Source organism: Budorcas taxicolor, chromosome 4 (genome assembly GCF_023091745.1).
Source record: "Budorcas taxicolor isolate Tak-1 chromosome 4, Takin1.1, whole genome shotgun sequence".
NCBI lineage: Eukaryota > Metazoa > Chordata > Mammalia > Artiodactyla > Bovidae > Budorcas > Budorcas taxicolor.
Genome location: NC_068913.1, coordinates 51,170,759 through 51,314,937, shown reverse-complemented (window position 1 = coordinate 51,314,937; position 144,179 = coordinate 51,170,759). Strand labels below are relative to the sequence as shown.

Genomic DNA, 144,179 nt, shown 5'->3' with positions numbered 1-144,179 from the left:
AATTCTTATCCATTGAGTTGGTGATGCTATCTACTCATCCTGCACTGCCCTCTTCTTTTGCCTTCAGTCTTTCCCAGGATCAGAGTCTTTTCAATTAGTCGGCTCTTCACATCAGGTGGACAAAGTATTGGAGCTTCAGCATCAGTCCTTCCAATGAATATTCAGGGTTGATTTCCTTTAGGGATGATTGATTTGATCTCCTTTCAGTCCAAGGGACTCTCAAGCGTCTTCTCCAGCACCGCAATTCTAAAGCATAAATACTTTGGCACTCAGCCTTCATTATGATCCAAATCTCACATCCATACATAACTACTGGAAAAACCATAGCTTTGACTATATGGACCTTTGTGGGCAAAGTGATGTCTCTGCTTTTTAATATGCTGTCTAGGTTTATCTAATACACTGTCTAGGTTTGCTAATACATGCATTTAAAATTGAGAAAATGTACTTAGTAAAGAGTTTTAATGAAAAAAAAAAAACTTATGTAGCTACAAAAACTTCTTACTTGGGATTTCTGAAGATTTAAAAACAAAAAAGAAAAAACACCTCAATGTACTAGAACCTCACTAAATAAGATATGCCTAAAAGTGATAAAAATGACATATTTGATTCTATAGATACCACAGTGGAGTGGAATGAGTGTGGGCCATGGAGGGACATAGATCTGATTTTGAATCATGGTCCTGCCACTGAATGGCTCTTTGTAAAATGGGAGTAATGCCTACTTCACAGGACTTGGAAGTATTAAATAAGGCACATAAAGTCTTTAGAAGAATGTTTGATATGTTATGCCTTCCTTAGTGGCTCACATGGTAAAGAATCTGCCTGCAGTGTGGGAGATTCTGTTCATTCCTTGGGTTGGAAAGATCCCCTGAAGAAGGGACTGAGAATCTCATGGACAGAGGAGACTGATGGGTTTGGAAGTCGATAGAATCAGAAAGAGTTGGACACGACTAAGGGACTAACACTTTCACTTGATACATACTAATCACTCAAGAAATATTTTCTCTTCCACCTCCCATCTTTCCTTTTTTTCTCTGTTTTCTTCTCCTCATCTTTTTTCTTTCCTTCTTCCTCTTCCTCCTTCCCCTCCTCCCCCTTTTACTTCACTCTTCCTGTTTTATCCCTATTACTTTGTCTCAGTGAGTACTGTCCTGCTCAGAGGAACCACTTCATTGAATCTCCAGCATCATTTTCACCCATTGAGGTTGAATTTGACTCCTGAAATGGTCTAATGTCATTAAGAAGCAACATTCTACCTGTGGGGGTAAGCGTGGTGAACATTACTCTAAAGCAGTGATCTGTAACTAATGAAACAGCCCTTTGTGTTTTGTATATCCTTCAAATTTAAAGGTGTTTTTATATTTTAAAATGTTTGGAAAAAATAGAAGGATCCAATTTTCATGACATACGAGAATTTTATGAAACTCCATTTTGGGATCCATAAGAAATAACTTTTTGTTGGAGCTCAGCCTCCCCTGTTTGTTGAGGATCATAATAGCTGCTTTTGCACAGTTTTACCAGAGTTAAGTTGTTGGACTGGAAAAGGTCAGTTTTCATTCCACTCCCAAAGAAAGGTAATGCCAAAGAATGCTCAAACTACCGAACAATTGCACTCATCTCACACACTAGTAAAGTAATGCTCAAAATTCTCCAAGCCAGCCTTCAACAATATGTGAACCGTGAACTTCCTAATGTTCAAGCTGGTTTTAGAAAAGGCAGAGGAACCAGAAATCAAATTGTCAACATCCACTGGATCATCAAAAAAGCAAGAGAGTTCCAAAAAAACATCTATTTCTGCTTTATTGACTACGCCAAAGCCTTTGACTGTGTGGATCACAATAAACTGTGGAAAATTCTGAGAGAGATGGGAATACCAGACCACCTGCCCTGCCTCTTGAGAAATCTGCATGCAGGTCAGGAAGCAACAGTTAGAACTGGACATGGAACAACAGACTGGTTCCAAATAGGAAAACGAGTGCGTCAAGGCTGTATATTGTCGCCCTGCTTATTTAACTTATATGCAGAGTACATCATGAGAAACACTGGGCTGGAAGAAGCACAAGCTGGAATCAAGATTGCCGGGAGAAATATCAATCACCTCAGATATGCAGATGACACCACCCTTATGGCAGAAAGTGAAGAGGAACTAAAAAGCCTCTTGGTGAAAGTGAAAGAGGAGAGTGAAAAAGTTGGCTTAAAGCTCAACATTCAGAAAACGAAGATCATAGCATCTGGTCCCATCACTTCATGGGAAATAGATGGGGAAACAGTGGAAACAGTGTCAGACTTTATTTTTGGGGGCTCCAAAATCACTGCAGATGGTGACTGCAGCCATGAAATTAAAAGACGCTTACTCCTTGGAAGAAAAGTTATGACCAACCTAGATAGTATATTCAAAAGCAGAGACATTACTTTGCCAACAAAGGTCTGTCTAGTCAAGGCTATGGTTATTCCTGTGGTCATGTATGGATGTGAGAGTTGGACTGTGAAGAAGGCTGAGTGCCGAAGAATTGATGCTTTTGAACTGCGGTGTTGGAGAAGACTCTTGAGAGTCCCTTGGACTGCAAGGAGATCCAACCAGTCCATTCTGAAGGAGATCAGCCCTGGGTGCTCTTTGGAAGGACTGATGCTAAAGCTGAAACTCCAGTACTTTGGCCACCTCATGTGAAGAGGTGACTCATTGGAAAAGACTCTGATGCTGGGAGGGGTTGGGGGCAGGAGGAGAAGGGGACGACAGAGGATGAGATGGCTGGATGGCATCACTGACTCGATGGACGCGAGTCTGAGTGAACTCTGGGAGTTGGTGATGGACAGGGAGGCCTGGCATGCTGCAATTCATGGGGTCGCAAAGAGTCGGACACGACTGAGCAACTGAACTGAACTGAACTGAACTGAAGTTGTTGGAATGGAATGGGGCGTTGGGGACTGCAAAACCGAAAGTATTTATTCATAGAATCTGACCTTTTATAGAAAAAGTTGCTGACCTGTGTTTTAAAGGAACAGAACTTGTGTGGATTTTAATTTGGTTCTGAAGCCAGTTCTGTAAGGGGAGCTTCATGGGATGAGCCACTGCAGCAGGATTTGAATGAGTGTTGAGCTTCCCAGGGTGGCAGTGTGGAGAGAGCTATAGGAGCTGGATGGAGTTTTTGGTAGAACTGCCTGCACACAGAGACAAAAATCCATCTCTGCTCTTCTCATGATATCACTAACTCCTCACGGAATTTAGTGAGTGATAATTATATACGAGGGAGTTTTGTTACCAGCCCCCTAATCTTTCAGACAGTTTTATCTATGAAGCATCCAGGGCACTAGTTTCACTGAAGCCATCCCTGTGACCACTTTTGACCTGCATTTCAGAAGATATCTAATGACAGTGTAAATCCCTCCCTTTCTCTCAATTACTCTGCTATCCCTGGGAAATCCATTGTCTTTTCTGAGCAAGCTGGGAATCTGTTGTATCTCTCTAGATGAAGAACTGATCAGCTCAAATGTCCACCTTGAAACCCATGGTAAAGCCTTTTTTAGAGACAGATTGAAAGCAATCGCATATTCCATGATAGTCCCCCCTGACGGAGCCAGTGCTGGCATTTGTGAACAAATGCATATTAGTTTTCAATTCAATGCAAACAGCTATTCCTGGGAGGATTAGTGATAGAGTGTGTTGCTCTAAAGGAACGTAATGGGGTGACTACAAAGGGTGGGAGGCGGGTTATTTTTTTGCAGCCATGTGGAAGGCACCATGTGACCTGGTCTCCAATGACTGAACTGAGGCAGGAGACAGAGGAACAGAGCCATTAGGTGGACTTAAAGCTCAGATGGTCGAGCCAGACAAGCCGATAAATTTAATAGGTTAATGAACACCATCTGTCAGTTGCATTGACACTCCTGACTCTTCCTAAGAGCGTATCTCTCTCTTCCCTCAAAGTCTCACCCCAGCCTCATGTTCACGTTGCTGCTTCAGCCATTCAGTGAACAGATGAATGAGCCCTTTTACTGCAGGACCTTGATCAGTCACTCACTTATTCAGTGGAGTGCTAATTATGTGCCAGGCGCCATGCTAAGTGCGTGAGACACAAAGCAGAACAAGAAGGGTTTCCTGCCTTCCCCTGGGAGGCGCTGACAGGCTCCCAGCAGAAACAGACTTGGAAACGAGTGTTGTAAAGGATGGTGGGCTTCTAATAGATGCCCGTTTGTGTATGTGAAAAGCTCCTGCTGGGGACAGACCACGAAACGAACAGTTGCAGTTCAGTATAAGCTGCGAGTCGAGTGAGCTAGTGTAGGATCCTAAGGGCTGTCTATGCTAAGTGGAACATCTGTACATGACCGTGAGATCCCCAGGCAGCTAAGCAGTGGAGTCTCATGACCAGGATTTTGGAATGATGTTCTGGAAGTTGTGTGGAGAATGGATTGGAGGGTCATGATGCTAGAGGCAGGATGTGTATTTATAACTCTTAGGGTACCAGGAGGGTGGTACCACCTACAGAAGGTGAAAATTAGAGAGATTCAACTGAACCTGATGTTTTCTTAAGGTGGGGCAAGGAGATCGAATAACAGATGGCACACAACATCCAGCTTAGAGTTCAAGCACCAAAAGGTCATTCAAACACTGCACTTTTGCAGGATGAGAACGGAAAACATGGGAGCAGAATTCTGGGACAAGAGATTTTTAAGAAACGTGATAGAGTTGGGGAAATGAGAGACATATAGGATGAATGGAGGAAGAGAAGTCTAAAGGGGACTGGGAAAGGTCGTCAGAGAGCTAGAAAGTGAAGGACGTAGTGACTCCCAAAGGAGGGAAGCACAGAAAGGGAGGCGGCGAGTGAACAACAGTGCCACACCCTGCAGAAAGGTCAGGTGAGACCATGGTGGAAACCACCAGTCCATGTCCCAAGAACCTCAAACTTAGACATGCACGATCCTCCCAGAAGTAGCCCCAACCTCCTTTTCCAAATGCATTGCCTTTTGTCTTTTTACTTTTTCCAAGCTGAGCTGTTCTGTTCCTTATATGTATCCCTCCGTTTCCATCTCCTGCTCCTTTTCCTTCCTGGAAGGAATGCTGTAAAGTTAACAACAAATGCCACGTTCCATTTTGGCTGAACTGGCATGGATCGCTCCGTTCTTTCTGCCATGCCAGTCCTTGATCTGTACATCATTGGGCCACCAGTCACTTTCTTCCTAATATTTTAGTGATTTGTCTCATTGTCCTCTCTCTGCTCAGCTGCAAAGCAGACAAATCATATTTGCACAATACCTAGGGACTCAACTATTATGTCCTTTAAAAGACATATGATCGTCTTTTGCTGATGATTTGGAATGTTAAAACCAACCCCTCTACCATTAAAACTTAGCTCTTATCAGAGACTTAATTGTGATATGAAATCATTAAAGCCAAATTCCTTATAATATTGTTGTGTTCTTTGTTCATTTGCTATAGACAACTTTAAACCCGATTGCAAACAGCCAGTCTTTACTTAGAGAGTCGGGAAGATGAGCATTTAAAGACACTGGCTCTTAAACTTGGCTGCATCAAGCACTTGCATGGTGAAAGAACAAAGCTGCCCACTTCATCAAAGCAGTAGCTAGTATGGGCAGGGCAGCCCGCAAGCTGGGCAGCCATTCTAGAATGCTCTTTCCTGAATTCTCTAGAGATACCCTCCCTCCTGCCTCACATTTGTCATTGGGGTCTTTTCCATGCATTTTCTGGTGGCAGATAATAACCCCTCCCTCAGCCCCTAGGTAGCCATCTGGACACCCCAGCATCCTTCCAAATGGATGGAAGCACGTGGGGACCCTGGTACCATGTTCTCCCCCGAGCTTCTGCCATAGTTGATTAGGAGTATAGTCTGGGTGTTGAGAGACTTCAGATCATCTCAGGTGGCTCTGAGGAGCAGTGGAGTTCCAGAAGCACTGGTTTTCACACTGGTTTGCATTTGAAGATTGCATCTGTTACTACTGCTGATGACTTTTTGTTCCTACATTGGAATCTGTATAGTTATAAAAGCAGAAATGTATCCTTACCTGTTAAAATATTTTCTTCTCTTTCTCCTCCACTCTGCTGCCAACCCATGGGAGAATGCTCAAGGGTTTTGGCTGACAGAGCTATCTCTACCAGAAGAAAAAAACACCCATTTCTTTCATAAATATGCTGCTTTGGCCAGTTGCCAACAAACCACCAAACCTTGATTATAGAAAAATTCCCGTAGAAATTTTTAGAAACTTTGACCTCCTTTTCTATCATAGTAACTTGATAGAAAATACATTTGATTTTATACTGAAATTTGGAGGTGCGTTCTTGTTATTCATGGTATGAAGTTGCCAGAGTAGCTTCGTTCTTAATAAGTTCCAGCTAAACAGAAATTCCTAGTAAAAATAGGCTGGTTACTATCTCAGTGTTATTTTTTTCTAGTAATCATGTGTCCAGAAGTAAATGTATAAAAAAGATTTATTTCTTTAAAGAGAAAAGAAAAGAAGAGAGAAGCACACAGGTATCAACCCATTAGCTCAGACATTAGTAAAGTCCTCCATTTTATGTTCCATGGGACAAATGATTTCCTAGTTACCTTCTCTATTAAAAATCTTAATTTTGGTCATTTCCTTAGAAACAGGGTAGTAATATCTTTTCTTCTTGTTATACTACTAAGTTTGTGTATATATCCACTCTTCAGGAAAAGCTCTGTTTGTATGTGTGTGGGGGCAGTCGCTCAGTTGTGTCCAACTCTTGGTGACCTCATAGAAATACTTAAAAGCACTAAATAAATCATCACACAGGGCTACTTGTTGAAGATATTTGTGTAACAGTTCTGTTGAAGAAGCGCAGCTGCAGTGACATCAGAACTTTAGTTTTTCCCACAGGGGCCTAGCATTCCTGCTCTGTGGGGCCAATTCTCCAGCTCCTATAAGAAATCTCTAGGATACAATCTAGAAATAGGTTTATCCATTCATGTGCTCCATCGATAGTCTTCCAGACACTGAATCCTGAAGCAGTCAGATCTGTCATCATCATGGTTACTTTATTCATCGAAACTGCCACCTTTGGGAGTTTGGGGGAGGGTGGATACATGTATGTTTAGCTCGGTCACTTTACTGTACACCTGAAGCTATCACAGCATTGTCAGTTGGCTGATTGCCAACATATAAATAATTTTTATAATGTAAAAAAAAGGGGTTGCGAAATACTGAGTGACTTTCCCAAAGATACATAGCTAGCTGAATGAGCATGTACTCTTTATCAGGTCCAGTTGATTTATATTGAATTATGTTTAATGAGACCAACCTATAAGCACGTTTATCCTAATAAAGAATGGAAGCTCTTGCATGTTGAAAAAAAAAGCTATCAACTTTATCCAAGCAACAGCTAGTGTAGGCAGAGCAGCTCCCAAGCTGGGCAGCCATTCTAGAATGATCTTTCCTGAGTTCTTTAGAGAAACCCTTCCTCCCACCTCACATTTGCCACTGGGGCTCTTTTACGTGCATTTTCTGGTGGCAGATAATAACCCCTCCCTCGGCCCCTGGGTAGCCAGCTGGACACACCAGCATCTTTCCAAATCCCTGCCAAGATCCAATTCAAATATATTCTACCCCAGAATCTTTTGTAGTCACCATCCCAAGATAACTGGCCTCTCTCTGAACCTTCACAGATGTAGTGCCATTCCTGGACCATTGATCTCTTTAGTCCTTGCATTACAGTTATTTATGGTACAATCTCCTGTAACATCTCCCCTGCTCTACTCAGAGCTCCTGGAGAACTCTCATCATTCTTTGTGTTATTACCCACAATGTAAAGGATAGAAGAAATGGTGAAAACCTTAAAGATCAAGGCATTTATCAAATGTATCGTTATGTTATTGTCACATGTAATATATATGTAAACAAGTGTTATCATTGAAGACAGGAGGAAGTTTCTCAAGTGTTTGCTTTTGTGGATTTCATTAGGTTAAGGGGAAAAAAGTAGATTTCCATTTCTATAGTTTTTTACATATTTTTAGATGGAAACATGCAATCACTTAAAGCAGTTTATCAAGAATAATTTAAGTGGTTCCATGAAGTTATTATCATATTTATTGTGTTATGCCAAGGAGCAGGCAGTGAATTACTTGTTTCCTTCAGTAAGGAACCCATTTCAAAGACTTTGGGATTTTAGAAGGACAGGTTTTTCATCATTTAATTTTTAAGTATATTTAATTCTTCCATTTTAAGAGCTTTTAGCTTAATAGGCCCATTGCTTCCTTGTCTACCTTCTGTGTGTTCTTGAGGAAGATAATTCATTATTTTATTATCTTTTTGTGACCTAGTGTTAGCAGACACACCAGACTAAAAGACAGCTTATTAAATATTTATGAAATCATATTAAGGTGGCATTTGTGTCCTTTCTATAACAGCTGCTAGCTGTATCGCCAGATTCTTTTTTTTATTACATAAAACACAATGACAGTGTTATTGCCATCAATCTAGTTAAAAATGGACAAGGGTCAAACTATTTCCAGGAGCACCAAAGGGACTATATGTAGGAGTTCTGAATTAGCCTCTTAGTAAGTTTTGAGACAGTTCAATAAAAAATATTAAGTTGAAAGACAGAGTTGTGTGTGTTCCTTATTGTTCTGAGAGTGCTCCTTTCCAACTCTGACCATTCTGAGATTTCAGTAGTTGTTTTTATTTTTTATTTTCCATTATGGTTTATCCCACAATATTGAATATATTAGTAGTTCCCTGTGCTGTACAGTAGGACCTTGTTGTTTATCCATTCTCTATAGAATAGTTTCTACATAGAAAAGGGCTTCCCAGATGGCCCTCATAATAAGGAACCCGCCTGCCAATGCAAGAGACAAAAGAGACACAGGTTCGATCCCTGGGTCGAGAAGATCCCCTGGAGGAGGGCATGGCAACTCACTCCAGTATCCTGGGCTGGAGAATCCCATGGACAGAGGAGCCTGGCAGGCTACAGTCCATAGGGTCGCAAAGAGTTGGACAGGACTGACACGAGTTACCATGTGCACATAGAACAGTTGCAGAAGGCAATGGCACCCCACTCCAGTACTCTTGCCTGGAAAATCCCATGGACGGAGGAGCCTGGTAGGTTACAGTCTATGGGGTCACAAAGAGTCGGACACGACTGAGCGACTTCACTTCATAGAATAGTTTGTGTCTGCTAATCCCAGACTTCTAGTCCATCGCTCTCCCACCTGCTCGCCCCCTTGGCAACCACAAGCCTATTCTCTGTAGTCTATTCTCGGTGAGTCTGTTTCTGTTTCCTAGATAGGTTCATTTGTGTCCTATTTTATTCCACGTATAAGTGATATCATATAGCACTTGTCATTCTCTCTGATTTACTTCACTTCGTATGATAATCTCTAAATCCATCCATGTTGCTGCAAATGAAATTATTTCATTCTTTTTTATGACTGAGTAGTATTACATTGCGTGTGTGTGTGTGTGTGTGTGTGTGTGTGTGTGTGTGTGTACCACAGCATCTTTATCCTTTCATCTATTGATGGACATAAATGTCCAGGTCTTGGCTATTGTAAATAGTGCTGCTGTCAATACAGGAGTGCTTGTATCTTTTTGAATTAGAGTTTTATCTGAATATACACCCCAGAGTGGGTTTGCTGGATCATATGGTAACTCTTCAACATTTCTTTTTATAAGGGAATCTAGGCAAAACTGAATAGGATCGACTGGCAGGGTATGTTCAGGTTGTGGCTCATGGACATCCCACTGGTTCTTAGCAGAAAAGAGAGGCTTTTATACCACACTCTAAATGTCTCGTTCTCCCTCACATCTGAAGTGCTGGTCTCTTCCTGCCTTCTGCAGACTGCCCTTCATCCGGGTGAAAGGAGCCAGACTTTGTTTGGATATAAAAATTTCCTGAAAACACCTAGACTTACGTTTGTGTTAGTACATGTTGGTGCTCTCATTACACAAGCTGGTCGAATGTGCAGCTGATCTTGTGAGCTGCCTGTGTGCCCCTTCTGCCTTGGGGCTCAAATAACCCCACTTTATTTATTTGTTTGTATATACGAATATGATTTATTACAGCCAAAGGAGACAAGAACTTAACAAAGAGAAAAGGCACGTGGAATAAAATACAGAGGAAACCAGACACAAGTTTCCAAGAGTCTAGTCCTACTGGAGTCACACAAGATGCACTTAATTACTCCAGGAAAGATTGTAACAACACATGTGAAGTATTACCTCCCATGGAAGCTCAGCAGAGACTCAACAGATGACCCCACTTAAAACCACGCTCTGCCCATACTTATCCTGATACTGTATTACAAATAAAACTCATCTCCTTTAGGAAGCATAAAAATGGTGGTGTATCAGTCTCCTTATGGGGGAGGTCACAAATCTCTCACTTGCCCAAATTTCCAGAACAGTTTTGTATATTTATATATATGTGTGTGTGTGTGTGTGTATATAAATATCCAAATGTATTTTACATTTTAAGAATATAAGTATTTAGAAGCATATGAAACAAACAGCAATTGTGAAATGTAAGTCAAGTTTCTATTTGATTTGTGAATGTGGAAAATTTTCACATTTTTTGAGAACAGAAAACAAAATTGATAAAAACTATGATCATGAGGAAGATCCTATCATCATCACACTCAAGCATTTTTAGCCATGCTACACTTATGCCAAGAAGCCCACACAGATGAACACCAAATATCTATTCTCTTACCTTACATTCTTTGTTCAAATGTTTTTCTTTACTGTTGATATAATGTAAAGCACATAGGCATTATAAGCCGGCAGCCCTCTCTCTCTCTCTCTTCCTTTTTTTTCTTTTTTTTTTTTTTGCCAAGTCAAGCAGCTTATAGGATCTTAGTTCCCTGACCAGGTATCAAACTCAGGCCCTCGACAGTGAGGGCACAAAGTCCTAACCACTGGACCACCAGGGGATTCCCAAGACAGCCCTCTTTCATGGCTTCTGCCTCTTACTCGCTGAATGACTTTGGCAAGATGCTGCCACATTTCTGGCCTCAGTTTCTTTATCTGTGAAATGGAAATGTCAGTTCATAAGTCCTTTTCTGGAATCTTTTGATCAGATGAGTTTTAGAGCTCAGGATTTTTAAAGAATATTTATTTATTTTACAAAGATAACACAGTGTATATACAAGGATTAGATTATATCAGTATAACAGTCCCAGCAGGGTCTGGAGCAGCATTCTGTAATCAACTTAGTAATTCTGCAGTAAACATGCATAGTCACACTTAGTGGGATAAAGTATATAAATGTGTCAGATTTGTCACCAAAACTTTTGTTTTTCAGAACTTTTGGGTAAATGAGCCTGTGCCAACCCCTGCTTTGAGGATTTTTGTTCAGCAAATTATAGTTGCTTCAACAATGGTAGCTGTTGTTTTTATTTGAATTAATAGTAGGTAATGTAGACTTCATCTCTTACACAAATTGATATGTGAATAAAGGAATTCTATTCAACATACCCCTCTGAATCCCACTGGATTTTATAAAAGGTGATCCCCATATTTCAGAAAATGATGGTGAGATTCACTCTTCAGGAAAATATTCACAAGAGGGCATCAGTGCCTTCTCAAGTAATTTTAGATCCTCGTATGTTCCTCTGCTCTGAGGTGATGGATAAGCTCAGAATTATAGATTCAGAGCAGTAAATGAGATTTCCATTACCTATGCTTAAAATTAGTACCAAGAAATTTATAGCTTTCTCTTTTTTTGCCATAATTCTTACTCAAGGGGGTAAAATCAATCACTTTACTCGTTCAGCTACTGTCTGAATGCTCTAAGGTGACTGATGGGGATGTGTGCTAAATTTTGCCTGCTAGCTTTTGCCTGATGGGTCCTCAGTCCGGGAGTTTTCAGCTCACTGGTGTGCGAGGGTCCATGTGAGGTATCTCACTAGTGGTTTACTATAATAAAGTATCAGAGTTTGTAAATTACTTAAAAAATAAATAGGTGAGTATTTCAGGTTACCCTGGATAATGTCCCTCTCACTTTCTTAAGTTCTAATATTATTTTCTTAAATGGAAGAGAAAAGGAGAGAGTTGTATAAGAGTGTGTCTTGAAATAATGTTATTCATCGTGTTCTGGAGGAGAATTTTCTTTTGACCTTTCTTCTAGTATGCTACTGCTACTAAGTCACTTCACTCGTGTCCGACTCTGTGCGACCCCATAGACGGCAGCCTACCAGGCTCCCCCGTCCCTGGTATTCTCCAGGCAAGAACACTGGAGTGGGTTGCCATTTCCTTCTCCAATGCATGAAAAGTCTGCCTGTTAATCTAAGTATGTAGATTCTATTTTTTTAATATGTGTGTTTTATGTTTTCAAAGAGTAATTTAAAAATTTTTTTCTTTTGGTATGATTGATTTACAACGTGTGTTATTTTCTGCTGTACAGAAAGTGACTCAGTTATACATATAAATTCTTCTTCATATTCTTTTCCATTATGATTTGTCACAAGATGTTGAATATAGTTCTCTGTGCTACACAATAGGATCTTGTTGTTTATCCATTCTGTAGATAACAGTCTGCACCTGCTAATCCCCGACTCCCAGTCCATCCCTCCCCCTGTAACCCCTGGCAACCACAGGTCTGTTCGCTATGCCTGTGAATCTGTTACTGTCTTGTAGATAAGTTCATTCGTCTCATCCATATATATTTTGGATTCCATATGTAAATGACATCATATGGTATTTGTCTTTCTCCTTCTGGCTTCACATAGTATAATAATCCCTCGGTCCATCCGTGTTGCTGCACCTGGCACTGTTTCATTCTCTTTTATAATGGAATAGTATTCCATCCTTTATATGTATCACGTCTTCTTTATCCATACATCTGTCAATGGCCTACTTATAATAATGTCATGTCTCGGGTATTATAGATAGTGCTGCTCTGAACACTGAGGTGCATATGTCTTTTTGAATTAAGAGTTTTACCTGGATACATGCCCAGGAATGGGATTGCTGAATCATATGGTAACTCTATGTTTAGTTTTCTGAGGAGCCTCTATACTGTTTTCCATCGTGGCTGTGCCAATTTACAGTCCCCCCAATAGCGTAGGAGAGTTCTCTTTGAAAGTGTAATTTTTAAAAACACTTACTGGCAGCTTCTTCATCTTTTGTGGTAAAATGGACATAATGTTAAATTTACCATTTTAACCACTTTTAAGTGTATAATTTTGTGGTATACGTACATTCACATTGTGGTATATCCATCCTCACCATCCATCGCCAGAACTTTTGTATCTTCCCCAGCTGAAACTCTGTCCCTATTAAACACTTACCTCCCCATCCCCCACTCCCTCCAGCTCTTAGCAACCACCACTCAACTTTGTCTCTACAAATTTGACTGCTCTAGGCATCTGGTATAAGTGGAGTCATACAGCATTTGTCATTTTGTGACTGGCTTATATCACTTAGCAGGATGTCTTCAAGATGCATGCACGTTGCAGCATCTGTCATAATTTCTTTCCCCTTCAGGACTGAATAATTTTCCATGCTATGTAAATATACTCAGGTGGTTTACCCATTCATCCATTGATGGACACTTGCCTTGCTCCCCTTTCTGGCCATTGTGAGTGGTGCTGCTTTGAGCATGGATGGAGAGACAATGATTTTGAATTAGTATGGTTATTACCTGTGTATTTAGAGATGGTCATATCATCTTTTTTTAGTAGGCTATTTTATTTGTTTTTTTCTTTTGGTGGGGGCCCAACCCCACAGCATGTGGGATCTTAGTTCCCCAACCAGGAATCAGACCCATACCCTCTGCACTGGAAGCTCAGAGTCTTAACCACTGGACTGCTAGGAAAGTTCCCCACTCATATCATCTTAAAAATATGTCTGTTAAAATGCTAACTTGGCTATTTAAAATCTCAATAGCAGAAAGTCAGCATAAAGTACAATTTTAAATTTAAGATTTGATTGTGCAAGCTGTTGCCTACCTGTGAATTATTAGGATGTCAGCCTCCTATGAAGAAAGCTGCAGAAAGGGGATGCTTGGTCTTTTCTGACTAAGGGACTATGCAAGAGCTTCACCAGCTAGTTTTCTTTGTGTGTCCTGGTGTCGGGTTCTAAACTCAGAATCTAGGATGTACCAGAAAGGAAAGCGATTGGTTTTCCTATTGAATTATTTTTGAGACTCAAACTGTTGCTTTTCTTATCTTGCTGCATTTTTCCATGTGACAGTCCCTCATGTAACCACAATATGAGAAAAAGGAAAGATTTTCAAAATAAGAAAGACTGTTATTTGCAAAGCTCATGATAGGTTGTGAAAATAAAAAAGGCTGTGTCTGCTAAAACATTTTGAGTCCTGACCAGGACAAAGTAAAGAACCAATGTCTCTTTTCAGTTGTAAAATCAGAAAACACATTAAGTAGATTATGGTTGATTGCTGTGTCGGGAAAGCTTACTAAGATTTCCAGCACATTCCAACCCTTTTATACAGCTACAAAATTGTATTTATTCCTTCTTATTCCTTAAGTGCTGTGGTGTAATAAAGGCTGGATATTGTAGCCATGGGATGAAATAGTATCTGGGTCATATTTTCAATTTTAATACAAATTCAAATTTGCTTTCAGCCCAGTTTCTTTTATTTTCAGCTCAATTTCTCTTATGATTGGGACAGATAGGCCTTCAATTACTTACCTAATGAAGTGTGTTATTACTCATTACAGTTTTGTCCACTTTTGCATTCGTTATCCCTTCAGGTACATAACTGTGTCATGTTTGAGTGTATGATCTGTAAGAGGCATGTCCTCCCCTTCTTATGACAACATCCAGACCACATTTGCCATCTCACACTCCTACCCTCTCCATCAGATTCTTCCTTCAGCCTATCTGGAATAAAACAGTGATTCAAGACAGACAGGCCCCTACTCTCAGAGAGTTTACCATCTTCTGAAGGGCAGAGGGACATTAGCAAAAATAAGCACATTTGTACAATTACAAACTGAAATCAGAGCTGTGAAGAGAAGAGAGATGTTTACAAAGGCGGTTATAGACCATAGTAGTTACACAGACCTGGCCAAGCCGTATTGGAGACTGAAGCAAAAAGGAGAAAATTAGTAATACTGATCTTGTCTTTATTTCAGCTTTTGGTATTTGTTCAAGTGGATGTTTTGCATTAATTTGTTTTTTCAAATGCTACTTTAAGATATGATTCATCTTGATTACTGAGTTTTTTGGCACCCCCTGAAATTTTGCATTGAAAGCCATTGCCTCAACTCCCCTCACCCTCATCCCAGCCCTGCTCTGAAGCCAAGCTACTTGAGTTCAAGTCCTGGTTTTGCCACTTATTGGCTGTGTGACATCAGGCAAGTTGCTTATACTGTGTCCCTCAGTTTCCTTATCTGTAAAAGGGGAATAATAATAGTACTTCATAAAGTCAATATGAGGATTAAAGTACGTTAACGTTTGTAAAGCAGTAGAGCAGTGCCTGGCGTAAAGTGTAATTAATCAGTGTAGTAGGGAATGCCACGGGTGGACAGTGGTTAGGACTCTGTTTTCACTACCGAGGCCCAGGTTCAGTCCTTGGTCAGGAAATTAAGATTCCACGAGTCGAGTGGCATGGTCAGAAAAATTAAAAGGTAGTACAGGAAGATGCCTCTAGACTGTTTCAAGTGACTGATTATAAGCCGATTCGTGTCTGCATTCACCAGGCTGCCACCAGCAGGCTCCACCCCACCACCGTTTTTTGCTGAACTTACTCCCAGGCTCAGGCCAGTCTTATAGCTAGTGTGGTTATGTTTTTAAAATGAAAAACTTACTCATTGTGTTTCCTCTTTCCCCTTTTTATTTTTTACTCTGAAACGAGCAGGGAGATGGTGGGGCATCATGGTCCACCATCACCCGCAGGCAGCTGCCTGTTTGAGTCCATTTCATGGCCATGGCATACTTCCTGGACTTGCTAAGTGTTTTTTTTTTCTCCCACTGAGGCAATGGTAGCCATCTCTGCATGATTGCAGTGTTGCTTTATGTGCTGTTGACAAGTCCAACTTTAGGTTCTTACCCTCACTTACTAACAGATTTCTTGGATAGTCTTTGCAGAGCGCCGCACACAAGTAAACAGGCTACACACAATAAAAGGGGGAGGGGTGGTGGGGAGGGAAGGATTGGGAGTTGGGGATTGGCAAATGCAAAAAAGTATATATAGGATGGATAAACAACAAGGTCCTTCTGTATAGCACAGGAAACTATATTTAATATCCTATAATAAGTCATAATGGAAAATATGATAAAATATATATATTTACATATATATGTATAAATGATTCACTGTGTTGTACAGCAGAAATTAACACAATATTGCAAACCAACTCTACTTCAATAAAATTTAAATAAATAAATAAATAAGCAGACCAGTCCCTTGTCAGGATCCCCTCTTGCAAAATCCACTGCTTCTTTTCTTGTCTTTGGGGAAATTCCTCGTTTTCTGCTAGCATTTATTTTTAGCTCCATTTTACAATCCACTCATGGTGATTCTACAAAGACTAATATGTCGCTTTTTTTATTCGTGTAAAAGAACTTTTTTGAAAACAATATCAACCCCTTATCTTTTATGGCAAGGCTGCTGTGTTTATACTTCAGAAGTACGAAGGGTAAACAGAAAAAATTCCTAATTTAAAAAGTGGAGAAATGTAGTGTAAATTAATGTTACTTTTTTAAGATTGTAATGCAAAAGTGGCTAAATGCAATTTCAATTTTCTAAAAATTCTGATGTGCACTAATTTGTTCCAGAAGTCTGAGGGTAACTCTATGAGATTAGCAGGAATTTAATGATTTGTACATATTTCTGGTGAACCAGGTTAATATTTTTGCTAAAGTAGACTCTATGTATGAATATAATAAGCACCCTAGGGAAAAAACTGTTATACCATGGAAGAAGCTTTACCTCAGAGTGAATAAATGGGTTCTTTCCTATTTTACCCTCAAGCTTTGTATTAACAATTTCTAGCTAGAGGGCTGCCAGGTTGGAATTAGTATTCCACTTTGATGAGCTCTATTCATAGTCTGAGATTATATGTAAATGTTAGGATCTTTCTGTCTCTTACAAAAAAACCCCAAATAACCTACACTTTAAATGCAATGTTCCAGTGGAAATAATAAAGCATTAGGGAATGAAAATGTTTCCCTTTGAGGATATATGTTTAGTGGTCACACATATTAAAATGTGGTTAAACTTAGACTATTTGTAATGAAAACCTCAATAATTAAAAAAAGTTTTTTGCTTGAATTGTAGTTGTTTTGTTGTGTTAGTTTCTGGTGTATACAGCAAAGTGATTCTGTTTATATATACATGTGTGTGTATATATATGGTTTATTGCAAAATACTGAGGGTAGTTTGCTGTGGTATATACTAGGTCCTTATCGTTTATTTGTTTTATATATAGTAGTATGTATCGGAGAAGGCAATGGCACCCCACTCCAGTACTCTTGCCTGGAAAATCCCATCGACAGAGGAGCCTGGAAGCCTGCAGTCCATGGGGTCCCTGAGGGTCGGGCACGACTGAGCGACTTCACTTTCACTTTTCACTTTCCTGCATTGGAGAAGAAAATGAAAACCCACTCCAGTGTTCTTGCCTGGAGAATCCCAGGGACGGGGGAGCCTGGTGGGCTGCCGTCTATGGGGTTGTACAGAGTCAGACACGACTGAAGCGACTTAGCAGCAGCAGCAGTATGTATATGTTAACACCAGCCTCCTAATTTATCCTTACCTTCCCCACCTTTTCCCCTTTGGTAACCATAAGCTTGTTTTCTATGTCCATAGAAATATGTCTGTTTCTATGTGGGTCTATTTCTGTTTTTTTTTTTTTTTTTTTTTAAAAAGCTCATTTGTGTCGTTCTTTTAGATTCCACAAACAAGCAAATAATAATATTTGTCTTTCTCTGTCTGGCTTGCACTTCACTTAGTATGATCATCCCTAGGTCCATCCATGTTGATGCAAATGGTATTAAGTAAATGTTGATTATTATTATGGACTTCCCTGGTGGCTCAGGTGGTAAAGAATCTGCCTGCGAAGCAAGAGACCCAGGTTTGATCCTGACCTATACAAAAGTAACAGTTTGAAACCTGAGCATTTGAACATGAGGAATTTCCAGAAGGAAGCTAGGTTCTGCTGTGTAATTTGGAGAATGTAAAACTGAGTTCAGTTGTGAACCTGTTTCCTTGGAGGTGATGAGGGGAGATTAGGGGAACTCTACCTCGCTGCTAAACTGGGTCAAACTAGGATAGTTCTCCACCATGCTGTGCTATGGAATCATCCATGTCTTCAGAGGGACACTTAGATCCGTCTTCAAGTGATGGATCACCATCACCACTGCATCAAGAGCAAGGGCACTGGTGAGGCCTTCTGACAGGGTCAGCGCTCTTCCATTAGTCTGCATCTCAAAGCTCCAGGGTTCCCTGCAGGATCCAAGGGAACTGGGCAAAGGAACAGGATTCTACAGGTGGTGAGGGAAGGGATGATTGTGAGTGTGCCCTGGGTACTGTCACACAGGCTTGCTTTCTAAACTCAGCTGAGTCTTCTGGAACCCTGGGCAAGCCTTGGCTGCTGCCTGTTCAGCTCTGAGCATCTTTCAGGAGGTGAGGCTGAGATGGAGCCAGTGGGAGTTGGAGGTTGCACAGGTGCTGCCGTGGCCCCTGGGAGCAGCTGAGGGAGCTTCTGGGCTGGATACTTCAGTGCCTCTTGGGCAGATGTAAGGTCAACATGCATTCCCTGTCTGGTACTGTTCCTAATACCGTCTGCTGTTGGAAGGAAGAGAAGTATGGAAATTGCTTCTTTTTCATTATGCCTTGCCTGAAGACAGAAAAAAATGTTCCCTTCCCCTAAAACCCCATAGAATTAGAAACCTATAGACTGAGTGAGGATTTGGTCCAACAAATTAGACTGGAAACAGACTGATTTCTGATTAAAGAGTTCAACCCATGGAAAGTGAATTATGCACGTTTGTTACAGGAACAGGGAAATGGTCATTGTTTTTAGCCTTAACTCTGGAGATGGTAAGAAGCAGTGAGTTGCCGAGGAGACTGATAAAGCTCCTGTCTAAAATAACTGGTGCCAGTTACAGTAAGTCACCTACATACGAACCTTCAACTTGCAAGCTTTCAAAGATGTGAACATGCCTTCATATGTACAGTCACCTAAGTTAGTTCATGTGCCTGGCCTGCGTTGCCATGTGCGTGCATCCTCTACAAGTGGTTGTGCTTTTGTGAGCTTTACCGTATGCAGTGTAGAGTGCAGTATGTTTATTTCAAGCCCAGGGTGTCCGAAGCAAGCGAAAAAGCTGCAGTGACATAGCTGGTACTGCTAAGAAGTGCCAGGAGCTGGAGAACCCGAGAAAGGATGAAGAGGGACAAGAGGAAGAAGAAGTAACTGAAGAGCCGAAGAGATCCATGACTCAAGAAACGGCAAGGGGGGTTTCTTTATTTGAGGCGGCGCTGTTAGTTTTTAAGGCGTAGGACTCAAACGTAGAATAGTACACAAAGATTGTAGCAGCCATTCAGGATGCAGTCCAGTGCTACCGTGTCGTCTATGATGAGAGAACAAGACACTACCCAGACATTCCTGGGTGGTCTTGTTGTTGTTGTTCAAGAGTGTCGTTAAAATTGAATCTAGCAAGGAGCCAGAAGCTGCACCATCAGTATCAGGCATGAGTGAAACTGCACTAAAGATCCTTCAGCTCCATCATCTCCCTCCTCCAGTCAATAAATTTTCTTGCCTTTTCACTCAGTCCCAGCCCCTTGATGCCAGCTATTATACTGTACTACTGTACTTTTCTAGGTACTACACTGTAAGCTTAGAAATGTTTTCCTTATTTTTGTTTGTTTTTCGTGAGTTATTTGTGTGCAAAGTATTATAAACCTTTTACAATACAGTATTATACAACCAATTGTGTTAGTTGGGTACCTAGGGTAACTTCGTTGTACTTGCGAACAAATTGAACTTATGAATGCACTCTCAGAGCAGAGCTCGTTCATATGTAGGGCATTTACTATACAGTGAAGCTCTGTATCATTCAGTAAGAAGCTTGAATATGTCTCTGAAACATCAATTTGTTGCAGGTGGTGGACCATTTCAAGTTAGGTAGGATAAACCTGGTTTGGATGAGACCTAATAACCTTAGGTCATTGTGATTTCCTCAGGAGTCTTAGTTGTTTTGATGACCTTTTTAATGAAACCAAACAACAACAACAACAAAATCAAAACCACAAAATGTCATTTGTAGAGAATTTCAGCATAATTAGAAATGAAATAATACAGCATCAAATGTCATCCCAGATAAATGAAAAGAGAGCTTTACACGGGAAGTAGAAAAGAAAATGCTAGGCTACTTTGGATTTTCACGTATGTAACATTCAATGTGGGCTTCTCAGGTGGCTCAGTGGTAAAGAATCTGCCTGTAGGAGATGCAGGTTAGATCCCTGGGTCAGGAAGATTCCCTAGAGAAGGAAATGGCAACCCACTCCAGTACTCTTGCTTGGGAAATTTCATGGACAGAGGAGCCTGGCAGGCTACAGTCCATGGGGCCGCAAAGAGTCAGATACAACTTAGTGACTAAACAACAAAAACAAGCATTCACTGTAGTAATATTAGGGTGTGTTTTACAAACAGCAGGTGACACAATGGGGAAAGATCGCCCAGGGGAAGGCCAGAGTGTATTTTCAGGCCTGTGATGTTCAGGAGCTCTTCAGGCTGCTACGAGGCCTGGCTCAGGTCACTTTCAGTTGCTGCACATGTGCTCCTGGTGGATGGCACCTCCCCAGCACGAGGATGCTCACTTCTGATTAAGTCATCCTGTAGTCCTGCAAGCCCAGCTCTGTGGAATGGGTCATTTGCAGAGATGAATGACTTATTTCCTAAGTGGTTTCTGTCTGACAGTTGTGCTCATGGTGGGGGTAAGGGCTTCAGAGAAACACCCCATGATTTGAGGCAATTATCCAGCCCAGTGCAAGGCTGGGAAGTGCCAGCACCTGCCAGATGGTGCTGGCAGGAAGCAGGCACTGCTGGGGCCTGATGGGGATGCTAAGAGTGAGGGCAACGAGCTGCTGTTGGCCCTTGGCCACTTTGCACCTGTTAGCAGGGGGGCTAGACCACTGTGTCATTCACGGGCAGAGGACTGCTTTCTTTGTCACCTTTGAGGTTAATGATAGTCTCATCCTCACACCTGGGGAGGAAGGACAGCCATTCGCATTCCCACCAAAATAATAATAATTAAAAAAGCAAGGAAATGCAGGAAGTTCCCTTCTGTGACAATGTTGGATGAACAGAGTAAAATGAAGCAAACAGATAATATGATTCAGTTATTCCTCCTGGAATCTGAGAGGAAATTTAGGGGTTGCTGCCCCAGGGCATCAAGGTGCTCCCCGAGGGGACCATAGAGAAGAAAGAGGTAGCTGCTCTGAGCGCCTCTGAAGAGGAGATGTTTCGGGGGCCCCATGGGCTGGGTTACGTTCACCTTCCTTCCAGTGTGTGCTCCCACATCAAGCTGGGAGCCCAGCTTGCAAAACTGAAGATGTCTGAGAAAGGGGTCCCCAGCTGTGGTTTAGAGGAGTTCTCACCAAGGGAGTTTGTAGTTACATTTCCAGTGAGGCAAAGGAGAATCAAAAACCAAGCCAAGGGGCTTCATGGTAAAAGAATGTGACCCAGAAAAAGAAGAAAAGAGAAAACAGTTCTAGGCAATGAAGCAGAAAGATTTTCTCCCATGGGAGTCAGGATGAGCCTTTGTGAATCGCATGCCTCCTAAGGTGATGGAGAAGTACCAAATGCAGAGTCTCCAGGAGAAATGACCCAGAGAATGGGTGAAGTTGCACATCTAGAGATGCGTGTTGTGTGTAACACTTGTCCTGTAGATCTTCAGGGAATAAATAGTGGAGTAAAAAGGATGCCCAACACTTGTCATAAGGACTTGTCAACTTTGAGCCGCCATAGGCAGGTTATGAGCTTGGAACCCACTGGGGTGGATTCAGGTCCTCGGTTTGAATTCTCACTGTGAGATCACGGATGAGTCATCTGGCCTTTCTGAACCTGTGTCCTCAGTGTAGAAGGAGGATAGTGTGAACATTGAAACAAGGCAGGGCACATCAGTGCCCAGGGCAGAACTGGTCCTGTTTCCCCTGTTGGCCTTGGGAAGAAGAGACACAGAAATCCTATTGTAGGGGTGGTGGGGACCCCAGGGAGCCAGTTGTCCTCCTGGATCAAGAATCCAGAGACTTTGCAAATCCGGTCTAAGACCACCACCCGCTAGCCTAGGGTTCTCTAGAAGCTGAGCTAGAGATGAAAACTTGTTTGTTTGGAAATGTCATCTTAGGGAAGCAGAAATGCAGAACAAAAAGTATGAAGCAGAGAAAATGGAAAAGCCACCCCTAGGATGCATGATTATATTGACTGTTAGATGCCCCCAGACCTGTGAGGGGTTTTATAAGACGCGCCTCAGAACTGTCTGCCAGGAGATGAAAGGAGGCTGCGCTTCCTCACTAGCTGTAGATCCCTATTGACCAAGAATTCAAAAGTCTCTGGCCCCACTGGGTTGTGCATCTTGAATGCAGGCAGACTCCTGGGACTGTGGAGCCACAGATGCTGAAGGCAGGAAGTGAGGGATCCCTTATGAGAGACAGGATGAGGCTGCTGTCCAGCTGCCCCTGTGCAGAGCTCTCCAGGCCTGAAGAGAAAGAAGACTCGAACAGCTAGGGCTGAAATCCAAGGAGGCATTGAGAGGGTTTCAGAGCCATGCCGAAGAGGGGTGAATACACCAGCTCTCACAAGAATGTCTTTTTTGTCCTTCTGTCTAGAAAGAAGGGGATGAAATAAATCAACAAACAAGCCAGCCTGCCTACCCTTTGACCTTTCGAGTCTATGATTCCCAAAGATAAAAATTACTGAAAATGCCTTGATTAATAAAATGTGAATGGACACAGCAAGTCAGAACAATGGCATTTATTCTCCTGAAGGCAGCTGCTCTATGTAGACAAAATATGAAGCAAAATAGAGCTATAGTCAGACCCAGCTATAGCTTAGAGAACAGAAGACCCAGCGTAGGCCATTGTGATCAACAGAGAAAACAGCTCTGAGGAAAAGCTGGTGAGAAACCAGGTTTATTGATCCTTGGTGCCATGACCATTACTTGGGTCTTAAGTGGTTTGTATAATGATTTAGGAAATCTTCTTTAAGGTGAAATATGAAAAGGGATGCCAGGATGGTTTTATTAGTCCAGGATTTAGAAGCAAAGAAACAACACAGAGAGTCTTTCAAACGAGACTTGGCACCAGGCAAAATTATAAAAAGGGTCAGGTTAGTTTTCAGCCCTTCTCTGCCCACCAGTCCCCTGAACACTCCCACACCCACTTTCCCCACATGGCATTCACCCTTTGGGAACCTAATATCCCGTTGGACTCTCAGATGCTCTCAACTGCTGTCGACTGGTCAGTTTGTAATTGATGCTTACCATGGACCAAGAACCTTGCCAAGAGTCGAGTTTGAGATTCAATGTTGTAAATCTTCCCCTGCTGTCATCCTCTGCTGCCCAATTCCCACCCTCGATGGCTAGATCATTTGGAAGATTAACTTATACACACCAGGCCAGACGTCTTTCATGCTGCCTTTCAGAGTCTCTCCGCCTCTCCATCTCTCATTCCAGTTCTGCATGAATTTTGGGCAACTTGGCACTGGCCCACCTCTCATCTCCTACCAAAGGCTCCTGTGTTGACTCCACTACAGGACTAACGAGGTGTCCATGCCTATGAATGGGTTACATTACAGAAACAAATGTAATCCCATAGAAGAACAAGAGAGAGAGAAAGGAAGCCAGGGACAGAGCCTAAAAGCCAGGGATAGCAGCTGATCTGGGAAGACACACAGGAGAAGAAGCGAGAGGTCAGGAGTCAAGCAAGTCAGGAACTGAATTAAGAAGGATTAAGAGAAGATTTCATATTCCTGGAGAAGGAAATGGCAACCCACTCCAGTACTCCTACCTGGAGAATCCCCATGGAAAGAGGAGCCTGGTAGGCTACAGTCTATGGGGTCGCAAAGAGTTGGACACGACTGAGTGACTTTACTTTTCATATTAAAAAGCAGAGACATTGCTTTGCCAACAAAGGTCTGTCTAGTCAAAGCTATGGTTTTTCCAGTAGCCATGTATGGATGTGAGAGTTGGACTATAAAGAAAGCTGAACACCAAAGAATTGATGCTTTTGAACTGTGGTGTTGGAGAAGACTCTTGAGAGTTCTTAGACTGCAAGGAGATCAAGCCAGTCAATCCTAAAGGAAATCAGTATTGAATATTCATTGGAAGGACTGATGCTGAAGCGGAAGCTCCAATACTTTGGCCACCTGATGCAAAGAACTGAGTTATTGGAAAAGACCCTGATGCTGGGAAAGATTGAAGGCAAGAGGAGAAGGGGACAACAGAGGATGAGATGGTTGGATGGCATCACCAACTCGATGGACATGAGTTTGAGCAAGCTCCCGGAGTTGGTGGTGGACAGGGAATCCTGGCATGCTGCGGTCCATAGGGTCGTAAAGTGTTGGACACAACTGAGCGACTGAACTGAACTGACCGAGGAGAGGATTGAGAAATGAAGAAACCAAAACAAGGATATCAGGAGTTCCTTCCTTGTGGGTCTGGGGCCTCCAGAAAGTAAATCTATTTAGCAAACTTACTTAACGAGGTGGTACTTCAGAAAGGTCACACCTCATAGAGGAAAACAATCGACAATCAAAACATAAAGCCATGATCTGAAAGAAAGTCTAACTAGAGCCTATCTTCTTTACACTTTATCGTTTTTACCTAGTCACTTGGTTCCCCCCCTTTTTGTTTATATATATATATTTTTTGTTTGTTTATATATTTTATATATAGTAGTTTTTATCTGCTAATGCCTAATTCCTAATTTGTCCCTCCACCACCCCCTCCACCCTTTGGTGACCATAATTTTGTTTTCTATGTCTGTGAGTCTTATTTCTGTTGTGTTAATAAATTCATTTATACTTTTATTTTTAGATTCCATATGTATAAACAATATCATATACATATATCTTCCCCTGTGTAGCTTACTTCATTTAGCATGATAAGTAGTAGTCCATTGTATATATGTGCAGATTCTTCTTTATCCAGTCCTCTGCTGATAGACATTTGGGTTGTTTCCATGTCTTGGTTATTGTAAATGGTGCTGTTGCAAATACTGGGGTGCAAATATCTTTTCAAATTAGAGTTGTCTCCAGATATATGCCCAGGAGTTACCACTCACTTGTGTGTGCCCCTTGGGGAGTTTGGGCTTTATTCATTTTAGACAAGATTGTTCTGAATTGATGTTTAAACACAGGGAGAAAAGGTATTGAAAGGACTGGGCAGAAAAATAAAGAGTGGTCCATGGGACCTAGATTGGAAAGAAAGGAAACACAGATAAAAGAATTAGAGAGTGGGAGAAACAGGAGGCCAAAAACAAGGCGGCTGCTGCTGCTGCTGCTGCTGCTGCTAAGTCGCTTCAGTCATGTCCCACTTTGTGCGACCCCATAGACGGCAGCCCACCAGGCTCCCCCGTCCCTGGGCTTCTCCAGGCAAGAATACTGGAGTGGATTGCCATTTCCTTCTCCAATGCATGAAAGTGAAAAGTGAAAGTGAAGTCGCTCAGTTGCGTCCAACTGCTAGTGCCCCTATAGACTGTAGCCTACCAGGCCCCTCCATCCATGGGATTTTCCAGGCAAGAGTACGGGAGTGGGTTGCCATTGCCTTCTCCAAAAACAAGGCTTGTGTGAACAATTAAGAGAAAGAATTGCAAGTGAGGACATTTTGATCAGAGGGGATTGGTGCCATTTTGGTTTGCTTCCAGCCAAAGAACAACCAGGAGTATTTTCGGCCCTGGGTGGAATTTTAGCCCAGGGTGTAAACTGGTGGAGAAAGCCTCTGACAGCATTTCCATCCAGCACCCACACCACCTCCATCTCTAACAGGCAGAGGCCTAGGCTCCTCCTCTGTATGAGAATACAGATTTCTCAGAAACTGAGTCAGAGAAGTTTTATTTTCTTACATCATAGGGAGATATGGTATGCTTATGAGGGTTGTTGATTTGTAATTTCATTTCTGGTAATATCTTTCCCTGATAGGTATTAGAATAATGCTCTCTGAAATTCAGCTGGGAAGTATTTTTTCCTCTTCTATTTTCTGGAAAAAAGAGTGTATAGTATAGGTGCTATATTTTGACTATTTATATAAATAAAGGATGAAGATTGTTGCAGTAAAGTATTCATTTATAGTTGTGTTTAAAAACAGAAGTTTATTTTCTTAATCTCTATTCTGGGTGCCTGATTTCTGCTTTGTTGTTGTTTAGTCATTAAGTTGTGCCCAAATCTTTTGGGGCTGCACAGACCGTAGCTCACCAGGCTCCTCTGTCCATGGTATTCTTCAGGCAAGAATATTTGAGGGGGTCGCCATTTCCTCCTCCAGGGGATTTTCCTGACTGATGGATTGAATCCACATCTCCGGCACTGGCAGGCAGATTCTTTACCACTGAGCCATCCAGGAAGCCCTATTTTTGCTTCAAGAAAGAGAAATAAATAGCATTGATGTTTAAAAAGCTCTCATGAACCACAACATGCTAAGTGACCTGGGGACAAGGAAGCATTGTGGCATGTACAAAAGAGGACATGTCTCAGCCCAAACAGATCCTTTCTGTCTGACTTAGGTTTTAAGATCTCATGTACCTTAAGTGACATGGAAGTTAATGTAAAACCAAGAGTAAATTTGATCTGAAATCAAAGTTATGTAGCAGTGAATCTTCAGTTCAGTTCAGTTCAGTTCAGTCGCTCAGTCGTGTCCGACTCTGCGACCCCATGAATCGCAGCACACCAGGCCTCCCTGTCCATCATCAACTCCTGGAGTTCACTCAAACTCACGTCCATCGAGTCGGTAATGCCATCCAGCCATCTCATCCTCGGTCGTCCCCTTCTCCTCCTGCCCCCAACCCCTCCCAGCATCAGAGTCTTTTCCAATGAGTCACCTCTTCACATGAGGTGGCCAAAGTACTGGAGTTTCAGCTACAGCATCAGTCCTTCCAAAGAAATCCCAGGGCTGATCTCCTTCAGAATGTACTGGTTGGATCTCCTTGCAGTCCAAGGGACTCTCAAGAGTCTTCTCCAACACCACAGTTCAAAAGCATTAATTCTTCGGTGCTCAGCTTTCTTCACAGTCCAACTCTCACATCCATACATGACTACGGGAAAAACCGTAGCCTTGACTAGATGGACCTTTGTTGGCAAAGTAATGTCTCTGCTTTTGAATATGCTATCTAGGTTGGTCATAACTTTTCTTCCAAGGATTAAGCGTCTTTTAATTTCATGGCTGCAATCACCATCTGCAGTTATTTTGGAGCCCAAAAAAAGTCTGACACTATTTCCACAGTGAATCTTAATATATCATAAAAAAATTATTTTGGTAAGTACTGAAAATTTTCCTGAACTCATGTTAAGGAAAATGATTTGCAGATGGTGATAAAAATATTTTTTCATGAAAATGACAAGTGTATTTTATTTTCATTGGCATTATCTATTTTAGTTAAAATAGGCTCTTATCTCCACATTTCCCCTCTTAAAATTATTTCTTCAGTAACTCCATTAGACTTTCATAGACAAACATGTTGTTTTCCATTTCTTTCAGTATTGCTTTTTATTCAGAAATAAGTATATTTGTATTCCACATGTAAGTGAGGTCATATAACCTTTGCCTTTGTCTGACTTAACTTCACTCAGTGTGATAGTCGCTAGGTCCATCCGTATTGCTGCAGATGGCGTCATTTCATTCTTTTATGGCTGAATAATACTCGACTGTATAGAGGTACCGCACCTTCTTTATCCATTCTTCCGTCAGTGGACACTGCAGTTGTTCCCCGTCTTGGCTATTGTGAATTGTGCTGCTGTGAACATTGGGGTGCATGTATCTTTTCAAATTTGAGTTTTCTCTGGATACATGTCCCGGATTGGGATTGCTGGATCCTATGGTAACTCTATTTTCAGTTTGTTGAAGAACCTCTGTACAGTTTTCCATAGTAGCTGCGCCAGTTTATATTCCTACCAGCGATGTAGGAGAATTTTCTTTTCTCCTTCTTCTCTTACCCTCTTCATTATTCATTGTTTGTAGACTTTTTGATGATGACCAGTGTGACAAAAACAACAAGGATTTACTGTGTAGCACAGGGAACTATATTCAGCATCTTGTAATAACCTATAATGGAAAGGAATCTGAAAAAGAATGTGTGTGTGTATGCATATATATATATATATATATATATATATATATATATCTGAATCACTGATTTATTCCTGAAGCTAACACAATATTGTAAATCAACTATAATACAATTAAAATAATAGGATTATATGCTTTCTGGTAGTTGTCAAAATAAAACTCTAAGGTGATAATTTAAAAAAAATATAGATATATTTAACTCTTACTGGGGCAAGAATGAGTATAATGTGAGAGCACCTAGCAGGGAAAACAAAGCTGTGAGTGTACCCTCTGAAGTGTGTCTAGATTTGCAAAACACAGGATAGTCAAGTTTATTTTTCTTTTCTATGACTTTATTGCAGTGTAGTCTACATGCCACAGAATTTACCCATTCTAAGTGTAGTTTGATGAGTTTTAGTAACTGTATACCATTATGCAAGCTTCATCCAAATCTATTTTTAGATTATCCATCATCCCCTAAAAATCCCTTCCTGCCTCCAGCCCCAGGCAGTCATTAATCTAGTTCTGATTTTATAGTTTTATCACATAAATGAAATCACATATAATCTTTTGCATCTGGTTTCTTTCACTTAATGTAGTCTTAAGGTTTTGTTGCTCATATCAGTGGCTTATCCTTTGTTACTGCCAGGTAGTTTTCCATTAATGAATATACCTTATTTTATTTATCTTTTCACAATTGATGGGACATTTGGATTGTTTCTGAGTTTTGATTATTATAAAAAATGCTGGTATGTCCCTTTGCATTCAAGTTTTTTTGTGGATTTATGTGAAAACAGATCATGAAAATTACTCTTAAGTAATGAAAGTTTTTAAGCAACAGGTAGAACTGGACGTGGACCAACAGACTGGTTCCAAATCAAGAAAGGAGTATGTCAAAGTTGTATATTGTCACCCTGCTTATTTAACTTATATGCAGAGTACATTATGTGAAATGCTGGGCTGGATGAAGCAACAAGCTGTAATCAAGGTTGCTGGGAGAAATATTGATAACCTCAGATATGCAGATGACACCACCCTTATGGTAGAAAGTGAAGAAGAACTAAAGAGCCTCTTGATGAAAGTGAAAGAGGAGAGTGAAAAAGTTGACTTAAAACTCAGCATTCAGAAAACTAAGATCATGGCCTCCAGTCCCATCACTTCATGGCAAATAGATAGGGAAACAGTGGAAACAGTGTCAGACTTTATTTTTCTGGGCTCCAAAATCACTGCAGATGGTGACTACAGCCATGAAATTAAAAGACACTTGCTCCTTTTAAAGAAAAGCTATGACCAACCTAGACAGCATATTAAAAAGCAGAGACATTTCTTTGCCAACAAAGGTCTGTCTAGTCAAAGCTATGGCTTTTCCAGTAGTCATGTATGGATGTGAGAGTTGGACTATAAAGAAACCTGAGCACCAAAGAATTGATGCTTTTGAACTGTGGTGTTGGAGAAGACTTTTGAGAGTCCCTTGGATAGCAAGGAGATCCAACCAGTCAATCCTAAAGGAAATCAGTCCTGAATATTCATTGGAAGGACTGATGCTGATGCTGAAACCCCAGTATTTTGGCCACCTGATGGGATGAACTGACTCACTAGAAAAGACCCTGATCCTGGGAAAGATTGAAGGCGGGAGGAGAAGGGGACAACAGAAGATGAAATGGTTGGATGGCATCACCAACCTGATGGACATGAGTTTGAGTAAACTCCAGAAGTTGGTGATGGACAGGGAAGCCTGGTGTGCTGCAGTCCATGGGGTCGCAAAGAGTCAGACACAGCTGAACTGACACTTAAGTAAATACCTAAGAGTAGAATTGCTGAGTTTATAATAAATGTATTTTAACTTTTAAGAGCTTGCCAGATTACGGTAAAGCCCGAGGCTTTGAACCACATGATGAAGCCATGTGGGCACCCTTACCCTCCGCCTGGGTGCCCCTTCCCAATTTAGTCTCTTGCTTTATCTGCAAAAAAAGAGAGAGAGAGATTGGCAAATTATCTTCCAAAGTGGCTACTTTTTCACAGTCTCACAGCAACGAAGGAGAATTCCAGTTTCTCCCCATGCTCACCAACACTTGATATGATCAGTCTTTTTGAAAATAGCTGTTCAAATAGGTGTGACGGTATCTCATTTTGGTTTTAAGTTGTATTTCCCTAAGGATAAATTATATGAGCATCTTTTCATGTGTTTGTTGGCCGTTTGTATATTTTCTTTGGAAAAGTATCTATCCAAACCTTTGCCCAATTTTTTTTCTTTTTTTTTAATGTTTGTCTTACTTTTGAGTTGAAGAGTTTTCTTTTTATATGTTGTGGATACAAGTTCTCTACTAACTTTATGATCTATAAATATTTTTGTCATAATCCGTGGCTTAGTTTTGTATTTCCTTATTGATGTGTTTTGGAGCACAAATGTTTTTAATTTTGATAATGTTCAAGTTATCATTTGTTTCCTTTTATGGATGTGCTTTTAGTATCAGATCTAAAAAATCGAATCCAAGGTCACAAAGCTGTTCTCTTACTTGATTAAAATTATTGAATTTCATTACTTTTAAAATGATCGAGAACGATCTGGATGCCACAACAATGCCTTAGCCATCTGTTTTTTAGTTTCATGCTTTAGTGGTTGTGCTAATGATAGGAATCCAGAGGCCAGGTATACTCTTGTCATTTTAAGTAATTATAACTTGGCCCCAGAAGCCTTATATTTTCCATTCTGCTGAGCACTGTTCTCAAAAAGTTCCTTCCTGCCTGTTTGCCATCCATTTCCTTTGACCACCCCAGCCCCAGGCAGCCATTGATCCGGACATAATTGAGTCTCAGATTATTGAGTTAAATTTAATTGAATGGTTCAAAATTTCCTGCGCATTTTATTCTTTGCGTGGGAAGATGGCACTCTTTTTTATGAAATTTGTTTGCTGGAATTTATTTCCTTTGCAGTGTTGTGTTAGTGTCTGGTGTACAGCAGAGTGATTCAGTTATAAATCATTGTGCCACCAGTGTCAAGTTTATTCTTAATTTTGTAGCCTTGCAAATTAAAATTAGCATCTCATTAAAATATTAAAATAAAGCATCTCATGTAGAGATTACTACATTTGCTTCCTTCTCTTGAGAAAAATATACTCATAAACCTTGGTTTTGTACTCCATCAAAGACGTAGAACACTCTTTTTTTAAAAAAAATTCTTGATGGAGACAAAAACCTAAGCTTTGAAAGCCTTCCCAAGATAGGCTAATTGGATATACATAAGGTGCTCATCCTGGCCCAGTGAGTTTTGGCAAAGGGGTACCCCCAGAGCTTATCAACTGAAACCTGAGCCCACTGACCTGGCAGGCAGAGAGAGGACCTGTAACAGTTTCTTCTGCCCGTGACTGGGCGCCCCAACACTCACACCCAGAAGCCAGTGAAAGCCGTACCCAGTTGTTCTTTTCCACTCTGGAATGTCTCTGGGGTCCCTTGGTCTCCAACCTTATTCTTGGTGGACTCCCTTGGTCTCCTATCTGCACTCTCTTACCCGATTTACCCAGGTTTTTCATCCCAGACTCTGACAGCTGCTCTGCCAGCCTTTTGAATTGTTCTCCAAAAGGTGTTCCCTCTTGTAATGCTCAGCTTGGCTCCACTGGATGCAGAGATCCAGAAGCCATTGTCCAGCGTCAGCTGAGAGCCCCAGGCCTTCTCCTCTCTGAGAAAGCGCTGGACACTCACGTGCCTTAGCTGCTTCCATCCTTCTGCCCTTTGTGTGAGAGTACTCATTTCTCCACTCCCACCTGGCCTACTTTTATCAGATCCAGTAACCGGCAGCCTTGTGGAATCTGATGCTTTGCTCTCTTTTTCCATTGTCTGATCTTATTGGTTTTTCCCTTCTGCTGTAGCATCTCAGTGGTTTTACTGTGTGGCTGTGTGCTCAGGCATTTCAGTTGTGTCTGACTCGTGGCGACCCAGTGACTTGTAGCCTGCCAGTCACCTCTGTCCATGGGGTTCTCCAGGCAAGAATCCTGGAGTGGGTTGCCATGCCCTCCTCCAGGAGATCCTTCTGATCCAGGGGTCAAACCCACATCTTCTGCATTGCAGGCATGTTTTTTACCCACTGAGCCACTAGGGAAACCCAATTTTGTGGGCTTTTTATTAGATTCTGCTTTATATCGTAGCAGGTGCAGTTCTCAGAATTCAGAGTAGGGCTAGAAGAGACCTTAGAGGTATTCAAAGCATGAGCCTTTATAGAGGGACTTCTATGTAAATGTTTTCCTTGAAATAGTTATGATTCCTTTCATGTGCTTAAGAAATTATTTTTCATAGGTTTTTTTTTTTTTTTGGCCAACTTCTTTGTGAATTACCGCAATTTCCAAATTTTAAAAAGTGATAATAATCATAGTGTAACTTGGAAATTTCTGACATTTGCATCATTTCTTCTTTGATTTTTTTTGTCTTCATCCTCCTATTTTGCTTTTCCACTTACTTCCCAACTCTCTGTCGAGAAAGATGACAAATATTTATTTCTAGGAACTCAGTTTACTCATAAATTTTTTTTTCATGATTTACTCTCCTGAAGAGATGCAAAGTGAAGTCGCTCAGTCATGTCCAATTCTTTGCGACCCTGTGGACTGAAGCCTTCCAGGCTCCTCCATCCATGGGATTTTCCAGGCAAGTGGGGTGCCATTTCCTTCTCCAGGGGATCTTCCTGACCCAGGGATCGAACCTGTGTCCCCTGCATTATAGGCAGACGCTTTTACTGTCTGGGCCACCAGGGAAGTCCAAAGAGATGCAAAGAGGCTGTAATTCTAGGTTTAATGTTCCTATTAACCAACTTTGATGCAAACCAGAGACTTTTCTCTCCTGATTCTTCCAGGGAGCTGGAAACTTGAGCCAAGAATGCTTTCCTCTTAATGGTGCTTCTAACTTGCTCTTTGAGTTGGTATTTCTTCCATACCATAGCAGTGAAATTCCATATTCCTTCTGTGGAGTCCATTTAAGTAGTGATAGTAAGAGGACATGATCTTTTAATAGAAAAGGTGGTTTCTGAGAAGGCATACACAACAAATTATTCTAGAGCTTTGACTCTTGGCTTGATTGAATCTCACATTGCAGAGAACAATGTTTCTAACATTCGTATTTCTGTGTGCTTTGCTTCTATGGACTCCTGAGAAGCCCATAATTTAACTTCCTAGAGACTGAATTCTATTCTAAATGCTCAGAAGGAAGATACTCTTTGAAGTAAATCTGACAAATTCTCTTGGAAGCTGATAATCATTTGCTGATCATTTTTATAAATGCAGATTTTTCACATAGGCTGTTTAAAGAAAATTAAATGCATCAGGAATTAAATATGAATTACTCCCCTGTTTTGTGGGTAAATTCTTTGTAGTAGAAAATGTACATTAGCAAGTGACTAAAATGTGTTCTTTGTATGAAATAGCCTCTAGCTGGAATGAAGGATTTCCAGCTACTTAGTGTATGATAATACACCTTCCCCAGCACTGATAACAAGCAGAAAACACAATTCTTCATGTCATGTCAGACTCCATTTCTCATTTTCACGGTCCCATTGTGATTACACAGAGCCTGGATACCTTGGCAAAATGCATTTGGAAATGTTACTGTGAAGATTATAGTCATCTGTGATGAGGCAGGAGGGACAGCCTTGGATGTGGTTACTCTGGGTGTTCTGCCTGCTCACCCCCATGCCCAGGCCCATGTTTGGGAAAACCCAATATATAGGAAAGAGTGATTCAGAAATGCAGCTGAATGGAAGGCAGAGGAGGTGACTGCAGCCAACAAGCACCCACACAGCCCTTGCTCACCACCAAAATCCTGCCCCCTGGCTGATCACTGAGAGCAATATTACAGTGTACCATGTCACTTCTGAAACTCTTTCCAGAAAGGGACCTTCAGAATTTACTGTGAACTGAGCATGCTGTCTGTGGCAATGATATCAGTGCCCTATATATATTCGTAGGCACTAGACATTTCCCAGAATCCCTTGTGGTTAGTGTCATTGACTCTTTCTGGTCCATGGGTTGGGAACAAAAAAAATATCAGCATCCCCTCTGGGTAGGGGCAGTTCAGAGCAAGGAGAGCATGGGGATTCTGAAAGTCACATATGGAGATGGCAGCCTCAGGGAATGGTGGAGCCTCTGTCAGCCTAGAGCCTCTGTGCCACGGGCAGGACTCAGGTATAAAGGGTACTGTGCTAAGCACTGAGACCTCTGAGTTTATTTCTCACAGTGGTTTAGGTTAATTCTCTCTCCAGCTCTTTCTTCTCCCCAGACCCTGACTCCCGGCTATTAGGAGAAGAATGCACTGAGATTTTGACCCCTACTTTGCATCTCCACCCTCAGTGGCTCATACCATTTAGCAACATGAGCAGTTTGTAAATCCTTCCTTCTTATCGTTGAAATATGACATAAGTTTTTAAAAAGTGGCAAGTCTGCCAGGCCTTCCAAAATGCTATTATCTACTATTAAATGGCTGCCATGTTGCCATATGTTGTTTACTTGACAGATAGATAAGAATACTAATATCCTGCATGGCCTTTTCTGCTGAAAGTTTTAATAAACTGTTTCTGATCCTTACGTCTTTTCAGTGATATTTATAGAAATCTCTGTTTACAAGAAGATAAATAGAGCCAGAACTTGTTTCAGTGACTCGACAAATGTTGCAGAATATATTACTATCAAGGCCCATATTTCAGATCTAATTTTCCAGCTCTCAGCCTTCACCCTTAGAGCTATTCCCTATTTTCCATGTTTAAAAATTGGAACTTTGTTTCTGTTTTATAATCTGAAGGAAATCACCTAGGAAGTGGACCTTGCTTTGAAGGAATAGACCTGTCTCTAAGGCCTGCCTTTTTCTTTTCTTCTCCCTTTTCTTTGATTCCCTGTTTAGTAGGAGAATAAATAGATCCAAGTAGAAGCCAAGATAGAACACTAGCAGATTCTGGTCTGATTCATGAAGGTCGGAAGGCAAGAGAGGCAGACCTTCATGGAGCACCCTCTCATCCTACTCTCTAGCTTAATTTTTGCTTTTCTGCATTAGAAATAGATTGATAGAATACCTAAAATAACTAAATCAGGCCTTGCTTTTGTTCAGTTGCTCAGTCGGGTCCAACTCTTTGTGACCCCATGAACTGCAGCACACCCGACTCCTCTGTCTTTCACCCTCAGTTTGCCCAATTTCATGTCCATTGAGTCAGTGATACTATCCGACCGCTTCATCCTCTGTCCCTTCCTTCTCCTCTTGCCCTCAATTATTTTAGGGTGAAAAGTTTTCTTTGGTGTCAGTGGTAATTATTTTCTATTTAATGAGTGCAAGTTTTGTATGAGAACTATAACAAGTCTGTACTCTTTGGCTGTACATACAGGAAGTATATAGAGGAAAAGATAAAATGATGGATTATTTTAGAGTCATCACCAGACTATTCATTTAGGATTCCTATAGCCCCAGCCATGATATTGTAAGGAGATATGTGCATTAGAATCATCAACCCTCTTAAATGGGTATTTTAGCATCTTTCTGGTTGCAAGAAACAGTCAGTCTGAGTTTTATTATTTTGGGTATCTGTGGCTATGTAACAAATTACCCCCGAATGTTGTGACTTGAAACAGTTGATTTTTTTTTTTTTTGGTAATTCTGAGGCTCTGTTAACCTTCAGGTGATTGACATCTGATTGTTCTGTCTCAGATGGTTTTTCTGTGGCATGTGGTTTATTCAGCTGCTTTCAGCTGGGAGCTCAGTGGGGCCCAGCAAATCCAAGATGATCTTTCATCTATGTAAGGTCTCTTTCCAGTCTCTCCTCTCATCATCCATAGTCGAGCTAAGCTTCCCAGAAGGAGCATTACAAGAGGAAAGCCCCAGCGTGCAAGTGCTAATCATACCTCTCAATTTGCATGATCCTTGCTAAAATCCCATTGGCCAAAACACTTCCTGTGACCAAGCCCAGAGTCATTGTGGGAGGGGGCTACACAGAGGGATGGATGCTGGAGGGGTGCTTCCTGGGGGCCGGTGATGTAACAGTCTACCTACCACACTAATGAAGCCTTATTTTAGAATTCACAGGATGGAAGAAAGGGGAAGATCTTTCAGCCACAACCACTCCGTGAGGCAAACCTCACAGAGAACTGTAACATTGTTTGGGATGCCAGGAGTTTTAGAGACCCGGTGATCATATAAATGGAGCAGGTCCTTGTCATCACCTGAGGAGTTCACCAATGCTACAGGCACTCAGTTGACCATTTCCACTGATTCTGTTACTGCCTACTGGCTTCATTCTGCTCAGGACACCTCATATCCCCTGCTGACTCATGGTTTCTCATGCTGCCTTGCCTCTGTGTCATCTTTGACCTTTGTTCCTGCTCCAGACTGTGACTTATTCTCTCTTTCTGCCTCGTATTCACTCTCCCCATGGAAAAGGAATTTGTTGCCAATTGGTTGATCACTCTCTAGCCCTCTGAAATCGCCAGCTCATCTCACAGGCACTACGTGGCCTTTGGTCAGACACCCACACCTGATTCTTCTAGCCTCAGTCAGGGTGGTGGGGTCAGTGCAGAGACAGACTGTGAGTAGGGCAAGCATTCAGAGGGAAGAGTTTGCTCTCTGATCTGTTTAGTTGACTGTGATTGGATTTGGAGGTAGGGTGAGGAAGCCTTCCTTTGAAAAACTCCCAGGTGGCGCTGGTGGTAAAGAACCCACTTGCCAACGCAGGAGATGTAAGAGACGTAGGTTCGATCCCTCGGTCGGGAAGATCCCCTGGAGGAGGGCTTGGCAACCCACTCCAGTATTCTTGCCTGGAGAATCCCCACGGACAGAGGAGCCTGGCTAGCTACAGTCCATGGGGTCGCAAAGAGGTGGACATGACTGGAGCAACTTAGCACACACGTGTATACCGTTCCTCTCACTCTACCCCCCCTTCCTTTCTCATCAGCTCTCTCACCCCTGAAGCTAGCCCTGACAGCTGTCACCAGATAATTGGTGGACACATGTGGGACAGGCGCCACCATTGGTCAGGGTTACCATCAGTCTCACCCTTACGGACGTTTGTGCCCTTGTGTATGTTTGATTTTTCATACTGAAGTGTTAGTTGATTTACAATGTTGTGTTAATTTCTTCTGTACATCAAAGTTATTCTGTCGTACATAAATATATACATGGACTTTTCAGTAAGTGCGCTTCGTCCTTCATCTTAGCTCTCTCAGTTAGAGCATTCTCTACTGTTTCCTTTCTTGTCATTTCTGTGCTAGATTAAAGAGGATTGAAAAAGCCTATATCCAGATAATTTTATGTGATGCAAATAACTGGATTTTATTAAGAGACTTGCCTATTTTTGATCTAACTTCAATGGCAAAAAGGATTTAAAGCTGTTTTCTGTATCTAAGAGGCCCTTAAAATATTGTTTTATAAATTTTTAGACCTCTTTATACATAAAATAGCTCCAGAAGTATTCACAAAACTTGGTAATAATAACCTTCCCCGGGGAGAAACTGGGATTGTGTTGCTTGCTTGGCATTATATGATCTTTTGTGTGTTATGAATGTTGTACCATCTGCTTATATGTTGCATACTTTTTTTGAGCCATTTAGCATCTTTTTATTTTTATTTTTTAATTTTTAAAAAAATTTTGTGTCCCCTTTTTGTTATAAATTGAAGTATAGTTGAGTTACTATGTTTCAGGTGTACACATAGTGATTCAGATAGATATAGATATTACCATACTTTTTTAGATTTTTTTCCACTATAGATTATAAGATATTGAATATTCAGAGAAGGCAATGGTACCCCACGCCAGTACTCTTGCCTGGAAAATCCCATGGACGTAGGAGCCTGGTAGGCTGCAGAGTAGGGGTCGCTGAGAGTTGGACACGACTCAATGACTTCACTTTCACTTTTCACTTTCATGCATTGGAGAAGGAAATGGCAACCCACTCCAGTGTTCTTGCCAGGAGAATCCCAGGGACGGGGGAGCCTGGTGGGCTGCCATCTATGGGGTCGTGCAGAGTCGGACATGACTGAAGCGACTTAGCAGTAGCAGCAGCAGCAGTTCCCTATGCTACACAGTGGGCTTCCCAGGTGACACAGTAAAGGATACGCCTGCCGATGCAGGAAACATAAGAGACGCAGGTTCAATCCCTGGGTTGGGAAGATCCCCTGGAGGAGGGCATGGCAACCCACTCCAGTATTCTTGCCTGGAGAGTCCCCATGGACAGAGGAGCCTGGCAGGCTGCAGTCCATGGTGTCGTGAAGAGTTGGACATGACTGAGCACAGCACAGTACACACATACATATCACATCTTCTTTATCCATTCATGTCAGTTGACATTTAGGTTGCTTCCATGTCTTGACTGTTTTGAATAATGCTGCTATGAACATTGAGGTGTATCTGTTTTTTCGAGTTGGAATTTTTGTCTTTTCTGGATATTTACCCAGGAATAGGATTACTGGCTCATGTGACAACTCTATTTTTAGTCTTTTAAAGAACCTTCATACTGTTCTCCTTCGTTACATTACCTACTTTTAAAATTAACTTTCTAGAAGTCTGTCTTGTCTCCATCGTACTAACTTGCAGTTCCTTCGAAAGGTCAGGGCGAGTGTGCGATGCACTTCCAGCGGTCACTGTTCACATGCAGTCTGTCGCGAAGAGGCCCCTGGAGGTGTGCTCTAGGAAACCTTCTGTAGACAATCAGAAACCATCAACACTTGCTGTTTTTAACATCAGAGACTAAATTTGATAATTCTGTTTGCTTATTGTCTGAATGCAAAATAAGAGGATATGAGAGGAAGGGAAATGCTAGAGGCTTCTCAGGGTATGACAAGCTGGAAACTCCAGAACTTTTCAGAACTGGAGCTTTGGGCCTATCACTCTACATATCGTGTGTGTCCTTAAGCAAATGCCTTTACCATCCTGCATCTCAGATTCCTCATCTAAACTGGGAAATGAAATAGAGTTTCTTGTTTGGGGTTATGGGCAAGATGAGATAAGTTAACACATGGAAGAAATGAACTCAGTGTGATTCCTGACACAGAGAAGGTCCCAGTGAATAATGGCCCTGTGATTTTTTTTTCTCTCATCTGTTAAATGGGTAAAATACCTGCTTTCCTATTTTCTATGGTTTTATGAATACCTAGTAAAATAATCAGTTATAGTGTTCTGAGGAATGGAGATTTGAGCGATTATCAAGATGTATTCTATCATCTATTATTTGGTTAGAAAACATCTGTTACTTGCCCTCCATTCCTTCAGTACTATTTCAGGTTCTAGGTATCAGATTCCTTGTAGAATCTCTATTAAGGGACATCCTTTGGGGCTCAGAAGGAATTATAAACATGTTCCTTTGCTTCACAAGATTTGCCTTGTTATTTAAAGAGATCATTACAGTCTCTAGAGTCACATAATCTAAAACTCCTTTTTTCTAAGGCACATTCATGGTAGTGGAGTTATGTAGGTTTGTATGACTTTGTTGATGCATTAACTGTACAAACTCTTTGTCAATTTTTCTCTAATCTTCCTTCCATTGTCTCAGACTCAAAACTTATGACTGACAAGCACAGGCATGGGCTAGGATTGGGCATTAATATGCTTATTCCTTTTGGTAAGTGTTTAACAAAATATACAAAGAAACCGTCCCAATACTACTTAGCTGTAAAAAAAAAAAAAGAACAAAATAATGCCATTTGCAGCAACATAGATGGACCTAGAGATTGTCGTGCTAGGTGAAGTAATCCAAAGACACACAATGTGATATCACTGTCACCGATATGTGGAATCTAGAATATCACATAAATGAACTTATGCTTAAAACGGAAACAGGCTCACAGACATAGAGAACAGACCTGTGGCTACCAAAGGGGGAAGGAGATGGAGGAGGGATAGGTTAGAAGTTTGGAATTAGCAGACACAAACTACTATATATAAAATAGAAAAACAACAGGGTCCTACTATACGGCATAGGAACTATGTCCAGCATCCTGTAATAAAGCATAATGGAAAATAATATGAAAAAGAATATATATATACACACAGATACATATATCATTACTTTGCTGTATATCAGAAACTGATACAACATTGTTAATGAACTGTACTTCAATTAAGAAACAGTAACTATCCTGAATTGGCTGCCAAAAAATACCTTTCACAGTCAAAATGATGCCACTTCCAGTTAGCTATCCACTCAGAGAGGCCAGCTGCTGATGGCTCACCAGGGCAATAATTAGTGTGCCAAAGGGCATGCAGTCACATAAGCATCTTTGTTTATTGGCTTAGAGAGTAGATCATGTTACATTGTGCAATCAGCACTGAACCACCCATGTTGGGATGCTAAAAAGTACAAATAGGCTAGAATGAAATGGTAAGTAATGCATGGCCTCCTGGTTCTGGTAGAGAATTGCTTTTTTTTTTCAATCAAATTAATTTCATTTCTCATTTGAGAAAAGCAAAGATTTTCTTTTCTTTCTAACGACAAGACTTCTTAGGTAAGCAACAGGAGTATGAGACCTTTGTTAAAATGTGTGCTTGTATGATTTAATGTGAATTTTATACAAAAGAAATAAGGGAACCTTAGGTTGTATTTCTTTCCCAATGGTGAAAAGTTTACTAAAGAAGGGATATTTTTTTTTCTCTTCTGTTTCAGAGATTCTAAAGGTAATATGTGAAAAGTCTCTTTGAATGGAGTTAAATGAAGCGAAATAGTAAAGGGCTTTCCTGTTTATGATTAGTCTGGGTCATTTTAACAATATATGTAGTTTTAAATATTGGAGTGATTTGTATTCTGAAGATGAACCTATCATCTTTCTCATTCAAGTATGCTTTAAAATGTCTGTGGCAAATATTTTTTTTTTAATTACAAACTATGTTGTGCTAGCATGCCCTATAACTCGACTAAACAAAATGCTATTTCAGATGGGGGTTTCATTCATCTTAATGTAATTGCATAAACCATTTAGTTTTGGTTCATGATTCTCACATAAAAGAGAATGACCATTTTTCCAAGGTAAACTGCAAGGCAGGTGGGCTCCTGGCAGGGCAGGTCTCTGACGTCAATACTCAGAGTGCAGAAGCAGTGGTTTTGCTTTGTGAGACATGCAAAGTCCATCCCTCTTACAGAGAGAAAGTTCAGTTTTCTGTAGTTGTATTTTATTTTCGCTGTGACTTTCAGGGACCTTGTGCTGTCCTTAGAGATTGGGTTATTCACCTGTGATGGCATTCATAGGAGAAGTCAGTGATTTTCCATGGGCAGGATTCAGAGGATGGGCTGGGCCATTGCTTTGTCCTCCCCAAACAGAACCTACACTGGAGATGATGTTGTGGCTATTGGTTTAAATGAGCTTACAGCTTCTGATGAGAGACTGCATCTTCATTTATTATAGTTCATGACCTCCTCTCATTGTGAAGATTTACTCATGTCTCTTTAAGTAAGTGCTGTCTCAATTTTTCTTAAGATTTTTATTTTTTTCTTTATACAATATTGTGATTTAACGTGCAGTATTTTATTCCATATATATTCTGAAAAGATAAGCAGGTTGAATGATACTTTCTTTTATAGGATGTTGTCTAATAGTTTCTCTGTTTTAAAGGATGAATAGTTAAGGTATTCAGGGAAAACAAATAATGAATGAGGAACTTAGAAATTGTATGTAGTTGCTTAAGATCTTACATGCATTACAGTTTATTTGTACATCTTCTAGAAAGTGTTTTAGTTCTCTGGCATCTATTCCAGGCACTTAAATTGAATAAACTCAATTAGTTTGACACACAATTCAGGCAGGTGTTCCCTTTGTTTTCTCAATGTTTGCGTCTATATTTTCTCTCAGTATGTGTAGCATGTATCATTAACTTGTTTTAGGGTCATCTTGCCATTTATGTTTATTTTCCTTGAAGACTAGCTATAAATTAACAACTAGCATTTCAACAGAAAAAATCATGAAAGACCTAAGTAAATCTGATTAAATAATATAGATCTGCTTTGCATGCACAGAAAGACAGTTTGGTTTATATTTTGGTTAGTAATGTTTAAATCATGATGTTTATTTATTGTAATATAGAAAGACAAATTTCCTGGATCTTAAATGAAAGCACACAGTATGGATGTTTCATTCCTAAAATAATATTTATATATGTATAATGTCTATGTTTAGAATTTTTTGTATTTGTTTAGCATATTTTTATATTTGTTTTGCAAGAAATACCCAACTACAGTTATAATCATGTTCAAATCAGAACTCAGTTGCTAGCAAAACACATGTTATCAGCATCATTTCATTTCTCTTTTATACATTTAAGCTCTCTTCCATACACAGACATAATATGCCAACTAATTTGACCAGATTGAGAAGAGTTTAGTATTCAAACCAAGTAATATAAATATAGACAGTTATGGTTTCACTCTGTTACCCTTGCAAAAATGCCTCCTCTTCAAGAGGAGATTTATATAAAGGACTTTTGGAGAAATACAGTTCTCTGACTTTTAGACCATAATTCTTAACTGAGTAAGAAACTGAAGAATTCTGGTGGGAAACCAGGGATTCCCAGGTGCTATGATGGTAAAGAATCTGCCTGCCAATGTAAGAGACTCCAGAGACGTGGGTTCAGTCCCTGGGTGGGGAAGATTGCCTGGAAGAGGAAATGGCAACCCACTCCAGTATTCTTGCTTGGAAGATCCCACGGACAGAGAAGCCTGGCAGGCTACAGTCCATGGGGTCGCAGAGAGTCAGGCGTGACTGAGCATGCATACATGCACATAAGTATAGCCTTAGGTAGACTGTGGTCAGAGTTCCTCTCTGAATACAACCTCATTTTTCCCCTTTTCCCTGCCTTTTTTTCCTGCCAATATTATTTACTTCCTACCACATGCCAGACACTGTGATGAGCTCTGGGGACATGATAGGAAACAGGGAAGATGTGGTCCCTAGCCTTTGGAGGTTTTCAGTTGAGTGCGAAAGACAGACATTTAAAAAATACACAATTACACAAATAATTCAGTAATGAAACTGCATGAATGACCCTGGTTTATAGTAATGGCATGTCTCCTACCTTCTTGTGAGAGAGCCATTGGTCACTCGCATCTCTTAGGGAGAAGATTATACCCATCATTTCACGCAGGAGTCTGCTGTCGGACAGAAGCCTGTCCAACATTCTGTGTTTGTGCTCATGTTTTCTTGTGTACAGTAGACACTTTCATGTGCCAGGTATACTATTTTAGGTTACAAAGATGGGAGAGGCACAATCTTTGCCTGAAGTAGTAGGGGAGAGAGCATGCATATCCCCCAAAAGTATATACCTGTATAATAACATGATGAATAAAACAAGGAATTTCAGGGGTTCTCAGAGGGTGAAATAAATGACTTTATTTGAGTGATCAGCTTGTGTTTCCATTTTCAATGATCTACAAAGAAATCCTTTGGACACTGATGAGGAAATTTGGTGGAGAGAACATTCCAGGTAAAAGGAGTGGGATAAACCAAGGCAAGAAGTTGGGAAAACTCAAAGCATATTGAAGGACTGGCCCAAGAAAGAAAAGCAGAACCAGGCAATCAAAGTGACAAACAAACAAACAAAAAATAACTTATGTGGCAATAGGAGGAAATAAGGTTGGTAGGATAAACTCAGACCAGATCATTGAAGTTTTTTTATTACCTGTTTAAGGGTATTTTGAACTTTATTGGGTAGGTCCCATGAGACTACTCTGAACATTTAACCAAAGATCTTTTGAGAAAATTAGTCAGCATTGGTTCAGAGGGTTGCTGCAGTGAAGAAGACCTGGAGCTCAGAGCCCAGGCATGTCTGATGCCACAGTCCAGGTAAGAGATGGGAAAGGCCAGTATTCTTGGTGGCTCTGCCAGTAAATCAGTTTTGAGGTTTGAAACAAATTGACAACCACACCCTGAACTTTCTCAGAGAGAATCTCTGGAAAAGAGAACCCATTAGGCCTCCCCTTCAAAGTCATACCTTTTAACCGATTTAAAGCTATTTTTTCTTGCACTATTAGAGACATAGTAGCCTCTGATATCGGAGAAGGCAATGGCAACCCACTCCAGTACTCTTGCCTGGAAAATCCCAAGGGTGGAGGAGTCTGGTAGGCTGCAGTCCATTTAAACTGGGAAAACCAGAAGGATGGCACTAACAGGTTTTGCTTGACATCATTGCAAATATTTCTGACCTAATTTTAGCTGATTTATGAATAAATGATTCTTTCAGTCCTCAGAGTTAAATATTTAAAAGTTAGCTCCCATTTAGAGTTCATGTATAATACAGAACTGATGTTCTGAACTGCAGACTTCCTCTGTTCATTTCCTTCTTTCAAAAAAAAAAGATACACTCATTCTTCTTCTATCCTTTTTCAGTTTCCTGCATGAGAATTACTGAAACACTACACACAGATCTTTTGTGAAAGAAGAAAAGGAAATTCAGCTTGTGTGGCTCAGCAGGAGCTCAGCTAATGCAGCTTAAAATAATGCCGAAAAAGAAGCGCTTATCTGCAGGCAGAGCGCCGCTGATGCTCTTCCTATGCCAGATGATTAGTGCACTGGAAGTCCCTCTTGATCGTAAGTATTAACATTGCAAAGCTCTGAGCCCCTGGAGCCAGAACCTCCCCAGCATTTACCGTCACTCTGAACAGTGTGGATGGAGGACACGTCTGTGTGATCCTGAAAAGCAAATCAAACAGCACCTGGTGTTTATAAAGAATCAGTCCCTGGGACAAAAAAGAATCAGACTCTAGAAAAGGCCATCAAATGGGTCAGACACATGGTCCCCTCCCTGTCAGTCTTTCCCTCCCTTCTGATCCTTCTGGTGTACCACTGAGGGGGCTGGCCCAAGAAGAAGTGAATTGTGAGCTGATCTTCCCAACAGGCAACTTTTTATAGAAGCCATCCTGCAGCAAAGCCATAGGAATTGCTTTTGGACACAGGCAGAGAAGAAGAGGGAGGGACGAACTGAGAGAGTAGCGTTGACACATGTCCACTACCAGGTGTGAAATAGATAGCTAGAGAGAAGCTGCTGTGTGGCTCAGGGAGCTCGGGGCTCTATGATGACCTAGAGGGGTGGGATGGGGAAGGCGGCTCAAGAAGAGGGGAATATATGTATACATTTAGCTGACTCATGATGTTGTACAGCAGAAACTAACACAGAATTATAAAGCAACTGTACTCCAACAAAAAGAATGATCACGGATTACCGCCCCCCCACCCCCGCCCCATTTATCCCCTTCCCACCTCTCCATCCTCTCCCTTCATACGCTGAGAGTAAAATGATCATCTCTCAGCCAACCCCACGCCCCTCTGTATCCCCAGACTACCCACGACTCACTTCTCTTGACTCAGACAAGGCAAAGTTCACTTTTGGGTTTTGAATCTTAAGTATGAGTTTAGAGCTAGAAAATGTGTCTTATCAAAGCCTAGTGAAAGGTCTTTGTTTTAAAAATGGTGATTAAAGACCAAGATGTCAATGTTGAGATAAAACAAGTCTTCAGCAAAATTGCTATTTAGAACGGAGCAAGTAACAGCTACTCTAGGAGCCCACCCTTTCCTGAATAAAGTACCATATATGCTGCACTCTCCCTGAGCTGGGTGCCATCTGAAAAATTACAGATAATGCTAAGGGCCAACGGGTTACTTTTCCTGCAATGGAAAGCAGAATTTCAAATCTGGACAATTACTGTACTTCAGAATTGATTTATTCTTTATCCCTAATCTACATGACCTCTTTAAATCCATTAGCTTCTTGAATAGAACATCTGTTTGGCAAGCTTTCCAAGGTGCAAGGAAGATAACACTTTCCCGGGGCAATTCAATTGTTGTGATGTCATTTTTTTTTTTTTTTTTTTTAACCAAAGAGATTGCAACTGCCAGTGGGAAGAAGAGATGTGATGGGCCCCATACTTTGTTGACTCCCTTTGCTGTGCATCTTTAAAGTATAAGAAAATGCAACATTCAACTTCTTTTCAAAAGATATTCATTCAGTGACTTTAATTTCAATTCAAAAAAAAAAAGATATGATTGGCTAAGCCCATTGTAGTTTGAATGCCTAAGTAAGCATTTGTCCTAGCAGATATGTAGAAGAGAGAACAAAAGCATTGAGAGAAATGCTTTTGTTCTCTCTTGTGTTAAATATATTCCCCCTTAATCTGACTGCTCAATCTAACAATCAGAGGGAAACAGTCACCTACGGCTAACTCAATTATCGCTGCTAATGGAGAAGAGGCAGAACCATGATGAAAAGAAAGTCACGGACAACCCAGGCGCTCCTGCATTAACCTTTGCAAGTAGTAATGACAGGCAGCACAACAGAATCATGTGAATTGCATGCTAATGCAATTGCTTCCTGCCCTAGTTCCTTACACCTCTTCTGCACCTTGGGGTAGGTACTAGCAGCCCTGGGTGACTGAGGCATTCTGAAGCAGAAATATGTCAACCGTCTGAAAAGTGCAATTACCAACATGGGGATTAACCATGGAAATATAAAAACCTCAGATCAGTGCTGGATTTGACTTGGATGGAGCACTCTCCTTGTAGCAGTGTCCCATTGTTAGGTATCATTACCATGTGCATGGTGATGTCTGGAATAATAGGATCAGACACAACACAGTATGTGACAACTCAGATTAATTGTAGATTTAAGCTATTTTTCAAATTGAACATAATTACTTGTCCAGCACAACATGTATGGCATGGAATTATCCATTCCTATTCCTGGCAGAATCTTTTTTTTTTTTTTTTTTTGGCCTATAGCATCTCTTTTGTTCTTCCCATGTGTTTCTGTAGAAATCATTGCTTCAGGAATAAACAAAACCTTTAATGGGAGTTTCTTTCTCTTGCTACTTCACCAGCTCCATCTTTGCTCTACTGGTTTTTTAGGTTTAATAAAATAGACAAGACGCCCCTATTATCTTCAGGGTGCTAACGTTCCTATTACTAACATCTGGTTTTCTTTAATCCTGTTCGCCCACTCACCTGCTGATATTGATGGGGAAAAAGCAAAACTTCTTGAAGACTGTAAGTGTCTTTTGGTCATTACCAGGCAGTGTGAAAATTTGACTGTGTCTTTGTTTTTGAATGAATACTGTGAATTAAATGCACGATTTTATTTTCATGGCTAACGTCTTTTTAAGCATGTGTGTTTACTGTGGCTAAGCATTGCAATGAAATTCCAAGAAGCAGGTTGAATATATTCCCTGCATGAATTCTGGACTCAGGTATTATTGTTTTTCTTTTACCAATATTCTGCACTACTAACTTCTGCGCTTCATTCACATCTGATGTAACTCAACGAGAACCACAAAATTGGAAGAGAACATCTGGTTCTAAATGCTGTTAAAAGCTGGCTAGAATAAAAGCATATCTTTGGATATATATAGGAGTTGGGCACTTGCAGGTGCTTCAGCAGAGTTCACTCATATGCTTGCTCAATCTGCAGGACTGGGTAGACCAGTATTTCTTAATGTCCTCAGTAAAATGGCCCAGAGAGTTTGAATCTTGTTAGAAAGTGTACAAAAGACAAGCAGCCCCCACTCACATCCTTTCTGAATGGGATGCTCTAATCTAAAACTGCTGTCTCTGACAGCTGGGCACCACCTATCATCTACCTAAAAAATAATAATAATTTTCAAGCATTTGAAAAATCCTTTGGTATTGGATTAACCAGGACAATTATATAAAATCACCTTTTCCCCTTGTTACTCCATAGCCCTTGTTGGTTGCCCAGTGACCTCAGCACTGTTCAAAGAGTTCCATCTAGATGGTCAGCTCCTGGCTGTGATTTGTGGCAGCTAAACCAGCTCCATTAAGTTCTGGGTCTAAGACCACCACCCTTGCATCTCTGTCACTTGCAGAAAAGCACAAGAAATCAGATTGAATCACTCCTAAAAGTCCCCCTTACCCACAGCCTATGCCTGCTGATCCCTTAGTGGGGAATTCTAAGCTTGTTTCCATCATCCCAGACTCTATACTGCCAGAGCCTAAAGGATCTCTGCAAAGTGAAGCTGGTCTAAATAAAAATGACTGTGATAATAATCTAAGTACAGGTAATATCACTGAACCATTACAGTTTGGCATGGACTAAGAATTTTGCACAAGTAATCTTATTTGATTTTCCCAGCAACCCTAGGAGGTAGATACCACTTTCAAACCCTGTTTTCCCTTTACGGAAATGAGGGCTCACAGAAGTTAAGAAACTTGTTTGAATTCTCACAGCTGGTAAAAAATAGACAGACTAGTTCTTAATTGTTAGACCAAACTGCTACCCAGCATCGGTAACTGACTGGGCTGGAAAGGATGAGGCTTCCCTGGACAGTGCTAGAGGCTGAAAGGAGCAGCTGGCTTAGGATAAGGAAGGGGATGGATCTTGCGAAAGGGAGTTGAAATTGACACTGTGCCGTATCATGCAGTTAGCAGGTGCACAGTAAATGACGGCAATTACGAGTTCCATTTCTGATCTGTATATTAGGTGTTCTTTGGACATTTAGTAAGAGCTGTCTGGTCAATAGACACAAGATTAGAGACAAAGAAAAAGGAATCATGCCTTCAGATTTATAAGACATTTTTAAGCCATGGAAGTGGTCAGTTTAGCCATGTACGCAGTCCCCCACAAGAAAGAAAGACAAAGGCAGAGACCAGTTATGAAGCTTTGGGAAATAACTTGATTGGCAGCTGGAAGAAGTTTCACAAAGGAAGCTCAGAGCATAGTTGGAGAGGAAAGGGACAGTCTGAAATATGAAAAACTTAAATGAACCAAATACCAAGTCTTTACATTATAAAGATGTCCTGTGCCCTGTAAGATGTTTAGCAGCATCCCTGGCCTCTACCCACCAGATGCCAGGACCACTCCCACCACAGTGGTGACAACCAGAATCATCCCTAGATGTGTCCAGCTGTCCCCCGAGGAGTAGGGGCAAACGGCCCTTGATTGAGAACCATTGGTCTGTGTAAACAGCTCTCTTTGGAGGTGTGCAAGGTAGTTACCTTGTACCCAGGACACTTTGCTTCTCTCTGTTTGCCTAGGAAGTCAAGCTATTTTGCTGCATTAGGCAACAGAAGAAGTCAAAAGAGATTATTTCTCCCTTCCCTTCCTGTTCTACACTCTGTGATTCTGATTTCACAAGAAGCAGGATTTGGTGATCTTAGAGTGGCTTGAACATCAAATGTCCAGATACCAGCTTTTTTTAAGATTCAGTTGTTCTGGGTCAGAATAGTTTCTTCCTACAATGTGATAATAAATGACCACATAGCGCTTTGAAGACTGAAATGAGAATGTTGTTGCCTATAACAGAGAGCTTCCCAGTTCATCTTCTAAATAAACCTGTTTTATCTTTGTTCCTAGTAGCCACCTTCCTCTTGGCTCTAATAAGACATGTCAAGTCTCTAATTTAATCATCTTTTTAACATTGCTTCTCAAATATGTTTGTTACCAGTGTATTCATTTACATGAACCCAGGAATGAACTATAAATCAGTTACTCTTTTTTAATAAAGTTGCAAATTCACCTCGTAACTTAAATTTTATCAAAAAGCATCATGTGAACCAAAGTTCTCAGAGAAATTTCTCATTGTTACATCAGAAATGAAAATCTTAATTTTAAGCTTATATTGGTAATGAATTTCCCAAACTTTCAGTGTGGGAAAATGGGCTTTATGAACATACATAAAGTTACCAAAAGGGAGTTATGTCTTGACTCCAAAATTTTAGGAGTCTTTTAGCCAAAAATCTGCTGAGTTGTGTGTTACCACAGGAGAAATTACTAAAAACATTTGGAGCATATTTAGTCTAGGGTAAGTGATTTTGATACAGAAAAAAAAAAAAGATTACTATTACGATATTAAATAATTTGTTTCTATCCACTGTTCTTCTTTCTACAATTAAGTGGTACAACCACCAACCATCACTCAACAGTCTCCAAAAGATTACATTATTGACCCTCGGGAGAATATTGTAATCCAGTGTGAGGCAAAGGGGAAACCTCCTCCAAGGTAGGTGTGCTTTCTGTTGTTATAATATTGAAAAGAAGCATTGATAGATCCCTGGGTAAGGATAATCCCTTGGAGAAGGGAATGGCAACCCACTCCAGTATTCTTGCCTGGAGAATCCCATGAACAGAGAAGCCTGGCAGGCTACGGTCCGTGGAGTCAAAGAGAGACACGACGGAGCAACAGACACTTTCACACTTTCACCTTTTATTAAGGTGTCATTTGTAGGTTCATTATTTTGTCTCTCTGCTTTTAATTAAATTCAACTGGTTCTTCCTAAAAACCCAGGTGGTTGCATTTCCATACTGATACCTTTCTGTGTGACATGCTAAAAAATTGTGGGGCGATGTCAAAAGAGCCTTCTGACAGCCTGTGACATGGTCAAATTCCTTCTCTATGGGCCTCAGTGTCTTTATCTATAAAATAAAGAAGCTGAATTGCACAACTTCTAAGATCTCTCGTAGCTCTCTCGAAATCTATAAAATAGCCCCAAGTGGTTTTCCAAACATGGCAGAGTTCAACACTCAGGATGCTTCATATGCATCTTGGCATGAGCACTGCAGAGCATTTTAGACTTGGGAGAAACATTAAATATTATCTTGTCCAGCCAATATGTTTTATAGAGGGAAAACTGATGCCCAATAATGCTAGGTAACCTTATCCAGGTTCCACACCTCCTTAGTAGGTGATGTTACTTGTCCAGTAATATATGGAAGTTTTCAAGAATTGGATGATTATTATGGACATATAATGTGGAATTTTTAAAGTTATAAAATAGAAAGGAGATTTCCTCAATATTGTATTTCTGAGTTTGTCTATGACCAGCTTTACTAATCTATCACAGACTGGCACCAGAGGAAAAAATTAACTGGTAGTAAATACCTAAGGATATCAAAAGTTTCCATTAAAGGCAGGCTTAATGCAGTCTGTTCTGCTGTATTATTAGAAACTTTTGAGTGCTTAAGCACTAATGCAATGTCCTTTGATGGATAGTGTCCCCTTCAGTTTAACACTCACTTAATACTTCCTATAACTCCCTGTTAGGCAGGATTTTTCCACCTTAGCTCTGTTGATATTCTGGGCTGGATAATTTTTGGTTACGGAGGCAGAGCTCTCCTGTGCATTGTAGGATATTTTACAGCATCCCTAATCTCTATTTACCCTAAGCCAGTAGCATCCACTACCACTGCCTCCTGCCCTAGGAGGTGTGACAACTCCCACTAAATGGATAAACAGTGGGAAGGGAAATCCAAAAGGGCTTGGGAATCATGGAAAAGTTTAGAAATTAATGCTTGTGTAACAGCATGGCCGTTGTTCATTTGTAACCAGTTACCAAGTCTTTAATTACATGACCTCTGTGACTTTTACATAAGGCAGTCATTTATTTTATAAACAAAGCTGAAAAAGAAGACTTCAGTTGCCAATTTGAAATACTTTCCCAGAAATTTTCAAAATCATCTCTAGAGTAAAAATTCTCAAATATATTTTATATAGAATGGTCACTTTTTTAATGAAACCTGACATTTAAAATACCATTGAATTCAAGTGTCTTCCTCTCCTCCCAACTCACATTTTGCCTTATGGTAACTTGACACTAGTCTGATCACTTAATATACACATATATTAGTACTTGTAAAGGCCTTTCATGTTACACTTCGCCCTGGAGCAAATTTTCATAGACAGGTTATCAATTCTATAAACAATGGAGTTTACAATAAAAATGCTAATAAAGCTCTAAGAAGGTGTGCCTTGGTGACCTACTTACAATATTTTCTTTGAAAAGTGACAGGCAATTTGTATGCATGGTTTCTTTACTGAGTCAGATTTTGGTACTTCTGATGAAGACATGTCCCTTAGTATATATGGTCAGCACTTTTTTCTAAGTCACGATTCAGTGAAACATTTTCGGTATGGAGCTTATTGCTCTTTTATTGAATATTGAAGTCTAATTATTCAAACTCATAAAACTACAAGGAATTTGTTAAAGAGTAAGTAATCCTGTTTTTCTGGACTGTTAACAAGCTTAATCCTCTATGTGCCTGGCAGCTTTTCCTGGACCCGAAATGGGACTCATTTTGACATAGATAAAGACCCTCTCGTCACCATGAAGCCTGGCTCAGGAACCCTCACGATCAACATCATGAGCGAGGGGAAAGCAGAGACCTATGAGGGAGTCTATCAGTGTACAGCCAGGAACGAACGCGGGGCTGCGATTTCTAATAACATTGTCATCCGTCCATCCAGTAAGTCGGACCTGTTCGCTGAACAGGACCCTTTTTAAAGTCTGGCTCCAACACCAGCATCTGTTACATCATCCAAATAACCATTACAAGAAGGCAGTGGCATTGATGCCAATACTCTGACTTTATTTTGCATGAAAATCGTCACCCTTTTCCACTTTTTCCCAATTCCTCAGCCTAATGTTTTGCCAAACCAGTATATCTTTTGTAGAAGTCCAGAATAAATCACCAGGGGTAAGAAAAATGCTTCTTCCTCAGATTGATCTAATCATTCATTTCTCCTGAATCTTATGTACAAGCATAGTCCATATAGTCAGATGGAGATAAATTCAATATAAAATGGGTAATTGAGGTATAAGTGTTACTTCTTTAAACATTTTTTAATTGAAATATGGTTGATGTACTTTATTATAAAGGTTATATGTATAAATATAATGATTCACAATTTTAAAGGTTATACTCCATTTAAAAATATTATAAAAATTGGTTATATTTCTTGCGTTACATGATATATCCTTGTAACTTATTTTATACACGGGAGTTTGTGGTTCTTACCTCCTTCCCCCTATATTGCCCCTCTCTTCTTCCCTCTTCCCACTGGGAGCCACTAGTTTGTGAGTGAATATATATCTGTGAGTCTGCTGCCGTTTTGTTATATTCAGTAATTTGTTATAGTTTTTAAATTCCACATATAAATGATATCATCTGTTTGTCTTTCTCTGTACAAAGAGACCTATTTCACTTATCACAGTGCCCTACAAGTCCATCTGTGCTGCTGCGGGTGGCAAATTTTCATCCTGTTTTATGGCTGAGTAATATTCCATTGTGTGAAAGTGAAAGTGTTAGTTGCTCAGTCATGTCTGACTCTTTGCCACCCCATGGACTATAGCCTGCCAGGCTCCTCTGTCCAAGAAATTCTCCAGGCAAGATTACTGGAGTGGGTAGCCATTCCCTTCTGCAGGAAATCTTTCTGACCCAGGGTTGAACCCAGGTCTCCTGCATTGCAGGCAGGTTCTTTACCATCTGAGCCCCAGGGAAGCCCAATATTTTGTTATGTGTCACACACACACACACACACACACACACACACACACACACACACACGTCTTCTTTATCTAGTCATCTGTTGATGGACACTTAGGTTGCTTCCGTATCTTAGCTATTGTAAATAATGTTGCTATGAACATTAGGGTGCATATATTTCTTTAAACATTTTCATATCAAAATTTCACTGGAAACAGAGTGGCCTCATCATCTTGATATTATTGTAACTCTTTTTTCAATAGTCAGTACATCCTCTCAACAACCCAAGAGCATGTATTTAAAGAACAGTGGCCATGATCTGATCATGGCCATGATCATGAAGGTCTGATCATTTTTAAAGCTTTTTTCAATTATGTGTATAATATGTGTGCTTTATAGAACAAATCAACTACAAATGAACAAAAAAGAAATGTAAAAATTGTTCACGAATCCTTTCATTCAAGGAAATTACTGTTTTTTATATTTTTATCTAGGCAGATATGTATGTACATACTGAAAACAAACTCGTTCTGAATTTGTAACCTTTTTGGCTTATCTACATGTCATGCAAATTATATTGATCTTATACTTATTGTCTAACTGTCTTTATACAACATCTGACACTATTTTATTCAAAAGTATAGGTTTACCATTATTTCTTTCACAAATTTTTTTACATATATACATGTTTTTCATTCTTTTGTGAAAAGCATGCTTTTAACAAAATCATTATGTATCTTCAAGAATTTATTCAATGTAAATTCTTAGACATGGACTTGCTGACTCAGAACTTATACTATGAATGTCATTTTTTGAAAAATTTGTTATCTTAATTTCCATAAATTCCAAGTTGCTATTCTCTATAAGTTGGTTTATCTTTCTTTCTACTGCTTTTTTTGTTTTCCAGTGCAGAAATAACTTAGAAGTTTTTATTTTATTTTGTTAGGGTCACCATTGTGGACCAAAGAAAAGCTTGAACCAATAACACTTCGAAATGGCCAGTCTTTGGTCCTTCCCTGCAGACCACCAATTGGGTTACCACCACCCATAATATTCTGGATGGATAATTGTAAGTTTTAAAAATATGAACTTTCTTCAAAATTCTTATGATTATTGGTTATCCCAGTCAATAATTATCTCCTGTGATTCATAAAATGTTTATAATTTTTTTAAGAGATGCTCAGGAAAACAAATCACATATCATTTCATTCATTTGCTCTGTTTTATTAAACAGCTACTATGTACCTATTTACCTTGATTCGTAGACCTAACATTCCAGGTTCCTATGCAAAATTGTTCTTTACAGCATCAAACTTTACTTCCATCACCAGTCACATCCACAGCTGGGCATTGTTTTCACTTTAGCTCAGCCTCTTCACTCTTTCTAGAGCTATTTCTCCACTCTTCTCCAGTAGCATATTGGGCACCTACCAACCTGAGGAATTCATCTTTCAATGTCATATCTTTTTGCCTTTTCATACTGTTCATGGGGTTCTCAAGGCAAGAATGCTAAAGCAGTTTGCCATTCCCTTCTCCAGTGGACCACATTTTGTCAGAACTCTCCACCATGACATGTTGGTCTTGGGTGGCCTTACATGACATGACTCATAGTTTCATTGAGTTAGACAAGGCTGTGATCCAAGTGATCAGTTTGGTTAGTTTTCTGTAATTGTGGTTTCCATTCTGTCTGCCCTCTGATGGATAAGGATAAGAGGCTTGTGGAAGCTTCCTGATGGGAGGGACTGGCTGTGGGGGAATCTGGGTCTTGTTCTAATGGGTGGGACCAAACAAGAATCCCTTAGAAGAAATTGAGTAGCCCTCATAGTCAACAGAAGCATCCAAAATGCAACACTTGGATGCCATCTCAAAAGCAACAGAATGATCTCTGTTCGTTTCCAAGGCAAACCATTCAATATCACAGCAATCCAAGTCTATGCCCCTACCCATAATGGTAAAGAAGCTGAACAGTCCTATGAAGACCTACAAGACCTTCTAGAACTAACACTCAAAAAAGATGTCCTTTTCATCATAGGGGACTGGAATGCAAAAGTAGGAAATTGAGAGATACCTGGAGTAACAGGCAAGTTTGGCCTTGGAGTACAGAATGAAGCAGGGCAAAGGCTAACAGGCTTTTGCCAACAGAACACACTGATCATCACAAACACCCTCCTCCAATAACGCAAGAGACCATTCTACACATGGACATCACCAGGTGATCAATACCAAAATCAGATTGATTATATTCTTTGCAGCCAAAGATGGAGAAGCTCTATACAGTCAGCAAAAACAAGACCAGGAGCTGACTGTGGCTCAGATTATGAACTCCTTATTGCAAAATTCAGCCTTAAATTGAAGAAAATAGGGGAAAACACTAGAGCATTCAGGTATGACCTAAATCAAATCCCTTATGATTATACATTGGAAGTGACAAATAGATTGAAGGGATTAGATCTGGTAGATAGAGTGCCTGAAGAACTATGGAAGGAGGTTTGTAACATTGTATGAGAAGCAGTGATCAGAACCATCCCCAAGAAAAAGAAATACAAAAGGCAAATAATTGTCTGAGAAAGCCTTACAAAGAGCTGAGAAAAGAAGAGAAGCTAAAGACAAAGGAGAAAAGGAAAGATGTATCCATCTGAATGCAGAGTTCCAAAGAATAGCAAGGAGAGATAAGAAAGCCTTCCTCAGTGATCAATACAAAGAGACAGAGGAAAACAATAGAATGGGAAAGACTAGAGAGCTCTTCAAGAAAATTAGAGATACCAAGGGAACATGTCATTCAAAGATGGGCACAATAAAGGATGGAAACAGTATGGACCTAACAGAAGCAGAAGATATTAAGAAGAGGCGGCAAGAATACACAGAACTATACAACAAAGATCTTAATGACCCAGATAATCATGATGGTGTGATCACTCACCTAGAACCAGATATCCTGGAGTGTGAAGTCAAGTGAGCCTTAGGAAGCATCACTATGAATAAAGCTAGTGGAAGTGATGGAATTCCAGTTGAGCTCTTTCAAGTCCTAAAAGATGATGCTGTGAAAGTGCTGCACTCAATATGCCAGCAAAATTGGAAAACTCAGCAGTAGCCACAGGACTAGAAAAGGTCAGTTTTCATTCCAATCCCAAAGAAATGCAGTACCAACAAATGTTTAAACTACTGCACTCATCTTACACACTAGCAAAGTAATGCTCAAAATTCTCCAAACTGGGATTCAACAACACATGAACTGAGAATGTCCAGATGTTCAAGCAGATTTAGAAAAGGCAGAGGAATCAGAGATCAAATTGCCAACATCCTTTGGATCATTATTAGGAAAGGAGTATGTCAAGGCTATATATTGTCACCCTGCTTATTTAACTTATATGCAGAGTACATCATGAGAAATGCTGGACTGGATGACGCATAAGCTGGAATCAAGATTGCTGGGAGAAATATCAATAACCTCAGATATACAGATGACACCACCTTAATGGCAGAAAGCAAAGAGGAAAGAGCCTCTTGATGAAAGTGAAAGAGGAGAGTGAAAAAGCTGGCTTAAAACTAAACATTCAAAAAATGAAGATCATGGTATTCAGTCCCATCACTTCATCACAAATGTATGGGGAAACAATGGAAACAGTGACAGACTTTATTTTCTTGGGCTCCAAAATCACTGCAGATGGCGACTGCAACCATGAAATTAAAAGATGCTTGCTGCTTGGAGAAAAAGCTATGACCAACCTAGACAGCATATTAAAATGTAGAGACATTACTTTACTGACTAAGGTCCACATAGTCAAAGCTGTGGTTTTTCCAATAGTCATGTATGGATGTGAGAGGTGTACCATAAAGAAAGCTGAGTGCCAAAAAATTGATGCTTTTGAACTATGGTGTTGGAGAACACTCTTGAGAGTCCCTTGAACTGCAAGGAAATCAAACCAGTCGATCCTAAAGGAAATCAGTCCCAAATATTCATTGGAAGAACTGATGCTGAAGCTGAAACTCCAATACTTTGGCCACCTGATGCAAAGAACAAATTCATTGGAAAAGACCCTGATGCTGGGAAAGATTGAAGGCAGGAGGAAAAGGGGATGACAAACGATGAGAGGGTTAGATGGCATTACGGACTCAATGGACATGAGTTTGAACAAACTCTGGGAGTTGGTGATGGACAGGGAAGCCTGGCATGCTGCAGTCCATGGGGTCACAAAGAGTTGGACACAACTGAGTAACTGGACTGAACTACCGTGTAGCAGGTGCCTCTCTAAATAAACCAAAGGTCCTGCTCTCGCTGAGTTTATATTCATTGCGATGGGAAGAAAAGGAAGGAGAGAAAGAGGCAGACTGTAAGTGTGTTTAGAAAATATGCATCAGTTGGCAGTGCTATGGACAAAAATAGGCAGAGTTTTGGGCAGAAACTTACAGGAATGAAAGAGCGGCAGACCTTCACCATCCGGGTGGAAAGAGAAAACCAGTGTAAGCCCCAAGGACAGGTGCATCCCTGGGGTGTGTGAAAGCAGCGGGGCGGCCAGTGTGGCCAGGCTGACTAATCCAAGGTGACAGCAGACGAGAGGTCAGGAAAGTCCAGGGGCTCAATGCATAATACTTTGGCTTTTACTTTCAGTGAAGTAGGGAGCCACTGAAGGAGTAGCTTCACCTGACACAGAACAGATAGTAAGAACATCACTTCGGTTCATGCCTGGAGAATAGAGAGGGTGGAAAGAAGAGAAGAGCAGCCTGTTAGGGGGCCAGTGCTGTGATCTCGACAACAGTTGATGGGAACTCTGACTTGGGTAGTAGTAGTCGAGTAGGTAAGAAATAGTCAAATTCCAAATATAATTTCAAAGTCCCTTGCAGGATTTATTGGGGTCAGGATGGAGGCATGAGAGACCAGAATCAAAGGTAACCCCAAAGACTAAGACTGGTGAAATCCAGTTGCCCTTTCCTGAAACAGCAGAAGCCCATGGAGGAAAGGAAATAAAACTGTTCAGAATGTTTTGTGCCTTTTTATTGTTTTTGCTCTTTTATCCCCAGTAACAGCTAATATTTTTTAGTTTATTTTTTATCTTATATTGGAATATAGTTGATTTGCAATGTTATGTTAGTTTCAGGCATACAGCCCAGTGACTCAGTTATACATATACAAATTATTTTCCCATTTAGGTTATTACAGAGTATTGAGCACAGGTCCTTGTGCTATATACAGTAGATGCTTGTTTATTATCTATTTTATATACAATAGTAACAATAGCTACTTAGGCACTTAGTGCCCAAGTACCTGTAGCTTGGCTAAAGACTTTACATGCGTTATCTCATCCATTTTTTACAGCAGCCCCAGGGGGCAACTCAGATGACTTCACTTTTTAGGTGAAGGAACTGAGGCACAGGGAAATGAGGTCATTCATTAGTCACTGTGACATCTGTCCACCCCTTCTCGAACCTTAGGGGGTTGTTTGTTGCTCTGTTCTCCTACCCTTCCAAACCTCCTGTTAGCATGTTACTTTGGAGGTAGCACATGTTTCTGCTTGGAGACTAGGAACCAGGGTTTTGAATGCAAGAAGCCTGGGAGGCATCCTTGTGAAGGTGTCCAGCAAGAGTTAGAGCTTCATGAGTCAGAAGAAAGATTCAGGGCTCTTTCCAGCCATTCGTGAATGTTAATGCAGAGGTGCTTCTTAGAGTCAGTCTGGAGGAGAGAATTGAGGGAAGAAATGCAGGTGATGAAGAGCACAGCCTGGGGGCTGAGACCAGGAGCCTCCTGGGGCCAAACATTCAGGGAGGAGAGAAAAGCAGGTGAGAAAGAGCAGTGGCTTCAGTAAGAAGAAAACAGAGAGAGGAGGTATCCCTAGAGCAAGGGGAGGAAAAAGGGCCAAGAAGACAGAATATCAGTTGTTTCAAACACTGCTGAGAGATGAGACAGCTTCCAATCTGATCGAGAAATAGCTATAGAATTTGGCAACATGGGGGTCACCATTGTCCTTGACAGGAATCCTTTGGGTGGAATGGTGGGAAGGGTTGAAAATACTTGTGAGGAATACATTCTACTCTCAGTGACTTGATTTCCTCTGAAATCACAAGCTGTTCACATTAAAGATAAAATTTAGCTTTTACTTTTCATATAAGATTATATGAAATCACTCAGAGAAAGTATCACAGAGAAGTGGAAAATATATAAGTGGACAAAAATATTTTTCATATGATTATGTAATAATTTTTATAAATTTTGAAAGCATAAATAACAAATCAAGTAGAACTGAGTGATATCTATGGTTTAGAATAACAGTATCCAAATCTCACTGCCAAACTGAAGCCCAGTAATTGGTTTTTGCTTCTTATTCAGAAATGCTGACTTTTCTGCTTAATAAAGAGATGTTTACATGTGAAGTCTCATAATCATCTGAATACGAAACTAATTTTTTTAATATTGCACTGCTGGTCATGTCATTTCCATACATTTTAGGCCATTGACAATGCATCTGGATTTTTCAAGTGAAGTTGCATCTGGGTATGAGAAAAAAATTCAGATATGTGTAGCTTTCTCCTGGCAAGATGACTTTACCAAATTATTCCTATCTGTATATATTTTTTTTCCAATGCAATGCAAAGGAATTCAATGGGCAAAGTGTTCCTACCCTCATAAAATCGCATTCTCTTTCATTTGATCTCCCAACACTAATCCACAATAAAATACAGCAGGAGAAATGAAAGAAGATAAATATATCCCTATTTTTAACTCTTTGTATTCATAAAATAAACATACATTATTTTTCTGAGTTATTTTTTAAAACAACTCTTTCCCTGGTTAGTGACTTCAAACCATGAATTTACAACCGCCAACCAAACCCCCATCTTGACCATGAACTTGGCTCACGTGGTTAACCAGCATCCTTTCAAAGTCTGTCTCCAGATTTCCCTACCTTCTCCCACCCAAGGGAGCTGCAGGCTTTTACCCATCATTTTGCATTTCATGATGATTGCGTAGGGTACCTGCTGCTGGAGGAACCTAGCTGCTTGACTCAAACTGAGAAATCCTCCTCCCAGGAGATGTTAACACTTGTCCGGAGGCAACTGAGAGGTGCGATTTTTTCCTAGTTCTCTCACTTCAGAGCTGAAGCACTCTCCCAGTGAACTGAGTCAGAAGCCTCAGAAGGCATGCTGGCCAGCCAAGTGTAAGTTCACACATTGATCAGTGGTCCCACTTCCCCGAGTCCTTCATCTCCTTAGAAAATCTCCCCTCCTTTCTTAAGGCTAGACATTTCCTTGGACCCGAGGGGAAGTCTGTTGTTAAACGTGAAACTGGGAAGTCACAGTGCTGCTTATTACTCATTTAATTACAGAGATTCTATGAAGGACCAGGTGCATTTTCAGGGCTACAATAGTAGCCCAAGCAGTTGATGGTCTCTGCCCTTCTGGAACTTAAATTCTAGTTCAGGGAGATGGGCTATGAGCCATACACACGACAGGTAAAACACACTGTATGTTAGAAGGTAATTGGTAACATAGAAAAGAAAGAGGAGGTGAGGGAGACTGGGTATAGGTGGGGGGGGGGGTCCTCTGATGGACACATCTGCATCATTAAATCAGTATTGAACCCTGTTAATTACCTGTTTGCTGCCTGATTCTCCAGTTAGATCCCTATCCTGGACTCAGACAAGGCAGGGACCTCGGTCCGTCTGACACTTTGTCCAGGGCCTAGGTCATCACCATCAGATGCTCTCACAGTACTAAGTGTCTGACTGTGTATGTAGACACAACCCAAGTTATCCTTACAAACTTCCATAATGCAGTTTCTGAAATATGTGTGTATCTGCGATTAATACTCATTCAGTTCAGTCACTCAGTTGTGTCCAACTCTTTGTGACCCCATGGACTGCCTCCCTGTCCATCACCAACTCCCAGAGTTTACCCAAATTCATGTCCATTGAGTCGGTGATGCCATCCAACCATCTCTGTCATCCCCTTCTCCTCCCACCTTCAATCTTTCCCAGCATCAGGGTCTTTTCCAGTGAGTCAGTTCTTCACATCAGGTGGCCAAAGTATTGGAGTTTCAGCTTCAGCATCAGTCCTTCCAATGAACACCCAGGACTGATCTCCTTTAGGATGGATTGGTTGGATCTCCTTGCAGTCCAAGGAACTCTCAAGAGTCTTCAACACCACAGTTCAAAAGCATCAATTCTTCGGTGCTCAGCTTTCTTCACAGTCCAACTCTCACATCCATACATGACCACTGGAAAAACCATAGCCTTGACTAGACGGACCTTTGTTGGCAAAGTAATGTCTCTACTTTTTAACATGCTGTCTAGGTTGGTCATAACTTTCCTTCTAGGGAGTAAGCGGCTTTTAATTTCATGGCTGCAGTCACCATCTGCAGTGATTTTGGAGCCCCAAAAAATAAAGTCTGACACTGTTTCCACTATTTCCCCATCTATTTCCCATGAAGTGATGAGACTAGATCCCATGATCTCCATTTTCTGAATGTTGAGCTTTAAGCCAACTTTTTCACTCTCCTCTTTCACCTTCATCAAGAAGCTCTTTAGTTCCTCTTCACTTTCTGCCACAAGGGTGGTGTCATCTGCATATCTGAGGTTATTGATATTTTTCCAAGCAATCTTGATTCCAGCTTGTGCTTCCTCCAGTGTTTCTCATGATATACTCTGCATTTAAGTTAAATAAGCAGGGTGACAAGATACAGCCTTGACATACTCCTTTTCCTATTTGGAACCAGTCGGTTGTTCCATGTCCAGTTCCAACTGTTGCTTCCTGAGCTGCATAGAGATTTCTCAAGAGGCAGGCCAGGTGGTCTGGTACTTAGGAATTAACTTAAATGTTAGGAAAAGTCACACAAACTCGTTCCATAAAACATTTTTTGTTTTACACTTGTTTTCTAAGACCCTTCACTGGGCAACTTTAGTCTCACCTCTGCCCCCACTCTAGAGAAGTTAGGGTCTGGCAGGTATAGTTGGAATTTTAATTCTTATGTCTTTTCCTTTTGGAATTATTTGCTTTTTCTCAAAAGAGCTTTATAGAGGAAGAAAATACATGCAAGTGAAGTTCACAGGACTGTTTATTAGTAGATACAGTTATCTTGCTAATTTGGAAAGTGACCACTTTGTGATGGAATGATCTAGATACCTCCCTGCCATTCTCCAGCCTTTCAAAGACTTCCACAGAGTGAGAGAGTTTCCCAAGGTCTGAATGGAGATCTTTACTTCTCCAATGTGCTCCCAGAGGACACCCGGGAAGACTACATCTGTTACGCCAGATTTAACCATACTCAAACCATCCAGCAGAAGCAACCAATTTCTGTTAAGGTGATTTCAGGTAAGAGTTCAATTTCCAAAAACTCTCTTGCAATGATGTTTACAAATGTGTGCAAGTGTGTTAACTATTAAATACCACTAACTTTGAAGTAAACAGTTTCATTGATCAAGGAAGTACCTGTGAATAGTCATGAAAGTGTTGGCACGTGTATTATAGGAAGCTTGCCTACTTTACTGTATTTTACAGTTTTTACTGTTATTACCATTATTGTTTCTATGATAACTTCCTGAATCTATTGGTTTGGCCAAAACATTGGTAAGATGTTACAGAAAAACCTGAATGAACTTTTTGGCCAGCCCAGTTCTTAGTGTTCTGAGCATTTGCTTGTGGTTTATGCTCCACAATGCCGTCAACTGGGAGTCCTGCAGCTCCGGTTATATGTCTGCATCTTACTGGCTGGGGGTGGCTCAGTGAGTTAATGAAACAGTCACGTACAATGTAAAGCACTGGTTTTACTAGGTTGGGATGCACTTGGTCAGCAGAGTGGTTTATGTTTTGTTGCCCAGTACTTTTTTTTCTTTTTTTGCAATTCTCTCTCCCCTTCTTTTTGCATTCTTCATAATATTCTGTTTATTTCAGTGGATGAATTGAATGACACTATAGCTGCTAATTTGAGTGACACTGAGTTTTATGGTGGTGAGTTTTGGTGATTGATTGTAACTGGTATTTCTTCTTCATTGTAGAATTTAGTTCACTAACTTCACCTCCATGGCTGTTTAACCTTATTTCTTTACGAAATTCCTAGTTTCATGTTTAATACTGCTAGAATCAATGTATGTTTCATATAAATTTAGCTTTGAGCTCTCAAACATGTCATTAAAACATGTTCCATGTTGTATGTATAATAACAAAAGTTACTAAAACTGTTTTCATGTAAAGAATCATCCCACAAAATTTGAAAAAAAATCTTTCATATATGTTTAGAATTACATTTTTCATTTTTTGTCTGGCTCATAAACTTTTCTCATAGATTAATAAGAATTGGCAAGGTACATTAACCTGCTAAAATACTAACATCAAAGTCTTAATAACCTTTAGCAACTAACATTAACTGGATTTTGACAGGAAAGCATTGTATTTTCCATCTGTTTCCACATGACCTTATCAATGTCATATAATTAGAAATAGTATTTCTCTTAGTTTAGTTTAAAATCAAGACACTATCTTCAGTGGAAATAATCTTTTAAAAATAGATTTAACATCATTCTTTTAAAAGGGAAAGAATTTTATTTCCTTAAGGGAAACATGGATCTCAAATATAGAGTCTATGAATGAAAATTATGGGTTCTGAATATGGGGTCCTCTTAAATTATCCATAAGCTCAAATTTCTGCTGTACTAATTTTTTACCCTTGAGATATGAAGTAAAAAGCACTAAGGTACTATCAATGGCCATAGTAACATACCATAACTCCTGCCTTACTTTTATTTTTACCTTATTTCATATTATTTTATTTTATATTAAAATACTCCTGAAAAATATGGACCTCGAAATCACTTTCAAAGTGATTTTTCAAAGGTGTGTGATTTCCTCCACCATCTCTAAAATCTAAGGAAAACTCTAATTTGTGTTCAGTAATACCTTTTCTGGTATTCGGCTTTTTCTTCTGAGAAGTGAGGATAATTTATATATTACCTTTCCAGTTTTTATGAGCATCAAGTAGATAACACATTAAAGGGCTGCACACTCTTAAAGGGGCTCTTAGAACCTCAAGATGGTAGGATTTCTACTTTAAGTTCTTTTGAGATGCAACCAGAGGATAAGGACACATTTAGGCCAGGCCTCTATATGATTTTTCTTCATGAAACATGAAGGTAGTCTCTCTCTCTCTCCATATATATATATATACACGTACCTCCCTGAGATCTCTGAATTGAGCCCTCTTTATTTTTTCATTGAGGAAACCAATTTTAATTTCTTTAACTTCACCCATAATCTGTGGCACACATTTGCCAGACCTCTGCCAGTCACTTTCTAGTTTTGTATTTGTATTTTACACATACCCTTGCAATTTGAGTATCTTGATATATTAGATGTTCACCATGATTTATCTTCATGATTAATCAATGGAATTGACTATAATTTTGTCCCTAGGGTAAACCAAAAGACCTTGTCCATTGTCATATCTTTCAGAAAAACCTAACATCTTCCAGAAAATAGATAGCTCATTTTCCCTTTGACCTGAGTACTCATCTTGAGAGGTGGATAATTTGATAACATAATTTTCCTCTCTATGTCTACATTTTGAAACTTTACCAACCCACCAAAAATACATAGAACTCTAACCCAAATTAGGAAACTGTACAATGGAAAATAGTCCTCATTATGAGTTCTTATGCAACCAAAGTAGTTTCTATTTCTGGCCAACTGAGAGAGTGATGGCTATTTATAAGGCAAGGAGTATGTATGTATTTGTTTAACAAATTTCACAATCAATGGTAAATCAATTTAAAAAGGGATTAGATTTTTAGACAGTGAACTGTTCTTCTAGAAATCCATATCTTACTTTGAATGCATATTGATCTTCTTGTTTGCAGCTAAATCACATAGACAGAGGCCACCAACATTTTTAACTCCAGATGGCAATACAAGTCGCAAAGAGGAATTAAGAGGAAATGTCCTTTCCCTTGAGTGCATTGCAGAAGGGCTGTGAGTTAACACTGTCTGTCTTGATGTCCATTTCTTATATAAACATAGTAGATTGGTAGAAAGACATTAATATTGTATCATAGCAGGAATCATTGATAGAGACTCCATTAAGCAATCAAGAAAACTGTGATGATTACTTCCCAAATGGGCCATGTGTTATTTCGTATTATGAAAATATTTTGTTAATGTAAATGTTCCTTTAGAAATAAGTGTCAGTAATCACCTTATGATTGTTGTAATTGTAATGAAGCTTATATTATTTTGCTACTGTTGTCTAACGTCATCTCAAAACGTAGAGGCTTAAAACCAATAGCTGTTTGTCATTGATGATTTGTCTACAAGTATACAGAGCAGTTGTGCCGTGACAGGGCTGGATCTGGCTGATTTCATTTGAGCCTGCTGACGCATCTTCTGAGCAGCTCGGCCTTGGGTTCACAGCTCTGGGTCTCCTGCTGTTAGTAGGGCAGTAGAGCTCTTGGTCATGAACTTTTCACATCCTTCTAGGCAACCGAGCTCTGGCTTATTCTCCTAACAGCGGGAGCTCGTTCAGCCTCTTAGTGCCTGGCCTTGACACTGGCATGTTGTCCCATCCTCTGCCTCCTAGCGCTCGTCAGCAGACCAGCCTCTTTGCAGCTGTCTCATCTATGTGTATGCTTAGTTACTCTGTCCTGTCCAACTCTTTGTGACCCCATGGACTGTAGCCAGCCAGGCTCTGTCCATGGGAATTCTGTAGGCAAGAATACTGGAGTGGGTTGCCATGCCCTTCTCTAGGAGATCTTCCCAACCCAGGGCTCGAACCCAGGTCTCCCACATTGTAGGTGGATTCTTTACCATCTGAGCCACCAGGGAAGCCCTGTCTCATCTATGCACACCTCAAACCTGATACCACCCCCAGAACCCATGTGCCCTTGAGAGGAGTCCCAGGGAAGCCTCAGCTCAGCTGCAGGAACAGCTGTTATGTTAGGGAAATGCTGGAGGCAAGCTTCTGAATACTTTCCTCTCATGCCTGGCATAGAGTAAGTACCACTGATAAGGCACATTTGCTGGAACATTGACTGGACTCTCAGAAACGTGTTGCGTTGTGTTGTGATCTGTGCTGTCCTTGACCTGGTGACTCAGAGTATCACATTCCTTCCTAGAAGCCAAATCGGCCTCCAGGAAAAATTTTATTAATACCTCTGGAGACACATGGAGGCCCCTGCTGGCCATGTCAAAAAATAACACTGCTCATGACCCAGTTCATCAAGTATATCTATTCAGTTATTTTTATTCAAGTAAACAAACAAAAACAATTCTACAACCCATTAACCCCACTAGTATTTCTAATGATAAATATTGTGTTCTTCCTGAGGGGCCTGGACCATTCTTTTCTTTTTTTTAAACTTCCCAACACACAACTTAATGCTTGACCTATATAGTCTGTGTTTGTGTGTGCGTGTGCAGTTGTGTCCAACTCTGTGACCCCACGAACTGCAGCCCACCAGGCTCTTCTGTCTATGGGATAGTCTAGGCAACAATACTGGAGTGAGTTGCCATTTCCTTCTCCAGGGGATCTTCCCAGCCCAGAGACTGAACCCCTGTCTCTTGCGTTTCCTGCTTTGGCAGGCAGATTCTTTGCTGGAGTGCCACCTGGAGATCCCTGGAGATCCCCAGAGATCCCCGGAGATCCCTGGAGATCCCTGGAGATCCCTGGTCTGTATGGTTTGTGCCGACCTGTGCTTAGTCGCTCAGTCGTGTCTGACTCTGGGAACTCATGGACTGTGGCCCACCAGGCTCCTCTATCCATGGTGCTTCTCCAGGCGGGTTGCCATGCCCGCCTCCAGGGGATCTATAGTTTAGTGCTTAGTAAATATACTGAATGGATTTTTATTTTTGCCTCATGAAAGCCTTCTCAGGTCACCAGATCAAAACAAGCATTATTGTCTCCATTAAGGCAGTGGAGGAAACTGAGGCCCCAAAAGGCCAGAGATCCAAAATCAAAGAGCACTTTAGAGTAGGGCTGGGATTTTGAAGCAGATCTTTTTAACTGTAAGCCTAAGTCTGGCTTTTCATCTGTCTCTATAGTTCATGATTTAATAAGAAACACAGGTGAGAAATGGTATAAGTAACATGTGAGTTGGTCCTACCTCTATCAATGGATATAATGTTTTAAAATATCACTAATAATGAAATTAAAATAACAGCACGATTCCTCTAATCACCTCATTCACATCATCAGGTAGCCTGTTATAAGATAGGGAGATTCTTCTATTTGGTATGGAAATATGTATGGAAGTTTATGGACACAAAAACTAACCTTAGGTTAGTTTTTCTCTAACCTTTCTTTCTGTAACCTTTTTAAGTCTGGCTGATTAAAAAATTGTAACTTGAAGGACTTCCCTGGCAGTCTAGAGGCTAAGAGTGTAGGGGGTATGGGTTCAGTCCCTGGTCAGGGAGCTAAGATCCCATGTGGCTCATGGCCAAAAGACCAAAACATAAAAAGAGAAGAAATATTAGAACAAAAATTCAAGGAAGACTTTTAAAATGGCCCACATTAAAAAAAAAAAGTTTTTTTAAAAAATTGTAACTCTGTATTGTTAATTTCATGGTCATTCTTTTGATTGATATAGTCCAGTTATGCAAAATTTTCCAAGAGTATCTCCTTCATCAGAACTTTGAAGATAATAATTAGGTCCCTTCAGTCAAGTAAGTCTCGCTGCCATTCTCAACAGATCCTGAAGTCAGAGTTCATGGTGTGCCATCAGTTAGCTTGTGTGAAAATGGTAACTTGCAGACTGAAATGTAAGGTTTTGAGCATTACTTAATAAAAGTGTGTGGTTACTTAAAATATTTATCTGTTCCTCATGATCTTTATCACGAATGTTTTTTCATGATGTTATTTTCTGTTTACCTTATCAGGCCTACCCCAATTATTTACTGGATAAAAGAAGATGGAACACTCCCCATCAATCGGACATTTTATAGGAACTTTAAGAAAACTCTGCAAATCGTTCAGGTTACAGAAGCAGACTCTGGAAATTACCAGTGCATAGCCAAAAATTCATTAGGAGCCATCCATCATACCATTTCCGTCACAGTTAAAGGTATATCATTGTCTAAAATACATGGTTCTTGCCTCCATGAGAATCTTTCATTAAATGCCTTTAATTATATTCTTCAGTAATAATAATGTAAATTTATATCAGTACTCACGGTACCTTGAATCTCTTCTCATTGCTGTTTATAGAGCTTTTAAATCAGGTTAAAAATTTGCTCCCTCAGATCTTCCTTGCAGAGGATTCCAATTAATAAGTGTTGAAAGAATGAAGGAAATCGAAAATCACCATTAGAATTCCACAGTTGTAACTGCTGTAGGCAAGAGCCAGTGATGAGTGCTAAAATTACTGGATGCCCCCTTGCCTCTTCAGAGCAGTCCCTCAAAGTGATCTGAGAGTCCTGTCTCCTGGGCTTACATTGTAATAAAATATAACTCTCAAAAATAAATAAACTCTCAAAAATAAATAAAATGATGCAATTACTTGGTCAGACTTTCAAGCGAAACAGGTTGTTTGCATAGCCTCAGTGTTTTTTCTCCCCTTACCCACCCACATCCAGATTAATTACTGAGGTAGGTTTAATATATGTCCACAGATTCTTCACTCCTCATCCTTAAAGGAGATAGAGCTTAATCACCCTCCCCTTGAGTAAGGGCTGAAGTTGCCTGCTTCTAATGAATAGAATGTGGAAAGCAGGAAAATAGTAACTGTACAGTGGAGAGAGCTGGCAGGCATCACTCCAACCAGGTGATCGAGGTTCATAAACCAGTAATAAGCCATGTCAATATCGTGTGCTCCCAGATGTAATGCAGTCAGAAGGTTCCATCACTCAAAACCTCAGTTGAATCGTGAAAAATCATCAGGAAAAACTCTAGTAAAAACAGATGTACCATAGTGGTTACCAGTGGGGAGAGGGAAGGAGGGAGAGGCAATAAAGTAGGAGGTTAAGAGGTACAAACTATGATTTTTAAAATAAGCTACAAGGATCTATTGTACAACACAGGCAATGTAACCAGTATTTGATAATAACTAGATGGAGTATAATCTTTTTTTAAAAAGTAATGATGATGATACTAATGATGGTGGTTGGATGGTGATTATAATCTAGCAATTCAGGAATTCTTCACTCAGAAATCACTAAATTTGACCTTAGGTGGAAAAGCTTTTGTTTCACTTAAAACCTTCCTGTTGCTCTGTATGAGAATTCAATTGTCGCTGGTATAAACATTCTCTAGGAGTGAGGGCATGTTGGAACATTTCACAAAATATTTTGGTTACAGATAAAAAATGGAGAATGTGCCTTAGGAAAAATATGAAGATTAATCAATTTAGTAAGTTTGATTTATCCCTGAAAGAATTCAGTTGACTAGTTCTCCTTTCTAAGTCTGGGAAGAAGTTCAAAGAAAAAATGCTTTATGAAAAGAAAAGAGATGATAGAGAACTTATTTATAGAGTTGGGGAAGTAATTAACATTGATATATGTTTACACAGCTAACACACATATAATTACTTTTCTCCATTTCTGTCCTGATAATGATAAAATGAGGATATTGTTCCTTGTTATAAAAAATGAAAAGCTCTTGATTAAAAAAAAAAAAAGATGTTCTACAAAATAACTTACTAGTAGTCTTTAAAAGTCTCAGGTTCATGAAAAACAAAGAAAGACCAAGAAACTCTCAGATTAGAGGAAACTAAGTAAGAAGATATGACGATTAAATGCAATGTGATATCCAGGAGAGGGTGCTGGAACAGAAATAAGACAGTGGAAAAACTGGGGAAAGCCTAGTACAGTGTGTAGTTGAGTTGATGGTATTGTAGCAATGTTAATTTCCTGTTCTGGTATCTGTACCATGGTTTTGTAAGATGTTAACATTAGAGAAAGCTGGTGAAGGACTTACAGGAACACTCTATACTCACTTGGCAGTGCTTCAAAAACTGCAAAGCTTTAAAAATTGCTTACTAATTTTATAACTGTATGTATTCTACAGGGCTTAGAATTTAAATTCCTCTTTCGTATCCCTATCTGTACCTCTAAATTGCTGTACAACTTTAGAGAAATCTGTTACCTCTTTGATATCTGATCCATACAGTGTCGAACAAGATGATGATATTTGAATCAAAAGGCTCTTGAAATGATACATAGATGTCAGTGAGTCTCTTTAAACATTCTTTTGAAAATCTGAAGTGTTCTTTGAAGTATCACTTAGAAGTCTGTTCATTCTAAAAAAAAAAATGAAATTAACAAACGGTTTGCAACATACTTATTTTTATCATTAAGATGGTTCAGTGTACTAAATTTCCTAGAATAATTTACTTGATTAAATTTTGTGGTGTTTTTCTCCTTTCCTCATAAAGCGGCTCCATACTGGATCATAGCACCTCAAAATCTTGTGCTGTCCCCTGAAGAGGATGGAACCCTCATCTGCAGAGCAAATGGCAACCCAAAACCCAGAATTAGCTGGTTATCAAATGGAGTCCCGATAGAAAGTAAGTTTCCTTGATTGGCTCCAGTCGCAGTATGTTTTTGGAGCATAGTGATTTCTCCGCAGGAGACAAATCATGATAAAATAGCTTGACTTAAGGAAGGAAGTCATATATAAGTTACACAGAAGCACCAGATTACCTGTAGATTTTAATTTTGTTATCTTTAGGTATAATTTATTATGACCGAATTGTTTATGCTATTAACAGAACAGTATGCACTGATTGGAACTTGGCAGTTGTTCTTGTGTTTTGTGTGAGTCATAGGAACAGTGACAGGGTGAGAAATAAACACCCACTGGAAAGTTCACATTATCTTCTCTGTTCAAAATGTCAAGTGATGTGTGGAAACATCACAGGAGTTGGAGGAGGTGTTAGGGAGGCTAGGAATAGAGACAGTGGATATGGCAATAAGAAATACAGCTGTCTTAATTTAAAGAGGTTTTAAATTACTAGGCCCATTCCTAATAGAGTTCAGATGTTCCCAAGTTCTCCAGTCTTGAGAGGTCACTGTTCCATTTAATGCCCAAAGAAGAACATATCTTCTGACCTCAGTCGTATGCTGGATGTTCTGTCTTTGACCCGTCTTCCCTCCCCAAGCATTACTGAGATCATTCTTGACCAATGTTTACAGGATCTTAACTGCCAAGTATCACCTCTTCCGCCACCTTCCCTGGACCACTCCAGCTCTCAGCCAGCTTCTCCAGGCTGCCTAGAACAGTCCCCCAGAGTGTAGCCACAAGCTGTCCCTCAATCTTCTAAATCATAGCAAAGACCAGTTTTACAAAACTTGATTAGACGCTTGAGTCTCTTAGAAGGGCATTATAGCAAAGGAAAAAAAAAAGTAAAATGGATATTGCATCCCCCTCCTCTTGGTTTCCTAAGCATGGCCATCCCCAGAGAGCCCACTGCCTCTCCATTTTCTTGAGTCCACCTTCCACCAGCTGCTATTGACAGAAGAATCTTTGGACATTTTCCCCTTCTTAGAGAGAGAAATTGGTTTCTGTTTAAAACCCCACATTGTGTTCACCCTCCCCATCAGTAGCATTATAATCTATAAAGACATTCAGTAAAGACAACCTTCAGAATTAAGATACAATATAGAGCAACTTGACTCCTCATTCCTTCCAAAGTGAAAATCGCTCAGTCGTGTCCAACTCTTTGTGACCCCATGGACTATACAGTCCACACATACATTATGCAGTCCATGGAATTCTCTAGGCCAGAATACTGGAGTGGGTAGCCTTTCCCTTCTCCAGGGGATCTTCCCAACCCAGGAATCAAACCCAGGTCTCCCGCTTTGCAGGTGAATTTTTTACCAGCTGAGCCACAAGGGAAGCCCAAGAATACCAGAGTGGGTAGCCTATCCCTTCTCCAGCAGATCTTCCTGGGTCCAACTAGGGTCTCATGCACTGCAGGCAGATTCTTTACCAACTAAGCTATCAGGAAAGCCCTTCATTGCCTCCAAGCCAGAATCAAAAATTGGTTCTACTCTCCCATACCCAAAAGATCCATTAAACTGACTTTCATTAAATAGTCTTCACCCTAAGATGAATCTGAAAAATACTGGCAGATTTTAAACAGCCCAAGTTCCTGATAATTTTCACCATCAAGGTCTTACTGCTCCAGGTCTAGGTAGAGTGAGAGACCCGCTTCTGTGAGTGTTTATTAGTAGTTTGTCACACAACACAATCTTTATCAGATGCTCAGAATCAGACAGCCTGTGTTTATTGTAAAAGGAAATATGTTCCTGGGAGAGCACAGATACTAAAGAGTCCAGCAAAATGGGTTTGGATATTTCTACTCTGAATTTTAACTAGGATCAGAATCAGGAAAAACTGCAGAATATTTTGTGGTTGTGCATTGGGAAGCTGTTGCCACTCTCAGGGACATATGAGTGAGAACTGAGAAGTGGAAGGAAGCCCTGAACTAAAAAGTAAGTTTTCTGGTAGGAATGTATTCAGAATGGCAATGAGGGATAGAGCATGCTCAGCACTTGCGGTACCAAGTTTCTAGCTCAGAGATTCTGTGCCGATTTATGGAAGGTTAAACGTACCCCTGAGATCTGGCCTCAGTGATACTGACAAGTAGGAGGGGGACATCCATCATTTCTCAGTGGGGAAACTGGGGAGCCAGGGAATGTTGAAAAGATAAATCCTCAAGCTCAGCAGTCAGAATGCAATCAGAAGCAGGGGGAAATTGAGATGTAGGTGGGTCAGTGACACAGGGATGAGGGGAGATAAAATAAGGAAGCTGATCTTTCCTTCTGGTTCTCTCAGCTTGTGATCCTTCCAAACGAGACACAGGTAGTGCCTCTCAGAAAACCTGTAACTCCAGCTGTATTGAGAGTTTTACACTATTTGGGTATAACATAAGTAAGACTGAAGGGTGTAATGTCCAGCACAGGGAATATAGCCAGTATTTTATAACTTTATTTGGAGTATAATCTATTATAAAATATTGAATCACTGTGTTGTGCACCTGAAATTAATATCATACCATAAGTCAACTAGACTTCAGTTTTTAAAATGAGCTTTGAAGTTGCACTCATGGACATTCCCCTTTAAATGAAATATTTGGGGGAAGGATCAACTATGAAAGGCTGGCATTTGGGGGATGGAGTGTAGGTCCCTGGAGACAAGTGGAACCTGTCTTCTGATTGGGTCCAGAGCAGAAAGAGTTAGAACAAAATCTCTCAAATCAAGTTCAAAACCAGTTGATTTCTTCCATCCGTGTAGTATGTCTTAAGAGACTTAGCAGAGCTGGGATCAGAGTTGATGATGCCTGCAGATCAAGGGCCCCTCTGCCTCTGGTGTGCCTCAGAGTGGGCACTCTGGTGGACAAGTAGGAAGAGAAAATGCCATGCAGCCTGGCAGCAAAGCCCGGGACCCAGTGCTGGGAGCAGATGCTGCCTGTTTATATTGAGGTGATGAAAAGTGTATAAAGAAAGCTGAGCACCAAAGAATTGATACTCTTGAACTGTGGTTTTGGAGAAGACTCTTGAGGGTCTCTTGGACTGCAAGGAGATCCAACCAGTCCATCCTAAAGGAAATCAGTCCTGAATATTCATTGGAAGGACTGACGCTGAAGCTGAAACTCCAATACTTTGGTCACCTGAAGCAAAGAGCTGACTCATTGGAAAAGACCCTGATGCTGGGAAAGATTGAGGGTGGGAGGAGAAGGGGATGACAGAGGATGAGATGGTTGGATGGCATCACTGACTTGATGGACATGAGTTTGAGTGAGTTCCAGGAGTTGGTGATGGACAGGGTCTGGCATGCTGCAGTCCATGGGGCTGCAAAGAATCGGACATGACTAAGTGACTGAATTGAACTGAACTGATGAGAAGTGTCCCTGGGAGGTGTCTTCCTTCACATCTGGAGGCCAAGCTAAAAATGCATGGATTACTGTTTGTAATCTCAGAATTGAAAGCTGATGGGTTCAAGGCACCTGGTGGGGACTCAGCTCTCTGCAGGAGGGCACGGCAGGGCCAGTACAGTTCCCCACCCCCACTCTCAGCCACTGGTCCATCTACAGCTTCTGGTGAATGACTTCTTGGCTAGACCCTAAGTCTGTTTTTTAAAATTTTAAATAATTTTTAAAAATTTTTCAATGTTCAATTTTTAAAAAAATTTTAATTGTATTCATGTATAGTTGATTTGTAATGTGTAAATTTCTGCTGTACAACAGAGTGATTCAGTTATACAGGTATATACATTCTTTTTCATTTTCTTTTCTGTTAATGATTTATCCCAGAATATTGAATATAGTTTCCTGTGCTCAACAGTTGGACCTTATTGTTTATCTAATCTAAATGTAATAGTTTACATCTGCTAATCCCAAATTCCCAATCCATTCCCCCAGCGCTCCCCACCTATAAGTCTGTTCCCTATGTCTGTGAGTCTTGCTGTAAATAAGTTCATTTGAGACACTGAGTCTTAAACAGCTAGTTAAAGTGAACTCTATATGCCCCCTCCTTGCACTGACCTCCCTGATCCAAGATAGGGAGTAAATGAAGAAGAAAACTGTCCAAAAATCTGTAGAAGTTTGAGGAGCCTCCTGCCTCTCCCCTGTCCGCCCTGCTTGATAGTTTACCTGTTAATTCAGAGGCCTCTAAATAGAACTGAGGTTTGGGGACCATTCTGGAAACAAGAGACTGCGGCTTGTCATCTGTAGTTTGCTGAGTTTGCAACCCACGGATACGTTCAGCAGTGATAGGGCAAGAATGAAGGATGGCAGAGAGACAGGAAGGCAGGAGAGAGAGAGATCTGCTACAGTATGCAACACAGAATCGGCATGGTAAGGGTTAAAGGGGGAGCCAGAGTAGGCCTCAAAGGTTAGCTGGGCGCACAGGCTGGCTTGCTGACACCTTCTCCCTAGGAGGTTGCAGAAACCTTGGCTGGACCAGTTGCTGAACGATAGGGGCAGGAACAACTGTGCTTCTGCAGCATCATAGTGTAGCATCCCACCAGGTGCCTGACCTCCCCACCAGGCACCATGGAACAGAACATTATCAGAGGACACAGTACCAGATACCTCCCCACTCCTGATGTGTAGACAGTCACCTAAGGACATTGTCACTCTCTCCCTGCCCCCACCCCGCCCCCACCTCTGTAGGTTCTGGCTGCCAGTAAAAGGAGAAGGTGGGTCAGAACAGGAAAGGGTCAGACTTGGGGTTTGTTAGCAGAATATAGTGTTGCTGGTTTGTGACTGTGCATTTAAGACCTGGCACCTACTGTTTTACAAAACTGGAAGAATTCATTCAGAAAGAGTCAGGGCCCTAATCTCAATGTCTTTCAAAGCTCTATCCCCCTAGGACTGGCCAGGTTACTTTAAACTTTCCTTGAAGCAAAAAAAATGTGGAATTTGCATAAAATATGTTTGAAACCACCTGCGGAAGTCAAGAACACAGCTGCAGAGGTGCTGATGCCAAAAAAGAACTCCTAATTTTTTATTGTGTGACCCACAGTGTCTGGGAAAGTGTGAAAATAGAACCCAGGACCAGAAAGAAAATGTCCAAGGTCAAGGCTGTGGGCACCAAGATTCCTGACCTTGTCCTGGGAGACAGTGGGAGAGCCCAGCACTTGTAGATCTTTAATCATCCCCCGTGTGAACTGAGGTAGATCTCTCGGATTCTTCCAAGTGGAGCGTCTGTAAGATCATACTATTATTATGTTAAAAGCCCCCTTTTCTCTAAAAGATGAGAAGGGGATGGAATGAAGAGAATGAGAGTGGACAGAAGGCCTCCTCCTGCCACAGTTACATATTTTGCTGATATGGAGGGAGGGATTGAAAGACAGTGATATGTAATAAGCAGGCAGAGGAAAGGAGATGTGGTCTAGGACTCCCCAAGATTCCACCAAGTCATCTTTTTTCAAAAGAGCTCAGTGGCCATCCCTTCACAGGGGATATAATACCTAGATGAAGAAGAAAATTCACCTTTTCATTCAGAGATTTGTTCTACATTATGCACAGATGTTCAGGTTTCAGGAGATGTTTATAGAGGAGACTAACTCAGGAAACCTGAGCAGTAATTGTACATTAAACAAACCACTAAGTCTCTAGTTTCCCGCCTTCGAGATACATATACTTCTTTCTCCTTAGTCTGTTTCATGAAGCTCTTTTTAAAATAAAACTATGCATTAGATACAAAAATATTTTAAAATTTGATAATAGTTTTTACTTGTATACTGGCACTTATTGTTTTTCTTATTTTCTAAATGTTGGAAACATTCATGTTTTTGGCCAGCCATGTCAGAAAGAGTAGAATAAAAGAATTATTGGAAGACTGTCACCCCAGTTCTGAACCTCACCTCTGGGGCTTTGTACGGTGGGGATGTCTGTGCTCTTAAGTTTCTTTACCCAGTGTGCATTTATAGCAATCAAAGTTGGTATTCCTGGAATTAATTATTATTTGTTTGGGCAATTTGGGTTTAGATACTGGAGAGTTACTCCCACTCAGTAGCCAGGACACAGAATTCAAAGGCTTCAAATCACTCTTCACCAGTGGTTTTGTTCTTTGTCCAGTACCTGCTGAGCTCCCGTATGTCACTGTGACTGTCCCGGGTTTGTTGGTATTTCTTTAGTTAAGTACTCAAGGAAAACCAAACCAGCATTTGGCTGGTAGACCAAACCCCCATGGAGAAATATGTGCTTATTTACTCTTATTACTCTTACCTAGAGGGCTTATTTGATTCCTAAATACATCTCCAAAAATAGATATTTGGAGGCTGCTCCATTTAGCAGAAATAAGGCAGATACACTCAGAGGCCTCTCAGGTTAAAGAGAAAAAAAAAAACAAATTGGAAAGGGTTGATAGCAGGGAAAAAAACAAGCTGTGGGCTACATAAAAGCTGTTCTAAATGGTGTGTGTTGTGCCTGATGAACCCCCACCAGGGGAAGATGGTCCTAGTGGCCTTGTGAGTTGAGCTGTCTTCCATGTTCATGGCGAGATAACTGTCTACTGTGGTTGAAAAAACACATAACAGGTCCTACTGTCCAACACAGGGAACTCTATCCAATTTCCTGGGATAAAGCAGTATAGAAAAAATTATTTTAAAAAGAATGTATATATGTGTAAAACTGAGTCACTTGCTGTATATCAAGATTGGCGCAACATTGTAAATCAACTATACTTCAGTTAAAACACACACACATAACAGAAAATTTACCGTCTTAATCATTTTTAAAAATACAGTTCAGTAGTGTTATAGTACTTTCACACTATTGTGAAGTAGATCTCCAGAACTTTCTCACCATGAAAAACTGGAACTCTGTCCCCATTAAACACACAGTGGTGTAGCTTTTAAGAGCTCTGTATATTCAAGGACCTGGGAGGGACTCCCAGCCCTCCACTGCCTGGTGGGTCCACAGAAGTGCAATCAGAATGCACACGGAAAAACACTGAGAAGAATTGACAGAGGAGACTCCGGAGATGCTGCTCTGTCCCAACACGCTGTGCCAAGGCAGTGGAAGGACATTGCTGAGAATGTGTGAGTCGGCAAGGCCGAGATGATCCTAGACTTGGGATGCAGGACAGGGAACACAGGCCTCCCTGAGGGATGCTGCATTCTCAGGGTACCTGACAGCCGGCCACAGGTCTCATCCACTTCCTAGGCCATGTCATTCCTCTGCCGAGGAAATCTATACTCTGTCCAAGGAATTGAAACTTGTATTTTTCTTCTGGCTGGAAGAACATGCTCCTTAAGGCCATTTTGAAATCATTAGAATCATAAACAGTGGATGTGAGCTAAGGTGCCAACTCAAATTGTTTCTTTTTTCTTTTTTTTTTTGGCCACAACACAGCATTCAGAAGCTTAGTTCCCCAACCAGGGATCAAACCCATGCCCCAGGCAATGAAAGCAGGGAGTCTTAACCACTGGGCCCAGGGAAGTCCGCCAACTCAAAGTACCGTGGCTCACTCCATCACTAGTTGAAGTAACTGGACTGTCTAAGAGAGTAGTCTTTGCTCCTTTTTGTTTGTTTGTTTATTTTTCTTTTGCTTTTATTTTTTTTAATTTTTATTTTGTATTGGGGTATAGGGCTTCCCTTGTAGCTCAGTCAATAAAGAATCTGCCTGCAGTGCAGGAGACCCGAGTTCAATCCCTGGGTTGGGAAGGTCCCCTGGAGAAGGAAATGGCAACCCACTCCAGTATCCTTGCCTGGAGAATCTCATGGACAGTGGAGCCTGGTGGGCTGCCGTCCATGGGGTCACAAAGAGTCGGGCACAACTGAGCGACTAACGCTTACTTACTTTATTGGGGAATAGCCAGTTAGCAAACAATGTTGTGACAGTTTCAGGTGAACTGCAAAGGGAACCAGTCATACATACACATGTGTTCATTCTCCCTCAAACACCCCTTGCATCCAGGCTGCCATATAACGTTGAGCAGTGTTCCATGTGCTATGCTGAGATGACTTTCTAAGTTAGCTATTAATTGTGATTGGAATGTCAGACATGCAACTACATACAGAATGGTGTGATAGTAAATGTGTGTAGTTTTAAGCCACTAAGTTTAGAACTTGCTCAGCCTCAGTAGAAACTAATGCAGAATGAGAATGAGTGGGCATGATACTTTGAATATGTGTGGTTAAACAAGGATGAATAACACTAGTGTGATGTCTTTTGTTATTTATTTTCATTAATAACCCACAGATGAAACTTTTTAAAGTGATAAAGGAGTCTAAAGGCAGTAATAAATATGTCTTAGGTGCCCATCCTTTTCCTGTCATCAAAGAGGAGAAATGGTGTTTAGAATATAAGTACAGGCTAGTAAGTGGTTCAGGTTCCAAGAGCAGTTTAAGAGGAAGGGTGGTATTATTTATTGTTTTAATTTATTTTATTGAAGTATAGGTGATTTACCATGCCACGTTAATTTCTGCTTTATAGCAAAGTGATTCAGTTATACGTACATAGACTTTTTTTTCTTATTCCTTTCCATTATGGTTTATCTGGGATAGTGCATATATGGGTGCTGTTATTTAGAGTTGGTTTTGATCAGCATGCTGAGACAGATACCTAATACCCCTTTTAGTGCACTTTTAAAGCCATGTAAGGTTACACCCTAAGATTTAGTGTTCACTAAAATAAATATATGTACAATAGCATGGCATTTCCAAATTGTAGGTCATGCGTTGGACTGAATTCTCATATATTACCAACTTGTTCCGTTCTGCTTTAGATAGTATCAACTGTGGTCTTAACATTTTTTTTAGATACTTGAGAGATTTAGCTGAAACTGCTACCTTTAAGAGAAATTTCACACAGTTTATTTCTACTTTAGCTTCCCAAATTGCCAAAGCAGGAAAATACATATTTTCACATTTGATAATTAACCCTATACTTATTTACATATCTGTTTCAATAAGAGGCTTTTAAAATATACAAGTTCAAATGATGTAGAGGGTTTTATATTTTTGGACTGCTTTTTGCCATCTCCTCCTGGTGGCTCAGACAGTCAAGAATCTGCCTGCACTGCGGGAGACCCAAGTTTGATTCCTGGGTTGGGAAGATCTCCTGGAGGAAGAAATGGCAACCCAGTCCAGTATTCTTGCCTGGAGAATTCCATGGACAGAAGAGCCTAGTGGGCTATAGTCCATGGGGTCATAAAGAGTTGGATACAACTGAGTGATTAACACTTGATAATTAACTTTCCTTCTGATAAATTACAGTAATTTTTTGTGAACAAGGTAATGTTTTCCTGAATTTGTATTGCAATTTACACCTTACTTGTGGTTTTTTTCCCCTACCTCTGTCAAAATAATATTGAAAAGAATCAATCCATTTAAAACTGAATGGATATCAAGAGGATACCCATGCTGATAAGTGATAACTAAATTCTGAGGAAGGAAATTAATGGTTGCTGCCTGGTTGTTGGTTTTCCTTCTCACTGCATATATACCTAGATCAGTCTTCTGCTTACTCTAAATTAGACCTCAAGTTGTACATCTTTTAAGTAAATAGGAATGAATGTATACTTTTTGTTTTTATATCCAAACAGTTGCCCCTGATGACCCCAGCAGAAAAATAGATGGCGACACCATTATTTTTTCCAAAGTTCAAGAAAGATCAAGTGCAGTGTATCAGTGCAATGCCTCTAACGAATATGGATATTTACTGGCAAATGCATTTGTGAATGTGCTGGGTAAGCACTCCCTTTATTAAAGACATGGCAAATTCAATTAGTGACCATTGTTTTTCATTCATTCAGCAGAAATACATTAAGCATCTGCTATGCAGTGGCATGGAGAAGGCAATGGCACCCCACTCCAGTACTGTTGCCTGGAAAATCCCGTGGATGAAGGAGCCTGGCAGGCTACAGTTCATGGGGTCGCTACAAGTTGGATACCACTGAGCGACTTCACTTTCACTTTTCACTTTCATGCATTGGAGAAGGAAATGGCAGCCCACTCCAGTGTTCTTGCCTGGAGAATCCCAGGGACGAGGGAGCCTGGTGGGCTGCCGTCTATGGGGTCGCACAGAGTCGGACACAACTGAAGCGACCTAGCAGCAGCAGCAGTAGCATGCGGTGGCATAGAACTTGGAACTGGAAAGAATATAGGAAGATAGATAAGATACAATCTGATGGTTACATTGTGTCAAACCTCTCAAAAGGAAAAGAGCATTGGTTTGCTCTTAATAACTGAATGTGACTATTGTACCATCCTTAGAAACTGCTAAGACAAATGAAAATTTCATGATTCTGATTTTTGAAAATCAGTTGTTAATCATAATGTTTAGCATTGATCTAAGTCACAGATGTACATTTATTTGTCAATTCATAATAATATGTTTAGAAAACTATGACATAAATGTTCTGAAGTGATTGGTTTTTGTGAACATTATATTTCCCTTATGAAACAAAAATGACCAAAATACCAGATTTGTTAGAAGTAAAATTTAGATGAGAATGCTTTTCATGATACCAAGGAATTATATTTCAACTCTTTAAGTGGAGTAAGCTCCCTTTCAAATAGAATTAAGGTCAGGAAGCCAACCAATATGTGGTATTTTTTCCTTCACGCTTGAAACGAAGGTCAGTAAAATCACATGAAGAGCTGAGCCATCACGATGTTGATGGATGTACAGGAAGCAGTTCCGATTCTGGTTGTGTTTTGACAACCAGAAAAAAGCATTCTGCTTTTTCTGCCAACTTGTGTGTTCTGATGGGCCATTCAACAAAAAATGTATTTAGCCATTATTCTGTGCCAGATACTGTGCTGATTTATGGAGAGAAGACAGTAAAAAGTCCCATTCTTTGCCTGCAAGGAACTCACAGTGTAGTAGGAGATATAAAGAAATTAGTTATCACAAGCTATGCTTGAGTAAGATGCAAACATGAGGCAGAGGGAGAAAACTTGTGTTTTTCCACCTTGAGTGACCAGTAAGGTCGTACCTGCCTGAGGGGAGAGATACATTGGCTGTGCCTTACTATGAACTCTAATGACCTTAAAAAGATGCAGAAATACACAGTGGGCCTAAATGTTTATTTTATCTTAATATTTACTTTACCTTTTCACAACATTTTTAGCTGAGCCACCACGAATCCTTACATCTGCAAACACACTCTATCAGGTCATCGCAAACAGACCTGCCTTACTGGACTGTGCCTTCTTTGGCTCTCCTCTGCCTGCCATCGAGTGGTAAGTAGTGGTCCTGTCTGTGTGTCATATTTACATTTGCTAGAGCTTTCAAATTTCTCAGTATGTAGGGTTTTAGTCAGAGCACAGATAGGAGAAAAAGCAGGGCAGAATCCATCATCTTATTAATTATTAAATGTATTCACAAATATTTATTAACAACTTGCTCTCTGCTAAATACTGTCACTTGGATAATCTTATTGGCAGTATGCTTTGTCCACCCTAGAAGGATATATAAATGTTTTTGAAAAAAAAATTACAATTACAGTGCCACGGTATCACCTGGGATGTCATGAATGATGGCTGGAGAGATAGGTTGAGGGACATTCCTTGATCATAAAATATCATCTGAAGTGAGAGCAGGGTCCATAAGCTTAAAAACAGAATTTGCTATTACCAGTGTTCCCCTCCCACTGAGCATGCTGGCTTGGATCCAGCCAAGCTCCTTCCGTGTCTTTCACTCCCTCCTTAGACCATTCCATTTCACGTATCCCTCCTGGTACTAGTCCTGTTCATCCTCCCAGCTGGCTTTAGCCTGAGCTGAAAGAGACAATGCCAAGAGAAGCGACCGGTCAGAAAGAATGAGTGAAAGAAAGTTGGAACATTCATTTATGGATCCTCTGTCAGCTGGCAGACACTGTGTGGGGCTTTACATCTTGCTGTGGGATTAAAGCCAGGTATTGGATTAAAACACAAACACGGATGCTTATGCAGAAAATTTCCTAGCAAAGGAGAAGAGTTAATGCTTAGTCTTACACCTCTTTTCATCCATCCTCACTTCTTCTTCTGAACTTTTTATTTTGTGCAGGGGGTATGGTCAATTAACAATATTGTAATAGTTTCCGGTGGACAGCAAAGGGACTCAGCCATACATATACGTGTATCCATTCTCCCCCAAGCCCCTCTCCCATCCAGGCTGCCATATAACATTGAGCAGAGTTCCGTGTGCTATACAGTAGGTTCTTGTTGGTTATCTATTTTAAATATAGCAGTGTGTGCATGTCCATCCCAAGTGAAAGTCACTCAGTCTTGTCTGACTCTTTGCAACCCCTGGACCTGTCAGGCTCCTCTGTTCATGGGATTCTCCAGGCAAAAATCCTGGAGTGGGTAGCCATTCCCTCCTCCAGGGGATCTTCCAAATCTAGGGTTGAACCCAGGTCTCCCACATTGCAGGCAGATCCTTCACGCTCTGAGCCCCTAGGGAAGCCCATCCCAAACTCCCTAACTGTCCCTTCCACCTGCAACCAAAGTTCATTCTCTAAGTCTGTGAGTCTATCCTCACTTCTCTTGATGCTAGCCCAGAAGCTGAATGTAGATATACTTTACATGTATGCTTGTTTCTTTTTCCTCTCTGAATATTTTTCTATTTATACTCTCAAAAGTACAACCCTTTTAACCTTGGTGTTGAAATCGCAGATGCAGATGGAGTTACAGACACATCACTGTAGGAGGAAAAGGTCAAAAGGAGCAGTCTTCATTTTGTCTGTTTTTTCATTTATTAGAGATAAAATAGATAATAATGTGATTATTAAATTATGAACCTCTCATAATGAAAATTATCACTTCAGTTCAGTTCAGTTCAGTCGCTCAGTCATGTCCAACTCTCTGCAACCCCATGAATCACAGCACACCAGGCCTCCCTGTTCATCACCATCTCCCGGAGTTCACTCAGACTCACGTCCATCGAGTCCGTGATACCATCCAGCCATCTCATCCTGGGTCGTCCCCTTCTCCTCCTGCCCCCAATCCCTCCCAGCATCAGAGTCTTTTCCAATGAGTCAACTCTTCGCATGAGGTGTCCAAAGTACTGGAGCTTCAGCCTTAGCATCATTCCTTCCAAAGAAATCCCAGGGCTGATCTCCTTCAGAATGGACTGGTTGGATCTCCTTGCAGTCCAAGGGACTCTCAAGAGTCTTCTCCAACACCACAGTTCAAACGCATCAATTTTTCGGCACTCAGCCTTCTTCACAGTCCAACTCTCACATCCATACATGACCACAGGAAAAACCATAGCCTTGACTAGATGGACCTTAGTCAGCAAAGTAATGTCTCTGCTTTTGAATATACTGTCTAGGTTGGTCATAACTTTTCTTCCAAGGAGTAAGCATCTATTATCACCCTCATTTTTTAAGCACCATTTATCACTGAGTCCTCCAGTTTGTCATCCCCTCTTTGCATTGACCCCTACCCCCGCCCCAACCCTGCTTACTGACATGCATGCAGTATGCTTACACAGATTTGAAGTCTGTGAGCATCATCTGGTAATGCAGATCATGATGCGTTGACCTTAAACAGGGCATTTTATGTCTGACTTCAAACTATGATGTGTTTTTCTTCTCATTGTGACGGTTTTCATAATGAAGGTTTAAGGACGCTAAAGGGAGTGCTCTTCGTGAAGATATTTATGTTTTACATGAAAATGGAACTTTGGAAATTCCTGTGGCCCAGAAGGACAGTACGGGAACTTATACATGTGTCGCACGGAATAAGTTAGGAATGGCAAAGAATGATGTTCACCTGGAAATCAAAGGTGAGGCAAGGTGGCAAACACTTTTTATATATTGTGTGTCTTTGAGCAAATTCCCCAGGTTTTTAAAAAAATTTATTTAAGTATAATTGATTTAAATGTGCTAATTTCTGCTGTACAGCAAAGTGATTCAGCTATATATATATGTATATATGTGTATATATACATACATTCTTTTTCATATTCTTTTCCATTGTGGTTTATCACAGCATATTGGATATAATTCCCTGTGCTACACAGTAGAACCTTGTTGTTTATCCATCCTATATGTAATATTTTGCATCTGCTAATCCCAAACTTCCAATCCATTCCTCCCCCACTGTCCCCTGCCTTGGCAACCACAAGTCTGTTCTCTGTATTTTGAGTTTGTTAAATTCTCCAACTTTGGCAATGAATAACAGTAACTTTCCATTTCAGATCCAACAAGGATCATTAAACAGCCTGAATATGCAGTTGTGCAAAGAGGGAGCACTGTGTCCTTTGAATGCAAAGTGAAACATGATCACACCTTAATCCCCACTGTCACGTGGCTGAAAGACCACGGGGAGCTGCCCAATGATGGAAGGTATTTGAAGACAATGCCTTTCCTTTTTCATCCTTCTCTCTTTAAGCTGCTCTTGAACTAGAGGTTTATTTTATAGTGACTTTTTTGAAGATTTGTTGACGTGGACCATTTTTAAAGCCTTTATTGAATTTGTTACAATATCATTTCTATTCCATGTTTTTTGCTTGAGGCATGTGGGATCTTAGCTCTCCGACCAGGGGTTGAACCCTCACCCCCCTGCCATGAAAGGCAAAGTCTTAACCAGTGGACTGCCAGGGAAGTCCCTGTATAGTGACTTAATGATTATGCTTTTAAAATTTCTGCTCTGTCCTCAAAGTAGATATACATTTCCTTTCCTTGCTGTAAATTGTTCAGACCTAGAAAGGTATCAAGTTATGGAAATAAGACCCTCAGAATGTTTGTCTATTTTTGTGTGTTGGTGTACTATGTAATTCAGGATGCAAAAATTCCTTTCAGATCTTGGATAACGTCCGTTGTTTTCTGCCATGTACAGTGCAGTCTCAACAGATGTTTTCATTCCCTTTTACAAATAAGCAGAAATGTGATCTCTTTAATCATCAGCGTGCCTGAATCCTCATCAGTATTTTACAGGACTCTAGTTTTTATTTGGATGGGGAGTTTTCTTTTCATTTTACCTAAAGCCAATAGAAGGAGGAGGAGAAAAATAAAACAAGTAAAGAATTTGAAAGAGCCTGAGCATGCTGCATTCCTCTAGCTTGGAATGGAGGAAAGGTCATGCCCATTTTCAGGTGGGTTTGATGAAGTACACAGTTGAATGGGAGAATTTTAGCAGATACAGGGGGGCTACAGTCATCACCCCAGTGGGAAGGAATGCTATCTGCTGGTAGAAATGGTTTCTGTGGCTTTTTTTCAACTGTGCCTTAATGGTGCCCTCTTGCCTGTAAATGTTCCTTAAAAGAACTATGTGGCCTTTTCTCTGCCCAGGGTTTCCATCTAGTTCTGTGCTTCAACTGATCAGTTTTATCTCTGGGATCTGAACTGATAAAGATGAGAAGGAAGTATGAAGAAATGACCATTGGACTAAATTAGCTAAAGGTTTAGCTTGGAAATCCCCTCTGAAGACAGTTAATGATTTATGTGGCTTCATTAAAACCATGCATGAATCCTATTTGCATAGATTTTTGATCTGCTAGGTAAACTGTCATGCTTACAAGAAACTTCTAGAAAGCTCTTCTTAATTACTGGTGATCTAAATCTTCCTGTTTCTAGTGATAAACCTGATTGGTATTGTTTGCATTTATTTTCTTCTATTCCAAATCATTTCTCCTATTGTAAATTATGCATATGGAAAAATGATACAAAGTTTCTGCAGTAAGTGATGAATTCTTTAGCCATAGAATGAAATAATGCCATTTGCAGCAACATGGATGGATCTAGACATTATCATACTAAGTGAAGTAAGTCAAAGAAAAATACCATATGATATCACTTATATATGGAATCTAGAAAAATGATACAAATGAACTTATTTATAAAACAGAAATAGAATCACAGACTTAGAAAACAAACTTACAGTTACCAAAGGTGAAAGGGATGGGGGTAGAGTAAATTGGGAATTTGGGATTAACAGATGCACACTATTATATGTAAAATAGATGAACAATAGGAACCTACTGTATAGTACAGGGAATTATATTTAGCATCTTGTAATAACCTATAACAGAAAAGAATCTGAAAAAGAGAATATGTGTATATATGTACATATATACTCATTATTTATATTCTTATTCATTTATATATATTTGAGTAAGTGCATGAAGTAGCTCAGTCATGTCCAACTCTTTGCATCCCCATGGACTGTAGCCTACAAGGCTCCTCTGTCCATGGAATTTTTTCGCAGAAGCCGTAGGAAAGCCCTTCAGTCAGGATAACTGGAACTGCCCCCACCTCAGCCCCTGGTCTTGAGGAAGTGCCTAAAACTCCAGAGGCATGGTTAAAAACCACTGGACCAGAGGACTTGTCATCATTTCAAAACAAGCTTCTCATTCATCCAAAATATTTTCCAACTATAATCATTATCAAAGTGACATGTATTGTACAGGATTTTAGCTCTGATGTGCTGCTAATCTTCATCATCTTTCCCTTCTATCAAATTCACCGTTGCTTTCATGCCAGTAAAATGGTTATGGGGTGTGGTTGGGTGTCCATTTCAGCTGCTCTGAATGTGTGATAATTGCAGGTTCACTGTTGACAAGGACTATTTGGTGGTTGCTGATGTCAACGATGATGATGGTGGGACCTACACATGTGTGGCCAACACAACTCTGGACAACGTTTCGGCCAGTGCTGTGCTTAGCGTTGTCGGTAAGAACTAAAACACGTATAGTACAACTGGCTGCCCTGTTTTAGATTGAAAGGAAAAATTGTCAATTGTAACTATTTTCTTGTTACAGTTTTACCATTTCATAGGTGAGTTAAATACCCACATCTTTTTTGAAAGATTCCTTTGAGGAAATAATTCCAGCATAAATGTACCCTGTAGCAACACTGGAATTAAAATGGTGGTTATGCATATTAATGATATTTTTATAAGACAGAGCAGTTAATCTACTTTTATTTAAAATTGAAGAGGTTTTACCCCCAAATTGTTCCTGTATGTTTATCAATGCCATGCCTTGCAGCTAAACATAAGGCTCAGTTTTATAATCTTAATCATGCTCCGTCTTTGTCTTTTTGTGCTCTTATATCTTTCCATTACTAATTTTGATTAAAATCGTTTATATTACTGTCCTTTCTAGCTCCTACTCCAACTCCAGCTCCCATTTACGGTAAACTAATATGAGTCCTTTTTCTCTGTTTTCTTTTGAACAATTTCACACATGCAGAAAAATTCCTTTACTTTCTTAACTCTATCACGTCATTGTGTTTCTTTAAGGAAAGCGGCTCTGTCAGATGTTCAGCTGTGTTGTCCATTTACCGCTGTGAATCATTTTTCATTATAACCCTGGAACTTCTCACTGCATATATTACCACTCAATTCCAAGCATTTCATGTGTTATTACAAAGTCGTTGAATTTAATGAAAGTCCCTCTTTGATATCATTTCTTTGTAAAGTAGCATAGTGCTTTTCAGAAGCTATTGTCCACATTTTACAGACAGGAAAAGCAATTTCATATATCATTCCACAAATTAGATCTTCAATCTATTAAAAGTTGTTTTGGAAAGCTAAATGTTGTTTGGGGGTTCCCTTTTCAAGAAATTTACATAGGAAAACAATGGATGTCTAGAACAACATTTGACCTTTGTGTCAGAGAAAACCACCGATTCACTGTGTTCACAGAAGATAAATCACTAAAGATAGACAAAAAAGAGGACACTTTCCTATCATGTTGATTTTTCTGAGTTGGAAAAATAAATCAGAATTTTTTTCCTGAAATCATTTTGACTAAAGAACCCTCATCTTTTTTCAGTGTTAAATACAGAAATTAATTTTGTGGCAAAAACTCAGCTGGATTTTACAGATACCATGAATTATACTATAGAATAGCTGTCCTTTATAGACATTTACTGCTTCTTTACTAGTATCAAAGAAGTGCTTACATTTTTATATGGCTTCTGGTTTGTCCAAGAGCCAGAGGTACTGCCAAGAGCAAGGTCAGGAAAAGACCCAAGGGGAACATTAACTCTCTGGATTTCAAATGCACCATTAGAAGAGGCAGACATGCTTCTGGGACACCTTCATCCCAACAGGTGTCTATACCCTGGTGTCCTCTGAGAATAAACACACCTCCCCACATGCCTGACGAGTACTGAGCATCCACATAAGGTATGCATGCTGAGGGCTAGCTGCATAGCATCAATTTTATAATTCCCTTAAAGATATGAATATTCTTCAAGTGCCCCCAAATCTGTAGTTTAGTATGTTTCAGAAAGAATATTTGCAGCTTCTTTCAACAGTACATGCATTTACCTGTATTTTGTTTTTCAGTGTTTGCCATTCTCTGTTTCCCATTTGTTAGAAATTCAGCTTTCATATTATCATTTCTGTTTGTGCTCGTCTGTGTTTATGAAAAGACACACACTGAGAGTGCTGGAGAACCATACTTGTCCATCCCACTGGCTTTGGTGACAAGGGAATTAGTTTCATTTGAAAAAGATACAAGCAGAGCTCATTGAGGGGTTCTCCTGGGTGTGTGTGTGTGTTCCCAGCAGCCTCAGCTGTTTTCATTTCCTTTCGGTTGCATGCTCGTTGGCCATTGCGTGCTCTGTGTCTTTAAGAGTCCCCTCTGTGAACAGTAGCACAAGTAATGGAGAACCTCAAGGTCGGATGGCTAACTATGATGTATGTGTTTGATCTACAGATGTCCCAAATCCTCCCTTTGATTTAGAATTGACAGATCAACTTGACAGGAGTGTTCAGCTGTCATGGACCCCAGGCGATGACAACAATAGTCCTATTACAAGTATGTGATGTCATTTGCTTTTTCACTGATAAACTTTATGATTATTTTCAAAGCATTCTGTCACATGCAATTGAAATTTCCCACAGAGATATTTCCTGGCATCCTCTGCTTCATTTCTCATGGAACCAAAACATTTATTTATGGCTCACCTCTCCTCAGAGCTGGAGTCATTCTTGGTTGCAGTTTCTGGTTTGGGACACTGATGGATAAAGATGTTAATTAAGTGAATAGACTGTCCTTTTGTGTTAAAGATCCGTAAGAGTCACCCTCAATTTCTACCAAAGTAGGAAGATATTTTGCCCATTCATATGGGAGAAAATAACAGAAAGACCAGTCTAAATCTTAGAACATTGAGACTTGGTAAGTAAAGTGACTTTTCAAACCCTCAACTGGTAACAGAACTCAGTGGAGACATCTGAGGTGTCTTTCTTTCCCTTAGCCCTTGCTATAAAGTGACACCTTCACCAGTGTTAACTCCTCAAACTCCTCACTTTGATGACATCAGCCTAGAGAGGTTATTTGGGAAAGAGCCCCTGGAAGATAAAAGGGAGAGAAAGCAGCAGTAGGCAGGAAGGAGCTTCAGACTGTAACGCAGGTCTGATGTCTGTCAAAGGAGAGAGGAAGGAGGAGTGTGTGGGAGAACTCTCAGACTCCAGTACAGATCGTCTCAGCCAGGTCAGCAAGGACCCCAGGGGGAAGTTCTGCAGAGGGTGGGGTTGAGTCTAGGGCCCTTGCTGTGCTCAGTCACTGGACTAGCTCAGGTAGAGAGTGGCCTCACGGGAACGCCGCACCTGATCCTTGGGAAAGGGGCACAGACAGAGCCTGCTGTTGACATTCCTGGTAGTGGGTTCTCTCTCGAAAAGAGATCTGAGTACTGCGTGTATATGTATGTGTACATATGCATGTATACATATATACATATATATAGACACTATACAGTAATAATTTTTTTTTTAATTTTAAAATCTTTAATTCTTACATGTGTTCCCAAACATGAACCCCCCTCCCACCGCCCTCCCCATAACATCTCTGTGGGTCATCCCCATGCACCAGCCCCAAGCATGCTGTATCCTGCGTCAGACATAGACTGGCGATTCAATTCTTACATGATTTGTGTCCTCAACTAAAATATACACTCCATATGGGCAGAGATTTTTGACTAACTTGTTTCAGAAGAATTCCTGGTATATAACAGGTACTCAATAGGTGTTTGTTGAATGAATGAAGAGTAGAAGTGCCTTGAAATCTGATGGGGTCATTTTAACCTGGGTAAAAAAAAGTCTCTAAGCATCCTCACCAGCCAAGTCTGGCTAATATACTGGATGAACAGGAAGACTTGGCATGAATGAAATGAGTGTTCTGATCAAGGACTGAAAATCCACCGAGAAAGGACCTACACTAAAGGACAGAAGACAGAGGAGAGGTTTTTGCTTAATTTCATTGGAACTATTCTGCTTTACAGCAGGTTTAATAAATCAACATGCACATCATTTCAGAATCATCTTAGTCACTGGAAAGTAATTTAGTCTTCATGCAGCATAAACATATTACAGACTTGTGTCTACTCTCTCAAGTATCTGTTTGATTTTAAAACTTCTAAGCTTGTCCATAGTCTAATTTTACTAAGCTCTTCCAGTATCCTTACAGCATGGTCCCTCACCTGATTTCATTCTCTAGACTAATGTCATCAAGGTGAGGCATTAACGCTGGTGAAGGTGTCACTTTATAGCAAGGGCTAATGGAAAGAAAGACACCTCAGATGTCTGCACTGAGCTCTGTTACCGGTTGCGGGTTTGAAAAGTCACTTTACTTACCTAACCCTGTGAAAGGAGAGAGGAAGGAGGAGTGTGTGGGAGAACTCTCAGACTCCAGTACAGATTGTCTCAGCCAGGTCAGCAAGGACCCCAGGGGGAAGTTCCGCAGAGGGTGGGGCGCTACCCATGCTAACCCTAACCCTCCATATACATGTATATATTGACACTGCACACATTTAGTTCTGTCTCTGCATCTGCTTTCTAGAGGAGTCAAATATAAGCATATATATACACACGGCTGTGTGTGTGTGTCCATGTTTAGGCCACACAAAGAACAAAGTAGGAGAAAGAGATTAAAGAATACAGGGGTAAAGGATATAATTACAAGCAAGGTGGTTAGGAAAAGCTACATTAATAAGGTAGCATTTCTCTGGAAAACAGTATGGATTTTCCTTAAAAAAAAAAAACTGAAAATAGAGTTGCCATGTGATCCAGCAATCCCATCCCTGTGCACATATCCAGGAAAGATGAAAGCCCTAATTCAAAAAGACACATGTACCCCAGTATTCATTGCAGCACTGTTTACAATAATCTGCCAAGACATAGAAGTAACTTAAGTGTCCATCAACACGTGAATGAGTGAAGAAAATGAAATACTACTCAGCCATCCAAAATGAAGTAATGCCATTTGCAGCAACATGGATGGGCCTAAAAATTATCATACTAAGTGAAGTAAGACAGAGAAAACAAATCTTACATGATATCACTTATATATGGATCTAAAAAACAATGCAAATGAACATATCTACAAAACAGAAGCAGACTCATAGACATAGAAAACAAATGTATAATTACCAAAGGGAAAGGCAGAAGGAAGAAATTAGGAATTTGGGATTAACAGGTTTACACTACTATGTATGAAATAGATAAACAAGGATTTACTGTTTAGCACAGGGAACTATATTCAATATGTTGTAATAAACTGTAATGGAAAAGAATGAGAAATGATTATAGTTACATTCATCTATATATGTATTACCAAATCACTTTGCTATATATCTGAAACTAGCACAATATTGTAAATCAACTATGCTTCAATTACAAAATAATCAATTTAAAAAAAAAGAAGGTAATGTTTGTATATGTCAATTAAGACATGAAGAGGGAGGTACTGAACATGCTATGTAGTTATCTGAAGGAAGAGTTTCCCGGGGAGAGCAAGAGAAAGAGCAAAGACCCTGAGATAGGAGCGTGTCTGCTCAGAAGCCACTGTAGCTGGAGTGAAATGAACAAGAGGAAGTGAAGTAGGAGAGAAGGTCAAAGAGACAGGGAGTTGGTGGGTGGAGTGGGATGTGCATGTGTAGGGCTGTGTAGTCCATTGTAGGGGTTGGGAAGGAATTGGAGGGACTTAAATAGAGGAATGGATCATGCTGGGATTCCCCAATGGCTCAGCAGCAAAGAATCCCCTGCAATGCAGGAGAAACAGGATCAAGCTCTGGGTTGGGAAGATCCCCTGGAGAAGGAAATGGCAATCCACTCCACTTGCCTGGGAAATCCCATGGACAGAGGAGCCTGGCAGGCTACAGACCATGGGGTTGCAAAAGAGTCGGACATGACTTTGTGACTAATCAACAGTGGATCACACTGGCTATTCTACTGAAAATAGTCTATAGAGAGACAAGAGGATAGCAGGGTGGCGAGACCAGGCAGGACCATGGTTCTCAAATCATACACTGAAATACCATGCAGAACCTCAGCAAACTCACAGGTGTGGCTCCAGATGTTAAATTTGTGATTTTTAAATTTTGGTTTTTTTTTTTAATACAGTGACATCTGTCAGACACCCCATGAAATACTAGCTGGAGGTAGTTCACAGCTTCAATATTAATAGTGCTATGTCACATTGTGACAATGTCATATCTCTGCAAAGCCTTTGCTGTGATAAAAAGCAAGTACTGTGTGAAAATCAATGTGAAACAGGAAAGGAGGAAGGTGGTATCTAATTTGTTGACAAGGTTAGAGAAGTTATATGGTTTCCTGTTCATTTTAAGTTAAGACATAAACACTTATTAGTTTATATGGACCTAACTCCTTACTACTTGGAAATGTTAGGTATTTCTTTTGACCTAAAGGAGCCATGAAAAAAAGTACTGGGACACTAAGCCTACTATAACCTAGAAGTTTGGGAACTTGTGAGTTAGGAGGTTATGCAGTAATTCACACAAGAAATCTTCAAGTCTTATATTAGCTCATGGAGATGGAGAAGCTGAGAAATGGTAGGCTGAAATTTTGCATATATTTTAAAAATACAGCCAACAGGACTGTTGAGCATTTGAGAGAAAGAGAGGAGTCAAAAAGGACTTCAAAAGATTCTGACCTGAGTTGTCACTACCAGTTGGGCTGAAGATTGGGATCAGTCTTGGTTACATCTAATTTGAGATACCGTACTCAGCAAACAAGTGGAATTCTTGAGTAGGTGATTAAGGATCCAAGACTGCAGTTCAGGGAAGAGATAGAGGCTAAAGATATAAATGTGAAGGTCATCGGTTTATGAAACTGGTGATCACTAGCAAATTAATGTAGATTAGAAGGAGAATTCTAAGTGATGAGCTTATGAGCAGTGCAACACATATTTCTAGTTCATTTTTGTATCTATAATTCATATCATGGTACATGGCAAGTAGTAGATAATTAACGAATATCTAAATACCCTTTTTTCCATTTATTTTTTAATTGAAGTATACTTGATTTGCAATGTTGTTAGTTTCATGTGTACAGCAGAATGATTCACTTACACCTATTTTTTCACATTCTAGGTTATTACAAAATATTGAGTATAGTTTCCTGTGCTGTACCATATGTCTTTGTTGGTTATCTCTTGTATATAGAGAGTACTGTGTTTATGTCGGTCCCAAACTCCTCGTTTATCCCTCCCCCTACATTTCCCCTTTGATAACCATAAGTTTGTTTTCCATGTCTATAGGTCTATTTCTGTTTTGTATATAAGTTCATTTGCATCATTTCTTTTGGATTAAGCAATATTGTATATTTGTATATAAGCAATATTGTAGATTAAGCAATATTGTAGATTAAGCAATATTGTGTATTTGTCTTTCTCTGCCTGGGTTACTTCACTTAATATCATAATGTCTAGGTCCATCCATGTTGCCGCATGTGGCATTATGTCATTCTTTTAATGGCTGAGTAATATTCCGTTGTATTTACGTACTGTATCTTCATTATGCATTCATCTGTCAGTGGACATCTAGACGGCTTCTATATCTTGGCTGTTGTAAACAGTACTGCATTGAACTATTGTAAATAGTGCTGCATTGTAGCGCATTCATCTTTTCGAATAAATACCTGTTTTTACAAGGATAAAATACACATACCACAAAATCTTAATAGAGACAAGAGAGAAGGTATCCATTAAAAAGTAAGTCTTCCTCCCACCCCTGATTCTCAGTTCCTCCAGTGACACCAGTATTCCAGTCTATGTCCTCTGAGAAGTAACACATGTACATTTAAGCACATGTGTATGTGTGTATGTCATAGTAAATCTTTTTACGTTTACACAACTGTAGTATCCAGCACACACTGGATCATGTTCTAAACCCTTCTTGGTTTCACTTAACAATACATTTTAGAAATCATTCTGTTTCAGTACATGTGGAGCAGCCCTATTCATTTTTTACAGCTGCAGAATATTCCATTGTGTGAATGCATCTTAATTTATTTAATCAGTGTTCTACTAATGAACATTTAGTTTGTTTGCAATTAGGTTGTTTCACTTGCAAACAATGCTGCCATGTGGATTCCTTTTCATGTATTTTTGAACATATGCATAAGCACATTTATTCAAAATAAATTGCTGGAAGCACAGTTTCTCAATCAAAGGATATCTGAGTTAAATATTGTTAGATCTTCTAATTTGTGCTCCATTGAAGTTGTACCAATTCATGCTTCCCGCAAAGTATAAGAATGCCCATTTCCTTTTACCTCTGTTAGTATAAAATATCTATTGCAAAGGATGAGTTTATTTTTTTAAGTGAGTTATAGTGCTATGTATTTGAAAAGTGTTAGGATTTTTTAAAGCTGTTGTGATATATCTAGAAAACACAGTGTATCATGAATAAAGGATTACTTTTGGACACTAAAAAAAAAAAAGAAAGAATGCCCATTTCCCTATGTCCAGTTCCACAAAATATGTTAAATGCTTGATTGTTGCCAATCTATGTAGTGGGAAATGGTATCTTCTTGTATTTAATTTAACTTCTCCTTTTGTGGAAAACAAAAATCAGTCATTTTTTCATTGTTTAAACTTTCCTAGAAATATGTGGGTCACTTCTAAATAATTTTAACTCAACATGCTAAAGAAAGAATACCACACATTATTGGATCTGCTTAAATGTTGAGGACAATAATAGGACTCTGAAGTCAAAATATCCCAGTGATTTTTTCTTGAAAGTGAGATAACTCATGTTTGGCTGCTCTTGTTAGATTATCTTGTTCATTATCCTAGTAACCTACCGTTGGGTGAATGAGTTCATGTCTTGGGTTTGTTGCATGTATGTGGTATGGCCAGAATTCATCATTGAGTATGAAGATGCAATGCATGAGCCAGGGCTGTGGCACCACCAAGCTGAAGTTCCCGGAACACAGACCACAGCCCAGCTGAAGCTGTCGCCCTATGTCAACTATTCCTTCCGAGTGATGGCGGAAAACAACCTGGGGAGGAGTCTGCCCAGCGAGGCATCTGAGCAGTATTTGACTAAAGCTGCAGGTAAAGCAGGACCTCTGTGATATGAAATAAAATAGAAAAGTCTTCCACTGTTTGCAAAAGATCAAAGCTTACGAATGTATGGCTGCTTGACTTCTAGAACCTGATAAAAATCCCACAGCGGTGGAAGGGCTGGGATCAGAGCCAGATAATTTGGTGATTACATGGAAGGTGAGCTATGTCTGAAATCTTCAATTTTCCTCAGTATATTTAGAGTGGAAAGAAAAGTTGTGGTGTTTTTTTTTTACTTTTCCTCTTTAGGGAAGGTATTTTATTTATATATAAGAAGGTTAACAGCATATATCTAAATTAAAATTTAATAGGCCTTTAGTATAAACAGAAGTGCCTGTTATTCCGTGTTTTTTAAATGCTATCATAGGCACATTGTAAATCACAAGTTAATACCTAGTGAAGGGAAAAGTTGTTTTTTAATTTATTTTTTAATTGGAGGAAATTTTCTTTACAATGTTGTGTTGGTTTCTGTCATATAACAACTCAAATCAGCCATTGTTATACATATATCCCCTGTCTCATGATCCTCCTTCCCCTCCCCATCCCAGAAAGTTTTTTAAAAATAATATCTGTATTAAAAATCCCCTTTCATCCATTTTGGGGACTCTTTATTTATTTATAGTGTAGTAGTTAAAAGCTTGATCCTTGGAGCCAAAATGAATGGATGCTAATCCCAGCTTTGCCACTTACTGTGTAACACTTAACATCTCCATCATGTGTCTATGTGATGCGAATAGCAAAGAACCAACCTCGTAAGATTAAAGGAGTTAATGCATAGCAAGCATGTAGGATGGTGCCTAACACATATACATGCTCAATAAATGCTGACTAGAATTACCGTCATCATAAAGAACCATCTAGAAGACACGTACCAGTAGTCAACTTCTACTATTTCCTTTTTAGCCTATGTGTATTTTCTGGACTTGAAAAATTAATATATATTTACTTGTGGTTTTTTAAAACTTACTTTAGATAGGCCCATACAGGACCATACTTAGTTGCATACACTTCTGTATATACTTATATACATGCATGGAGAAACAAGGCCGAATAAGCCAGTATCATTTTTTTTAAATAAAAAAGTAGTTCACAAGTTTCAGTCTCCAAGTAAAATAGAGACTGATGTACTGTCACACAAGCAGAAATACAAAAAGGAAATTACATAACTGAAAAGTTTTATGTCACCCACCCATAACTGTGAAGCCAGAATTTGAGAGGCTTGGGTGGTTTTTACTACTTCAAGATAGAAATTAACTACCTTTGAAGGGTTGATCCCAAACAAGCTATGAATCTCATCCATGTGAAAAAAAAAAAACAAAAAGTTTCCTGGAGAAAATTGTTCATAGCTTATATTTTACTGTCTCAGTGCTCACTGTCCTTAAGTCTGGGAATTGAACTTGCCATTCCAGTATAAGATGGTGCAGTCAATCTGTTTTATAAGCTCTGATTATCTGGCTTTTCTTGTAGCCCTTGAATGGTTTTGAATCTAATGGGCCAGGCCTTCAGTACAAAGTTAGCTGGCGCCAGAAGGATGGCGATGATGAATGGACGTCTGTGGTTGTGGCAAATGTATCCAAATACATTGTCTCAGGCACCCCAACCTTTGTTCCATACCTGATCAAAGTTCAGGCCCTGAACGATGCAGGGTTTGCCCCAGAGCCAGCTGCGGTCATGGGACATTCTGGAGAAGACCGTAAGTGTCTGATGCTATTTTGTGTATATTTTCCCCCAGCAAAACAGATTACCAAGGTGCAAGTCAAGGCCATGTCCAGAGGTACTTAGATTGGGAAGGAGAGAGGCAGCAGTTATTTTGCTCAACATTTCTGCATTTAAACAGCCTACTTATATAGAAAATCAGTTCAGAATGTTGAACGTTATTACTTTTTTAAAAGATATGTTATTCTCACAAAGTCAAATGAACAGATATCAAAAATGAAAAATTACTCTCCTGCTTGATAATTTGTAGAATAGGGTTGGGGCATGTGTTAAGTCAAAATTATGAGACAGTGACATTTTTGCATGAAATTCAAAATGACATTGATACTTCTTACCCCCCTTTCTCATCTTGCCCAGTTCCAATGGTGGCTCCTGGGAATGTGCGTGTCAACGTGGTAAACAGCACCTTAGCTGAGGTGCACTGGGACCCTGTACCTCTGAAAAGTATCCGAGGACACCTGCAGGGCTATCGGGCAAGTGAAAGACACTTTTCTCGTTCTTTTCTTAGAACCTGCCCATCTAAGTGAAAGGCATGCCAGATTCTTTTCTTGGCTGGAGGAAGCCTTGAGAGTTCATCTGGCAAGCCACCTCTGCAGCATCCTAGCTAGAGTCAGATCAAAATCTCACCGTTCACAAAGTGAGAGAAAAGTACTTTCTCATTTATCCCACATGTAATCTAACAGTCTGGCAACTCAACAGTTAGCGAATGCATTAAATGGGAATAACTATTGTTCAGAAAGCTACAGTGTAATGAAATGCACCTAGCTTGAAAGCAATAGTGACATGTGTTGAACAAACAAAATTATCCTGAGAACAATGTAGACTTTTGTTGTTAATAATTTAGATTGTAGGTCAAGATCATGTAGTCCCAACTAGGTCATTCTTATAAACCTCAATTTTCTTTGTTCTTGGGAAGGGTAGAAAGACCGATTCCTGTTTTTGATTGACAGATGGTCAAAGAACTTTCCTAGCAACCAAGAAGTCACTGCTTTGATTTGCTAAACCCTGACATCTAGAGGCCAGTTTTTGCACTGCATCACGTTCAATTTGGCCAGATTCTGTAAATATGTTGATTTCTTTTGAAAGTGCTTTTGAACTCCTAAGAGAATTTAAGAGGACTTAATAAATAGCAATTCTGCCTTTTTATCCAAAGTTAATCGATACTTTATCTCCTCAAAATCTGTGTCTGCAATTTAATGCCAAAAAATAAGTACTTTTAATTAAGCAGTGCAGTTTGGTTTCGTAAGATAGCCGTAGACTTCGTAGAGGGTCTTCTTGCCTCTTGATAGCCCAGGGGCTCATCTGTACTATAGGAATAGTCATAATAAAAGTTGTAACACCTTTGCTGTGGGTTTTAGGATTAAACTGAATGATATACTGTGCTTGAAGTTGTATTAAGTCTGGAAAAGTTTGTAAATATTGGGCAGTAATCTTTAATTTTTTTCACGGGGTTGTAAAAGAGTCAGACACAACTTAGCAACTAAACAACAACAATGATTTTTACTTTTAGAATATTTTATATAAATAAAGGACACTTAAATCCTTCTCTGTGGGTCTCATGCTGTTTCATTTCTTTAGTTTATTTCACTTAGACTCCTCTAACAAAATAGTATAGTCCAGCTTCATCAAATATTCTTAATTTAATTTCTCTCACTACCTGTGGGGTCCTACTCGCTTGCCTCAAAATCAACATCTGTCCATTGTTCCACTAGTCTAAAATGTACCCAGGAACTTTCTGGGGGAAAACACAAAGCTTTAATTTTGTGATCATGAAGATTCCGTTGATTCCCTTGTCCATCCCTGACTTTTCTTCTTCCTGTTTCAGATTTACTACTGGAAGACGCAGAGTTCATTGACAAGAAACAGACGCCATATTGAAAAGAAGATCCTTACTTTCCAGGGCAGCAAGACTCACGGCATGTTGCCTGGGCTGGAGCCCTTTAGCCACTACACACTGAATGTCCGTGTGGTCAATGGGAAAGGGGAAGGCCCAGCCAGCCCTGACAAGGTCTTCAATACTCCAGAAGGAGGTAGGGTGGATGTATTTCTGAGATCCTAGGAGAATATGGCACATCTTGAGAGGCTTTGGGTAAAAGAAGGGCCCCAAAGTAAGGTATAGTCTGGAAGCCAAATGTGATTTGTCTCATAGATGAACACAGCACACACAGAGCTGGCAAAGTTGGCAAAGTGTCAGCTCATCTATGGCCTGAGGCTGTGGATAAGGCTTCACAGGCTTCCCCCAAACCACCTTTCTCTCAACTTAACATTTTTCTCCACACTTAGTCATACTGTCTTAGCATAATACCCTGCAAGTCCATCCATTTTGCTGCAAATGGCAAAATTCCATTCTTTTTATGGCTGAGTAGTATTCCATTGTATATATGTACCACAGCTTCTTTATCCACTTGTCTGTTGATGGACACTTATGCAAGGTTCTACAAGGCATTGTAATGAGATGGGAGTTGGGACACTCAGGTGAGTCTGAGAGGCTGCTGGGCAGCTGCCAACACCATGAGCCCTACAACCAGAAGTCAGGACAGGGTTTGTCTGTAAACTGCTTTTATCCATGTCTGGGTATATGTTTGAAAAAAAATACTAATTAAAAAAGATACATGCACCCCAGTATTCACAGCAGCATTATTTACAATTGCTAAGATATGAAAGCATCTCATTACAGTGAGATGTACAATGCTCCTATCTTATTACAATGCCTTGTAGAACCTTACTAATTTGATGCTGACCTGGATCATTAACTTTCTGACCTAAAGCAAGTTATGTAACTTCTTTAAACCTCAATTACCTTAGCCAAAAAGCATGAGAGCTAAATGTGATTGCCTGAGAAAAGCATCTAGAAAGGAAAAGAATCCTCTAGGTTGTAGTTTACTTTTTTCTCAGTGTAGCTTCAGAGTTCATGCTAACACAGCATGTGGGATCTTAATTCCCCAACCAGAGGTGAACCTGTGCTCCCTGCATTGGAAGCATGGAATCTTAACCACTGGACCACCAGGAAAGTCCCCGAAGGTTGAAGGTCTTGACAGAATGTGTTGGGAAGAGGAACTCCAAGTGCAGGCCATGGCAGGGAGAGGGGGAGAGGAGAACCAAACACACTGATGTAGGAGGTGGGGCTGGAGGAGTCTGGGCACAGTCACCTGGGAGCCTGGTGAAGTATAGTTGCAATACAAATATTATGTAAGTTATAGGTATACAGTATAGCAATTCACAATTTTAAAGGTAATACTCCATTTATAGTTATAAAATATTGGCTATGTTCCCCATATTGTAAATATATTCATGCATCTTATTTTTATACCTAATAATTTCTTACTCCCCTACCTCTGTATTCCTCCTCCCCCTGCCACTCCAACCTGATAACCACTAGTCTGCTCTCTATATATGTGAGTCTGCTTCTTTTTTATTAAATTCACTAGTTTGTTGTATTTTTTAGATTCCACATATAAGTGGTATCATATAGTATTTGTCTTTCTCTGTCTGACTTACTTTGTTTAGCATAATAGCCTCCAAGTTCCTCCCTGTTGCTGCAAATGGCATTATTTCATTCTTTTTATAGCTGAGTAGTATTACCTTGTATATATGCACCATATCTTCTTTATCCATTGATCTCTTGATAGACACTTAGGATGCTTCCATATCTTAGCAATTGTAAATAGTGCTGCTGTGGACATTGTGATGCATGTATCTTATTTCATTAGTATTTTTTTTTTCAAGCATATACCCATACACAGATAAAAGCAGTTTACAGACAAACCCTGTCCTGACTTCCGGTTGCAGGGCTCCTGGTGTTGGCAGCTGCCCAGCAGCCACTGAGAGTCACCTGTGTCCTAACCCCCATCTCATTACAATGCCTTGTCCTCAACCTCATTGCTCCTTGGAGGTCAGGGCTCCTTCCGCTAGAGGCTTTCACTGGTGAGACCTTACACTGGTTCTTTAGATAGCTCAGGGGATGGTGCCATAGAAAAGAGGGCCAGGAGATTAAAGGACAGACAAGAGAGGAAGTAGTATGTCCAAGACACAAAGGTAGGAAGCAGCATGGCTCCTTCAGGGAACTGTAAGTTAGGCCGCCAAGAATGGCAAGAAAAGAGAGGAATTGAGTTTGGGAGGACCAATGTGATGGCTGATCTTAAATGCTATGGATATTAACCCTCAAACCAGGAGCTCTTAACCTGGAACTGTAGTCTCTTAAGGGGTTGATGGATGGGTTTAAGGAGCTCCATGAACCCCCTAGTGTTATATACAAGGGATATATATTTTTCAGGGGAGAGTTTATGGGTGTCAGATTCTCAAAGGGGTGATGTGAGCAAACCTGGAAATATATGCCAGGACTCTGCTAGGCTCAGTCAAAGGCCACTGAGGGCCTGAAGGGGACAGCAGCTGAGAGGCGAGGAGGGAAGGGATATAGTTGAGGTTACCACGGTGGATGTGGCAGAATTTCATGTTCCGGAGATGGTAAAAATGAGGCAGAGGGAGAAATTCCAGTTGACTGCCTGGTTTCTGGCCATAATGACAGGAGGGTCTAGGGAGCGTGGTAGGTTGCGTAGAGAAGGTAACGATCATGGAGGAGGACTGCCATCATCCCTCATCCTCATGAGGAAGGGGATAAAGGCAGACCAGGCATGTTTCCTCTGGTAATCTGCCAGCCTCTGCCACAGAGATCCTGACTCCCTGCAGGCCTTCCCCAGAGCCAAGGGTTTGCCAGCAACCGGGCTGTTGTCCATCACCAAGAGATGCTGGGCATCTGTCAGCTCTTGGGATAAGAGCTCCTCTGCACCTGGACAGCCTGGCTCAGGCCCAGAGCCTAGCACGCAGCGTGTTCTGACTGTTTGCAGACTCCTGGTTTGTTGGGGAAAACAGTCCTTCATGGCCCAGAATGTAACTGCTTCTACTTGCAGGTCTGGTTAGATTACTAGTTCTGCTCAGTTACTAGTTTGCTTTTATTAAGATCCCATTCAAGAAACAAACATGTACTGTTTCTTTAAAAGAACAACAATATTAGTTTGAATGTTAGTTTGGGTCTGTATCAAGGCAAAGTCCTTAAGTATTTGGAGAGAATGGTTTTAATGACTTTAGATGGAAATGGTGAAGCAGAACAGGTTTCTATTAACATATTTTCAGCTGAATCATGAATAAGAATGAGTTATAAAAATTTTGATGTGTGGTGTAGGTCTGATGAAATATGTCACTTTAATGCAGTTTGAAACATTCAAAAACCTTTGTGTTGACTATACTTCTCATTTAAAGTCCCCAGTGCTCCGTCCTCTTTGAAGATTGTTAATCCAACACTAGATTCTCTCACTTTGGAATGGGAGCCACCAAGCCACCCAAATGGCATTTTGACAGAGTATACCTTAAAATATCAGCCAAGTAAGTTATGGGGAGAAAGAAACTGGGGAATATGGCTTAAGAAGGAAAAGATCTTAACAGTTATCTTAAAATACAAACGAGTTGTTTCCTTACAACTGTAGAATATATGTATATATATATACACTTTCAACTGTTAATCTAGAAGGAACTTCAAATCATACTTTTTAAAGAAAAATGACATATATGCTTTTGAATATAAATGATCTGTAGAATAATACAGACCTTGAGCATGGGGTTTAGGTGGGTACTATTGTTACATATGTGGGCATTATGTAGAACCACAAAATGGGAAGAAAAGGGGTACATTTAGCACAAGGCCCCTGAAGACAAGTTTAGGGGTTATTTAAGAACACATGACTGCATCTGAAAAAACCGAGATAAGAAATGCTATTGAGCTTCAGCTATAAAATTCTCCTAGCTTAGAAGCCAGTGGAGACTTTATTTCCCCTTGTTGCACCATGTTATAGGAATGTTTTTAAATGGTTAATCCCATAGTTTATTTTTTATATTTAAAAGGCTTGCAAAAGCAAAATTAAATATCTGTGTATCTATATTAAATATCTGTCTATGTCTATGTCTATGTATGTAAAATTCTCCCAGCTTAGAAGCCAGTGGAGACTATATTTCCCCTTGTTGCACCATATTATAGAAATTTTTTAATGGTTAATCCCTTAGTTTATTTTTTATATGTAAAAGGCTTGCAAAAGCAAAATTAAATACCTGTCTATGTATATACATATATACTTACATAGATGCATTTGTATTATAATTATAGGGTGAATCTTGAGATCATTCTCTTTTTTGTAATCTTTATTGGAGTATGTTGATTTATAGTGTTGTGTTAATTTTAGGTGTACAGCTAAGAATGATTCAGTTATATATATATATATATACATATACATACATATATATATATATACACACATATATCCACTCATTTTTTAGATTCTTTTCCCACATAGGCCAGTATAAGGGTATTGAGAAGAGTTCCCTGTGCTATACAGTAGGTCCTTATTAGTTATCTATTTTATATATAGTAGTTTGTGTATGTCAATCCCAATCTCCCATTTATAGGACTAGGTAAGGTTATCAATTATGTTGGACAAAGAGTGAGTAAGGTTACACAAATCAGTGTAATCCGCGTTTAACATTTTGGGTTGATGCGTTTATTTATGATAATGTTCCTACAGCAGTGAATGGGGAATGACTTTGTTTTTTTTAACGGGGGAAACCCTGGTTTCCAACATTCTGCAAGTTTCATGTGTACAATCCTGTTTTGATTTCTGTGTACACTACAGTTTCTGTATATACTCTTCTGTATACACCACTAGAAGTTCGGCTTCTATCCGTCACCACACAGTGAACTCTCTTACCCATTTCCCCTTCTCCTGACACACCTTCCCTTCTGGTAACCATTGCTTTGTTCTCTGTCAATGTGTTTGTTTTTGTTTGGTTTGTTCGTTTACTTTATTACTTTATTTTGTTTATGTTCTTGTTGACAGTTAATAGCACACATGAATTAGGCCCTCTGGTAGATCTGAAAATTCCTGCCAACAAGACCCGCTGGATTTTAAAAAATTTAAATATCAGCACTCGGTATAAGTTTTATTTCTATGCGCAAACAGCAGCAGGATCAGGAAGTCAAATAACAGAAGAAGCAATAACAACTGTGGATGAAGGTAAGCTTTACATGGTATAAAATCCATGTAATTAGAAGTATCATGAGACAAAAATCACATTTTTCTTTCCTTCTTACCGTGGAAGTATCCATGTTACCCAACTAATAGTAACTTCTCTTTCTGAAATATATATAAAAAATTACTTAATTCATACTGGAATAATGATTTGCTGTTTGTTTTTTAAGTCCCTTTTAAACGTGTATTAAAATATTGAGGTGAGAGTAGGAAATTACAGCATTTTGCCACACTTGAATTCACAGTTCAAGACGATGTTTTTTTCCAGTCTACAACCTTGCATACAGATATACACACACATATACATATATATGTGTGTAACATACATTCATGCACACACAGACATGCAGACCTATATACAAATAAATACACGTGATTCTGGTTGTGGTCTAGATTCATCAGAAAAAATTTGCTAGTCTATATACTGATTTAGGTTTTCTGGCAAGGAAATCAAAACAGTTATTAAATAATGCATTTACTTTTATGTTTGAGCATGGGACTTCATAGTTTGCTATGCCATCTGGTACAGAGAAAGCAAAAGAGCCCCATTAAGGTATTTAGGAAAGGAAGGAACTCTTCCTTTCATACTTTTAAAAATGATTTTGAAAAACTTTAGATTTAGTGAAAATGATAAAAAAAAAAGTAAAAGATTTTGCATGCCTCTAAATTATAGAACTGCTTAAGGGTTATTTATTTGATTATCTTCCATCATTAGAAATTGAAATTTGGTTTGAAATCTCCTAAGCATCTTACATAATAGGCAAGAATGAATAAAGCTCTTTAAGTACTGTGGGGATTTGATTCCTGGTGAGTTTGGGAACACCAGCATGCCTTGTGGTGGTACACTGATGTGGTACACTCTGCTCTTGCATGCTTTAGCATTTTAAGAGGTGTTTTTATGGAGCTTTACATGCTAACTATAGAGTGTCCTGTTTCTGTTTCCCTTCATGAAAGCTGGTATTCTCCCACCTGATGTAGGTGCAGGCAAAGGTAAAATAATTCATCTGCATGACTTTCTACATGTGTGAAATTTGCCATGTTAACCATGGGGAAGTGCAGCATGGGTTAAAAGTGAAAATAAAATAAGCTCTGAAACACCAACAGAAAGATAAGATCCTGCAAGATCTTGACTCTTAAAATTCATGTCTACCCATTTTTTTACAAAGAGAAAGCCACACGTTGAATTCACCTTTTCTCAAGACTTATCCCAGGTCCAAATCATATTCTTGGCTTTCAATGCTAAGGATTGTGGCTGGATCAGACATGACCCAAACTGTGGCTTTGTCACAGTCCCTCATGACGACCATGCTGTCTGTGAAGGGCTCAGAAATACTAGCCCTGCGATGAAAACAGCCAGTTAGAAATCAGACCAACTAAGCTTCCCGTTCTAATCCGATTTAGCCGTCCTCCTAACCTCAGTGTACATGTTGCTGGCATCACACTGCACTATCCACTTGGAATTTTGACTTCGCTGTACACTCCAACTGGCCCAGGACTGAAAGTCTCCCCAGCAGGGTCCCCTCTGAGCAAGTTTAGGCAGCCCACATGCTCTACTCAGCTGTTACTGCATTTCTGTCTTCACCAAACTACTCAAGTCTCTCTTCTCTGGGGAAGCACCAGCGATCACAGGGAATTGCTTTTGTTCTCCTTTATTGCTCACACATCTCTGGGCGAGGAAGATCTGGGAGAATGGTGCTTGAATGAGTTGCAGTATTTCTTCCACCCAGAGATTCCCTCAGTCTTTGACTCTTGGCAGATCTGTTAGCTTTTTAGCAAGCGGTAGAGACCTCCCTGCCTCACTGGGCACTGGGATTTTCTTGGACTTTGACAGACCAAATAAGTACAAATAGGAATGAAGAACAAGTTGACCAAAATAAATACGCACTTTGTCCTAAATTGTTCAAATATTCGGAGCTTAGACCTGATCTTATCTTCTCTTTTCTTACAAATCTTATACTCTGAGTCTTGGTAAATTATAAAATGTAGATCAGCTAGATTTCAGAATGATAGAATAAGAACTGTAGCTATTTTCAATCAACTTAATAATGTTTTATAGGTGTTTTTAGACTCCAAAGAACAAAGTTGTAAAAATTCAAAATTTTCACAAGATCATATAAGGATGCGAGACTCTCTTTTTAATGTGTGTTTTTTTTCCAGGGATGGTTACATATCCATTAAAATCCTTGGTTGTTTTACAATAATTTGCTGCTGGGCTCCCCTTAGACCCTTTCATGGGACCATTCCAGAGAAAGCCTGGCCTCTTTCCCTCTGCAGCAGCCTGTCACTGGGCTCTGCCTAGAGGCAGTAGCCGAGTAATTGAGCTGTGGCAGGGTTGTCTGCATTTTCCACTGACTTGTCATATTGGAAAAGGACATGCATGCCAGTAGAAAAAATGTCACCCGCTGATTTAAATGAATTAAGATTAACTAAAAGAAATCTTAATTAAAATAGTTGCGGCTTTACCATTTGATGTTACTAAATTGAATTCTGAATTACTTCTTATTATAGAGATGAGCAAAAATAGTCTCAGAAAGTTCCTGAAGCCCCCAGTGTTGAAATCTGGTGGAATTCAGATAAGATTATGGTGTTTAAAATTTTTTAAAAAAAGCTAAATTTAACCTTCTTTTCTATATTGTTTCATTTAATAGTATACCAGTAATTAAACATTGGTTACATAAAGTGATGATATTTAACCATGATGAGGCTTTAAAGTGCTGAAGAATAATTTGTCTCCCTGGGTTTTCCTTCCTTAAAATATTTCTTTTTTCATTCTGGGAATGAATTCTATTCTCTTCTCTGTTTTCCTTCTTCATTAAGATAGATTTGAAATTTACATTTTTAAATTTTCTTACAGATTTTAAGAGATGTTCATGAAACCCAAGCTTTCAAATATAGAATTACAAAATTATTATCAAAATCATGAATGAGAAACTGAGAATTCAGTTAGGTGTATTTCTCTAGGCTGACCCTGTTTCTTACCACTCTTCTGAGTTTGAGCATGGAAATAGGCACTCTTGTACTCTTGACGTCTTCAGGAGTCACTTCTTTTGGTCTTTGGTCAAAACTCTCAATCCTGGTATAAGAAATTATAGTCATTTGGCTGCCTTTGTTCAATTTCTATGTCCCTTTCAATAGTTTCAGGGTCTCTGGGTAAATAGACCTGGGAGGACGTCTGTAGAAATGAACTGAAAACACATGGATAATGGATTTGACTTATGGTCCCAGTACTGCTGATGGATAGACACTGCTTTATCTGTGGATTATTACCTACTTTCTCACCTTGGGAGCAGGCATCAGAGCATTTGTGTGAGGTGACCAGTTCGGGCAAAGGAATAGGGAAAAACTAACTGGTAAGTCAAGAACTGAACCTAGTTCTTGACTGAATTAGCAGCTGACTGTGGTCAAACAGGACAGAGCAGAGGAGAGCTCTGACTAAGGGACTGGTGACGCATCCTCTCTGTGGTCAGACTCTCACTTTATCAGTATACCAGAGTCAGTCCCACAGCTACTGATCAGTTCAAGAAACAAGGCCAGTGAGTCAAAAGCAAGTTTAAAGTGCACAACTTTATTTGGCCTGGACCAAACCAAACCAAAAACAAAGGAACAACCCCTCTCCCCATTCCAAATCCCCAACTATAGAGAAGATTCAGTCAGTTCAACAGCTCATCTATCTGGCCCATAAAAAGCACCAGCCCTTTTTAAGGCACTGTGTGTTGGACAGTAAGGCAAATTCTGCCTTTGGTATGCTTATAATCTAGCAGGTAAGACAGACAACACGTTAAAAAAAAAAAAAAAAGAGTGAAAATAGATGGAACTGGAACAAAATATTATCTGATCTTAGGGGAGTGAACCATTTATTTTGCCAAACAGGATCAAGAAAAACTTCCCAAGGAAAGTAATGTTGAACTGGGCTTTGAAGGACAGATGGAATTTTGGCAGGTGAATCAGGAAGGTGGGTTGTATAAATTCTTGGGAGGTGGCATAAACAGTCACGGGGTTTAAAAACCCACAGGATATTTGGGTTAAACACAGCAGTCCACCTGTGGGCAGAACTAAGCCATCCACATCTGAAACAGGGAAGTGACAGAATCAGAGATGTAGTTTTGGAAGTTAAAGCTTAGTTAACTCTGCTGGTGGTCTCTGCAGAGAATGACTTACAGTAGGAAGAGGGGTTAGATACAGACTAGGTAAAGCCCAGTGGAGAAGGCAATGGCACACCACTCCAGTACTCTTGCCTGGAAAATCCCATGGGTGGAGGAGCCTGGTGGGCTGCAGTCCATGGGGTCGCGAAGAGTCGGACACAACTGAGCGGCTTCCCTTTCACTTTTCACTTTCATCCATTGGAGAAGGAAATGGCAACCCACTCCAGTGTTCTTGCCTGGAGAATCCCAGGGATGACGGAGCCTGGGGTGCTGCCATCTATGGGGTCGCAGAGTTGGACACGACTGAAGTGACTTAGCAGCAGCAGCAGCAGCAGATAAAGCCCAGAGGAGAAATGACACCAGCACATCGTAGGTCCTCAGGAGTGTTGGTTCAGTAAGTGCACGAATGGGGATTAAAAACAAAGAGGGTTAGAATTCTCTGTGATAAGAAGGGCCCAACAGGATAACCTTAGGAAGTTGTACTGTCTTCTCTGGGTACCTTTAAGAATCAGCAAAAACAGAAGCAGCAGCAAATTGCTCTTCTGTTGGAAGGTATGGTTCTGCCTTGAACATCTTCCATAATTACACCAAGACTACATTCCTCAGTTCCGTGATTCCAAAATTTTTTGAGGAAAATTAGTGTTTTGCCTGAATTCTTTGCCACTGATGCTTTAGATACAGGGAATATTTTAACTGTGTCTCTGTTGATTGATCATATTTTTATTACAATTCCTTTAAAAGGAAAACCTCAGACAACTAAAATCAGCTAGGTCCACAGAAGGACCCTGTGTAATTCCATAATCAGTTTTGCTTTCTGCTGTCCCCCATCCTTAGCACAGAGGGGCATGCAATATATATGTGATGGTGAATTAGATGTCAGAGGTCAAATGCATTATTGAATTTGTTTAATATACTTCTCTTTTTGATTCTAAGAAATGCTGTTTCATTGAATTTATTTCAGTAGAGGGCTTTGGCTTCCAAATTATATAACATAATTTGGAATTTAATTTCAGAGCCTGAATAAACCCATTGCTGCTTTTTGGTTTACTATCTTAGGATATTTCCCCTGGGACAATAATCTGATTTATCACTGTTTAACTACTCAAGTTAATATAGCTATAACTATGTCATTTTTACTGTAGGCCATTGTGGTAAGGCTGATAGAATTGTCATGCTCAGGTAGCCAAATAACATCTTTTAATGACTGTAGATGTCATCTTAACTAGGTGGCAAGCATGTAGCATCATGTAGGATCCATAATCAGATGTTTCAGGAGGCTGTTTAGATTCAGTTCAGTTTAGTTCAGTCACTCAGTTGTGTTGACTCTTTGGGACCCCATGGACTGCAGCACACCAGGCATCCCTGTCCATCACCAACTCCCGGAGCTTACTCAAACTCATGTTCATTGATTCAGTGATGCCATCCAACCATCTCATCCTCTGTTGTCCTCCCACCTTCAGTCTTTCCTAGCAACAGGGTCTTTTCCAAGAAGTCAGTTCTTCGCATCAGGTGGCCTTAGTTTAGATTACACTGTGATTTTCTCAGAACGTGGTATGTAACGAACAGTTGTCAAGTAACATTGTCTTGCTCTCTGGACTGTGTCAAGTGAAATAGTTCTTATTCATTTGATTTCTTGTTTCTTCACTTCTGCTAACTAGTATTGAGCATTTTCTTTGCAGCTTCCTTTTCAGTGTACCCTAACTATCCAACCTTCTCTAAGGCAGATGCTTCTCACCTGAGGTCCCTGAATTTCCCAGAGGCAGATTCTTAAAGAAATTTGTGACTCAAAACACATCAGAAGCCACTACTCTTTTTCTTATCTAAACACCAATTCATTAAAGACCTACACTGAGATGATAAGTAGCAAGGAAAAGCAGCCACTAGTATTGGGTTTGACCTTGCAGTCTCATACACTGTGACCTCTGCCCCTAGCATTGTTCAGCATCCCATCCCCACTGTACCTCAGTACATGGAGACTGTGATGTCTCAGACTGTCCCTCGTGGACAACAGTTAATAGTGTTTAGGACCCACATCATAGAACTCATACATTTTAATATGTGTGTGTCATTATTTCTGATTTCTCATTTATTTCCTAATGCTGTAACTTAAGAAATGAAAACCTTTCTAAAGTGAAGTAGAAATGAACCCTGTTAACAATCAATTTTATTTGACTTGAACAATTTCAGAGTACTTAAACTTATTTTACATTGTGTGTGTGTTTGATTTAGCAATTTGACTTGTCTGTCTATCTGTTTTATTTTTCTATTGTATATTTATTTTAAGCAGTATACCCCAGGATCAGCAAACTTGCTACTGCCGCTGCTGAGACCTCAGCCAATATCAGTTGGGAATATGAGGGACCAGAGCTTGTGAACTTTTATGTTGAATATGGTGTAGCTGGCAGTAAGAAATGATTTCATTACCTGGGTTTTAATAGGGGGGCTATATTTGAAGAGATTGAGAACATCTTCAGGATGTACTGTGGATCATCTGGAAAAATAACTTGATCTAAATAAATGAATCCAATATATGTGAAAAAATTAGAGTGAACCATCAACCTATATATTTTATACATAACTAGGAGTCTCGTTGGTTCATGTTATGAAATACAAGGGACATAATAAGTTCCATTGCATTTGTTATTTTTAGATTGTGGTACTTAAAACTCTTTATCCATGACTTGTAAATAAGAATAATAAAAAATAATTTTATTTCTATGTTTAATGTATTCCTAAGTCAGGTACTCTACTTATATCCTGGCCACATCTACTAGGAGATGGGGCAACTTTAATTTTCAGAGTGTATGAGAATCCAGTCCTCCTTAATACAGTGCTCTGCACTTAATGAGCTGGGTGGCCAGTGAATGTTTGTGACAAAATGTTGAATATAGTCCAGCTTTCTGTTTAGACCCTTATTGTGCAAAAAATATTAAAAAATAAAAAAAAAAACTATGAGTTTAGAAATACCAGTACTTGAGAAAGGTTGAATCTGTAACTTGGGTAAATTTGAAGGCATTTAAGTTTACTGAAAGATTTGTCTTGTGAATCAAAAAAAAAACAAAACAGTTCTTTCCATAGTTGGATCAAGCTGTTTAACGTATTACAGTTCTTTTCATAAATATCGTTAGAGAAAGTCAGGAATTTCACAAGGCAAGGTACAGATCAAGAAGTTTCCTTTGTGTTAAAAAGATTTAATCCAGTGGGTATATATGCAGTTAAAATGTCATCTAATATCCAGTTGATTTTTCTTTGAGGACGTTGTCATGTAGCTGTTCATTTTCATTGATTTATTTGACACAACTCAACTTATATCATCTAAAATGATAAACTGAAGCACCTTAGATTTTGTCTTTTGCCTATAATGTGTATTTTCCTTTCTTGAAGCATTAATGACTTCCATTCCCTTAAAACATTCAAATGTGTTGTTTTTGCAAAATTTCCATAGGCAAAGAAGAATGGAGGAGAGAAATTGTAAATGGTTCTCGGAGCTTCTTTGGGTTAAAGGGTCTAATGCCAGGAACAGCATACAAAGTTCGAGTTGGTGCTGAGGGGGACTCTGGTTTTGTGAGTTCAGAGGATGTGTTTGAGACAGGCCCAGGTGAGGTGCACACCACACCAGTTCTGGCTCCCAGTCAGAAGGGAAGCCACCCAGTGCTCCAGTTGGAGATGGGAGGCTGATGGAGCCGTATTGTGGGTAGGGCTGAGACTGTCCTTCTGTGGGGCCCAGTTGGGTGGCGAGTTGGGTTTTTAATTGTCTTTGGCTCTTTATATCAAATAAATTACAGAATTGAGCAAATCACCTTCTAATCACGTTTGCCAAAACCATTACAAAACCAGAGGTAAATATGATTCTTAACCTACATGATATAGGTGACTCAGTTTTTCACACCATTTGTATGTCTCAACTTTCCCTCAGAGTTAGAACAGAATTTTTGAAATGCTTAAGAGCTGGAACAGCTCATTGATACAGTCACAATTTTTAATGTCAAAATGGACTGTAATCCACCCGAACCCTGCAGTTTGTGTGACACTGATGTGAAGAATATTAAACTGCTGTAGAACAAAAAGTTATTAACTTCATGTACTTCATTATCATACTATATTTGACTGCTTGTATATATTTTAGTTAGGTGAATATTATCAAAATACACAAGGACATTAAAGTCTCTAAAATAAAGAAAAATGTTCTTGTAAGGTATAAAAATATACATATTTCCTCATAAGATAGAAAATAATCCCTATTTGCTTCAGTTTAAAGGGTTGTGTGGTATGTGTTCATTTTATGATTCATAAAATCATGTTATATTCACTCACGTCATGCATTCTTGGGGAAATGTTGCATTTCCTGTAGAACTCATAGGAAAATATGTATTTTTTTGTGTGTCTTTCCTTACCCGAGCCTTATGATTTTTAAACTTATTTCTTCTAATTTAGAAAAGAACATGAGTGGTTTGAAAAAAAGAGAAACCATAGGTAATACTTAAAAACATATTAAATAAATGTAGTATTAAAATACCTTATGAAAATATTCATATGCTAAAATCATAATGCTTAAGGGAAAATATTTTTCTGTTATTCTGTTCTTTGTACTTTCATATCCATAAGTGTACAGAGTTCTAGGAAAATTCTGTATTAAAAGAATTCATTTTTGTTACTGAGAACTTTTAATTTCAAAATACTAAAAGCTGAATTATCTATTCTATCCATATAGAGTTAGGATGCTAATAATAGTAACAGCCCTAGTATTAGCATTTATTCAGTGCTAATCTCTACTAGGTGAATGGTTTTCTTGGCTTTTCTCATTCAGTCCTTACAACAATCTTGTGAAGGAGACTGTTATTACCCACTTCCACCCCATGTCAACAACCAGTAATGAGAGGTGAAGGGCCTGCCCTATCACCCAGCTAGAACGCAAGAGAGCTCATATTTTCAACACTGAGAATAAGCTCTCTCTACACCCACCATTCAAGGCCACAGAGGCCCACATCCAAGGGGAACAGGTCGTCTGCAAAGTGACCACTTCAGGGACTTCTCTGGCAGTCCAGTGGTTAATAATTTTGCCTTCCAGTGCAGGGGGCACTGGTTTGATCCCTGGTCAAGGAACTAAGATCCCACATGGCCAACAAATAAGCAAAACCAACAGCAGCAAAAATGACCATTCAGTTCGGCTCTTGGAATGTCTTTCCATCTATTCTGGACCCTTCATGGTCCCAGTGTACTCCTACTTTGCAGATCTAGCTAGAATTAGTTTCCATCCACAAAATCAAGTTGCGGCATTTTTTTTCTTTTGGTCGTTTTCTAGGACAGAGAGCAAACGAAACCCGTTAGAAAACAATTTTGTCTTTGATGTGGTTATACCTACAATAATAGCAGCAACTGGCAAGTAAGTTTCAAGATGAGCGCTCGGGGGTGGGCCATTCTTGTGCGTCAGCAGTGGAGAACAGGATAAGGCCACAACCAGCTATTGTCACCTTTGACATGTAAATGTAACTGTTAAGAGAATCAGTTCAGTTCAGTCGCTCAGTCCTGTCGGACTCTGCGTTGCAGCCCCTTGGACTGCAGCACACCAGGCCTCCCTGTTAAGGGGATAAACATCCATTAAACCGTAGTGACCTTACTTAACATATTAGCTCTAGGAGGTCAGATGCTGTTAATCCAGCTTGCTGGTCCTCTCTTTCTATGCTGTAGGGCTGTGGGATGAACTGTAGGGTTCATGATCTGCCACTCTTGATTCTCACTCCTCCAGCTAGATTTCAAGGTGCGAACGCTAGTGCCTGGCATGGAAACATAGCATCCTGGCTGAATTTTTAACTCTCCGTATAAATGAGTTGCTTCTCTCTCTGAGTTCTGTTCATGTTAGAAACCGAGACTCAACTTTCACCTGTGCTTGTTTGGTGACTCTTCTTAGCATGACACCGTTTCTTTCTTTGATACTGTTTTTTTTAAGATCTATTTATTTGATGATTTTTCTGATATGAACCATTTTTATTAAGTCTTTATTGAGTTTATTACCATATTACTTCTGTTTCATATTTTGGTTTTTTGGCCATAAGGCATGTGGGATCTTAGCTCCCCCACCAGGGATCAAACCTGAACTCTCCTGCATTGGAAAGCGGAGTATTAATCACTGGACCACTAGGGAAGTCCCTAAGGTCTATTTCATAATTTTCTCCTATGGCACACACTGAAAAACAGGACTAAAGAAGATATCCTGCTGTTGTGCTTCTTACCTGCACATTTGTTAAGACTCCTACCTCTTTTTCCTGCTTTCTCACCTCTTTCCTCCAATCACTGAGTCTCTCCTCTCCTTTCACAAAAGATTTAAAACAAATTGAATTTTACTGGGCCCAACAGTTTGTTCTTTTTTCCCCCAGTGGGTTCTGGGTTGTTTCTTTTTTTTTTTTTTTTCTTTCTTTGGTCAACTGCCTCCAAACTTTGACCAAAATAATTTTTTTCCCTTTTTAAACATTTTGACTATTTTAACTCTTCAACAGGTCACTTTTATACATAATGGATTCTTCAAAAATAGCCATTTATCTCACTCTTTTTCTTCCATGTTTTAAAAAAAAGTTTTAATTTTATTTTATATTGGAGTATATATAGTTGATTAACAATATTGTTTTAGTTTCAGGTGTACAACAAAGTGATTCCGTTGTACATATACATGTGTCGATTCTTTTTCCAGTTAAGTTTTTGCAGAAAGTTGAGCAGAGTTCCCTGGGCTATGCAGTAGGTTCTTACCGGTTATTTGTTTTAAATATAGTAGTGTAGATATGTGAATTCCAAACTCCCAATCTATCCCTCCTCCCATCTTTCCCCTTTGGTATCCATAAGTTGGTTTCCTAAGTCTGTGAGCCTGTTGTCTTCCATGTTTATTTTATGATCCTAAGTACTCAAGGGCATTTTCCTCAAAGACCTACTCCCACAGAACACAGGTTAAGCATTAGACAATAGGCAAGGTGATAGAGAAGACTGTTGTTAAGACTAACTTCTAGGAAACAAAATCGATTTCCTGTGTCTGGTTTCCTTTCTGTTTTCATATTCTTTAGGTCTGTCTATTTAATGTATTGCTATATGGCTTATTCAACTAATACATGAATAGATTTTTACTGTAAACTTTTTAAATAAAGGGACAATCCTCTGTTGCTCTCCTACCCAATCCTACTAACTCTTATTCAAGAAGAAAAAACCTCACAGCCTTCATCGTGTGTGTGTGTGTGTGTGTGTGTGAGAGAGAGAGAGAGAGAGAGAGAGAGATGCATAGCTGTGGCCACGACTTGGATTTCTAGTAATATGTGCATTTGTAGTTAAGATGATTTTTGGAATGTCCTGGAACATTTAAAGTCTCTTATAGTCATTCTGGACTTCATATTCCTTTTTATGTGGAAGGGAAATCAGTAGAAACTCTTTTCACTTACATAGTTTTTGTTTTATATCAACTTCTGGTACACTTGAATGTGTGTGTGTGAACATACATACATATGCACCTCTTAACATCCTGTGTCTGCCCAGTCTTAAATAAACGGGGTAGTGAGACATACTTTTTTTCTTTAGACATAGGGGCAAAACTCAAAGTCAACTTGGAGGTTCCTTTATCAGCTGTCAAGAAACATTTCCACTTTGTGCATAGCTGTGTAGCCACAAACCACCAATTGGCAGTTCAGTTTTGACAGTATCTTCCTAAGACAATGTCTGTGCTGATACTTCAGTATCTTCTTGCATTTTGCCCTCATCAGTTGCATATAATTAGATGAAAAATGTAAATGCAGATAGTATTTATTACAGGACTGTAAAGCTTTAAGCATATTAAAAACAAGGACTCTGTAACTTCAAGCAAAGGCTCCATAGACTTACATCAGCTAATTTTTGGTTCAGCTTTGAAGAAAATGTACTCAGTCAGAGACCATGTGTAAACTGACAGAACTATGTTGCCAGAATATGTGTAATGATGGACTTCTAAAATATTTTAAAGATGCAGGTCCCTACAACAGTTTATTCTTTGTAAAGACTTCTGCAGAGTTGATGCCTGGACACCAGTGCCTTATAGCAGTAGTGTGTAATGGCTGGTACCATGTTCTTTGGAATCCACAGTCTTGGGTGAAGCTCTGACTCTCAGACAAGGTCTTTACCCTTCTGAGTTTGCATATATTCCTCATGCTTACCTCAGAGGATTTTTGTGAAGACTGAATGAGATTTTGCCCTCAGTACAGTGCCTAGTAGAATAAGTTTCAAAATGTTAGTTCTCATTATCATCATCCTCATCTTCATCCTCCCAGTGATGGTTATGGTATGTGTATGGAAGGGGAGCCCTGCCCATACTCCTGCTTCAGTTGTATCTAGTGATGATACAACTCAAAAGCCCTCCACCCAGTGAGGCCCAAGAGGCTACTGGGACCGGCTACCAGCAATTTGATTCATAGTCCAAAGAATGTATTTCACTTTTCATTTTATTTCTTCAGCGCACATCCACATAACGTTTCACATTCCTCTTCACACTTGATTTTAAGCATTTCATTTTTCTCCCTATCCTTTGAGTGGAGAAAAAAGGCAATAAGTTGCTGTTTTTGCAACACACAGTAGCCTGGGATACTTGTCGACATGCTTCTTTCTGCATCCAGCAATCACATTCACCTAACCCAACCATGTTAATGGATTCAGAAGAAATTCAGTCAAATTAAAAGAATGATATACAGGCATTCTTACCAATAAAAAGAAAAAAAAGACCCTTTACCTTGATTAAGGTAAAAAGAGGGAAAAAAATCAAGGTTTTTAAAAAATTTTATACCAGTGTCTTGAAACAAATTCTCAAGGGCTTTTCTGAATAGCCATTGATGCTGCACTTTGTCCCATTTGATTGACACTTTTGAACAATACTGGAAATGCTAATTATTCTGTGTTTTTCTTAAGAGATTTGCATACTGTGATTGGTTGAATAAAGGGCTTCACATTATTTGACTCAAACAGATGAAGACTTAATATGTATACATGTGATTGGGTATTATTCTCTTTAAACTGGCCGCTTATTCCAGTAATACCACTGATAAAGATAGACCTAATAGTTTTTGGATTGGATCCTGAGCGATATTGAATATTACATGTTGATCCTTTTATGGTAAATAAGATTTTTCAGAAATTTCCCCGGAGTCTTCAGAACTCTGACAAATGAGATGAAAAATAAATCTAAGGAATATTTTGTGTACAAATCAAGATGTTATATAAAGTAATAAGGTTGGTTATCTTATGTGGAAAGGTTTCATGTGTGGAAAGTTTTCTTTTTAACAGTTTCTAAAACATTTGGGGAAAATGGCAACATTATTGCAATGATATTTTAGCCTCTGAAAGTGGTTCCTTTGAAAGAAAAATACTCCATTAGATGTATACATTCTGTTCTGTTTAAAATGATCTTCTGTTCTTATCATTGTACATAAACATATCCTGTAAACAATAAATGTTTTCATTTGTTTGGGACTATGTTTCTGTTGAAAATATAAAGTGAAAATAACTGAAGGCAGTGCTCAGCAGGGTTTGTTAGCGTTGAATGTGTTAGCAGTCAGATTTCTCCATTTGAATTTTCTTAATTGTTGAAGATTTCTCACCATTGAATACTGATGTAACTCCTGATTGGTAACTGGCAGATTCCAATGTGGGGCCACATGTAAAATAAAGAAAAGCTCATGTACGTGGCAGTTTTTTTTTTTACTGAAAGAAGCTACAACACTTCTCACCTCCTCCTTAACCCACTGGCACTGACACCATTGACTTGTTTTCCAGCGATGGCAAGCCGGCAAGTGGATATAGCAACTCAGGGCTGGTTCATTGGTCTAATGTGTGCTGTCGCCCTCCTGATCCTAATTTTGCTGATTGTTTGCTTCATCAGAAGAAACAAAGGTGGTAAATATCCAGGTAAGAAACAAGGATTGAAATTGCCCTCTAATGCTGCATGATAATCCGTGAAACTAAAAAGAGATCATGAGAGTCATCACGGAGACTGCAGTAAGTGTATCTTCCCAGAGCCATACATTCGGACTTTCTGTTCAGACACTTGCTGATCCCTTATGTAATAGAAGCCTAAAAATTGCCAAGGATCAAAAGACAATTCTGGGGGAGCAAATGAATCTGTCCTCAGAAGATATTGTTGACTCTGCTTCCTTAGGCTTCACGTGAGTCATAGGTGCTGAAATAGCATCTAAAACCAACAGGCAGGGGCAGAAGGAAAACATGAAGTTCCCCAGAGGAAGTAATGCCTGAACTGAATCCTGATATGATGTGTAACAGTGCTTTCCCTATACGGTTAATGTTTTGTTCAATTTAATAGATCCAGTGAATTTCTATTTTCTTTTTACCTGGCCATTTCCCTTTCAGTGACAGGGGAAAAAAATCTACAAAAGAATAGATTTCCAAAGCAACTTGTACCCATGAATATAGATAACAGATAGATTTGTAAAATAGGGGGAAATCTTAGAAACTTAAGACTTATTCTCCTATCAAGTAAGAAACTTGTGCCAAAATGCTTTCATAAGGTTAACTTTATCTGTTAACAAAATATTCTAGGTTATTCTAACCTGTTCTGTTTTTCTAGGTTACCTCCAAGAGACTAATACATCAAAATGTATGCATAGGGAGTTCGCTAGTGGCCTAGTGGTCAAGATTCTGGGCTTGCACCACCATGGCTTACATTCGATCCCTGACTGGGGAGGTGGAGCCAGTAAATAAATGCTTGGCCGCATGACACATCTGGTTGCATAACATCTATGGCGTATAGAATAATTTTCCCACTGCTATATATCTCATAGAGTGTACTCCTAAAGAGTTTGAATAAGGAAACACAGGATCAAAAGATAATAATTTTTTTGGTAATTTTTTAGTTAAAGAAAAGGAAGATGCCCACGCAGATCCTGAAATCCAGCCTATGAAAGAAGATGATGGCACTTTTGGAGAATACAGGTGAGCCCCCTGCTTCTTAGTCACCCTTCATTCTCCCTGCCCTTCACAGATACCATACTCAGTCTTGCCTGCAGTGGGATTCAGCCAGGAACATGCTTTGCCTGGAATTGCCTATTTATCTCAAAAATTAGTTAAGAAACACTTCCATGTATAAATGTTTACACACCCCTCACAGTTAAAGTAATCTCACTTTTGGTTAGGACTTGGCACTTTCACTGCCAGGACCTGGGTTTGATCCCTGGTCAGGGAACTATGATCCCACCAGCCGCGTGGCATAGACCAAAAAGAAAAAAAAAAAAACTCCCTTTTCATTATAAATTTCCTTTGTAGTAGTAGGTTTGGAGATGGAGCGTTTCCCACTCTGGCCTGTTTTCCAGAGACCCTCGCTATAATTGATCAACATAGAAAAGCTCAAGTGTTACAATAAAAGTTAAAACAATAGTACTCTACAAACCTGTATTATAAAGCAGACTATCCCTGTCATTCTCTAAGCAGTGCTTTTCTGATGTTACTTTTCTCGTCCTTATTAGAAGGGTTTTTTTTTTAACCAAAACAGGTTCCTATACACCCTCCTATTAATCATGAAATGATGGCTTAGAGGGCTTCCCTGGTAATTCAGCTGGTAAAGAATCCTCCTGGAATGCAGGAGACCCCGGGTTGATTCCTGGGTTGGGAAGATCCCCTGGAGAAGGGATAGGCTACCCGCTCCAGTATTCTTGGGCTTCCCTGGTGACTCAGATGGTACAGAATCCACCTGCAATGTGGGAGACCTGGGTTTGATCCCTGGGTTGGGACGATCCCCTGGAGAAGGGAACGACTGCCCACTCCAGTATTCTTGCCTGGAGATTTCCATGGACAGAGAAGCTTGGCAGGCTACAGTCCATGGAGTCACAACGAGTCGGACGCAACTGAGCAACTTTCACTTCTCTTCACTTCAATGCCCACTTCAATGGTGGTTTTAGAAGCTCTTAATTATTAAGAAATATCACAGCCCTGGAGGCAGTGTGTTAATTTACAGGGTTTTGGTAAATAAAATGTTCTTGGCTTGGCTCCATCATTAAGGACAAATGTAATGTACAAATGTAATGTAACCTATGTGCTAAATAGTTTTTTTAAAAAACGAAAGAAGCTCTTTAAACAAAGATTTTCTTGCCTGGGGGTGTAGGTATTTAAGAGAGATAAATGATTGTTTTAGATATGTTTAAAAGCAGAAACAAAAGATATATTTATCCAATTAAAAGATTGGGATTTTGGTATTCCAGAAAAATGCATCTATTAATCAAAAACGCTTTTATACCTTGTACTTTCTTTCTGTAAGCCTCTTGATTATATAAAGTATAATCTTTTAAATATGCACTGGGCCAGTATTGAGACTCTCTCTTGCCAAAAGAAAAGGCTTTTAGGTAAAACAAAATGTGTCACTATTTGTGATTGCCAGATGATGTTTATAAATAAGATATGTGTATTCATTTTTACTTATCTCTAGAGCTCATTTTTGGTATGACCATGTCAACATCACGAGGGGCCAAATAAAGCCAAGGGTAAGAAATATGAGAACTGATTGAGAAAAACTATGGTGTTTTTTTTTTTTACAAAGTTGGATTCACACCAGTCTCCACACAGATATAAGTGCTTTGCCTGTGTGTCTCAGCACCTCAGCTTTCATTGTAATTTCCTTTCCGGAAGAGGTGACTATGATTTTTAAAACTCTTCAGAATTCTGGATCTTAGGATACAGAAAAACATCTAGTGAGGGTTGTCTTGATGTCAGATGTTGACTACAAGGCTGAAAGGGTATGAAAACCTCATTCGGCATCCCCACTGGTCCATCCACAAAGTAATATTAATGCATTAAAGCAGCCTGCAGAGGGTCACAGCCAAGGGTAACCAGGCCTTAACACTGGATGAGTTGAAATCTTTGCTGATTTCATTCACTCTCCTACATATTTCTCCTGTAAAGTAAGAGAGTCCAGAATTACTAAACAACTTGTTATTTTTAGTGTTCCTATGACTAGAATTCTACCCAAGATATGTGCACCACTGTTTATTGTGATAAAGCCAAATTTTTTATATAGCCTGAAAAAGTTATGTATTTGCACAAACCAGAAACAAACTATTGCTCTCCATATATTCTTCACATGGTGATGGATTTCTGTTCTACATTAACATGCCCAAATGAATCTGGCAACATACTGCTCACTCTGTGCATCTCAAATGTCAACTTGCTCTCACAGTTATGTGAAACCATGATCTAATGTAGTAAGGCTTTCTCAGGGTCCCTCTTCTGCCTACTCCATTAAAACATGATTAAAATCGAGGTTGAATGTGAACTCATCTGGAATCAAGAGACTTCGTTTTGCTCTCAACTTAGCCCTTACCTTTGATTTCTTTAGATATGACATTTAATCCAAGTGTCAGCTTTTTCCACCTATAAAATAACAGAGTTGTTCAAGTATGGGATAATCTCTGAAGGTTGCTAGTTCTATGATTTCTGTGCTCTTTATAAACCATCTACCAATGAGTTTTAATGTTACCTGGGGTTTCAGAGCAGTCCATAGTGAGTATTTAGTTACTGGCCTCATTATCACTGTGTTTATATTTCTTTGGTCATGATTCTTTGTCTTGGTGTTAATTCATACATGGTATGTTTGTGAAGCATTTTCAAATAGCTGTTTTTAGCTAATGTCTTGAGTTTCTCAAAAGAGAAAGACTTTTCCTTGGGTTTATTAAGAACAAACTCATTGGTTCATTTGTGAAGAAAAAAAAACTTGAAATTCTATAGATCTGGGAATTGCCAAAGGAGATAACGTTCTGACAGGTGTCTTAAACCTGAAACACAACTCAGTGATTTTTTTTCACTGAAGCTGAAAGTTCGTAAGGACAATCCCACAAGTGAAATCACTTCCCAAAACACCCAGCCACCCTTTGCTACAGATGTGGCTTTATCTTATGACTTCTGGCATGACCAGAGAATTTTTTTCCTTTGGTTTCTTTTCTGCTGGAAGAAACTAAAAAACCTTTCATTCCATAGGTGTCACATGAATGAAATTGGATTCAACTGATCATTATAGAATTTTAAATAATACACTCTAATGTTACAAGAGTGACAATCACAAGAGTCCCTTCTCTACTTGCACCTTCTAGAAGTTTTTGAGCTCTGTATTATTTATTGATTCTTATTCTTTTTCATTCTGAAAATAAATTAATATTCTGTCACACACAGACACACACAAAATCAAGACTATTGCCTAAATGTTAATGAATCCTGTTGATGATTTGCTTATTCTCATGCTTGAGGATGAAGCCATTTCTATGTGATTGGCTCTGAGCCGGGGAGTATTTCATAGTGCCAAAGGGATGGAACTTCAATGGCCAGATTTGATGGGCTTTTTTTCTTTTTTTTTTGCATATGCTGTAACCTTGTACTCTCACTCCAACACCCACCCCCAAACAGTCACCCTCTGGTGGAAGCCTGCAGCCTTCTTTGTTTGTTTCTTTAATTATACAGACAGTAGGATCTGCATCCTTACTAACATATAGAAAAATCAGAGAAACAATGCAACCAACTGTGTAAGTATTTTTTTATTCTTTAGATCCATCCCTTTAAAAACCAGAATGAACATAGGTCATAAGCCACGTGACCATGGTATTTGATGGAGGCTCTTGGCATGGGAGTCTTGTCATGTGAACATGACCTGTTGCACGCATGCTAACCCATGTTCAGGAGGCACGGATGATGTGCACATATATTGCATTTGATATATACTTTAGATTTATTCTGCTCAGAGACATAAACTGATCATGAGCAGTGTAAACAGTGATGGGCTTTTGAGGGAGTGTTTGGTTTGTGGATGTCAAAAATTATTGCAGCATGATTTGATCATGGTAGGGTGGTGACCACAGGAGAATCAGACCCAGTGATCACAGATGTATCCATCGTTGCTGCGTTTTTACTTTGCAGACATTCAATGGATACTTTCTGTGTGCACAGCCGTTTTAAAAAAGTAAACTCTCTAAAATTGATTCTTTAGGGTAAGAGAAGGAAAGAATTGGTTCCAGTGCTTTGTCTGACATCATAAAATTGATGAAGAAAAAAAATGAAAAAAAAATGTTAAAGTTAGAATTTTAAAGAATTTCTAAAATGCACACTCTTTTATTGTTACAATGAATTCATTCAGCCAACATTTATTAAGTGCCTACTGTGTTCTAGGCTGTGGAGATTTTAAAACCAGTAGACTCTTATCTCACTAGTTAATGGTCAAGGGAGGTTTGCAGGGAAGTAAAAGGACAATCTGGGCATAGTGTAAAGAGTGCGCTGAAAGGGAAGGGATACAGCCAAGGTGCCAAGGGAGCAGGGACAGGAAGCCAAAGCAAGTGCATGGCCTCGAAGGAGGTGGCACAAGAAGTTGTCCCGGGGGAGTAACGCAGGAGCTGAGTTTTGAAGGTTCCATTCCATTGCACAACTATAGCCTTGAGTAAAGATAATCATTATCTATGACTGATATCATTATATGTATCAAAAACATATTTTGTGTGGCCATATGTACTATTTTATGATGATTTTATTACTTTTTTGGAAACTTGTTCATCTTTGCCATTCCAGGCTAAGAATTAACATCTGATACCTCCTGTCCTTTAAAAATTCTCATAAAAACCTGGATGGATATTTTTAAGCTTTAAATACCACGTAGCTAAATAAGGATATGATTTTTCAATGATCTTCTGTAACTTCTAAATTCCTCTTGTTTGGGAAACTACCCTTTCATACTGAAACTTGACCAAGCAGCTTCCCTTGGCACAATGTCAAAAACAGGTGACTTACTCTGTCATTAGAGAATTCATCTTTGAGTTGGAAAGAGGCAGGCATTCATTCCGAGCTTCATCACAGACTTGTCACCACCCATATCATCTGGAAAGTTCTAAGTGTATGTGTTATACAAGGTATTTCATAGGAAAAAGTCTCTCTGAGGCAGGGGGTCTGGAGTGGAGCCAAGAGGTGTGATGGCAGGTGGATGGGCGCTTTCACTTGTTAGGTACTGTTCACATGCCAGGCGCTGTGCTGGTGCCTCATAGATATTTTTCTCATTTAACCAGATTCTAATTCCTGAAGTAGGACATTATATCACACATCTTTAAAAGATCTTGAGCTGCCTCTGAACAGCTTTTCCTGGAAAGACTCTGTGAGTAGAATATCTTGTTTCCTTACTTCATGTCTTTCGAGCACAGCCCATGTTGCTATAAATTCTTGCCCACTCCAGTATTCTTGCCTGGAGATGCCCATGGATGGAGGAGCTAGGTAGGCAGTCCGTGGGGTCACAAAGAGTCAGTCACGACTGAGCAACTAGGCACACACGCGTGGCCATTAAACTGGAAAGGATGTTTCTGGGGAGCCTCTTACTGGCTGGCCATTGTTCATAACTGATGCGATTATGTGTGTAAAAATCCAAATAAACCTTTAGGAAGATATTAGAGTTCACAAGAGAGTTTAGCAATGCTGCCTAAAAAAAATAATATAAAAGTCAATTATATTTCTTGCTACCAGGAAATAATTGGAAAATAGGATTTTAAAAGTTTTCATAGTTATGATAGCATGATTCATCTTGATATATGGCAGAAAAAAACATAACATTGTAAAGCAATTATCTTCCAATTAAAAATAAATAAAATTTTTTAATGAAAAAAAAATGTTGCTACAAGAAAACTTGTCCAATGTGTGTGTGTGTTAGCAACTCAGTCCTGTCTGACTCTTTGTGACCCCATGGACTGTAGCCTGCCAGGCTCCTCTGTCCGTAGAATTCTCCAGGTAAGAGTACTGCAGTGAGTAGCCATTCCCTTCTCCAGGGAATCTTCCCAACCCAGAGATCAAACCAGAGTCTTCTGCATTGCAGGTGGATTCTTTACCATCTGAGCCAGCAGCGAAGCCCAGATTTTCCAATAGGATAATGTTAAAATTTTTTTGATGTAGGAATAAAACCAACAAAAAGATCTTCCTGTGTTTCCATTTCAGGGTCTGATATTCTATTCCACTCATAATTTGTCTATCTCTGCACCAAAACTAAACTGTCTTAATATAGTAGCTTGGGGTGAGTCTTGATAGCTAGTAGGTTAAGTCCTCCAACTTTGTGATTCTTCCTCAAGAAATTTTAAATATTCTTGACTCTTCTCATGTTCTTATATATCTTAGAATCAGCTTGCCAAGATCCATATAAAAGCCTGCTGTGTTTTTACTGGAAATAAACTGAATCTAAAAAACAATGTAAAGAAAGTTAACGCATTTACCAGAGGTCTTCCTATTCATGGTTATGGTATATCTCTCCATTTATTTACCTCTTATTTAATAGCGTTGGATGCAAGTTTCATTTTCTTCATGGGAATCATACACATATTTTTGTTGGATTTGTTCTTATCTACTTCATATTTTTGTGGTATCCTAAATGGAATTATTTTTAAAATTTCATTTCCAATTGTTTGTAAGTACTTAGATCAAACTTACTTTTATGCTAATATGATATTAAGTGATATTACTAAGCTGTCTTTTTATTCCAATGTTTGCCTATAGGTTCTTTCCAATTTTTATGTATGTAATCATACTATTTATGAATAATGATCGTTCTCTTCTTCTTAATATATGCCTTCTGTTTTTTTTTCCTCGTCATGTCACTTAGTATTTCCAATTCAGTTTTGATTAGAATTGTTATTTCTGATGTTAAACAAGAAACTTTCAACATTCACCATCAAGGATGACATTAATTCAGGGTTTCTTATAGACACATTTAAGAAAGACACTTCTGTCCCTAGTATATTAAAGTTTTACTGTGAATGAAACTTTTTTCCTAAATCTTTTTTTTCAGATTTTACCTTTATGGTAAAAGTTTTACCATAAAACTTTTTTTCTAAATCTAATGGGATAATCATAAAAAATTTTTTTCTTTTGCAAAAATGGTGAATTACATGAATTGGTGTTTTAATGCTACAATAAGCTTGCATTCTTGGGATAAACCCAACCTGGTCATGCTGTATTCTCTTTTTAGCCGATTGCTAAATTCTATTTGCTCATGATTTCTTGGAGATTTTCTCATCTATGTTCCTAAGTGAAATTAGACTGTAATGTTACTTGTACTTTCTCAAAGTGTTCTTGTTGGTTTTAGATATCAGTGTTATATAGTGTTATACTATCTCACAAAATGAATGGTTCCTCTGATGTGTCAAATTTGAACATGTCCAAAACTGGACCACCAGTCTTCTAGCCCAAACATGCTGTATTCCAGAGTAAGGGTAATTCCATCCTTCATGCTACTCAAATCAGAAATGTTGGTGCTGTCTTTTTCTGTTTCTTCCATATCCAGCCCGTCAGGAAGTCCTATTGGTGCAGTCTCCAGAATATGTCTGTAATACCACTTTGTTCCAGCCCAGTGTTCCACACTTTCCCGAGCCACAGCCATCTCACTCTTGAATTATCACAGTAATCTCCCTGGCCTCCTGGAGCAGGAGTTGGCTAACTTTCTGTAAAAGGTCCAACAATAAGTATTTTAGACCTCACAAGTTGCAAGGTTTTGGTTGCAACTCTACAATTCTCTTGTAGTACTGAAGCAGCTATAAACAATACGCAATAAATGGGCACAGCCTAATTTTGGTGTAGTTCACCAACCCCTCCCTCTAGGGTAGGCTATTTGCAATATTGATGACAGTAATCCTTTAAAAATGTAAATTATATCAGGTCACTTACCCATTGAGCTCCCTCCATTGACTTCCCGTCTCACCAAGAGTGAGACAGATCCTTACATGACCTGGTCTATGACCTCTTTACTTTAATCTCAATATCTGTCTCCCCTCTCTCCCCCTCTCCCACCCCAAGCTCCTTTTCCATTCCTAGAACAGGCTTGCCCTACTACAGGGCAGCTGAACTACTTACCCCTGTCATAATGGCTCTCCCTCCAGCTGTCTACCTGACTAACTCAACTCTGTCTAAGTCTTTGATCAGATATCACTTCTTAACAAGGCCTTCTCTGGAAATCCTACTTTAATGTCAACTTTCCATCCCCTCCCCTGACACCCTCCATTCTCTTTACTCAACTCTGTATTTCCCATAGACCTAATCCCCTTCTGACACACTCTGTCACTAATTTTTGAAATATGTTGATTGTCTGTATTTTCCCCTTCAAAAAGTAAACTTAGTGAAGGTTTTCGTCTATTTTGTTTATTGCTATATCTCCAGTGACTCAAACCTGTCTTAGAGTAGGCACTAAATAAACATTTATTAGATGTATGGTGGGTGGGTAGATAGATAGATGGGTGGATGGATGAATCAAAGAAATGTCATAGACTAGAATTTCCTGGAGTGTACACCTTGGAACATTAGTTCTCTAAAGCAGAATAATACTATTAGTTGGAATCAAGGTAACAAAATTCTGCTCATCATTAAATTCTTCAGTGGAATTTTCTCACCAAGTTATGGGCAATAATTCACAGGAACTATTCAAGCACAGCTTAGAAGCTAATGATTAATCCCCAAAATGTACAAGTTATTCTTGCACCAGGTTGGAGACTGGCTGCTATGTCCCCTGACATTTCCCAGACACAGGCCATTCCAAAATTCTGTGATTCCTCCCCGGTTATTTATTAACAACAGTGATAATATCATTTATTCAGTTTGTGACGAGCACTTGTGTATTGCTAACACAGGTAATTTTCAGTAGCTTTTGTCAATGTCATATAAAGCCAGTATTATTTTCCAGTCTTGAAATTTTCTTCTCGGTGAAAAATTGGAGACCCTAGTAGGAATTATTGGCCAGAATATCCGTATACCATAAAATATTTGTGTCTTGGCTAGAAAGAAGTCGTTTTTCAAAGGAAAGGGAAGAGTAAAGTCCTAGCACAAGTTGCTCGGTGAAATATTACAGCTCAGGGGCCTCTCTTTTACATGAAGTCTTTCAAATTTTTTTAAACTAATGTTGTTTTATGTTTTCCATTTTTGTTCTTTGAAAGAATACAAAATATGTCATTGCTTTTTTTTTTCCTTTTTATTTTTTAAACCAAATATTACCTGTTAAGGGCTAGGTCAGCATGCACACCTAGTTATATGACCATTTGAGTGAATGCTCTGAAATATAGTAATTACTCTTCTACTTCCAGATGTTATACTTAGGTGTTTAACAGAGACATACGCAGATATATAGAGAGTCCTACACATGTTTATTAAGTTGCACTCCTCAGATTACCATCTGATATGGGTCAGCTGCATAACACACTGGGGAGAAGGGATTGGTGGGGTAAAGACAAGGACAGGAAATACTGGCTTTTACATTTGGGCATCACTCACACTTGTCAGAATATATTGGCAGACTACGAATAGTACAGATGTAATTCCCTGAAGTTAAATTATGTTTCTTTCCAAATTAATAAATCTTTACCCATTAACTAATCAAAAATAATACTATATGCAATCAGTATAAGGATTTTGCTTTTTTTCTTAGGCTATTTTCATTTGTTTCTTCTGCATCCCTTTAATGGAATGTGTAGGTCTCTTGAAAGGTAAGGTTCAAGTTTACAAGTCTGGCCTGCACTCAATAACACAGTGATTTGAGATGCAGGATTTTGCTTCTTGCTCAGAAAAACAAAAATCCATATTTCACACTTAACCAAAATCATTCTCCATTCATATCCAAAAATCAGAGGTATTATGCAGTTTAACATACTAACTTCTCTACCATAAGCTTTTACACCCTTTTGAATTCTAGTAAAATAGTGATGATTTTCAACTTTTTTCAATTATTCCTTTGGTAATGCTTGTGACAATTTCTGAGTTGCTTCCAAATCAGGGGCCAGAATCTGTCATTGATACTGACATCACCCTGCGAAGCCATCCACCTGTCGAAGACTTCATGATTAAACCATTTCTGCACTCTACTTTCATTCCAACCACATTCCGGTCATTGAAGGCCACCTGGCGATTAGACTGGGCTAGAGAAGCTCAGGGCACCAAATGCTTCCTCATAATTTGCATGCCTGATCTTTGAGAACCAAGCATTTTACCTAAGGGCCCATCTTGACGAACATGTTTTATCTTTTTTTTAATCCAGTGATGCGGAAGACCACAAGCCTTTAAAAAAAGGCAGTCGAACACCTTCAGACAGGACTGTGAAAAAGGAAGACAGCGATGATAGCCTAGTTGACTATGGAGAGGGAGTGAATGGCCAGTTCAATGAGGACGGCTCCTTTATCGGACAGTACAGTGGTAAGAAAGAGAAAGAACCAGCTGAAGGAAACGAAAGCTCGGAGGCACCATCTCCTGTCAACGCCATGAATTCATTTGTCTAATTTGTGAGCTCTTTGGCAGTATCCAACTTTTCTCAAATGTTTATCTTAATAAGGACTTGTCTGTCCACCTTCTCATACTATGAACATAGAGGCAGAAAGTCTGTGTGCTGCTGGGTGTTCATATGATGAGAACTGTCAAAGCAAGAACATAACTCAGTCAAATGATATCTTAATGTGAACTGCGGTGCAAAGTGTATACTTTTTCATTCAACATAGGTCATCTTGATTTCCTAAGAACTGATAAAAAAAAATAATAATACAACATCATCAACAGATCACCTTCTACCCGCTTTGGGATACAGTTCAATAGGTTGCATGAAAAATGCTACACCTTTAAAGGTTATACCTGTGTATGTTATTCAAACATGGGTTGGTACTTTGATACTCTCCTCCGCTGAACCCCTAAGTAGGACTTCCGTTTTCATTGTCAAGAGTGTTACTGTAGTATTCTCTAGAACTTCAATGTCTTTGTGGACATTGTCGTGAAATTGGTGACTCTTATGTCTAGCTGTCGTTAGTCTTTTTGGGAGACTGTTAGGAACCATATGTACAATATATACTTGCGAAATGAGTTAATTATGACAGGTACATTTGCTGATGCTTACTGAGACCCTCTTACCTGCTCTTTGCTCCTCTTACTCCATTGACCTCTTAATCATCAAAGTATTATATTGCTACAGTGTTCTACTTTTTACATCCTCTCTCCATTCTGGTCTGTGATTTTTAGGCATAAACAATGTGTATCGCAATGCATTTTGGCACTTGTGCCAGACCGAGAGAATCTCAAACAGATCACTCCAATTAAATTTCAAAAATTATTCCAGAAAGCATAGGGCAAGACATATGCAGTGCCTTCAGATGATAAGCATTCCACAATATACTGCCTTCTATATCATTTGGTACAGTCAACTCGGAGTCCAAGATTATTGTCATTGTCTAAAAGTCACGTGGAAAAGGAAGAGCTCATGAAGATGGCAATGTTGGGGTATAAAAAGGAACTGTGACAGTAAAATGAAGACAATTTATTTTAAGGAGCATTTTCCTCCATATGTATAAAAAGAAAAGTTTTATCACCAACTGGAGCATATGATGATTTTATGGTTTCTTATGGTTTCTATTAAAACAAGTCACATTCAGTAAGAAAGATGGGAACTTGGTAGAAAATTTTTTAAAAAATTATTTCCAAAAAAAAGCACATAAAGCAAAGCAACAGGAATATATTTTTCTCTAAGTCATTACCTATGTGGCAGCTTTTGAAACTCTGCAGCATTAAACAGTGTGTATGCAAATTACATGGATGCCTTGCAGAATCTAAGAAATCTGACAAGTGCTAACAAGGCCAACAGTCAAAGGGATTACATCTGTGGTTTTGAAAATAGGCATATATATTCTACCAGCTTCATAAATAATATCTATCAAATGGTTTCCTTCCACATTTGAAATTCTATAACAACCTATGGTTGAAGGAATGCTCAGTTTCATTTGCCAATAAATTGGTTTCTCATAACTTGCATCAAGTTTAATTTTAAGTAAAGCTTTTTATATGTAGATATTTTGTTGAATTTGTAAATATGCTTAGAGTGTAGATGCTATATGCTTAGGGGTGTTACATACAAATAAACATGCCAACAATGTTTATGTTGTACTGTATAAAATGTTAGCTAATGAATACAGTGTGTGGGATTGGAAAGCATTTACTTAAATGCCTTCTGGGGTTTTATTTTCTCTTTTTGCTGTGAAACTGAAAGAGTGAACTATTTTCCATACACACAGCAGGTTTCTAGAAGATATTTTCAGAGCTTTGCCGAAGCACAGTTTGAAGTAATCCCAGGCAAAGATGGCCCTACATAGTTTAATGTCTCCAGTATTCACTTTTCACAGATCAGCCTTTCTTGTGGAAATCCAGAAAGACCAGACAGGCTTGCCTTGGCATCAGAGAGCACAAAGATAAGTTACTTCAAATTTACCAATGTATGGGGGTGGGGTGGAGGGGACAAGAACAGTGTAGTTTTTCCTCTTCCACAATGGCAGATGCTAAATTTATCTGTGCATGAAGGGGTCATTTCTGTACTAGTGCAACAGAGTTTGTATTAAAAATGAAATGTGGTTTTAAAAGTCCTTCTCTCTTTTGTAATATATCATGTTCCTAGTGGAATATGAATGTCCGAGTCATGGTCTAGGTAACAGTCCAGGCGGATGTGACTGGATTTCCGTCAAAGAAGTAACTGTGAAAAAGTCATGATCTCTTTGTGATTCTTAACTTCTTCAAACCTAGAGTTCCTAATGTTTTATTCTATTTTATTTATTGGCTGTATCACATTGCTTGAAGGATCTTAGTTGGCTGACCAGGGATCAAACCTTGGCCCCCGGCAGTGGAAGCTCGGAGTCCTATCCCCTGGACCAACAGGGAATTCCCCCTAATGTTTTAAAATATAATGCAGAGTTTGATTTTTGCTTTTAAAAGGCAGAGAAAAAGAGCTAATAAAAGAGGGGCATAGCAAACACTGTAATGCAAAGCAGGAATAGATATTAACCAGCCTCTGGAGAAACAGTCTGAGAAGTTAGATGCTGCTTCCTTTCCTGAAGCCCGATCACCACGAGCCTGTTCCCTGTTGTCATCCTTTCTTCTACCTGCCTGGACCTCCGCCATCTCCAGCCATGGCAACTGGGTTCCTTAACTTCTCCTGCTTGATGAAACAGCTTGAGTGTGGACAAATAGCACTGATAGATGTGTCATCCACCCCCTTCTCAGCAGCCCAGTTCTCCTTGAGTCTCATACCTGTCCAGCTCTGCAAATAGCCAAGACCTGGCTTGTTCCTCCGCCTGCCCTTTGTCCCAGGTTTCTACCCGTAAGACCTTGTGTTGTCACAGCGCTCCCCCTCCCTACACAGTTACTTGGATACCAATGTGATACATGCATCAACTGAACAATGCTAATAGACCCTATGTAGACCTTAGTCCTTCTACCATGGAGAGCATTCACTTTTGAGCAGCAAGTCAGGGTCTCCAGTCTATACACCATGGGCCAGATTCAGTCGACGTCCTCGGACCACATCATCAGTCACAGCTCAGTTTAGCAACACGGCCTGGCCAGTTGTAAGCCTGACCACAAAAAGCATTGGTTTGCTGATGCATTCTTGTTCAGATGGTTTATAATGGCCCTGCTTTACTTTTCTCTCTCTCTCTTTTTTTTTTTTTGTAAATTTAAATTTTATTGAAGACCTAAGATGTGAAAATTCTAAAAAAAATGTAATTGGTATTTCTGTAATTTAAAGTATAGTGATTAATTTTACTTTTGTAATTTAAGTAATTTCAGCAAGCCTTTTTTTATCGTTCAGTTCTTTAAGATCTATGTTTATAAATTGACTTCACAAGTTGAAGACAGTAGATAATTGATATAACCCAGTGTAACCTGGCTTACTTTTAATGTCTGATAAAATAATTGGAAATAGCTTGTGGAGGCGAAGGAAAGAAATGTGAAGAACTGAGACTTCTCACCCCAACTAAGCATCTCTCTCCTGCTCATGAGATTTTTCTACAAATTGCCACCAGAGGGCTCCCGTACCTTATGCAATGTAAAACAAAACAAAAAACTGGGAAAACAGAGCCTCTGGAAAAATAGTGCCAAGGACCTTTGATAATCAGACTGGATCTGGTCATGCAGAAAATGATTGCGTGCTGTAACTGGGAGAAACGGAGTTGGCAGCTTTCTCTGAGGAGTTCACAACCTCCATGGAGAGCATCTGTGTCACCATCAGCCTCATCAGTATCTGCTTCCGCGTACGGTGGCCGGGTGGCTGGTGGCCCAACAGCAGAGCGAAAGGAGGAGGAGTCGGCCCCCTGGCTCCCTCCAGACAACCTCACCTGCAAGCTGGTGGTTGTGAAGGAAGGGCAGGATCCTAAAATGGTCCCTCCCCTTTCTCCCCATCATGCCATCTTGTCTGCCACAAGTGGTTTGCTATTTTGTGGCTGGTTAACACAGTAAGCACAGTTTAAGCACAGACAGCTTTTCTTGTTCACTTTAGAAAAAGCAGGAGAGGGAAAGAATACTCCCAGAGTATTTATATCAAAGAAGCAAACTGAGGTATAAATGCCGCAAGGGGAAGGCACGGGGTCCATGAGAGCAAGTGATGGAGGAGACTGAGCTGTGCAGGGTGGTCAGGAGGCTTCCCTGAGAAGCTGGCAGCTGGGGGACACTAGGACCCAGGAGGAGAAGGCAGGATAAAGCCACTGCCCAGGAGAGGCCCTTGCGTCAGGAGCAGATACCCGGGCCAGAGCATACTGGCCCCTGAGCACCAAAGGGTAGGTTTTTGTATTTAGTCAACGTGCAGTGGAAAGTGAGGAGTAATTAAAAAGGTTAAATAAAAGGGTTACATGACCAGATCTGTTTGTGAATGAGGTGGAATTCTTCGGATTTAGTGTCGAGAATAGGCTGGAAAGGAGCCAGGAAGGTTGATAAGAACCCACTTGGAAGCTTTGCAGTTGTTTAGATAAGAGATGATAGAGGTTGGATCCAGATCATATCACTGGAGATGGAGAGAAGTTGGTGGATTCTAGAGATAGTTAGGAAGGAAGTTAATAGGAGTGATAGATCAGATATGGGAGGATGATGGAAAGGGAGAGATCCAAGATGATGCTTAGACTCCTGACTTGCCTAACCAGACAGTATATTCCTTTTTTATTTCTATAGCCTTCAAACCTCTCCAGTCTCACTCAATGTGTTCCAGAGACACTGTCTTGCTTCAGCTGTAGCTATTTAGCTATTATCTCAGCGAGTGACTCAACAAACTTTTTTTTAATCAACAAACTTGTGCCTGTGTTTGTGCGCTTGAGTAGGAGCAAACTCAGCCTGCACACTGGACTCACCTGGGGAGCATTGAAAGTCCTCATGCCTGCCCACTCACTCCATTGTGTCTCTGTGCTGATTGTCCGAGACAGCCTGGCATCAGAATTTTTCAAAGCTCCCCGCATGATTCTAATGTACAGACAAGACTGAACTGGCCTCAAGAAACATGTTTCTACACTCTTGTATGTGCATTTAAAGTATTTAATGAACAGTGTTTTGAATACATTTCTTCGTACAGGTTGATCTCAAACTATCTTGTATTTGTCCCAGTAAAATACAACGATAACATATCTAGGGAAAATGGACTCTACATCGTTGGTGGAATTATAAAATGGTACTTTGAAAAACAGTTTGGCCATGTCTTAAAATGTTAAATATAAATTTACCTTCTGACCCAGACATTCCACTCCTGGTATGTACTGAAAAAGAAATGGAAAAATACGTCTATGCAAAGACTTGTATGCAAATGTTCAAAGGAGCATTCATCATAATAGCCAAACAACCCAGATGTCCAGAAACTAGTGAATGCATAAAGACAATGTGGTCTCTCCAGGCAATGAAACAATGAATCCATATAATTAAATAAGATACTAGTTAGTAGTTTTTTAAAAGTACTGATACCTGCTGCAACATAGAGGACCAAGGGTAGCATTATGTTAAATTAAAAAGCCAGACACAAAAGACCACATACTGCATGATTCCATTTATTTGAAATGTCCAAAAAAGCAACTCTATAAAGACAAAGTAGGTTGTCTGGGAATGGGAACAGGGATTACTGTAAATTGGTTGGAGGGATTTTTCTAGATTGATGTAAATGTTCTAAATCTGGACCAGTGCTGACAATGGCACAACTTGATAAATTTACTAAAAATCACTGAATTGTATACCTAAGTGAATCTGTGGAATGTAAGTTATACCTCAATAAAGCTGTAAGACAAACCATCCCTAAGCTTATGTGTGTCTGAGAGTGGTCAGGGCTGTGTATAAATGAGTCTTGTGATGAGTACAGCCCCACAGGATAGGTCATTCCCCCTCCCTGTCCTGTTTTTTTCAGGAGACCCCACAAGATCAGTAGTTCTCCAAGTATGGTCCCTGGAGCAACAGCATCAGCACTCCTGGAGAGCAATGCAAATTCTGGACCCACCCCAGATCTACTGAATCAGTTCTGGGGGTGGAGACCAGCATCTGTGTTTTCACAGCACTCTAGGTGATTCTGATGCATCCTAACGTGTGGGCAATGCTGGAGTCAACCTCCACTCCAGTCTCTCCTCTCTCCAACCTGTAGGCGTAGAAGGGATTTACCTTCTGAGATGAAAAGAAGAAACTAGGCTCTTTTCATAACAGCAAAAAAAGTTGAAATAACTGAAGTGTTCATCATCAGGTAATAGAGAAAAAAATTCTGTTGTATCAAACCAATATTTATAGTAATGAAATACTAACCACAATAAAGAGGAATAAACTACTGATATAGGTCATTCATTCTGCTGAAAGAATCCAAACAAGTTTCATTTATGTGAAACACTGGAACAAGCAAAACCAATCTACAGTGATGGAAAGCATATCTGTGGTTGCTTGGGGCTGAGCTGTGGGGAGGGATTTACTACAAAAGGGCTGAGGAAACTTTAAGGGACAATGGAAATGGTCTATATTTTGATTATTGTGTTGTTCACAGGGGTGTGTTTATTTGTCGGGACTATATACTTAAAATGGGCATACTGTAAAAAGAAAAAAATCAACACATTTGAGAAATCTCAAATTGAGTTGGAAGAGCAGAAGGGGATGCTCTCACATCCTGTGCTGATGGCAGAGCCCAACAGGAAAAAGACTCCTTTCCTGGCAAGGACTCAGCCCATGAGAAGCCAAGGGCTCTTTGTTTGCTCCCACCCTCCCAACTCCTGCTGTAGAAGCCTACTTCTTCCCATGCTGTGGGCGGGATTTGCTGGTGGCTCACCATGGCTGTAAGTCAGGGATTGCAGTTCTGGTCTGATCTGGAAGAAACCCACCTTTGCTGGGATAAGTAACTGACAGTCGGTTCGTTTTAAGTCTGCCATTGTATCAATAAGGCTGTTTTTTTCTTCTTTTTAAATTATTTTATTTTTCAAAAGTTTTATTGAGCTTTGGTACTGCTGTTTTTTAAAGGGAAAAAAGAACAAAGAGTTGGGCCTAAGTGACTTGTCTCTTGGTCCTTTCTCTGGTCAGCTGGCCCAAGGAGATTAGGGCACAGGGGTGGGGAGGTGGGGAACCTTTGGCCCTGCTCTCGTCTCCATGTGGTAAATATAAGGGGTTAGGAGTCAACCTGACTTCTAGAGGAAGGTCGGCTGGAAGCCATGTCTCCCTCACTCCAGCAGGCCGTGAGGTCAACGCCTGTCTTGTCAGGCATCTGAGGATGCATGTCAGCTCTGGTATCCACCCAGACCTCGCAAGTGTTGGGAGGCATACCCCCCAAACTTGCGTCTCTGTGTAGCAAGACCACCGGTGTGGCTTTTTTGAAACCCCAGCTTGTTGGCATCTCCAGCTCAGTGCTTAAGGTATCCTTCTTCTCTTTATTTTTCTCCCCCCAACTTTTCATGACCTCCCTTTTCCCTTTCTGCTGTCCCTCATGTTTGCTCTCCTGGGCTAAACAGCATCTGTTTCCTAGCTCTCAATTCTCCATCCTGATGAGGTCACATTGACATTTCAGAATTAACTTGTTCGAAATTTAAATCTTGAATTGTGTTATATGCTAACTCTTCTCTGCCCAGTGCACCCAATCTCAGTAAATGGCCCCACGTTGGCTCAGTCAAGGCAGAATCGGCATTGTCTCCTCTCCTACCCAACAGCTGGTTCTCTATATTTTTTCCAAACTTTGTGTTGAATACATGCAGCATCTCTTTATTTCTAGCCTCCCAACTGTACTGCCTGCTCCTCTTGCCCTCCTGCAACCGAAACGCCACACAGTAGAGCAGGGTTGTCAAACCTTTTCTGTAAAGGCCTGGACAGCAAATAATTGAGGCTTCTCAGGCCAGGTGTTATGCATTACAGCTACTCAGCTCTGCAAGGAAATCAACCACAGGTGTGTCAGACACGTAACAAAATGGGTGTGGCCAAGTCCCAATAAAACTGTGTTTATAAAAATAGATGTGTTTTGTGCTGGCCTCAGCCTATCAATAGTGATGCTATTGGTTAGAAATACCGGGACAAGAGTTTGATCCCTTTGGGGGACCACGTGCCTGAAAGTAATTTGAGTGTCTCTTTTTTTTAAGGTGTCTTTTTGTCGTGTTGTTGCTTAGTCACTCAGTCACATCCAACTCTTTGCAAATCCATGTACTGTAGCTCATCAGGCTCCTCTGGCCATGGGACTCTCCAGGCAAGAATACTGGAGTGTGTTGCAGCTTCCTTCTCCAGGAGATCTTCCCCACCCAGGGATCAAACCCTTGTCTCTTGCATCTCCTGCATTGGCAGGCAGATTCTTTGTACATATCTATCTATATAATTGCATTTATTTAATTTATTTTATATTTGGCTGTGCTGGGTCTTCATGGCTGCGCACAGGCTATGTCTAGTTGTGGCGAGTCGGAGCTGCTGCTTGTTGCAGTACGGGGCCTCTCCTTGCGGAGCACAGGCTCTCAGGTGTTCAGGCTTAAGTAGTTGTGGTTCTGTCTCTGGAGCATGGGGTCAGTAGTTGTGGCACACGGGCTTAGTTTCTCCATGGTATGTGGGATCCTCCTGGTCCAAGGATCAAACCTGTGTCCCCTGCATTGGCAGGCAGATTCTTATCCACTGTACCACCAGGGAAGACCCTGAGTGTTTCTTTAAGAAGGTCATTAAGATGCTCCATGAAGCCAGCTGCCTGCAAGCCTAACATGGATGGAAGATCCAAAGAGTGTTACATTGCAGAGGCCACTGTGGAATCTCCTGAGAGGTCTGGTCAGAGTCTGTGATATCTGTCCATTCAAAGTGAACAGGCATGAAGAAGAAAGAGATAACCTATTTAGAAGAGGAGTTCTGGTTGGGGGTTGCCAAAAGGAGGCTCTGGTAAGCATTGGTGATTGGAACACCCTTTCTGGAAGCCCCAGCAGAAACGGGCAGTGGGCCAAGGAAGCCATTCTGGCCGCAGGCATGTGGTGGTTTCTCTAGGAATGTGTCCCGGATCTGGATGATCTCTGGTGTTTGGTTTGGGAGCAGAGAAGGCTCTTTGTTGCAACCTTGACTGCTGCTGGAGGGGATAGTCCTGCCCCTTGTGGTCAAGTCGTTAAGGCGCAACTCCCTGGTGACCTGAGGTTGAGCAGCCTATTTGTCGGGTTGATGGAATGGTAGGTACCCTAAGCCCTGTACCTGGCTGAGTATGGAGGGCTTATGAGAGGGTCTCCTGGATTGTTGACAATGGCTTCTGATGAGGTGAAGTTAGTGTAAGCAGAAATGTGGGTAGAAATGATAGGAACTGGGGACTCAACTAATTCATTTTATATCTGGGTCTCCTGGGTGGGCTTGCCTCCTGTGAGAAAATTGCCCCTCAGCCCATGGTCAGACCAAACCACAAGGTCATTAGTGAGCACCCAAGAGTCTGACCATGTGGCTCTGCAAAAGGTCCCGAGGTATGGCCTCCTTGAGGGCCAGGTGCACAGTCACGCGTTCCATCACCTGGGCTGAGCGGGAGAGCCCCTCCCCTCCTCCAGGGAGGTGCCCGAGGAGAGGTGGGTGGAGCCGCGTCTTCCAGCTGCACTGGAATGGTGCCATCTGTGAAGAGCACAGACTCCCCATCCATCCCAGACATTTGTTCCCAAGGGGCTCCCCAAGTAGCCACAGTTGGGGAGAGGGGTCACCATTACCTCTTCAAGTCTCCCAGGCAAGGGGCTGAGTACGGGGGAAGCCACATCCTCCTGTAATCTGGAAAGGCCTTTGGCATCAGGTGTGGCCCTATCCTAAAGGTACATTTCCATTATGCCAAAGAGGCACTGGGAGACGTGCTGCACTTCCACTGGGAGGCATCTCTAACCCAGGCCTTTATCGGGAGGTGGATCTGGAGTAGTGGGGTGGAGGCTGCTTAGGGGCTCGGTTTCTATGAGAGCCCAAGAGGATGCCCACAACTGCACTCGAGGTGGGTATTCTGGGGCTGTTACTGTGGGTAGGTGCTTCTCCAGGGAATCTTCCCAACCCAGGGATCAAACCCATGACTCCCACATTTCAGACAGATTCTTTACTGTCTAAGCCACCAGGGAAGCACACTGTGGGTAAGTGCTTAGTCTAAAAGTCTGTAAGAAGCCAGGTTAACTCCTGTTTGGTCCAGACACTAACAGGAGGCATAGTTAGATGTGGCCAGGCTCCTGACTTGGAAAGTAGGGTCAGAGGGCATTAAAGGTAAGGTTTGTTGGACTATCTGCTGAACTGCTTCTAAAGCCCACTGTTGGGCTTCATCCCAACAGAAGGTAGCAGAATCATGCATGTGATTGCCCATATTGGCAAAGACTTAGAGATGAGGGGTGTGTTGCCTCCAGAACATGAAAAGACCTAATATGTGTTTTGCCTAAGTATGGGGGTGGTGTAATGTGAGTAAGTATGTTTGACTGTTGGGGAGGTTTCTCGGCCCTTAGAGGGCCAGGTGATGCCCTGAAACTTGTCAGGTGAGGAGGGTCTTAGGTCTTAGGAAGGGTAATTGCCCAGCCACATTGCTGTTACTGGTGTGGGAGGACATACAAGGCTGCCTGCTGCTTCCTCAAAGGGACTGTCAGTCTAAGGTCATCAATATGATGCCAAGAACAGCACTTTGAAATTGTATGGTATTTAAGTCCTGGCAGCAGAGGTTATGTGTCCTTGCAGGATTGTTCACCTATCCCACTGGGAGCCTGAGAATGTATGTGGAACCCCTTCCTAAGTAAAAGCAAGTTAGCTCTGGGATTCCTGTGTAATAAGAACAGAATAGAACATATGAGCCAGGTCAGCGCCTTCAGAGGACTCTCCTTGGGCCCATTTATGACCTCACTCAATCCTGTATTAGGAACTGCCTGAGCATTGTGGTTCCAGTAGTCAATGGTGAGGTTCCATGTGTCAGTAGGGGCTCAAGTACCAGCCACATGGGTATTAAATAAAAGGGCCTGCTGACTCCCATCTCAAGCATGTCAGTAACGCAAGGCATAAGCCTTCAGTGCTCTGTTAACGGTGGTGCTGGGGGCTGTTTACCATCCTGACTGGAGGAAGAGGAGTCCCTGGCATCCATTTGGCATGTTCCACCAGTAAGTCAAGAACCTGGGCTTGTTGCAGGCGGCGTGGTGTCATGTCAGGAGGGAAACAGGATCAGGAGGGGCACCCCAGAGGAAGCCCTTGGGGGTGAATGGCCAAATCCTGGCACTTGAATACATTTATGCCCCTATGATGGTTTACCAGCAGAGCCCCGTAAGAGAAGGGCTCCTGTTTGGGGAATTTAGAGGGATTTCCTGGAGTGACTTGAGCTCTGGTGTCTAATAGGACCAAAAAGGATGCATATTTACTGTCCCAGTGGACTCTCAGAGTGGTACAGGGGCAATTGTCCCAGGAGGTGAGACAAAGCCTGGATAGGTGCCTAGAGGCACCAGCCTAGAGGCCGCCAGCCCTAGAGGTTCGGGAAGGGGCCAGGGGGGTGGAGGGGAACTGGACGTTATAGGATGGCAGGCAGGAGGGGGCTGTAGCAGGGCGAAGGCCAGTTTCAGGGCCTGGAGTCAGAGGCTGGCTATCCAGAGAGTAAGTGCCCAAGAATCTGAGGTGTCATGATTCCCAGGACAGGTTTGTCCATGCAAATGATCACCTTCCCACTCAGCTCGGGAAACCCGGGAAGCCTCATGAGCAAGTGGAATTCCAACCACCCAGGGATTGGAAAGTCTCTGGATGTGTGAGGCTGGTCCTCAGCTAACTAGGTAATCCTTGATCTTTCAAATGAAAAGTCGTATTCTCCTTTCTCCTTTTCCCAGACAGTAGAGCTCCCAGAAAATAGGTAACATTAGCAGCAGCAGCAGCAGCAGCCCTGTTTCTCTGTAATGAGCCATAGGAACGCTCTCCAAAACTCTTTCTTTAAACTTTTTATTTTGTACTGCTGGATAGACGATGAACAATGTTGTGATGGTTTCAGGTGAACAGTGAAGGGACTCAGCCAAACATATACATGTATCCATTCTCCCCCAAACTCCCCTGCCATCCAGGCTGCCACGTAACATGTAGCAGAATTCCCTGTGCTAAACAGACAGCCCTTGTTCATTATCCATTTTAAATACAGTTGTCTACATGTCCATCCCAAACTCCCTAACTATCCCTTCCCCCGTCCTTCCCTCTGGCAAAAGTTCATTCTCTGCATCTGTGAGTCTGTTTCTGTTTTGTAAGTTCATTTGTATCATTTCCTTTTAGATTCCACATGAGAGGGATGTCATGGGATATTTCTCCTCTGTGTGACTCACTTCATTCAGTATGACAATCTCTAGATCCATCCGTGTTGCTGCAAATGGTATTATTTTGATGGCTGAGTAATATTTCATAGTATATATGTACCACATTATCTTTATCCATTCCTCTGTCAATTGACATTTAGGCTGCTTCCATGTCTTGGCTATTGTAAACAGTGTTGCGATGAACATTGGGTTGCATATGTTCTTTGGGATCATGTTTTTCTCCAGATATATGCCCAAGAGTGGAATTGCAGGGTCATATGGTAACTCTATTTTTATTTTTTTAAAGAACCTCCATACTGTTCTCCATAGTGGCTGTACCAATTTACATTTTTACCAACAATTGAGGAGGGTGCCCTTCTCTCCATACCCTCTCTAGCATTTATTGTTTGTGGATTTTTTGATGCTAGCTGTTTTGACTGATATGAGGTGATATCTCATTGTACTTTTGATTTGCATTTAACAATTAGCGATGTTGGACACCTTTTCATATGCCTCTTGGCCATCTGTATATCTTCTTTGGAGAAGTGTTTATTTAGGTCTTTTGTTGTTTTTTCGATTACGTTGTTTTGATGCTAAGCATCATGAACTGTTTGTAAATTTTGGAGTTTAATCCCTCATCAGTCATATAATTTACAAATATTTCCTCCTAATCTGTGAGTTGTCTTTTTTGTTTGTTTATTGTTCCCTTTGCTGTGCAAAAACTTTCAAATTTAGGTCCCATTTATTTATTTTTCTTTTCATTTCCATATTCTGGAAAACAGATCAAAAAAGATATTGCTGTGATTTATGTCAGAGAGTGGTCTGCCTGTGTTTTCCTCTAGGGGATTTATAGTATGTGGTCTTACATTTAGGTCTTTAATCCATTTTGAGCTTATTTTTGTGCATGTTGTTACAGAATGATCTAATTTCACTTTTTTATGTGTACTGTACAGTTTTCCCGGCACCATTTGTTGAAGAGACTCTTTCCAACATTGTGTGGTCTTGCTTCCTTTGTCACAGATTAACTGATGATGGGTGCATGGGTTTATTTCTGGTTTTAATGTATTGATTTGCTTGTCTTTAGTTTTTCATTTTTTTGGCCGTGCTGGGTCTTCACTGTTGCATAGGCTATTTCTCTAGCTGTGACAAGTGGGGACTACTCTCTATTTGCAGTGCCCGGGCTTCTCATTGTGGCTTCTTCTCCTGTAGAGCATGGGCTTCAGTAGTGGCCACACACGGGCTCCATAGCTGTGGCCCAGAGGCTTAGCTGCTCCACGGCAAGTGGGATCTTCCCAGATCAGGGACTGCACCCGCGTCTCCAGCATTGGTAGGCAGATTCCTTAACAGTGTCTTATAATTATCATAGCACAGGTCTTTTGTCTCCTTTGGTAGGTTTATTCTGAGGTATTATATTCTTTTTGGTGTGATGGTAAATGGAATTGTTTCTTGAATTTCTCTTTCTGATCTTTTGCTGTTCAGTTCAGTTCAGTCGCTCAGTCGTGTCCGACTCTTTGCGACCCCATGAATCGCAGCATGCCAGGCCTCCCTATCCATCACCAACTCCCAGAGTTTACCCAGACTCATGTCCATCGAGTCAGTGATGCCATCCAGCCATCTCATCCTCTGTCGTCCCCTTCTCCTGCCCCCAATCCCTCCCAGCATCAGGGTCTTTTCCAATGAGTCAACTGTTCGCATGAGGTGGCCAAAGTAC

General features: G+C 40.1%; 1 protein-coding gene across 5 annotated transcripts; it reads left to right on the top strand.

Moving 5' to 3' along the window:
• Positions 1-40,541: 40,541 nt before the first annotated feature.
• On the top strand, positions 40,542-132,352 carry NRCAM (neuronal cell adhesion molecule). Of its 5 annotated transcripts, none has more exons than XM_052638949.1 (28): positions 40,542-40,647; positions 44,515-44,715; positions 47,146-47,163; positions 50,027-50,132; positions 52,176-52,372; positions 54,339-54,461; positions 62,525-62,695; positions 63,275-63,328; positions 65,233-65,344; positions 68,243-68,427; positions 70,735-70,866; positions 80,361-80,504; positions 81,891-82,002; positions 84,363-84,529; positions 84,944-85,091; positions 87,292-87,416; positions 89,414-89,515; positions 95,855-96,052; positions 96,150-96,220; positions 97,529-97,754; positions 98,135-98,250; positions 99,603-99,807; positions 103,034-103,156; positions 104,659-104,835; positions 105,805-105,840; positions 118,764-118,895; positions 119,858-119,936; positions 130,015-132,352. In XM_052638949.1, exons 2-28 carry the CDS (start codon positions 44,610-44,612, stop codon positions 130,250-130,252), a joined length of 3,603 nt encoding a protein of 1,200 aa, XP_052494909.1. In that variant the 5' UTR covers positions 40,542-40,647; positions 44,515-44,609; the 3' UTR covers positions 130,253-132,352. The 5 variants fall into 5 exon arrangements, with proteins under 5 accessions (XP_052494909.1, XP_052494908.1, XP_052494910.1 ...); XM_052638948.1 differs by having other exon boundaries at positions 63,275-63,331; XM_052638950.1 differs by lacking the exon at positions 105,805-105,840 and having other exon boundaries at positions 63,275-63,331.
• Positions 132,353-144,179: the final 11,827 nt, after the last annotated feature.

Bases quoted from the DNA above. Each gene is read 5' to 3' on its own strand.
- NRCAM (XM_052638948.1), top strand. From the start codon at position 44,610: ATGCAGCTTAAAATAATGCCGAAAAAGAAGCGCTTATCTGCAGGCAGA. The intron at 85,092-87,291 runs GTATTTGAAGAC...TGATAATTGCAG, and splicing joins GAGCTGCCCAATGATGGAAG to GTTCACTGTTGACAAGGACT. The intron at 89,516-95,854 runs GTATGTGATGTC...TGGTATGGCCAG, and splicing joins CAACAATAGTCCTATTACAA to AATTCATCATTGAGTATGAA.